The 112,829-nt window shown below is 38.1% G+C and overlaps 3 protein-coding genes across 9 annotated transcripts; 1 reads left to right on the top strand and 2 right to left on the bottom strand.

Annotated features, from left to right (window-relative positions):
• Positions 1-1,133: 1,133 nt before the first annotated feature.
• CPN1 (carboxypeptidase N subunit 1) lies at positions 1,134-18,412 on the bottom strand. Its single transcript, XM_058188041.1, has 9 exons — positions 18,136-18,412; positions 15,839-16,035; positions 13,958-14,113; positions 11,527-11,709; positions 5,486-5,597; positions 5,066-5,205; positions 3,596-3,695; positions 2,754-2,872; positions 1,134-1,403 (listed from the first exon to the last, which is right to left on the bottom strand). Exons 1-9 carry the CDS (start codon positions 18,356-18,358, stop codon positions 1,281-1,283), a joined length of 1,353 nt encoding a protein of 450 aa, XP_058044024.1. The 5' UTR covers positions 18,359-18,412; the 3' UTR covers positions 1,134-1,280.
• Positions 18,413-21,504: 3,092 nt separating this feature from the next.
• ENTPD1 (ectonucleoside triphosphate diphosphohydrolase 1) lies at positions 21,505-88,527 on the bottom strand. 7 transcript variants are annotated; one of them, XM_058188034.1, is made up of 14 exons: positions 71,055-71,133; positions 45,140-45,332; positions 43,864-43,918; positions 43,089-43,244; positions 38,960-39,062; positions 38,485-38,609; positions 37,714-37,831; positions 34,599-34,749; positions 33,671-33,830; positions 32,931-33,167; positions 30,771-31,028; positions 28,862-28,969; positions 26,606-26,743; positions 21,505-25,650 (listed from the first exon to the last, which is right to left on the bottom strand). In XM_058188034.1, exons 5-14 carry the CDS (start codon positions 39,030-39,032, stop codon positions 25,444-25,446), a joined length of 1,575 nt encoding a protein of 524 aa, XP_058044017.1. In that variant the 5' UTR covers positions 39,033-39,062; positions 43,089-43,244; positions 43,864-43,918; positions 45,140-45,332; positions 71,055-71,133; the 3' UTR covers positions 21,505-25,443. The 7 variants fall into 7 exon arrangements, with proteins under 7 accessions (XP_058044017.1, XP_058044021.1, XP_058044018.1 ...); XM_058188038.1 differs by lacking the exon at positions 43,864-43,918 and having other exon boundaries at positions 71,055-71,127; XM_058188035.1 differs by lacking the exon at positions 45,140-45,332 and having other exon boundaries at positions 71,055-71,096.
• An 829-nt stretch (positions 88,528-89,356) lies between these two features.
• TCTN3 (tectonic family member 3) lies at positions 89,357-107,442 on the top strand. The gene is made up of 14 exons (XM_058188040.1): positions 89,357-89,677; positions 89,837-89,963; positions 91,039-91,160; positions 92,382-92,512; positions 92,779-92,887; positions 94,023-94,141; positions 96,140-96,175; positions 96,543-96,617; positions 96,732-96,857; positions 99,213-99,308; positions 101,244-101,341; positions 101,702-101,867; positions 102,237-102,362; positions 103,888-107,442. Exons 1-14 carry the CDS (start codon positions 89,464-89,466, stop codon positions 104,116-104,118), a joined length of 1,776 nt encoding a protein of 591 aa, XP_058044023.1. The 5' UTR covers positions 89,357-89,463; the 3' UTR covers positions 104,119-107,442.
• Positions 107,443-112,829: the final 5,387 nt, after the last annotated feature.

Here is a 112,829-nt window from a genome sequence, read left to right on the forward strand (position 1 = left end):
TTGGAAGACTTGGAAACCATTTGTGGACTTTGCGCTTGGAACATTGGACGCTTCAGTACCTGTACCTCGAGAACGTGGATTTTGGCAATCATGAGGATATATCCGAAGACCCAAATCTTCCTTTTATGTATAGCACAAGGGTGTAATAATGTATTTTCTTTTTGTTTGTTTGTTGCAAAAATTAAAAAAAAAAAAAAAAGAATATTTGAATATGAACACGGAACTATGTGAGAAATGGGATAATGTTTGTTCCGTTTTATTTTGCTCTTTTTATTTAGTTTATTATTTTAATATTTTCTACTTGAAGTGGGACTTTGAAATAAATAAGTAATGGGAGACCTTTTAATTAAGGTGAGATTTAGGACAGGAGAGATTTTTATAGATAATACCTTGTTTTTATTTCTTTTTGTTACTGGTCTTTGATAATATTAGGGATAAATATGGTGTATTTTGTTTAATGAAGAAAAGAGGGGCAAGAAAGGGGACAAAAAATGTGGGAACTAGATTTGATTAAATGCTATTCAGGATAAAGGGTGTGGAATAGAGAATTTGATGGAAATGGGCAATAATAAAATTTGAAGCGGGGAAGGGAAAATATTGGATAAACAATACAATGAGGGGGTGAAATTTGAAATATGTTTAATTATATACCTGACTGATATCTTGTTCAACACAGATATGTATGTGGTTTGTTGTTGTTTTTTAAAAAGATAGATGAATAGCATTAACACTGCAGGCCCGATGATCTGTAGAAAAGTTCAGATCTGAATAAACTCATCTTAGGCTGGCTTGAGCAGGCACATAAAGTTAGCCTCTATAATTCAGTATAAAGTTGTGTCACAAATGTTTAACAGTTACTGTTTTGTATATGGTTCCCCCCCCACACACAATGCATTGGAAACTTTTCCAATATTCATGTAAACAACTGATTTAAAACATCCTATTATAACTTTTTTCCATGATTACTCTGCAGTGCCCAGAAGAGGGCGATGTAGGCTTTCATGAGCTACAGTACTGTAGTGTTCTTGAGAAATTTAAACACAGGACTGATTAGAATATTATAGAACAGAATAGCTTAACGCCTGCCCTCCTTCGGAAAGAGTTTTCAGTCCACAATGCAGTTAAATATATATTTAATAAAGCAGAGAGCTTTAGATGCATTTCATGATTGTGAGGGTCATCAGAGGGTTATGTGCTTCTTAAAAAATTCATTTGCCACTGTTGTTGACATTACATGTCAGACATGGCTCCGTCAGCTTTTATCTAGTCAAGAGCTATCTTCATCGTAGTGTCTGCCATAGGGCAGCCCGTGGGACAATTTTCTTTTGCTGTGGTTTATTGTGGGACCTTTTCTTATATGCCTTTGGTGCAGGAGAATTGTCCTGTCTGAGTTGGAAATCCACCTGAAAGAGACAAAAGTCACTGAAATGCCATCCAATGAAAAGTTACATTACATACTCTGACCCCTCTCTCTGCCAGATTTTTCATATTCTTTTTTTCCCCATTTGGAAACAGAATTCAGTTGGACAAGGTCCTGTGAATGAATTAAAAAAAAACACACAGACACACACACACACACACACACACACACACAATTATGCAGTAAAACAAGGGAGTATATATTTGCCAAATTTCCATCAGTGAATCAGAAGGACTACATTCTAGGAAAGTCATCTATCTATGTATAGAGCTCTGTTATTATATAAGGGTTTTTTAAAGAAGAAGTTAATGGTCTCTAGATGGATAGTATTTTATTTAGAAAACTGTGTGCTTAGAGCTAAGATTTAGATTTTGATGTAACTAAAAAAATTTATAGTCTTTCCTCAGATAGGCCAATAAAAAGACATAAGATACATTTCAATCCTTGGGATAAGCAGTGATAATAAGTTAGCTCCAGATTTGGGCATAATTCTAGCAAGAGATTTCCAAGGAATGCTATGATTAGTGCCAGGCAGCTAAGTGTCATATTAATTTCCAACAATTCTTCGGATCAGTGATATGAAGAAGAAAATGTGATAAATTAACAGTTAGCTACGGTGAATCATCTCACATTACTGCCCGGGTAGGGAATTTATGGTCCTTCAGATGTTGCTGAACTACAGCGACCCTTACCTTTGGCTATGCTGACTGGGGCTGTTTAAGAGTCATATAGTTCAGCAATAACTGATTCTCCTCCGGTGACTGCTGGACTGACTTTTTTTTTTATAAAGGGAGTCCAACTAGGGCTGGATTGTATGCTGCCCAGCGTCACTCGCTCATGAGATGGGCAGCACTATAAATTAAATGAATGAATAAATAAATAATAGGGCAACAAAGTCATGGCTACTGTATAAGAATAACCTTTGCTGTTGATGGATAACAACCTGAAACATATTAGTTGTGATGTTTTCACAGCCAAAGCTGTTTCTAGCTAGCAGAAACATAAATCGATGCTCTTTATATAAGCCAGCCTCTTATAAACTAGCTCAATTGCAAGATAGACTGTGTGACTAGTGGATGATCTATACTTAAGGGAAATGTAGCGAGTATTGTCATATTTTTTCCCCTTCCAGTATGGAAAAGGTATACCATTCTTTTGGGCAGAAAAGGAAATTTCTCATTACCATAGTATTTTCACTAATCAATATATCAAGTTGCTGCAGTTGAGGGAATACATATACATGCAGATACTTTCTTCTTTTTCCTTCCGTACTCTACTTATCCTTCATACTGGAAGTGGGAGAATGGTATTTTCTCTTTTCTTCCATACTCACCAGTGATGGCTGAGCTGGGCCAACAGTCACCATCACAGCCTGAGGTTGGTAACCATCTGCTGATGCAATAACTCTATAATTACCAGGCAATAGCAGCCTGAAGTAGTCCCCATGTTCACCTACAGGAGAGAAGAAGATATTAAAAGATTCAGATCGGGGTGAAATTCACTTACCTTCTGTACCGGTTTGCAAATGTGCACATGTATTCCTTATTCATTCTTCATCATATGAAGGTCTAAATGTCTCAATTCAACATACATGGAATTGTTGTATGCCATTTGCACCTTCATAAGTTCAAGATGAATACAGCATATATGAATGGTTGAAAAGAATGAATAAGTAAACAATCCCAGACGTAAAGTAAGTTTTTCCTTGTCTTTATAGATAGTGAAATGCAATTTAAGGGAGTCAGAATCCTTCAGCCACAATTTTTTAGGGTTAACTTTTGACTTAATTTAATAAAGTTAATAAAAATATCACAGAAATCATGTCCATAAACCAGCCTGACTACATGTCTATTTCACACAAACATACACCATAGTTACATTACATAGTCTAAAGCTAATAGTGCAATGCTACAATATTAATTGTTCCTATATTGTTATACAATTACAACTTTCAAAATCTCCAGAAAGGGAATTCTGACTGTACATAAGTCCTCCTAATAAATTTGGCAGGAACCAGTTTTGGAAGTGCTTTCATAGGGTTACTATTTAATTTCTGACTTTGTTACTAAATTCTAGCAACTTTTAAAATTCAAATTACAATCTGGTAAAAATCTATGAAATCAATTTAAACATTCTTTTAAAAAAAGCTTCAGTTGTGTTAGGCTGAGTACCAACCTGTAGTGACATCATGGCCAATTCCTTCCACAGAAATTACAGCTCCTGCAAGTTTGTTGTTGTTTTCATCTGACACCAGGCCTTTGATGCCCTGGTGAATCTGCACAACAGAAATACTGAACAGCCTTAGGACTAAGACCATGGATCTTAGGAAGAATACAGCAACAATTCATTTTGTCTGAAGCTTCATCAGTGATAGGGCTTCTTTACTGGTCTGAGAAAAGATCTTTTCCCAGTTCACAATGATCAGATCAGTGATAAAACATAAATGCGGTGTGCACAGGAAGTCCCAAGATCATCCATCAGCAGCTTTAGAATAGGTAGAAATGCCTTCCAGAAGAAAAGACTGCATCTGAAACTCTGGATGGAGTTCCAGAGTTGTCATGTATTCTAGATTCATTTATTAGAAGAACAAGAAAAAAAAAACTGAGTCTGCACATATCTAATCAGAATTGTATTAACTCTAGGAAGAGTTAGGAAAAAAAGTGGGAGCTTCAACCACAACAATACACGAGCAAATAACAGATACAAACTCAAGGTAAACCGCTCCAAACTTGATTGCAGAAAATATGACTTCAATAACAGAGTGGTCAATGCCTGGAATGCACTACCTGTAGTTTCTTTCCCAAACCCCCAAAACTTTACATTTAAACTGTCTACTGTTGACCTCACCCTGTTTCTAAGAGGTCTGTAAGGGGCGTGCATAAGAGCACAAGCGTGCCTACCGTTCCTGTCCTAACATTCTGTTTTACTTACTCTTTTCATGTATCCAAATTATGTTTATACTTTTACCTGTTATCTTATATATGATTGACAAAAATAAATAAATAAATAAAATAGATGCTGGGACAGGAATGATGGGAAGGCACTGGGAGTTTTGGAACAATGTAAGGGCTGCCAGAAAAGCACTGGGAAGACTGGTGGAGATGGGCAGCAGTTGCAAGAAAACACTGAGAAGATAGAAGTATGAGGATTGGTAAGAGACATATTTTTGTGCATGCACGTGCAAAGGCTTTTTTATGAATATAGGCTTTTTTATGAATATTCAAAAGCACTTTCAAGTTTAATGGACGCTCAGTTTAATAGACGTGCCATCCCCCTATTCAAAAAACAGTGGTATGCTTGGCATATTAGACAACGGGAGCCCCATCCTTTGCCATTACTGTGCTGCACTGTTAACAGCCAAACTGCTGATAGATGCGCCAGCAACACCAACCTGACTCCACATGCACCACCAACACTCTGGGTAGCCTTCATGTCAGACCCAGGTTGGCAGACAATGCAACTCTCATTGCCTGTTTCTAGGACAGACCAGCCCCATTGCCCTGCCCTTGATATTCCACTGCCAAATAGTCAAATCAAGGGTTCGTTATTTAATGTACCATCTTACAAGCATGAAAGAAAGAGGGGATCAACTTTTTAAAAAGGTTTGCCGAAAAGCAGACTGATATTGTATCATAATTTTGTTACCTCCTCTATGTAGGCAATAAGGGCCTCACGATTTGCCAGCCATTCATATTCCAGTTCCTCCTGTGGCGGGAATTTCTTGCAGCTCAGTTCAAGGGTAATTTCAAAGCAGTTGGTGTGCAGGTAATTGAAATCCTGCATCCCTGAAAGACAGAGAGAGCTGGAGACACATACTGATAAAAAGTCTTAAGCATCCCTTTGAGCTAAATGTCACCAACTAAAAGGATGGAAAAAAGGGCGTCTCTTGATGACTTGATATCTGAGTATGAGGACCAAAGATCAAAACAATAGAAGAGCTGCAAAGTAGGGAACTTTTCTAACCATTCTAAAGGCCATTATTCTTACACGATGGGACATTTCAAAATCTTCTCTCCAAAATATACTACTCTCTTTCTCTTGTGCTATCACCCCATTTTGCCTTACCTTTGCTGAGTGAGTACCAGGATGCTCCATTAGTGATGCCATCAACAAAGAAGTCTCCACAGTTTGTACCCCGATGCATCCATCCGTGGGCATAAGAATAAACCTTGGCCAACTGGAAAGAAAATGTCAAGCTGGTCATATATTTTCACCTGTCAGTCACATTGCAAGCTGGGAATAGACTCTAGGTCTAAAAAGGGAAAAAGAAGACTTTAATATCTCCTTTGCACCTCCTTCCCATTAAGAAAAGCTATTCTATCATATTATGTAGCAGACTCAATGCTGTTCCAAGCAAAACAAGAAAAAAACATAAACATTCACAGCATACAGTGAAAGAGCCAAAGAAAATAATTATGTCTTCCTCTCCCTCTCCCCCTCCTCTTCCTCCTCCACATAAGAACATAAAAAAAGCCCCGTGTGATTAAACCACAGGCCCATTTAGCCCATTTTATTTCATAGGAATGAACCAAATATCATTGAGAAAACTACAGTAGACTTTCTCTTTGTTCCAGAAATTAATATTAATATAGATGGTGTCTCATTTATTAGAGATAATGAACAACCATTGTGATTAATAGTGAATGATGGCTTTATCTTCCATGCACTTTTCTTAGCTCTTTTATAAAAAAAATTAAGCTGGTTGTCATCATTATATTTGTGAAAGTAAATTCAAAAAAGTATTATTTGTATATGTTCTGAACTTCCTGCCCTTCACATTTATTAAATCATCTGAGTAACAGTATTTTGAGAAGTAGAGGAAAAGAATATTTTATCTTTTATATGACTATTTTTCCCCACTTAACTTAAAGAAACCTTAATATAATTTTTAAATTTGGGTGGAAGGGCTATTCCAAAAACTCACAATTTAGGCTGTACTTCTACAATTCTCAATTATTGTTTTATTATTTATTATTTAAAATCAACTTATATAGAACTTTATGAAGGTATAACTTTGTATAGAGGAATTGTATCACCAGGTTATTTTTGCTTTAATAGCCCAACACCTCCATCTTGAAATCAGCCTTTTTGGCAACTTCTGGATTATTCACTGCCAGTTCAGGGCCCATCAAATATGTTTATAATTGATTTAAAACAGTTTTATTTCATCTAGTGTAGTACATAGCAAATAAAAATAAAAGACCCAGCAGTAGAATAATACTTAAAACAACAAAAATATCAATTAATAGAATCAAGAAGAATATACTGAAAGCTTTCCCAAAATGAACAGTCAGCACTACATTCAAAAAGATTGTCTATAAAAAAATGGTTTTTTTTTCTGACTGTAGGAGTTGGCTTCCTTGCATTTTTTCCCTTGAAGTTTCTCCTCTGTCTTTCTCATGGTACAACTCCAAGACTGTAAGGAATCCAATAACTGGCTATGAGTTATTATTGCAAAGAAGCATAAATATTCATTGCAGTTTTTAAATTATCAGCATCGTGCATACTACACAAGATATATTGCAATACTAGTCATTAGGCCTGAGGATCAAGTTGAGAGCTTCCAGAGCAAATTGAACAAACATTTGTAATACTAAATATATACAAGGATTCTAGTATTATTATTTACAACAGGAATAATAATAACAGTTGCTTCATACGCATTCCAGAAAAAAAACCAGGGAATTAGAATTAAAACACAGAACTGATCACTGGCCACCTTTGGGATGTGACATAAAATGTATACAGTACCACAGTATTCACAGCAACTGCACTTTGTTTACCTGTTAAGCTTCCCCCCTCCATCTTATTACAGTTCCTCCTTCATGTTTTGAACACATCCTTTTTTCAATTCTAACTTTGCCATCCAACTGGACACCTCAGTTACAATATAAGGAATTCATCCTCATATCTTCATGCCGCAGTATAAAGATAATCCATTAACCAGGGGTGAAATGCTACCGATTTGCTCTGGTTCGCGTGAACCAGAAGTAAAAAAAACCTACCGATTTGGTCGAACCAGTAGTTAGCTACTGGTTCAGTTGAACCAGTAGTTAAAAAAAGCTACCGGTTCCTCCTAACCGGTATTCACAACGATCAGCTATGCAGCAAGGTTTAGCTTTGCTAGAAAGCAGGAAATCCTGCTTTGTAGCAAAGCTAAACTGTGCTGCACAGTTGATCCCCTCCCCGCTGTTCTACTTACCTTCCCAAGCCTCCTTTTGGCATGTACTGTGCACGCGCATACAGTGCGTGTTTGACAAACCAGTATCAAACTGGTTTGGATTTCACCACTGCCATTAACTGTTAATTAACTGTATATTAATATATGGTGTTCTCAGCCTGTCTCCAGACTACCACGAAGATGACCTCTGTTCATCTTTCCATTGTTCAGTTCATAGAAGTGGCATTTCTTTCTGTTTCTTCTAAGCTTTGCTAAGTAGTCTGCCATGAATTGTTCTGAGGTGGGTCTAGGACAGGAGGCTGGCCTGCTGCTTTTGATTATCTCAGGCTATTGCAGGCATGCCTTGATATGATTGCTGGGCATTAAGTTTCAGAGCCATTTGCTTTGCTATCACACCAGGCCCGCCCCAAAAAATCATCTCTCCCATTTCTCTTTCAACTCTTGAGTGGCAGGGGAAGTGGGAAGCGGATGAGGAAAGCAGGTTTTTTTGAATAGAATAGAAGAGAAGAGAATTTTTTATTGGCCAAGTGTGATTGGATACACAAGGAATTTGTCTTGGTGCATATGCTCTCATAAGGGCTCTGCGTGACTCAGACTGCTAAGACAGTCTGTTATTAACAGCAGCTGCTTGCAATTACTGCAGGTTCAAGTCCCACCAGGCCCAAGGTTGACTCAGCCTTCCATCCTTTATAAGGTAGGTAAAATGAGGACCCAGATTTTTGGGGGCAATAAGTTGACTTTGTATATAATATACAAATGGATGAAGACTATTGCTTGACATAGTGTAAGCCGCCCTGAGTCTTCGGAGAAGGGCGGGATATAAATGCAAATTAAAAAAAAGTGTACATAAAAGAAAAGATACCTTCATCAAGGTACAACATTTACAACACAATTGATGGTCAATATATCAATATAAATCATAAGGATTGCCAGCAACAAAGTTAGTCATACAGTTATAAGTGGAAAGAGATTGGTGATGGGAACAATGAGAAGATTAATAGTAGTGCAGATTTAGTAAATAGTTTGACAGTATTGAGGGAATTATTTGTTTAGCAGAGTGATGGCCTTCGGGAAAAAACTGTTCTTGTGTCTTGTTGTTCTGGTGTGCAGTGCTCTATAGCACTAGAACTCTAGTTCTCCAGGCACTGAAATGACCCCCTTCCCCTAAGAAAGGATAAAAAGGGGATCTATGTCAAAATCAGAGAACAGTAATAGTAACAGAGTTGGAAGGGGTCTTTGTTGTTGTTAGTTGCGAAGTCGTGTCCGACCCATCGCGACCCCATGGACAACATTCCTCCAGGCCTTCCTGTCCTCTACCATCCTCTGGAGTCCATTTAAACTCATGCCTACTGCTTCAGTGACTCCATCCAGCCACCTCGTTCTCTGTTGTCCCTTTCTTCTTTTGCCCTCAGTCTTTCCCAGCATTAGGCTCTTCTCCAGTGAGTCCTTCTGTCTCATTAGGTGGCCAAAGTATTTCAGTTTCATCTTCAGGATCTGGCCTTCTAAAGAGCAGTCAGGGTTGATCTCCTCTAGAACTGACTTGTTTGTTCGCCTTGCAGTCCAAGGGACTTGCAGGAGTCTTCTCCAGCACCAGAGTTCAAAGGCCTCAATTCTTTGGCGCTCAGCCTTTCTTATGGTCCAACCTTCACAGCCATACATTGCAACTGGGAAAACCATAGCTTTGACTATACACACTTTTATTGGCAGGGTGATGTCTCTGCTTTTTAGTACACTGTCTAGATTTGCCATAGCTTTCCTCCCCAGGAGCAAGCGTCTTTTAATTTTTTGGCTGCAGTCCCCATCTGCAGTGATCTTGGAGCCCAGGAAAATAAAATCTGTCACTACCTCCATTTCTTCACCATCTATCTGCCAGGAATTGAAAGGGACGGATGCCCTGATTTTAGTTTTCTTAATGTTGAGTTTCAAGCCAACTTTTGCACTCTCCTCCTTCACCCGCATCAAGAGACTCTTTAGTTCCTCTTCGCTTTCTGCCATTAGAGTGGTATCATCTGCATATCTGAGGTTGTTGATATTTCTTCCGGCAACCTTAATTCCAATTTTTGATTCATCTAGCCCCCGCCTTTCTCATGATGTGTTCTGCATATAAGTTAAATAGGCAGGGTGATAGTATACAGCCTTGCCGGACTCCTTTCCCAATTTTGAACCAATCAGTGGTTCCGTGTCCAGTTCTCACTGTGGCTTCTTGACCCGCATACAGGTTTCTCAAGAGACAAATAAGATGGTCTGGTACCATCTCTTTAAGAACTTGCCACAATTTGTTGTGATCCACACAATCAAAGGCTTTAGCATAGTCAATGAAGCAGAAGTAGATGTTTTTCTGGAACTCCCTAGCTTTCTCCATGATCCAGCGTATGTTGGCAATTTGATCTCTAGTTCCTTTGCCTCTATGAAATCCTGCCTGTACTTCTGGTAGTTCTCGATCCACATATTGCTGGAGCCTAGCTTGTAGGATTTTAAGCATAACCTTACTAGCATGTGAAATGAGTGCAATGGTGCGATAGTTTGAACATTCTTTGGCATTGCCTTTCTTTGGAATTGGAATGTAAACTGACCTTTTCCAAGGGGTCTTGGAGGTCATCTAGTCCAACCCCCTGCTCGCACAGGAGACCTGTACTAGGGATTCGAACTGCCAACCTTTCTGATTGACTAGCTCAGTGTCTTAGCCATATTCAGGCCACAGAAAAGGAGTCATTTTCCTCTTTTCTCCTTCATCACTCTTCTCATACACCACAGGAAGGAGAGAAATGGTCTTTTGGTGCCAGTTTCTTCTGGGCCCATTATTGGATTCACTCTTACCATGGAAATTCTGCTTTATCGCAATGATGCCAGCTGAAGGGGCACTTCCCCTCATCTCAGCTGTCCGTTTCTCCATTTATTGGTGCTGCAGTGCCAAAACTTCATTTTATATATATCCAGCAATCTTTTGTAAGACTGCTGGATATGCATAAATACAACTGGATAAATATTTAAAATTCCTCACAGCGGTTTTGGCATCATAGCACTGAAGCCCTGAGGGGGGTGTTTTAAACAGTATACAGCATGTATCCTGGAAGAGCAGTTCTATTGCATTCATTCACACCAAAAGGATAAGAAAACCCAAAGGTGCTTTTTCAAGAGGAAACTGGACTTTCTTGTTTTTCTTTTTCTCTCTTTTTTCTTTGAAGAGATTTTGTTTCTCATCCAAGAAGCTTCTTCAGCTCTGACTGGATGGTGAGGAATGGAAGAAAAAGAATGCAGATGACCAGCATGACCAGTCAGAGCTGAAGAAGCTTCTTGGATGAGAAGCAAAACTTCTTAAGAAAAAAAAAAGAAATCCAGTTGCCTCTTGAAAAAGCACTTTTGGGACAACTATGGCCTGGATGACTGAGAATCTCCATAGACATAAGAAGACCCGCTTTTCCTCCTCTTCCTCTTCTTGGTAAGTGATCAGGAGGATGGGTGAAAAGAAAGAAGGGCTGGGGCTGTTCTCTCCTAATATTCTCTTGCCATGAATGGCAGGAGGACAAGGGAGGAGAAAAGTGGGGGTGGAAGAAATAGGGGAGGATGGTTTACTTGATGCCAGTTCTTTGACCCTATTCTTGGGCTTTGGGAACTGATGCAAAAGAGCACCAAAGATAACTAGGAACAGAAGAGGCATTCTCCCAGGATCTCAATTTGGATAAAATCCTGATTCAGCTTAATTCCCAAGACTGGGTATTTGTCCAAAGTGCATTCACACTTAAGCTGGTATATTTTATTGTCAGTTTCCACACTGGTCATGTTGGTGTGCAGAACCAAGCTGAGGTTAAGTTAGATGTGAAGGTAGCCAGCATCTAATGGTCCCCTAAAAGACAGCCTATGTTCTATACAGATATTGATTTGAACCCATTTCATCTTTGCTTTTATTATCCCTGACATTTCTCACCTTTCTGAAGAGGGTGTCATCAGGTGTGGGGGTGCTGTTTGCTTGCCAGTTGCCACGAATTCTCTGTTCATGGGATTTATCATAGGGGTAATTGGCAACTACAGCTCCACCATGAAGATTGGCTGAGAGAATAAAATTGTAACTCTTCATCCACTGAATTACAGCCAATGTCTCTGATTCTACCTGTCAGAAATACACAAAATATCAAGCTAGATGCTCAACCTGATTCTTAATACTTCTAATTTGTTCCAGACCTGCGGCACTGCCGTCATGGGAACATGCCCAGAATGCAGATATAAAAATGCCTAAATGACTGTTCTCTAATCTTAGAATTCTCTGGCCTTGGAAATTAGTAGGTGCCCATTTACAAAACCCTTTAAATCCTTGCCCTTTTGCTTGCACCAATTGCTAATTGATTTCTGGACACAGTTCAATAGATTGGTAATTATTTTGAAAACCCTAGATGGCAATGTCTGAGACACTGCCTCCTCAACTACCATCCTTGCTTGCCTGTTATTAAGATCAAGCGGGAAATCTTTTTCCTGCTTTCATGTACCACAGAAATGTTCTTGGTTGCAATGAGATATAGACTCCATCCATTAAAACAAACAGAATTTTAACCTGCCAAACTGACTTAGCTTTATTGGAGAAGAGTGGGCTATCTGACTCTGTCTTGCTCATGTTTTCTATCTTACTGTTGCAATGCTAATTTTATTTATTTATTTAGATAATTTATATGGTGACCCATTCACTTTCAGTGATTCTAAGCAGCTGTCAAAAATTTTGTAAAATCTATTAAATACTCAACACACGAGTATCTAATAATAAGCAACGAGGAAAGATCTTAAGTGCACACTAATTATAATCTGACTTTCTTGTTTGTCATCCTCCTTCGTTGCTTGCTTGCTTCCTTCCTTCCTCCCTCCCTCTCTCCCCCCCTCTCCCCTCCCTCCCTCCCACTCCCATACACACAAACATACACACACTCATACACAGAGCACAAATATACACTATTGAAATCTATTTAGTAGTTAAAATTATCTGTTGCACGAATCCCATAACCATTTAGGTTCACAAAATTTATGTTTTAGCATGTCCGACTGGCTTATTGTGGCTTATTCAGCAAATCATACTTAAGCAACTCATGGCTTTGGACAATATGTGAATCTAGTCATGATTCTGCATTTTAGAAACTGGGAGAATGTGAATTCTAGTCCTGCCTTAGGCACAAAACCTACCTAGATGACCTTGGACCAGTCATAGTCTCTCAGCATTGGAAGGAGGCAATAGTAAACTGTTTTTGAAATTTTGCCAAGAAAACTGCAGGGACTAGCCCAGGCAGTCACCAGGAGACAATGCTGACTTGAAGGCAGCATGTGAATGCACGTGCATACACGTGCATACATGGTAAAGTGACCACATTTCAGCGATGGCAAAGCGGGACACCATTGACGGGCGGGGGGGGGGGGCTCGCCACCTGGCTGAAGGAGGAGGAGCGGCTGCTGCACTGCTTCTCGCCTTTTCCAGGCAGGCTCGGCTCTCCTCTCGGCTCCTCTTGCCTCTTCCAGACAGCCTCCGGTGGGCGAAATCAAGCAGCGTCTCTCCTCCCACCTTCAAACGCAGACTCCATTCACTCCCATTCTGAAAATGGGAGGCGGCAACGCAAGAGGAGGAGGAGGAGGCGGGCGGAGGAGAGACGCTGCTTGACATCTGTAACACCCACTCTCCCGCCTCCGCCTCCTCCTCCTCCTCTTGCGTTGCCGCCTCCCATTTTCAGAATGGGAGTGAATGGTGTCTGCGTCTGAAGGTGGGATTTTTTTAAAAAAAATTTTTTAAAAAAAATTGGGACTTTTTTGAAATGCTGCGGGACGCGGGACAAATTATTAAAAAGCGGGACTGTCCCGCCAAAAGTGGGACGTCTGGTCACCTTAATACATGGGCACGTGCCCATGCACAGGCACGTACATACACACATAGGCTCAAGCAAGTGTGCAGACTTTATACTTATCCTGACCTTATTTACTGCATATAGGACTTCACATGGCTAATGTCAAAAATGATGGCCTTGTTAGTTTCCTAAGAGATGTTTAAGAACTTAGGAACCATTCTTAATATGTTAATTTTCCATATCTAGATACACAGACAGAGACCCAGACAAAATCTTCTTCCTATGTTCCAAAGGACTATGATCCAGGGAGTATTAAAGCAGTTGGGTTTTCTCCATATGTAATTTGGCTCTTAGAGAAAAGTGAAGAGAATAGCAAAAAAGTAGAGGGAACTTAATTCATGCAGTATTGTAAGAGTCCAGTAACATGCATTACACAGCCATCACAAGTTTCTACAACCACATAGCTAGGATGGATGATTGGATGAACTATAAGTGGATACAGTATACACATTACTTGAAAGGGATTAATTGGATTGGCATTACCTGGCTTTTCCAATTATCTGGCAAAGGGATGTGATGATTGGATCCACCTTGTTTCTCATTTGAATACATGATGGTGTTGAGGTCAGGAAAATTACGGTTAAGGTCGACTCCATTGACATTGTCTCTCCCAGTGAAATAGTTAAAAAAGCTTTGGTTCTAAAAAGAATAAAAAATTGTTTGTATTATCTGTAGATATATTTAAGTGAATACCAAATTTTAGCTTATTTCTTGAGTCATCAAAAGGGAGATACACATTTCAGAAAAGAGAATAAAAGCTGTTCAAGAGCTTCTGGATTTCAGGATGCTAAGAATAGTTGCCAAATATTTATTGAGCAGGGTCTTCTGATACAGATTAGCATAATCAGAATTCAACAGATAATCATAAATTAAAGAGATTATATTTTAAGAAACATTTATTTTTCCTTAACACAACTGTATTCAAAGCCACAGTGCATAAACATGAAATGCAGAATTGAAATGCCCTTAGTTTTATGGCCCAAGAAATCAGTTTGAATTATAGGAATCAATTTTCCCTTGGGCTGGGAAATTGGCTGTTGCCTTTACTAATCAATGTCACTTGCCCTGCTCTAAGATCTTTTGCTGAAAGAACAATAAACTACTCAGAATATCCAAAACAATAAATGGTTGTTTATAATAGTGCACTATTATAAATTGGAAAAGTTTGTAAAAAGCCTGTTATCTGGAGGTCCCCCAATTGCTGTGACTTTCCTCCTCTGAAGTCATCATGACGTCAGTCATCCTCTGAAGAGCAAGAAAGTGAAAGCAAGTTGGCCAGTGACATTCATTGCAATGTGATGCCTGTTTCCCAATCACTGAAAAATATGGGAGAAGATTGAAGCATCTCACTTTTACAGGTCTGCAACTATGACATCATCATCATCATAGTGGATAGGGGGAGCTTTGCTACAGCTCAGCATCCATGTCCGAAAATGACCACAGGGAACACAGAGATTTGCTTTATTTTGAATTAGATATTGCTTTGTTTAGCTAGTATTGTTGACATTGACTGGCATAAGCCCTATTTTTTTTACCAATAGATACCAAAAGATTTTCTGCATTCAAAGCATATGTTCTACTTTTTATTATGCACCATGTTTCCCCTAAAATAAAATATCCCCCAATAATAAGCCCAATCGGGCTTTTGAGCACATGCGGTAAAATAAGCCCCCCTGAAAATAAGCCCCTCCAAAATAAGCCTTCCCCAAATATTTAAAAGCATGCACAGCTAGTCCCCGCCGTTTCCTCTGGTTAGGGTTAGGGAGTCATAGCTGGAAATCCGGTAAGATGGCAAAAGGAGACCTGTCTTGCTCCACGCACCCCAAAATAATAAGACATCCCTGAAAATAAGGCCAAGAACTTATTTTGGAGTTCAAAAAATATAAGACAGGGTCTTATTTTTGGGGAAACACGGTAGTATTGCAATATTTTGCCTTCTAAATCAGATTAAGATCCAACTCTCTCACTTATAAATTCTTAATAGTGGCAAGCTATATATCTCTGGAAGATCACCAACAAGCAATCATGATAAGTTTATACAATATTCTGAACCAGTCACCTGAGTCTATTCTTAAGATGTATTGCCTTTTGACAGAGAAGTTTAATTCAGCTGTTGCACTGCATAAAGTTTGATTTAGAGCTATTGTTTGTTACTTTGGCTTTCTCAAATTTGATATCTCTGAAAGTGCTAGAACTAACTAAACATTCTGAAAATTGCACTTCCAACACATTCAGTAAGCATTAAATTGGAGGAAACGTAAGTATATTTCCCATCTTGCCATTCCTCTCTCCCTTGGCTGCCTTAAAACAAACTTTTGTTATTACCATGACAATTGATATAAAAAAGGGATAACTGCCTAGTACCTGGGCAGCGGCCACTTCATATCCGTCAGGATTCATCGAAGGTAAGAGGTGAATGCGTGTTTCATGGATGAGCTGTGTAATGCGTGGATTACCATGGCGATACTCTTCACACAGGAAATCCGCAAGCTGGAGCAACAGTTCCCGGCCTAGTACCTCATTCCCATGCATGTTTGCCACATACTTGAATTCTGGCTCCACTGAGAAAGGGAGAAATTTGCTGACATTGGAACAGAGTTGATAGATTCAACACAACTGGGTGCTGATGCATAAACATTGAGGTCAACCAGGAAGGGGAAGCACCATAGATTCCCAAATGGCATTCTGTGGTGATGAGACTATAGCTGTGGCCTTTTGTGTTGTGGAAAGAACCTCATTGTGAGGTTATGTGCTTCTTCAGGCCACATGTTCACTGTCAAACCAAGAAAGGTCAATTGCTGTCTCTCATACAGAACTTAAAGTACAGGGCAATGGACAGGAATCCGTGCTTGGAGAAAATGGGAAGAAGCAGTGCATTGTACGAGAATGGTATGTATCCTGGGGGCAAATCTTTTCCTGCGGTGGAGAATTGAAAGTAGGGCACAGTCACAACCACATAATCAGGGTCTCTATTTCCTTGTTTCATACAGTGCATCTAAAAGTCCCTTCCACCGTTCTTCTTCAGCTTATCTCCCAGAATGTCACATTCCAGCCTTCTAAAGCTTTACTGGGGTTAAAGTAAATTGCAAAATAAAATCAGCATGATTTAGCTTCAAATTCATTTATGTAAAACTGCTTCCCCCATAGATGGCCCCCTTTTCTTTACATGTACCCTGCAGGATGCATAAAAACAATTATTAGGCTCTGAGAGGGCCATTCTACAGAAAGAAGGCTATTAATTATGTTCAGAAGTCTCTATGATTGTAGGCAGTATATCTGCAAATATAGGTAGTCCTACTTCATGCACAAAAGAATAAAAATGTTTGTGTAGATTATAAAGTGGGGGGATCCATGTATACATAATAGACATCCCTTGATCAAACTTGCAGCTGATCCCAGCCTCTTTTTCCTGTCCATTCATCAGTTCTGTGTTCCTCTTCTTGTATCCTTAAAAATCTTTGAACCAGCTGGTCTATAGGATTTATTTTCATGAATTATAATGGCTTACCTGCTAATCTTGGTGGTAAGAAACCTTACTAGTTATTTATTAGTGTTATCTATCTTGTAGGATTAATGCATAGCATGATGGATATCATACTGGTAAGTGCTGAACTTTTCACATTAGAGAAATGAACATTTACTAAATTATTAAAACACACTTTGGGGTGTACAAGTAAAAAAGACCATAAAATGTCATAAAAATAAAAAGGTAGAAGTAAAAGGATTGTCTAAAGAATTTTAATTATCTGTTCTTGTGCTTAATGTAACTGCTGAATAATTTTACAATGCCTAGTTGAATAAAAATATTTTTGCCTGACATCTACTGGATAATGGTTAGCAGTAGACTAGTCTCTTCCAGTCTGGTATCCCCCAGATATGTTGAACTTCAGCTTCTGTAATTCCTATGTACACTACTTTGGGGAAGGTACTCATTAACTAGAATACTTCTAATGAAAAACCTCTTTGCTTTAGCTGTTAAAGGTATAGCAAGGGCTTCAGCGCATGATCTTTGATCTCAGAATTCCTGCTGCATAATTATGAGTCTGGCGCCTGTATTTCCCTCTCTTTGTCATTGGCATCAACATGTTGCAATGTCAGGGTCTGCCCCACTTATTCAAAAGTGTAGTCTATGAAAGCTATAATTTGCAACAACATAGTTATGAGTGTTAGGGCAGAGAGATAGTGCAGGGAGAAATAAAGGTTTTGTCATCTTCCAAGATTAATATTAATTTTGTCCAATTAGCTACATTATTTTGTAAAATTAAAGTATGCATTAAAAAAAAGAGCTGGAATTGTATGTCTGGATTTGGGATTAAATTTTACCTTACTTACAAGCCTTAGATGGTTGCTAGTACATATCTCTCAGACCTTCACATAAAATGGAATAAAACCTCTAATGTGTCATGAGGCTTAATACATTTTTAAAACCATGCTATTAATTAAACAAATCAATGTCAATCCAAACACTGGTTCTGTTCTGCACAGCCTTCCCCCATCCCCTTGACTTGACCAAACTTTCTGCTAGGAATACCATGGCCCTGGCTTGATTCCTTTAGGCACAGAGATTCCAGCACCACACTAAACCCATTGTGCATTGATCAAGCAGAGCAGAAAGAAGCATCTCTTCAACTATACAAGAGTTACACCTTGGGCACACTTACTGGGCTCATGGATGCCAGGAGAGTCGCTGAATTCCAGCACATAGAGGTTGCGGCCCTGCACACTGCGCCCAATGCTGTACAGCCTGGTAACAAAGGGGCATGAGCCCCTTACATCGAACAGCGCCTGCACCAATTCCTCATAGCGGTGATGGACAAAGTTAATTGAGGCAGCCACTCTCACCAAGAGCAGAACTTTTCCAAGGAGCCAAAGCCACTGATACATCTTTCTCCGGATGGCAAGCAGCTTTTTGCAGGAGACGATAGCTCTCCAAGCTTGCTTTTTGACAGCAACTAAAAGCAAACTCAACCCGGTTCTCTCCAGTTTTACAGTCAAGTGCCAGCCCACTCCACCTGTGGTGGAGACAGTGGTGGGAGGAGCATCTCAGTGAATGCCCCTTACAGCGAGGGAAGAATTTTTAATGCTGAGTTCTTCCCCTTGTGCTCTAATACACACATACGCCACAGAGCTTTTGGAGCCAGAATTATTCAAAATCTCTGCACGTTTAGAAAGTTGTGTTGATTTCTGTTCATTTATTAACTGAAGGGTAAACAGGCGTCTGAAATCTCCTGGCTCTTGATGGCAGGACAGAGACCTGATCAAAATCTCTCCGACAGGAAAAGATATTCAGGAACTGTGACATCTTTCACTGGAGTTTTGGTTTCTGCCTAGACTCACTAGATTTCAAGAAATACATTTTCAGCCATATTCCAGAGCTCTTGCATATATAACTGTTAACAAAGCAAGCATCTCTGAACATGTACAAAATGCTTCTTCCTTTCTATGGTCCCCCTGTATTTAGATGTTAGGCATAGTCAGAACATATTCTCTGATTCTAGAACAGATCTGGAATCTGGCAGCTGTTTTAAAAACTGCCATTGGAACTGAAAATACTTTTATATTATAAATTTCCATAAAGTGTTTGTATCCCATAAAGAATCAATGCTTTAAAATAAACAGGGGTGCGTTGCATAGTAAATGTTATCTGGACAAAGGGCACTGCAAATGATGAGGCATGAAATTGGCTCAGCTCTCTTAGTCCTATACTCAATTTTGCTCAGGACCTAAAGTCCAGTTTCACTATGGTTCCTTTTTCAAATTACATTATAAATAGGCCTGAACTGAAAAATCTGGAAGATTGTTTGATAGCAGCAAAGAGGTACAGAAATGTCTCAGCTCCGATACGATAGTCATAATTATTCATAAAAGGCCTGACAGTTATCTTGACAATCAGACTGGACACAAATGAGGATTTTCGGTTGGCCATGTGCAGTATGCACTCTAGCAGTCTTTTGGTTGCATTCAGTTTTAGCATCTGAAAAAAATGTGCAATTTGTCTAAATAAAATAAATTATGGAGAGATCCTGATGTAAGAAGATGGTGTCCATCCTGAATTGAAGGAAAAACTAAAAATTACTTTAAACTCCTACTCAAATGTTTCTCCTCATTAAACATATTGTCAAAGTACATCCACTGATCTATTTGCTGTTGTTTTTAACAATGTATGCGTTTTATAACTTATTTTTCCTGTGAAACATACCTAGCTTGATTAATTTTCAGTTCCCTGCTCTTTATCACAGCATATAATTTTGTAACATTCATAGATAATCATTCATATTCCTAGCTAACAACATATCACCACATGCTCACAAAAGTGTTCCACATTTTCAGTCAATGTAGATCTAATCTAATCTAACTACAAGCCTTTCTAATATATTTGCTTTATTAATGACATAACAATAATTCAGGATAATTCTCATGTACATTCATTTTGCAACATCTCAAATTCAGCATCTATCAAACAACATATACTGAAGATGTGTCCTTAATTTGTGCTTCAAATGTTTATTCTTCTTATTTTGCTTATTTTGTGCCATTTATAGAAGCTTTATCAGCCCAATCAACATAGAGGGCATTGTGCAACCTACTATTAAGGAGACCAGTCCCACTTTAGCCTGCTATATGGCAGACAAAGTATTATGAGATTATAGATATAGGATATGGATTACGGGAAGAGGTAAAGCTCAAACAATATATTTTCAGGAGAAAGGTAAGATGCAAATAGCAGTACTGAGTCAGGCTGAAAGCCAGGGTTTGCAGAAAATTACATGGATTGGCTACTATGTGTCAGTGTAATAAAATCCATGACATCCCTTCTTCCCTCCACCCCAGAACAGATATCCAATTTGATCTCAAGAACCCAGGCCATATGATATGATTGTATTTGTTCTGACCTGCTTAACAGAGATGCTCAACTGATGGAATTAAACCAGGTATTCAGCGGATGGAACTACCATCCCACAGATAAACCAGGATGATATTAAAAGTCAGACCATGGAAACAGAACAGCAGTAGTCGTTACCTACCGCTCATAGCTCAAGTCATTCAAGCATATTATTTATAAGCTACAATCCTTACTGAACAATAACATCATACTTTCTTAGGCACTTGATAGACCTGTACTTGCCTACCACCAATCATTTAGTTTGAAGGAAATTCTCACAAAAAACAAGCAACAGCAAAGCAATGATGCTAACATAGGAACCACACCCTAAAACAAATCCATCTACACCAACAACACCAACACAAACCTCAACAATTTCACACAACAGTAGAGGTATCTTCATATGTTCTTCCTCTAAAGTTATATATGCCATCATCTGCCAACAATTTTCTCTGGATTCTGTGTAGGACAAACATGTCTGAGTTTATGCAAAATACTTAAGAGATATAAGTTTGATATCAGGCTCAAAACAAGAACAAAGTAATGCCAGAGTATAACATTTCTGAGACCCCAACACATGCTTTGGAACAAAGAAACTCATATTTTAGTTTTAGGTTACTTCATATGATCTCAACACAAATGACTTTTTAACATATCATACTGGTTAATTTTCTCTGTGATTTTTGATACCTGCAGTATGAAATATTTTGTTTTATCGTCTAAATACTGTCTTTCTGCATGAGGGCTAATCCTTAATCTCTCCTAATTCCCCCCTTAATTAAGCAGAACAATTCCCATGGTTCTTGTGTTTCAGGGAAATGAGCAGGCATTTTGCTAAGACAGTCTCATTAAATTCAACTTGAGCTTCTGGAATGCATGTGAAATTTTAAACTGTAACCAGTGAAACTACTGGAATCCCACGTTTGGACATTTTTGCTCTTATCTTCTGGGTCAAATTGTATAGGAGAAGGGATGACAGAACCTGCAGGTGGAGTGAAAAGGGGAGTCAGCCTAGAATTCCTACATAGCCACAAGAGTGCCATTGACTCTTATCTAACTAGGCAGATACTGAATGTTAGTTGAGAAAATTGTTTCTTTTGCCATGCTGTTCTCTTCTTTCATTTGGGAAATAATGGACAAACACCAATGACATTAATCAAAGCATTTTTAATATGCCATATAAATACAGAGATGTACACATGTATAAAGTGAATATTTGTTTCATTTGAGCAGGAAAGACAAGGTTTAAACTATTTTCAGGAAGTATGTGACAGCATTCCAGCATCACCAGTCCTGAATTATTCCTCCTCCAAGCCTGAGGCCAGGAGGGGCTACTGGACACAGATGTTTAATAATATACTGTACATTCCTTGCTCTTAATTCCCTTCCCACCATATGCCTACAGTTGGGATTCTTGCAAATCAGCCTCTTAAAGAGTATGAATTCAGCAGCAATCCCAGTAACAGGATAAGGGACCAAATACATTGTGTAATTTGGACAGATTAAATCACAAAAGAATAACAGACACCTATTAACTAGGATCAATATAAAGAGGTAGACAAGCTTTCCCCAATCATGGGGCCTTCCAGGAATGTAGGACTATCAGTGCTGCCATCTTTTCAACAAGAGGATTGGACATGCAAACTGGGGATGATGGAGATGGTAGTCCAGCACATCTGAATAGTATCAGACTGGCAGAATAACGAGATTGTCACTTGTTCTAGTGACTGTCTCACTCCAATCAGTAAGGCAGAAAAATACTGAAAGAATGTCAACTGATTTTTTTTCCTATTAAAATTCCAAAGTAGCTGGGAAGCAGGTAGAACATTGTTATTTATTTTTATTTATCTATTCCATATTTGGACTAAGGAAGGTTCTGAATGTGCAAAGATGAGTGAGTATAAATACAACTCATCTAGAAAACCACTTCACTAACATGAATGCATTTGGTGACTAGTAAAAAAGCTTTTGAAAAATTAGTGCAAAATGAATGCTTATTTTGAGTAATTGGCATGTGAATATCTGGCATAGTATATGCTGTAATGCTTATTCTCACTTAAGCAAGATTCCCAACAATTCTGACACATAAATGTAGTCAATACTTACCGGGCATGAATATGATATGAGTATAGCATGAATATGTTTCATACTCTGATTCAGAATTCTCATTCAAGTTCTCTTACTTCTATTCATTAGATTTTAAATACTATCCTCTTTCATGTCTTTGCAAACTCTTTTAAATGGTAATCCATATCATTACTTGTCAAAAGTATACTTGTTTGAAATAAAATTCCTGAGGTGGGAACCACATTGTTGAAAAACATTCTGTGTTAAATAAGAAGGGCCATTAAAATTCTTGCTAATTTTAGAGTTATACATTGTACAAAGACAAAATGTGCCATCTTATGACTTAGTACAGTGTGTCAACTCAAACGCTGTAGATTATAAACATGGTTTGTAACTAAGAAATGAACAAATAAGCTACTATAATTTAAGAAAAGTATGTCCCAAATGGACCAATGCTTAACATTCGTGAATCACTTCGTTATGTTAAACAATGTTTCTATATTCTATTTTTATGTTTCTATAATTATGGATTAAATAAAAGCAGATTCCTTAAAATAGCCAAACAGCATGAACATTTCCTTTATCTATCCTAGTTCCTTCAATGCCGGTATCAGATGCCTACCAGATCAACTGTCAGCCTCTGGATCTCTGATTATCTCCCCATATTTTCCACCATGTGATCCTACCATTTAAACTCTCAGATTTGATCTACTGTAATATGCAACACAAGATAAATCTAATCTTCTGAAAACTGGAAAGCTGGTGGGTGAAAAATTTGATTGACCATATATATGCATTTATTTAATATCCCACCTTTATTATTTTTACAAATAACTCAAGGTGGCGAACGTATCAAACGCACCTTCCTCCTCCTATTTTCCATATAACAACAATCCTGTGAGGCAGGTTGGGCTGAGAGAGAGTGACTGGCCCAAAGTCACCAAGTTGGTTTTCATGGCTAAGGTGAGACTTGAACTCATGGTCCTCCATGTTCTAATGCCTTAACCACTAGGCCAAACTGGCTTTTACTTTTTTCCCTACTATATCAGCTCTGTCTGCATGAATCTTCCCTAACTAAAGCCATGATTATTGGTGAAGGACAGCAGGGGTGAAATCCAGAGGTTCTGACAAGTTATTGAGAACCGGTAGTGGAAATTTTGAGTAGTTCGTAGAACCTGCAAATACCACCTCTGGCTGGTCCCAGAGTGGGGTGGGAATAGAGATTTTGCAGTATCCTTCCCCTGGAATGGGGTGGAAATGGTGATTTTGCAGTATCCTTCCCCTGCCATGCTCACCAAGCCACACCATGGCCACCAAGCTACGCCCACAGAACCCGTAGTAAAAAAAAATTGAATTTCATCACTGGATGACAGGCTTATTCCATTGGTCTGATTCTCCAGAAGGGTTGAGATTGGCAGAAATGTTTCTATCCTGAAGCAAATAGCAAGAGTGGCATAGATGTATAGGCAGGTTGGCTGCTGATGTTTTCAAATGTTGCTGGATCAATAATGTTACCAGAGGATAACTTAGGTTTGCTAATCAGCAGACAGGCTAGATTAACAGACTGGCTCATTTGTTATAGGAATGCTGGAAAAGCTTTGACTATACAGGTAGTCCTCGACTTACGACCACAGAGCCCAAAATTTGCTAAGTGAGACATTTGTTAAGTGAGTTTTGCCCCATTTTACAAACTTTCTTCCAAAGTTGTTAAATGAATCATTGCAGTTGTTAAGTTAGAAACACAGCTGTTAAGTGAACCTGGCTTCCCCATTGACTTTGCTTGTCCGGAAGTTTGCAAAAGTTGATCGCATGAACCAGGAACCCTGCAACCATCATAAATATGAACCAGTTGCCAACTGTCTGAATTTTGATCATGTGATCATAGGGATGCTACAGTGGTCGTAAGTCTGAAAAATGGTCATAGGTTACTTTTTTAATGCTGTTGTAGGTTTGAATAGTCACTAAACGAACTATTGTAAGTCGAGGACTACCTGTATTCCTAATTTACAATAAAACCTCAGTGCAAGGTAGTTTTTTTATCCCCTAGGTACATTCCTTTGGTGCTTGTAAGAAGGAATTCTTCTTCCACAGGTCCTACCCTTAAGAACGTCTGCATTGCAAGCATGTGAATTTGGTTGCGAAGGGGTTGTTTCCCTCTTCCCCAGTATAGTTTTTGAATAATAATAATAATACCAATGGATTTTGATAATATACAGTGTGAAATCAAACCTCAGTGCCCAAGAACTATATAACTTACATAAGGCAGCTGACAGTGAATCCAAATACTTCATAAACAGTTCATCAGTGCAAGGCCTGTTACTCAGGTACCAACCGTTACAATCAGGAATAATTTACTGCTCCTTTTCCTGGTCAAGCTGCAAATTCATAAGCTGCATTTTGTTCCTTAGCTTTTAGGGGAGAGTACTCTTCCCTTCTTTTCCCAGCAATTAATAAGCTATTGTCAAAGGTTTTCACTTTCAACCTCTTTCATAGATGAATTATTACAAATACTACTACAATGAAATAATACAAATACTATCACAAATCTAATAAAGGACTACTTCAAATTGGTAATTGGGTGGTAGATGGTATTTCTGAATGCTTGTGTTTTTTCCAGTAGCATGAAAGAAAACACATGATCGAAGAGCAGCTGCAGCTCTCGGCATAAGTTAGTCCTTGCAGTGTTCAGCCCATCTGACTGGATGTTCCTGTGCTGTATTTCCAGAACCAAAGCAATGTATGATTGAAGTGGCATTCCTGAGAGAAGTAGGGTTTGTTTTAATACAACATGCAAGAATTTATCAACCCTCAATTAGAGCAGGATGAGAAGTGAATCTTCAATCTGAGGGAGATGAATAGAATGGTAGCATGCTGTTGTTTTGGCATCTGTTGGTGCCTGAGCAAACCGCCCAGAAAGCTCTCATATAAACTAGATATTTCAGCAGAGCAGAGTAGGAAAGTACAACCCCTGATCTTGACCACAGTGTTTCCATAGATGTGTCAAATTTCCTTCTGCATCCTAAATTATTTCCTTTCTCAGGCACTTTGGTTTGTGATATATAATCCAGCCTACTAAGAGCAGAGTCATCACTAGAGCAGAGCAGAGGACCATGAAGCTGATAAAACCTGCGTGAGACAAGAGGTGTGTGTAAGGCTGCTCTGCTGGGATCATGTTGGTAAGGTTTAGCATATAGCCCAGTGTCCATCCTGCATCACTGTTTTGAATCTGAAATGAAGGAGACAAGAAGAATCACTCAATGAAATATCAACAACTCCAAGAAAAGAGGTGCAAACGCTGCATTATTTTAAAGTTGACTCAGTTGACTAAGCAATTCAAAGCATGAACATATCTAATACTCCTTGCTCCTCCTATTTTTCCCAGAACAACAATCCTGTAAGGTGAGTTGGGCTGTGAGTGATTGGCTTAAGGTCACCCAGTCAGCTTTCATGCTTAAGATGGGACTGGAACTCACAGTCTCCTGGTTTCGAGCCTGGAGCCTTAACCACTAGAACAAATTGGCTCATATACAACTTTATCCAACAAATCAGTGGCTAGGTTTGCATAATAAATTTAATCAGGTCTGTCAAAGGTTCAGCACCTGAATTCACACTATCTACTAAGAGCGTTGTTTTTAAGCTTGGTTACTTTTTTGTGAAATTACATAAGGGCCAAGATGGCCTTTTTAGTTAGCCTATGATTCTATAATTATGAACTCCAGAAAATTTTCAGAAAATTCAACAGCCAAGATAAGCATGTTGTGTGAATCCATTCAAAGTGTTACTCCCGGCCTTCAAAGTTCTTAATGCTTTGTGCTCATGATATTGCACTTAACTTCCTTCCATATTGATCTACCTGCTTCATAAAATACAAGAAACTCTCCTCTGTATCACACCTGAGTGAGACACAGTAAGGGATAAGGCTTTTCAATTGCTGCACCAACACTGTAAATTACCTTGTCCTATGAAATGTGAATAGCCTTATCTCTGGATGTCTTTTGCAGATTTATGAAGACATTTTTATTTGTGGCTTCCACTTGTCTTTGGTTTCTTCCATATATTCTTAGTGTAAAAGATTTTTAACCAAATGATTAATTTTAGATGGTAGTGTAAAGTTTTTGTGAGCTTCTAAAATAAATCTCCACCACCACTCCTTAATTTCTACCTCTGAATGTTAAAGATACCTTCTCCAGGAAGTGGATATTCTGCCATTTTTCCTTAGTGAAGTTGTATCTCTGGCTGAGCAGGGAGATAATGTATGTACTCGAGAAACAGTACTCGCTCAAGTACTTCTCTTTTACCTTAGGAAATTCGGCTTTCACCTAGAAAGAGAGAAAGAAACAATTTTATTTCTTTGACTTTCCTCCTCTTTTATAAAGACTGAGGCACTCTGTCTTCCACATAAATGTTAATCCTTGGAGCTATCACAATCCATCTGTATGTTTTCAAATGAAAAACCTTTTCGCATGCCACGAGGACTCTACGTTTGTAGGGTAAATGGATTTTATTTATTTATTTTATTTTATTTATTTATTTTGTCACAACATCATACAAAAAGATTATATAGTATATAACCATATAAACATATATAGGAAGAAGAAAAGAAAAACAATAGGACAGGAACGGTAGGCACGTTTGTGCGCTTATGCACGCCCCTTATGGTCCTCTTAGGAATGGGGTGAGGTCAATAGTAGAAAGTTTTTGGTTAAAGCTTTTAGGATTATGGGAAGAGACCACAGAGTCAGGTAAAGTATTCCAAGCACTGATGATTCTGTTGCAGAAGTCATATTTTCTGCAATCTAGATTAAAGCGGTTAACATTAAGTTTAAATCTATTGGTTGCCCTTGTATTATTGCAATTAAAGCTGAAGTAGTCTTTGACAGGAAGGACATTACAATAGATGATTCTGTGAGTTAAACTTAGGTCTTGTCGAAGGCGACGGAGTTCCAAGTTTTCTAAGCCTAGGATTTCAAGTCTGGTGGGATAAGGTATTTTGTTGTTTTCAGAGGAATGGAGAACTCTTCTTGTAAAATATTTCTGGACACGTTCAATTGTATTGATGTCAGAGATGTGGTGAGGGTTCCAAACAGGTGAGCTGTATTCTAGAATTGGTCTAGCAAATGTTTTATATGCTCTGGTTAGTAGTGTGGTGTTTTGGAAAAGAAGCTACATAAAATTAGGTTTACAACTCTTAGAGCTTTTTTGCTATGTAGTTGCAGTGGGCTTTGGCACTTAGATCATTTGACATGAAAACTCCAAGGTCTTTAACGGGATGGGGTCGTCTGTAAGGTAATGTCCATCTAGTATGTACTTAGTTTTGGGTTCTTTTTCCTATATGTAAGACTGAGCATTTGCTGGTTGAAATTTGGAGCTGCCAATTTTTAGACCAAGCGCTTAGATGGTCAAGGTCGTTTTGAATGATAGAAGTGTTGTCTGTGGTGTTAAATAGTTTGACATCGTCAGCAAAGAGAACACAATTACTTGAGATATGGTCACAAAGATCATTAATGTATAGTATAAAGAGTGTTGGTCCAAGGACGCTGCCTTGAGGAACGCCACTCTTGACAGGAACAGGATTTGATAAAGCATTGCCAATTTTGACCACTTGTTGTCTGTTAGACAGAAAAGCAGATATCCATTTGTGGAGGGGTCCTGAGATGCCATAGGATGTTAGTTTAAGGAGAAGTTTATCGTGTACTACTGAGTCAAAAGCTTTGCAGAAGTCTATGTAGATTGCATCTATTGATTTGCCTTGATCTAGATTTGAAGTCCATATGTTTTTGCAGTGGAGAAGTTGTAAGTTACATGATAATTTTTTCCTGAAACCAAATTGTTTGTTGGAGAGTAGGTTGTTAGTTTCTAAGTGTGAGATAATGGATTGGTTGATGATAGATTCCATGACTTTGCAGGTGACGCAGCAAAGGGAGATCGGTCTGTAGTTTTCGACTAAGCTGGGGTCTCCTTTTTTGAAGATGGGGATGACTGTGGCTAGTGACCAAAGTTTGGGAAGAGAACTGGTAGTGAAAGCTTTATCAAAGATAATACTTAGGGGTTCGGCTATATTAATGGAAAGTTTTTTTAAGAAATATGCACAAAGTCCATCAGGTCCAATAGAAAGCGATGGTTTTAAGTTGTGTAGAGCTTTACCAACGTTGTCTTCTGTGAAATCTATATGAGTTAAATCATCATAGTCATTGCTGGTTCGTTTGTGGAATGTTGGATATGTGTTATCGGAGTTAACAAAAACTGAGCCAAAGAAAATGTTGAAGAGGTTTGCTTTGACTGTTTCGTCATTGCATTCTTTGTTTTAGGGATTTCCCTTCCCCTGCTTTGATTTTTTTAGTTGAGTTAATCTCACATATTGGTAATTAGCCCTAATTGGAGGCTGCCTGTTGTATGAGTCAAGATCCATGCTCTTTTTGTTTGAAAAAATGACATACCTCATTCCAGGGTTTGGAGCAAAAGTTCTTCACTGTTTCTATCACTTGGTCCATAGGTTTTTCGGTCACATTTAGAAAATTCATTACATAGTAGAAAGCAGAAAATGCCTAAAGATCAAGAAATATGAAATTATTCAGGAAAGGAAAAAAAAGACTCATTTTTTTTATAGTTGTATTTTTATAAGCCACTCAGTCATAATAAATTAGATGCCCTACAAATGTTATAAATAAATGGAAACAAAATATTGCTACCAGCAATATTTAGCATAAAGGAGATGTTTTTTGTTTTAATTATTCATCTAGTCCACAACTGTCTGTACTCAATGATTGGTTAGAAACTGCACACTAATGTGAACTGGGTGAACAAAACACAATTGCTACATTGATATAACATGTTATGTCCAAAAAAATAAACCATATTATGATACGTGAGGACCTGGTGTACATAAGAAATAAGATGCTGGACAACGAACTATCCAACTTTATTTTAGCCAATCATTCTGACTTACACATCAATTTCCAGGGTCTTGAGCCATATCATTGGTGCCTTTTTATTAGAGATGACAGACAGTGAATGTGAGACTTTCCACTTGCAAAATGGCAGTGACTCTACCTCTAAGCTATGCTTCTTCTATTCATGCTGGGAGCCCCATTCAATACTACCAGTGGTGGGTTTCAAATTTTTTTTTTACTACTGATTCTGTGGGCGTGGCTTGGTGGCCGTGGCAGGGGAAGGATACTGTAAAATCTCAATTCCCTTCCCAATCCAGGGGAAAGTTACTGCAAAATCCCCATTTCCTCCCGATCAGCTGGGACTTAAGAGGCAGAGAATAGATTGGGGTGGGCCAGTCAGAATTTTTACTACCGGTTCTTCGAACTACTCAAAATTTCCGCTACCAGTTCTCCAGAACTGGTCAGAACCTGCTGAAACCCACCTCTGAATATTACATGTAAGAAGAACAACAACCCAGGGGCTTCTCCTATTGCTTCATGTCAACTACACATAGCACTTTATTTGCAAATAGAAATCACTTGTTAACAATAAAAAACGGAGGCACAGCAGCTATTTCATGAAAGAGTGATAGATCATCCACCACTTCCAAAGCTCTGTTAGCTCAAGCTACAACAGAACAGAAGCTGGGAAAGGGACTCTACCAAGATTCTAGCTCTTTATTTTTGGGAGCTGAAATCAAATATGCCATCTATAGACTCTTGAGGGAATCCTCCCTTTGGGAATTTGTTTTGGATGTTTCCTGCCAGTGGAAATGCTATAGCACTGCATCTACAACTGCCAGGCTCTGCATAGTGTCAGTTAAAGTAACGTTTATGAAATGTAGTCATTACTATAAAATGCCTTTGTAAGAATGGGTCTCTGGAAAAAAGAGTTAGGAAGTTTTTTTTTAAAATAGCATTTCTCGTAAACCAATATTTGTCAACTTTGGCAACTTGAAGAAGTGTCGTTCAACTCCCAGAATTCCGCAGCCAGTCAGGGAGTTGAAGTCCACATATCTTCAAGTTGCCAAAACTGAGCAATACTGCTTTAAATGAACAGGCAGCTGTTTAGACTAAATACATGGTTGCAAATGGGGAATGTCAAACAGGAGCAAATAACAATACTTGTGTAATGATGCCATCACACAAATGCCATGATTTATAAACTCACACCAGCCTTTGTGATAGCAGTATGTAATCACGTGTAATCAACATGCACCTGCGGTCATTTTTATATCCTTAGTTTGTTACAGATGCCATTTACGCCAGTAATTTGATTAGACTGATTTGTCAGTGCTTCTATTTTTGTAGTTCAAACCTGGCTGAAGACTACTGCTGAAGATAATAGGGTTAATAGTTTTAAAACAAGAAATCTTTTAGTTCACTGCCAAGCTGTCAGTGTGTTAAAAAAACTCACCCCAAATTCTCCAGATACCTCAGGCAAGAAAATGCCATTGAATGAGCAGCTGGAGTAAAGACAGTCTTCAGTATTAAAGATTCTCTGGATGCTTTCTAAGCATTTTTCATAATTCCCATCGCCTTGGATTTGGATCTGAGAATACGGTGCAGTGATGTTACGTGCTGTGCAGGGATTTGTGGTCAGATCAAAAACATTAAGTGTCCTCACATATCCTTGGTGGAAACATGGATCCTGGAGTCTGTCAGTTGTTGAAGACTAAAAAAGTTTAAAAATTCATCAGCAATCACATGAGTTCCAGTACATTCACTTATCACATTATATCATAAACCATGGCTTACAATCCACAATGACTGGATTGAAATTAAAATCTTATTAAGCCAAAGTATGCATTATGCATAACTTATTATGCAAATAAATCAAATCAACATTATGCATAACTCCAGTTACAGTCGTGACCTGGGGCACAGTGAGGCCTAGGTCAGAAAAAAAATGCCTGCCTTAAATCTACTTTTATACCCTTGAATCCTTACATATTTTATATATGTATTCCAATTTTTTAAAAAAAATTAACAAACACACACAATGATGAAATGAAGGAAATACTTTAGGAAGAAAAATTATTACAATCCACTCTGTACATATTCTCACATACAAATGTTTCTTTGTTATGTATTTACTTATTTATCAAATTTGCTATCCAACTCAAACTTTAGGCAATTCTGAGTGGATTACATTAAAAATGAAGAAAATGATCCTCAAGATTCAATACAATATTAGCCTGAGATGAAGGCATAAACTCTTAATCTAAGAATAAGCATCTCAAAGTCAACATTCTTCTATGCCTCTTACTTTAATTTTACTTTAAATTACTGTTGAACTGAGCCAAGTAATAAAAGTAAAAAGGGACATAAGATGTGTTCAATTAATTTTGGCCGAGTCCTCTGAATCTTGATTATCTAGGGTGTATTCCCATACTCTCCATATGTAGTACATATCCAACTATTGACTGAGATGATGGAAATTGTAGATCAATATAGCTAGATGTCATCAGACAAGGAAAAGCTGCTTTAGTGGTATAATGTGATTATGGTGCAAATAAAAAGATATGAGAATAATTAGCAGCAAAAGTTGCTATCCAGTTTTTTTCCCCCAGTTCACAAAACAACTAGTGTTCTGCAAGAATAATGTCTGACACAGCTGAAGCATGCTTTTCTCTTACAATCCCAGTTATTGTATATAACACAATATGCACTGGTATATTCTAATTCACAGTTTGACAGGAGAAAAGGGTAAATTATTAAAGCACAGCCATATCTTGCTATGTAGAAGGTAAGATATCTGCAGAGAGGCTCAAGAGGTGGCAAATTACAAAAGCAGATTTGTATTGTGACACAAGCTCTACCCCATTTGTAATACATCGTGACATCCTACAAGTATCAAGTCTGTATCACAACGGTGTGCTTTCATTGGATTCTATCCTGTGGATACCTTTTATGGGAGGGATTACAACCGACAAGGTCAGAATTCTGAGGTTTTGTGAGTTAGAGTCTGTGATCTGATGGGCTTGTGCTGGCTCACTGGCCAAAGTTTCCCATTTATGCTTAGCATTATTTTCTAGGATAAAATTGAAATTTCCAGAACAGTCAAAATCTCATTGTATAAAGGCTCAGGAATTACAACATAATTGCATTACATGCAGTCCTTGACCATTCATTTAGAGACAGTTCCAAGTTACAGTGGCACTGAAAAAAGTGACTTACAGCTGGTCCTTTAATTTGTGACCATTGCAGCATCCACACAGTTACCTGATCAAAATTAAGGAATTTGGCAACGGGTACATATTTATGATGGTTGCAGTGTCCTGGAGACATGTGATCACTATTTGCAACCTTCCCAGCCAGCTTCTGACAAGCAAAGTCAATGGGGGTAAGCAAAACTTGCTTAACAACTGCAGTGATCTGTTTAACAACTAGAGCAAAAAGGTTGCAAAGTAGGGTGCAATTCTTTTAATAACCATATTGCATAGGAAATTCTGGTCCCAAATATAGTTATTAAGTCAAGGACTATCTGTATTAAAGGAAGCAAACTATTGGATAAGCAGGCTGTATCAGTTTCATCATGCACCATCTAAGAAAAGAATTGATACCCATTACTTACAAGAACATCTTGTAACAGCTTGAGTCGAAGAGCTTGGTCCTTCCCATAACATAAGAAGCTATGAGTATATACCATGTATTCTTTGCCATAGAGGTGGAAATTTATTATATCTGTTGGTAATTCAATTTTATCTGGATCGGGTACAAAGGTAATCTGTGTAGATGCTCCTCCAAGATCCAGTGCTCCTGTTGTCCTACTTTTGAAGAAAGCATGGGCAAATACTTTTGGCCAGATAGACTGCAAGAAGAACAAATTGGAGAGTTAGACTGAGAGATGTAACAGCCAGACAGACCTGGGGAACTACAACAGGATATAAGACCTCAACACAAAAATGAAAGCAATATCACACAGTCAGCCACGTGGTCATGATCTTTTCTCTATTTTCCCAGAATGAAGAAATTAGAATAAAGACCTTACATTTTAGGAAGGCAAATTCTAATGGATTGTTATGAAACTTTGTAAGGGTAAAAACAATTAATAAATTCTAGGCACCCGTTTGCTATATCAATTGCAGCTGAAGTGGAAAGCCCTCTAACAATCATGCTGTTGAATGGGATTGGGTATCAGTATCCCCTTCCAACCCTATCATAATCCTGTGGGATTTGTTAGATTATATTCCATTTTACTGTTTGATAGTCTCCTACAGCTGTGAATAGAATTGAAGAACGAAAGGACTCTTAGAAAATCAAATCAAGTGAGAATTCATGGTCATCACTTGCTTTTCTGACATGTCATATTACCTCTGTAAATTTGCCCAGTAAGTAATTAAGAGTTATCCAGCCATAAGCACCTTCTTCTTCACCACTGAGAATCCTGGCACCCTGGAACTTGAACGGATATATACGCAATGTTTCCTCCACTGCAAAGAGAACCCTCTTAGCAGCATCCTTATTTTTCAAACTGCATGTAAAAAGAAGGGGGAATTATATACAATCCTTAGGAACGGTTCTCATATTTTTTCTTCTTGAAAATGATGAGAGAATAAGATACATATTACCCAAAATGACTTTTTAGAAGGTGGGAGAAGCAGAAAGACTCATCTAGTCTATTGCTCCATTAAAACCTTCAGCCTTTTCCTGATTACTTTTGTATGGTATTCTTAAAATAATGTAACGTGGAAAAGAATTTACAAGCAATTCTCTAGTTTCTGAATATGAGCTATAGATAGGAGTCACCCCAAAAGGTTGTCTCCAAGGCCTTTATTGACTATGGCAACACTGGCATAGAAAGAAGGCAGGTGGTCACAAAACAAGTGCCTCAGACAATGGCACACCCTTATTTAGCAGTGGCTTATGGCAGAATTGTAGAGATCACAGTTTAAATATAAGAAATATCTTCTGTTCCGACCCTCACTGGCCTTTGTGAGCTATACCACAAAATCAATGCAGCTGAAAGAATATGGGAAGCAGGAATGCATGCAACATTGTTGTGCTAGATCCAGAAATATATCCTAAACTGATCTGTCCTTTATTTATATAATTGGACACTGAAATACATTCACATGTAACTAAATACACAAATAGTGGGTTAGTGAAATGCAAGCATCTCATGGGAAACCGATAAAAAATTCCTGTTGTTTACAATTCAAATAAACATTTAAAAGCCTATTTTCTCTGAGCTCATTTCTATGAAACATAAAAAAAGTGCAGGCTGCTTTTCCTAGAGTACCTCAGCAGTCGCATGCCAGCTGTTGCTCCTAGGTAAACAGGCGTCTCCTGATGCTTTTCCTGTGGCACAATCTCCTTCGCTGAATCCATACAGTGCTTTAGGGGGACACTGGCATTTTCCACAGCATTAGCATATGATGAGATTCCTGGACCTGAAAGAAGAAAAGCAGAGTATTTTCAACTGTTTTGATTTCAGAGCTAATTCTGTGAAATATCTTTTTTTCTAATTAATCAATTTTTTTTTCAAAATAAAAGCCAAATTAGCCAATCTCTTCCATAGTTGCATCTGTAGTTGGTGCATATCTTTGTATGAACATTATTAATGTTAATCTGGTATCCATTATTTCGTCAACTTCCGGACCTCCGAACCTTCCGTCGCGAGCTTAAAACACACTTATTCAACTGCGCAGGACTGGATTAGTTTTTAAATTTGTGGGTTTTTTAATGGGTTTTTATCATTTATTCTAAATTTTTAATCTCGGCCAATTGAATAAGTTTTTTAATTGTATTTTAATAGTAATATTATATTAATTGTAATATTATTGTTTATTTTATCTGGCTGTGAACCGCCCTGAGTCCTTTGGGAGAAGGGCGGTATAAAAATTTAAATAATAATAATAATAATAATAGAGACAAGCTTGTTAATTGCTCAGCCGGGCCCATACTGTGTGATGTTCTTTATTGGGGTCCTCTCCTACATATGGTCTTGAGTGGTATATCATATACTTTGATTTAAAATGGTCCATTTCAGTCCACTTATTCCTAAAACATCCAGCATCCATTCCTTTTTGACCGCATTAAGTTTTCCTGGTTAATGTTTTTAACATAATGTTTTTAACATTCCAGCTTCAGGTGAATGTGTACAATACAATAAGAAACTCCTCTTTCAATAGTTGTGTCTAGCTGAGACATGTACATGAGGGGGTGGAGGGGAAGGAGGGGAAAGGAGCGAGTACAGTCAAATGTTTTGAAAAGCAGCATTGCAATATGAACTTTACCCCTTTCATGTGTGTGTGTGCAACATTATCATACAAGCACAAAAGGATGGAACTTGCCTTGTGGCGGTGCAATGTTGCTTTTGTCATCTGCCCTTCTTGACTGCACTCCCTCCCTCCCTCCCTCCTCCCCCCTCACCCTCTGAGACTTCCTTGTGGGTTTGGACTGGTAACTTGATCATTTTCAGATCTACTTGTGAAGAGTTTGGTGTTCTTACCTATGGTTCTTTAGTAAGTATAGGAGCACGTTCCAATCTCATAACTCATCATCGGGCACCTAAACAGGTCCAGACATTTCACTTACATCTTCAAATTATCTTGGCAACTATCAAGGTTCACAGGCGGCCTGGCTGTAAATCCTAACTCCCTCCACCTTAGGCCTTGGCCCACTTGGCAAAAGGCTCACAGACATGACTCAGAAATGTTAGTCTCTTTAGCGCAGACACGAGTGAAGTCATATAAATGCATATTATTATTCCATTGCAGTACACAGAAATCAAAGCTCTGATACAGAACTTTACTCAAAGGTTTAAAATTTTGGCTTTTTCATTGCACTTTTATACCCCACCTTTGATACCTGATCTACCTTGCTATAAACAGTTTGAGTATGGGAACAGTTCTGGCCTCACCAACCTTATTCCTTACTCCAATAAGTAGAAATGGTTTTTCAGTGCCATCTTTTATATATTGGAGTTTCTCCTCCTACGAGGATTAGTTTTCCTCATGCTTGTAAAAGCCCCATTTCCCTCATGTCTATTTATGGAATACTTTTATGTAGTTTTATCTTCCCTTTTGTGTTGTTACTCTGTTGTCACTGACCCTATTACGAAATCTTACCCAAGCTAGTATTATTATCAGGGATACTAAAGATATCAAGCCCTCCCACTAAATCAAGATGGTAATTCCTAGACAGGATAACTATGATGAGCTATGATACATTTATATATTATGTACATGTATATAAATGTACATATACATTTATAACTATGATGTTATAAATGTAAACAAAAAAAAAACTAAGAATACTCAGTATCTACTGTATGTGCACAGACTCAAGTTAATTGAAAATAGCAATAAATTACAGTGTTGCCGAGTTGCACAGCAGCTCTTAAAATTCATTAGATTATGAGCTGTGCCTCAGATTAAGTTTATTGAGATATACATTAGTTAAGAATGTTTTGCATTATGATAGATTGAATTAGCCATATATTAACTTTTATGTTTTTTGTATTTATCTAAGTTTTTACCTCCCTATAGATTTTTTAAAACTTGTTTGTGTATACACAAGCAAACATACATTAGCTTTTTAAAATGCATTTTTATGTTTTTTATTTTGTGTAATTTTTGTTTTATTTTTTAGGTTTTTAAAAATTATTGTTGCATCCCACCCTTAAATTGGTCTATGACCATAATAAAAATTCGATGGATCCGTAAATCTGTGTAAGAATATAAATTGCATCCTTTGACACAGTTTAGGATTCACTCCAAGAAACACAAATTATGATTTTTATGTGGTGTTTTTCAGCAATGAATGATTGTTCAGGGTCAAGAGCAAGTGCTTTTTCCTTCCCTTCTCTTATCTCATGTATACACTACTCCCATTAAATTGCTTAAATTCAGTAATTTTAACTCTTAAATTGTGTTAAAGGACTAAAAAATCTTGAGCAGATTTTTATGTATTAAACCCTGATTTGTTTTATACACTGTTCATTCAGATCTGGGCTGTGCTATTTCTTGTCTTTCCCCCCACTCCTTGGAATCTGCTCCCTCCTCCCTGCCCTTCAGTGTAGTCCATTGCACTACCTCTCTCTTCATAAACACGTTCCTTCCCAGGTAAATCAGACAGAAAACATGACTAGACAAACAAATTCCACTTTATTTTAAGGCTACATTAATAGAATCTTGCAATTCTGAAAGTACAAATTTCCTGCCACCACTTTTAACTACTTGATCAATTAGGGTGAGTCCTTCCTAAATTTCTTTCTCTGTTAAACCCTTGGGGGCTCCTGTCTCTCTTGTCTGATTGTTCCTCGGCAGCATCTGTCTTCCTCATTCACAATTCCATCATATTCCATGGAGATGATTAATTTATTACAAAATGTCAGTTTTCCCATTTCTTACCTTCTACTTCACATACGTGAATCTGATGTACCATTCCTGTATTATTCTCTTTCTCAGCTGGCCATTCATATACATACATATTCGTATGGGAAGAACCGGCATCCAACACAATCCCATACTGCAGGAGAGAAAAACTCACAAATTTGCCCTTTAAATTTCAGGGTACTCTACTGGGAGATGATGATAAAATGTACCTTTGTGAACAGTGTCGCATAATGGATTTCTTTTAGAAACAGAATCACATTTTCAGGGGGACATTTATATTATTGAACCCGACCCTCTACTCTGGACAAATTTTCTTGACAAATGACTATACAGCCTTGGTGAAAAGATCTTCAGTATAGAAAAGTTCACCAACCAACTTGGTAACTAGTTCCACCATTAAATTGTACTTACTAGCAGATTTTATACACCATAAGGTTGCTTTGGAAATCGTTAAAACAAAAGGAAAACTGGAAATTGCCAGAACAAAATGGAACGCAAATGGTACAATTAAGGAAGGCTAAAGCCTAAAACTGTTACTTGTGAGCAGGGGATAAGATACATTGGACTTAAAAATGAGAGCATTCTTTGTGTTGTGGGCAATCCTTCCGGGATTCTTTTGGAAGAGAAAGGGAGATATTACTGTTGCCTGGAGCCTCCAACAAAAAGAAGCATGCAATAGTGAATGCGTTAACACACATCTGACTTTAGTCTTCATGTGGGCTCCTCATTTGTGTCTAATGGGATTAGAAGCACAGCAGTTCAGCAGGGAAGTTTTCTGTAACTTACTTTACGGTTCCTGGTGGAAGACAAATTCTGTTTGATAGCCACAGTGATTAAAGTAATAAGAGCCACCACCAACAATAATCCAGTAACAATGTATTTCAGGTGACAATATTTTCTCAGCATGATACCTGCAATTACAATAGAAGAAAAAACAGGATTAGAAGCAATACAATTCAGAATGTTGCAACATGTCCCACGCAGGGACACCTTTTCCACAGATATTTTTTATTATTAACTTTCAATTTATAGTGAAGTCTAATTGGGCTGTGCTCTACAAAGGATGTCTAAAACAGCATTTCTCAAACTTACCAATGTTCAGGTATGTGGACTTTGACTCTCAGGATTCCTCAGTCAGCATGCTGAGGAACTCTGGGAGTTGAAGTCCACACATCTGAAAGTTGCGAAGGTTGAAGAACACTGTCAAAAGCAATTCCATTGTTTCTAAAGTCTAGCACCACAGGCATTTACTGTCACTCACCACTTAATAGAGGGAAGATCACAGCCCAGCTGCACAATCCCCTCGGCCTCTGCTTTATTTTGGGTTTCTGCATATCTATTCCGGGATCAATGCAGCTGGAGATCTAAAATTCCAAAACAAATTATTTCTGGCCTTTTTCCTGGCTTAGACTTCACTATACTGTTGCCAGCAGTTTGAAATGAAATGGTTGGAATTTTGTCAAAATGTCGTTTAGCGACTGATGTTTATTCCATAAATATAATGTTTTTGAGCCATATTTAGACATTTGTTACTTTCATGAAGTTACCAGTTTACTCTTCCCAGGTTAATTTCATGTCAATATACTCCACACATACAGTATTTGAATTTTTTTAGCAGTTCTAGCTTAAAGGTGGAGAAAATTATTTCCCTTTCCCACTTTGATGCCAACTTCTCTGACATCACTAAGGCTCAAAATATCAAAGTTCAAGATTTTGTACAATAGAATATAACAACTGCATTTATGTAAGAAATTCTAATAAAGAGGGAGAGATAAGAAAACAGAATTCAGACGCCCAAGTTTTATGTTAGAGATCAAAGAACATTAATGTTCCAAAGTTAATATAGAAATTACTGTAATGACAATAGCCACTTAATGGACCTTTTAAAATGAGGAATGAAATGCTATTTAATCATGGTTAATGAGTTTAGCAATCCAATGGGATAAGGATTATGGTTTGGTCTCCTTTGCTTAGATGGGGGATTTTAAATCTATCTACCTCCATTGAATCTCATCAGCAGAGAAGAAAATCCACTTTGATTTATAGGTAAAGTGACCAGATTTCAGCCATGGCAAAGCGGGACACCATTGACGGGGGGGTGGGGGGGGGGAGGCTGCGCATGCACGCTGAGTCTTGCCACCTGCCTGAAGGAGGAGGAGCGGCTGCTGCTTCTCTGCTCTTCCAGGCAGGCTCGGCTCTCCTCTCCGCTCTTCTCTTCCTCTTGGGTGAAGTCAAGCGGCGTCTCTCCTCCCTCTCGCGCCCCCTTCTCCGCCACTCCCCCTTCTCCACCTCCTCCTCTTGCATTGCCACCTCCCATTTTCAGAATGGGAGTGAAACAAAAAAAAATTGGGACTTTTTGGAATTGCAGCGGGATGCGGGACAAATTATTAAAAAGCGAGACTGTCCCGCCAAAAGCGGGATGTCTGGTCACTATATTTATAGGGTATTAACACATATTTTGCTAGAGTAAATAATTTCCTGGAGTTTGTTTTATCTAATTGTTTTTCTCTAATTGCAATTAACTAATTGTTTTAAGAATATGAAATGTTTCTGTTGTTTGTTTTTAAAATCAATTAATTAATACAGTTCAAGAAATAAAATTGCCCATGTTTTCCTTTCACTGCTGTCTTTCCAAGCCTCTTTATCCTAAGCAGTGTGGCATATTGTAAGCTTATTTCTTTAACTTCTTTAACTGATATAATATTTTAGGATCTGGGCTGGCTGTGACTGATTCTGGCTTTTTTTAGTACCACTGGGACACATATTTTATCGCTACTGTAAAATATTTGTTTCCTCTGTCCCCCAACCCCCAACTAATTTATGGTATATATAAACATATGATTTTATGTTTATGTATAGAACTTTTAATTTATTGTTGTGGTTGGTTGCACAATCAGCCAAATGTTTGGAATGGATTTGGCATTTTTATTGAGGCTTCCCAAAGACCTGGGATAGGCAAATGTTTTTGTTTGATGGTGTTAAAGGTATTATTACAGGATGTAAGCTGTGCCAAGTAAAGGTGCCTTTTGCAAATGACTGATGGTGGTTTTGTCAGTGCTGAGGGTGTTCAAGTCGTGCGCCAGATGTTTTGGGATTGCACCCAATGCAGCTATTACTAGTGGCGTTATCTTTGCTTTCCTCTGCCACAGTTGTTCAATTTCTATTTGCAGGTCTTTGCATTTAGTGTTAGGAGGAGGAGGAGGAAGGATGGGAAGCTTTGTATCAGGTAATTGCTTTAAAGCTGAAATCCTACATTCAACACCTGAAGATTAACTTTCTGTATGACTTTAGTCAGTGCTGTAAATTAATGTACAGGATTGCTTATTTAATGTTTAAGGGGGGAAATGTATGTAGAATTTGGTACAATATATGTTATTTATTGATGTTACTCTTTTAATGTTGCTTTTTATTATTTTATATGTGACTGCTTGTTTTTTTAAAAAAGATCTAGGTTTATATCTTTTTTTACAAGACCCTTATCAGGGAAAAGAGGAATTAACACTTGCAACAAAACCTAGAATATTTATTTATTTATATAATTTTTAACATTTTTAAAAAAGATTATAAAAGCTAATGCAAACTAATATAAAGTGAGAAAAAGAAAAGAAGAAATCAAAGGGAAAGCTAAAAGTACAAGAAGAAAAAGGAAAATAGAAAAGAAAGAAAAAGAGATACAAAGTACTGTAGCTTCTGATCTTCTTTGCAGCAGTTATAAATACAATTATACATTTATTTCTTACTTTATAATTACAACATAATTCTCTTCTTTGTATAATCTATTCTATCTAAGCCTAGATCATTTATCAAGTACTCATTCTTAAACTTTTATTCAAAACACAGTTGAAAGATAATGTTAATCCCTAAGATTTCAAATGTTCTTGCAAAAAAAGAAAAGTATTTATTTATAAGATGTGAACAAATATTTTGCTGAGATACACTAATTCTTAGAATTTGTATTGTTCAGAAAACACAATCACTTTATGGATACTGAAAACTCTTGACAATTGAAAGACAACAAGATGAGTACAGAAACAATATGGCAAAGGAAAAATGGTATATTTCCACATATAGTGAGCATAAATATATTTGCTTGTTTCTTCTTCCCAGCAAGCAGTGTCCTTAGTGACATTTAATGCCTTTCTGGGCCTTTAACCACTTGCACCAAATAATCATACAATGTATCAGCCCTTCACAGCAGACAGTAGACCAGCTCAGGAAAGATACTATCTAGATTTACAGGAAGATTAGAACTATACTGAGACTGGCTATATCTCAGTAAAAGTGTTTTTCCTTTGCTCCTTCTTATATTCCAGAAATTTCAGGGGTGGGGAAGTCCCACTCTTTGAAATTTCTCTTTTCTTCGGCACCTGCTGTTTCTATAATGGAATCTGGATTCTTTCCCCAAGTTCATTTCCCTATCAATCTACAACCGGCAACATCTTTTTCTACAAGCCACCATGATGTTATCCTGCTTTTACCTCCAACCCACAAGTGGAAAAAGTTTTGGGCTCTTCTGCTATTAAAGAAGTGTTTTTCCTTTTAAACTAGTATTGACAATTTGCTTTTCCCCCCCAAGATCCTCATGAGAGAAAGGAGGAATAAACACTAATTTTTGATGGTTATAAACAAACAAACAAATAAATGTTATATAAAACCTGTTATAGTTTGCCACCCATTTATAGCAACATGAAGCCAATTGATTAGTGGCATGTGGGATCAGAGCAATGCTCACTGGCGATTTTATCTATTGTTGTCCTGCCTCCTCACCTTCAGTTGCAAGTGTTGTCTACCACCAGTCTACCGAGATCCCCTTAAAATGATAGACCCCAAAGTGCCTATCAGAATTACTCGTCTACTTAGAAAGCAGTACTGTACAGCAAGGGTCTCCAACCCCCGGGCCGCAATCCACTGTGGAGCCTTGAGCCTTTTAAAACTGGGCCACGAAAGTGGCATGTACTTGTTTGCAGGCACCTCCCCTCTAGCACAAGTGAGCGCATCAACCCACGCTCCATTTGTGCAAGTGGTGGGTGAGTGGGCACTCAAATGGAATCGCATGCACACACTTGCCTGCTCCACATGGAATCATTCTCACCACCACCACCAGTCTGCAAAGCCGAAAAGGTTGGGGAAGTCTGCTGTACAGTAAATACTTCAATTCAATGGCCCTTACCAATTTGGTGGAAGAGTGAACTACTGAAACAATGAAATGATGGAAACTAATCCTCTCTTTGCCAAAGAGAGCTGAAAGGAATCTGAAAGTTGGCAGTTATTGCCTGTTTAATAGAAGAAAGAAGAGAAGAGAAATCCTAATTGCCGTTCTGAGTTCCTTTCTGACTCAGAAAAATATTCCCTTGGAGAAGAGTAATGGAAGAATCCTAGAGATGACTCACCCATTCCTGATGCAGTTCTGTGATTGGCAGATGCTTTTCACATTGGCTGATGTGAAGAATAGAAATGTCTGTAAATCCCCCAATCAATTGGTTTATCACATGCTGGATGTGCAAAATCAGGCCACCACCATTCAGTAGTGTGTTATAGCTGATGCACTAGGAACAAGAGTGAGATCAACAATGGCAGTAAATTTCATGTTAGCACAGTTTATATTGATAGCTCTACATTCCCTAGAAATGAAAGCCTAAGTGCACAGTGACATAATGGGATTAAGGTTAAATATAAATAAGATCAAACTCATGACAGTAGTTAAAGCAACCAGACTTAGAACTGACAATGAAGAGATTGAAGACAGTTTTTGCCTTTAAAGAAACAGCAATCATGAAATACATCACAGATTGATAAAGTTGCCATTAAGGTCTTGGAAAAGTTATTCAGATGCTGGGTGTCTATATATACAAAGATCAGAATGGTGCAGGCAATTGGAGAAAATTGTGTTTTCTCCATGACAGTCTTGGAAGCAAAAGCTGAATATTGTAGAAACAGAGCAAAAAGAATATTAATTCAGAATTTTCACTTGAGACATAAAATGCCCAGGCTTAAATATTGTATGTTGGACACAAACTGGCTCTCTGAAAATCTTTAATAAAAAGCAAAAGATTAATATGATCTGAAAAGAAATCAGAGTATGATTCATAATAGTTCAACTGCACAACACAACACAATAATTTTGGGTTGTTCATGTTATTGACTGTATTTTTATTGGTCAGTCACCGGAATAAAGTTCTGCTCTGCTCTGCTCTGCTCTGTTCTAGCTCTCAGGAGAAATCTGTAATGATGAGAAAGGAGAAAAAGAAGAAAGATTTAGCAACAAAGTGGGTGAACTCAATTATAGCAATTACAGCAGGGATAGGTGTACTACTGGATAATTTGAAAGTCAAATTGAGAATGGATCATCTGGGGGAGGGGGGAATCTATCAATATGGTCACTAAGAGTTGAATACTACTCATATCAATACAATAAGCATACGAGTGCTTTCAAAGTATAGCCTAAGTCTATTTTAACTGTAAATTTTAAGGGGTTTTATGTCGGACTATGACCGTTTTAGTCGATTGTCTAAATATTGTCTAAATACTAAATATTTGTTTTTAAATTCTTTTTAAATTTGCTATTTATTCTTTGTATTTTAATATGGCTGTAAACCGCCCTGAGTCCTTCGGGAGAAGGGTGGTATAGAAATAAAATTATAAATAAATAAATAAATAAATAAATAAATAAATAAATAAATAAATAAATAAATAAATAAAAAGATTCTTATAGCCTTAGAATTAAAATGTAGATCACCATCACACATAAATATTGGAAAGATAAATTCTGGAATTGGTCCTAGAAAAATGTTACACTGAGAGTATTCAGTCCTGCTTTTAAAAGCAATTTTGGGGCTGCTTATTTGCTGTTATTAAGTTTGAGGTTCTGTTGCATACATTTGCAGAAAATGTTAAGTATTTTAAAATTTATTAAAGATACAGAGGATACAACAATCTCTTTTAAGATCATCTGATGTTTTAAGATATTGTCATAATGTTGAACCCCAGTTGCAAATGTTTAGGTCTGCTAGCCCATAGTCCCACCACAGGGTATTTATTAATGCATTGACTTCTTTTTCTCCAAACTTTTTTTTGTTTTGACAGAGTACAAGACAATTTGCTTTGGATTACATAAAATCTTTCATTTTATTTTTACTTTTGGGGGGCTGGATCCATGTAGGAAAAGTGATGTCTGAAAGGTCAAATGTAAAATGAATAAAAGATTCATTTTTTTGCTCTCATGGAAAGCCATAAATGTCAACTTCTGGATATATGAAGAGCTGATGTCATTGATAAAGAATTCAAACTTTATTAAATCCTGTTGCTTTTCCATGTTAAGAGTGTGGAAGATCTGTCATTTTAAGCTGTGTGAAGGAATAACCAGGAGCTGAACCATCCATCTATCCTTTCTCAGAAGGGTTCACACAGCCCGGAAATGAGCATATAGAAGCTTTGTGCTTACCAAGGAATCCCAGCTTTTATTTGTGTTGGCAGTAAGTTGATGGCTTATTTCTGGCAAAATGTCATCAGGGGGGTTAGAGACAGGAATTCTTTGTGAGCCAGGGTAACTCAGCCTGACAATGCGCCCATTCACCACATCAATACCAAGCACATTCCTTCCATCTGGAGACACTCCCACTGTGTTAGTGCCTATTCTGAAGAGAGGCAAATAGTGACTTCCAGATGCATCATTTAAGCTATTCTTACACAAAACACAATGCTAGCAGCCTTGGAATAGCCTTCAAAGATCCTGGCCCTTTCAAAACTTTCTGTCTTCTCTGTTTTATGAAATAAGTAATCCACTAATGAAAATCAAGTAGTTAACCAACGTAATATAAATCCATTGAATTCAGCACTACTAAGTGGTGTTAACTGCTGTCTTAATGTGGTCTGCTTGTTTATGATTGTGTCCACCCTACAAACTATCCCATCTATTTATTCTTTATAACATGCCCTGAGACTTTCTGTTAAACTACTAATTATTTACAATATCAATATATAAGCTAACTACCTATAGCCCTTATTAAAGAAGCCCTTATTCGCCAGCTAATTCCTGGTTTCTATTTCTGGGTTTTTAAAGAACTGAAACTGGCATGGCAGGAATCAAGATTCTTAGTCGAGACAGAACTGTGTATAAACATATCTCAGTTGCACCTTCCTCCCATGACCATGAGGAAAGGCACTGATTTGGAAAGATGGGAGAGAAAAAAACCCTCAAGGATTTAAACTATAGAGAATAGCATATATAGAGGCCCGAACTGCTGTTGACTGCAGTATATACATACAACTTCTTTCTTCTCTGCAATAAATGCTATAAAATAAAATAAACACTTTAAAATAAAATTTACTTAGCCTTTGAATGTACTTCAGTTACTGAATGAAGAGTAGGGGGTTTTAGACAACAGATATTTGCATGAAGTCTGGTAGCAACATTTATGTACTCCTTTTTCCAACATTGCAGGAGGTGAACCTACATTCTGACTCTGAGGCTTAAAAAAAAAAGCTATTGATATTCTTGCAACCGCACTGGGTATGGTTTATGCCATCAAAACGTTGTTCTAATATCAAAATCAAATTTTGATTCAAATGGATCAGTTAGCCTAAAAATGAACTAGCTAATTCAGCAGGAGCAGTAGAATCTTCTGTATCTGTCCCAGCCTAAGATCTCACAAAAAAAAACATATGGACTATAAATCTTGATCAGGGCAAAGCAATAGATGCAATTTACATAGACCTGGAAAGCTTTTGACTCAGTGATACATGACAAACTTCTTCTAAAACTAAAATCCTACGGCATCTCCGGACCCCTCCATAATTGGATAACTCTGTTCCTGTCAAACAGGCAACAAGAGGTCAAAATAGGCAGTGCCCTATCAAATCCTGCTCCTGTTAATAGCGGTGTCCCCCAAGGCAGCGTTCTAGGACCAACACTCTTCATATTAACGATCATTAACGATCTCTGTGACCATATTATAAGTAATTGTGTTCTCTTTGCCGATGATGTTAAACTATTTAACACTACCAACAATGCAGCTACCCTTCAAAAAGACCATGACTTTGTGTCGGAATGGTCAAAAATTTGGCAACTCCAAATCTCAACCAACAAATGCTGTGTCTTACACATTGGAAAAAAGAATCAGAACACCAAATACAAGCTTGATGGACATGACCTTGTAGATGACCCTCACTCCGTCAAAGACCTTGGAGTTTTCATATCAAATGATCTAAGTGCCAAATCCCACTGCAACTACATCGCCAAAAAGGCTTTAAGAGTTGTAAACTTAATCTTGCGTAGCTTCTTCTCCAGAAACATTACACTATTAACCAGAGCGTATAAAACATTTGCTAGACCAATTCTCGATTACAGCTCACCTGTCTGGAACCCACACTTCATTTCGGACATTAATACAATTGAGCATGTCCAGAAATATTTTACAAGAAGAGCCCTCCACTCCTCTGATCACAACAAAATACCTTATGCCACCAGACTTGAAATCCTAGGTTTAGAAAATTTAGAACTATGCCGCCTTCGGCATGACCTGAGTATAACTCATAAAATCATCTGCTACAATGTCCTTCCTGTTGAAGACTACTTCAGCTTCAACCACAACAATATACGAGCACACAATAGATTTAAACTTAAAGTGAACCGCTCCAATCTTGATTGTAGAAAATATGACTTCAGTAACAGAGTTGTTAATGCCTGGAATGCACTACCTGACTCCGTGGTCTCATCCCAAAATTCCCAAAGCTTTAACCAAAGACTATCTACTGTTGACCTCACCCCATTCCTAAAAGGTCTGTAAGGGGTGTGCATAAGAGCACCACGGTGTGCCTACCGCTCCTGTCCTAATGTTCCCTTTGGTTGTATTCAATTTGTATGGTTATTTCATGCTTATACTTATATATATTGTTGTGTTTGACAAAATAAATTAAAAATAAAAATAAAAAAACCAGATGGTGTAGCAACAGTCTTCCTATGCCTAACACCTGCCTCCTTGCCTGATGAGAATCCTGGCAAAGTTTTCGCTATTCTCGCGCAATGTGAATTATTCATCTCTCTGAGACTGAAGGATTTGTACCATGGACCAGTCATGTAGCCTAAAGACAGAGGGACCATTTTGTTTTTCCTTATCCATTAACATTATTATATATCTCACAGAATAGGTACACAGCTTTGGTCTGATCTTTCACTCCACCTCTCTCTCTTCTGTTCTGTGACAAGTCTCCCTTGAAAACTTAACATAAACTTTTCCCTCCCCTCTTGGAGAAAGTTCCATTCTATATCCAGGAAATCTCTCTCCTAGACAGGAAAATCTTTTCTCCTCTGACATTTCTGATCTTTGTCTCATCCTGTGACACTTAGATGTGTCTGGCTCTTTACCAACAACATAATAATGTTGTTGGGTTTTTTTGCACAGATCATATATGCTTCTTCCAAAAATCTTTCAATTGGTTTTAGTTAGTTCATGGGTTAATACAAATTCTTGTCTTTATTGCTAAAATCCATTATTTATTTGTCCCTTTATTTCTTAGCTCTTTTATCTAAATATATCCTATTCATTTCTTTGCTCCTAGAGTTCCAATCTTCAAAGATCATCTATGAACTGAAGCAAATCTACCCATTTTCTCTTGTTTTCTGATATACAACATATGTGAATGATACCACTTGTTTTATCTGATTCAATTTCCCTGATTTAAAAAGCTCTCTCTGAAGCTTTTAACTTTATCCCCAGAGTAAAAGTATACAACTTGTGCTTCTCAAGCTTTAAATACAGCTTCAGAGCATTTCTAAAGGATGACAACATTCTGACACACAACTAAAAGAACAGGAAAATAATTAAGTGTATAGGGTTATACTTTTTTTTAAAATTTGAATTTATATCCCGCCCTTCTCCGAAGACTCAGGGCGGCTTACACAATGTTAAGCAATACTTAATAGAGTTATAACATTAACTATATTAACTACCCAGTTTTTCACTTAGATTCAATCAGTTTTAAAGTATGGCCCCACCATACCACTCAAAGGTTTGCTCTCAGCCTGAAAAAAGTTAGAAATTGCTCCTCCCTTACACAGCCTATGGCTGAGTCTAAGTTCATACAATGAGGGAACCATATACTACTTTCTTATCTGACTCTTCACCAACTACTTCCGTTGTTGTCTCCCCTGCTGAGCATTATAGTATATGCAAACAAATTAACGTAATATTCTTTGCAACTCATAATACAAAAGAAATGGTACAAAACTCCCCAAAGCCTTATTTGATAATACATTGGAAGTTTGGGAAAAACATTTTATAAATAGATGTTACATGGCAGCCATTACTTACAATTGAGGAAACAAAAGAATGACTGAGTTGGAAGGGACTTTGCAGGTCATCTAGTCCAACCCCCTGCCCAAGCAGGAGACCCTACATCTGCCTCTACTTAGGATCAAACTCACAACCTCCTGATTGTGAGGCAAGAGCTTTACCTCTAGGCCAGGATCACATGTTCAGAAAAATCTAGTTTGGTGTGGCCCATATAATTCCGTTTAATCTAATACTATATAATATGGACAGTTATTGGGTGCTAACTTTTACTGCCTATAAGGCATGTTTTCTAGGCTTGAAGGACTGCATCGACTTATCTCTTCAGGTCCAGCAGGAGGACCATGTTGCAAGTCCCATCTGCTAAGTAATTCTATCTGATGTTGATGCTACTAAAGAAATGTGTTTTTCCCCCTTCCCCTCTGAAACATCATTCTCCCTGAGAGGAGGTTGGTCCCAACCCTGCTAGCCTTCTAAAAAGCCTTACAAGTTGGAGATCCAATGGGAGACCTGTGAGATGGCTGTACTGTATTTACATACTGTCATTCTCCTGCAATCTTGGTTTTCATAGTTTTATTTATTTTTAGTTGTATTAATGGCAACTATATTTTTATAAAAGTTTTATTTATCGTTTCAGAAATATTTATCTTTTATGATTATAACTGTCAACTCTGGAGCCATCTTTAATGGGAGTCTTCAGGGCTGCCACAGTGGTGGATGGGCAAGCTGTGGGAATGGGGGGGGGGAGGTAGTGTGGGATGTGTAATCATACCAACATTTTTTCCCTCGGGAATCAAAGACATTCAGACTGCATCTGGGGAGATGTGACTGGAGGTCAGCCAAAGTTGGAACAGTGACATGATTGGACCATGTGATGCACATGTGGATGGAGGGGAAGGAATTTTGACTTTACTTTGGGTGGGAAAAACCTGGGCTTTCAGATTCGGGTTTTCCCAGATGTGCCAATATGACATCTCTAATAAATTTATGCCTTGAGGAAGATGCCTACCTCAGAGTTTAATTCTGTTGCGGGTGTTACTTGGAACCCTGACAATAACACTTTTAATGCTGTAAACCACCCAGAGTCACTTCAGAAAGAGATGGATGGCAAATAAATTTAATAAATAAAATAAAATAATACATAAAATATTGTTTTAATTGTTGTTAGTTATATGTTACTCAGAGTCACAATCAGTGAGATGGGTAGCTATATAAATTTGCTAAACAAATAAATTCAAACCAAAAGTATCAGTTAAAAATAACTGTTTCAAACAATTCACCAATGTGAATCTGCAAGTTTTTTTTTTTTTCTGAACAAGAGTACCATCTTCACAGAAAATGGGCCATTGGAATAATTTATTGCAAGCTATCAGGTAAGAAGAGGAAAGACTGGTTCCATCCCATTTGCAACTTGAACTTTTTTACTCCCATCTCAAGATGAGGTTCATTTTGCCTAGCCAAGCAGGACATGGGAGTTTTTCAGTCTCTAAACACTTTGTTGCAAGATTTGCAAAGCCAGGTCAAGCACACATGGACTTGTTGAGCCCCATTGCATGGGCAACACCTTGACACACAGGAAACAGGCCATGCTTACAATTAAGCAAAAAGGAATAAAAGATATAAATGTGATTGGTTACAAACAAATGTTTAAATGGCAACATTTTAAAATTCACTCGAGTCACTAAATTGTACCTGCTAAATGTAATTGCTAAATGTCAAACCAGAGATTCATTTAGCTCTAGCTAACCAACTTCCTCTTCAAACCTAACCACAGATACAATCTCCTGTACCTATTTGCTGCTAATGATTGCTAAATAATTGCTTAAAAGCTAAAATTTATATTCAAATGGATTAAATTATTCCACAAAGTCAAATGGTAGTTTTGGATGGTAACAAGGGCATAATTACATGCCAGTTTTCCCATTGCAATTACAGGTAGTCCTCAACTTACAACAGTTCATTTAGTGACAATTCCAACTTACGATGGCACTGAAAAAAAATGTCTTAAGACTGTTTTTCACAGTCGTAAGTCTGGCATCCCCATGGTCATGTGATCAAAATTCCAGCATCCCTATGTTCATGTGATCAAAATTTCAGATGTTTGGCAACAGGTTCATATCAGTGGTGGGTTGCTACCAGTTCGCACCAGTTCAGGAGGACCAGTAGTGGTAATTTCAGCTAGTTCGGAGAACTGTTAGTAATTGCTAGCTGGCCATGCCCCCAAACCTGTTCCACTCGCTCACCCCAGCCACCTGACACTCGCCCGCCCTGCCCCCGTCCACCCAGTCACTCCTCACTTACACTGTGTGGGTCCTCCGCATGCCCAGCTGAGCTGTGCAATCATCAGAGGCTTTTTTTTTTACTTTTAAAAGCATTTTTTCTTCAGTCGAAAAAATGCTTTTAAAAGTTAAAAAAAAAAGCCTCTGATGATTGTGCAGCTCAGCTGGTATCGACTGAACCCTTTAAAAGCATTTTTTCTACAACCTCTTCAGCCAAAGAGGCTATAAAAAAGTTCTTTTAAAGGGTTCTGGCGATCAGGCAACTCAGCTGGGATCGTCAGAACACTTTAAAAGCATTTTTTTCTACAACCTCTTCAGCCGAAGAAGCTGTAAAAAATGCTTTTAAAAGACTGCTTTGGCGATCCGAGCTGAGTTGCCTAATCATCAGAGGCTGAAGAGGTTGTAGAAAAAATGCTTTTAAAAGTAAAAAAAAAAAAAAAAGTTGGCCATGCCCACCCAGTCACATTACACCCCCCATCAAGCCACGCCCACAGAATTGGTAGTAACAAATTTTACGTTTCACCCCTGTTGGAGACTCCGATCTAGACCAATTTAGGAGCAAAGTGGTGGGTTTTGCTGGCATTTCAGGAGGAAGGGGTGGGAGGGAGAGAGAGAGAGAGACAGAAATAGAAAAAGAGAGAAAGAAAGAGAGAAAGAAAGAGAAAGAAGGAGAGAAGGAGGGAAAGAGAGAGAGACAAAGAAAGAAAGAATGAAAAAGGAAGAGAAAAGAGAGAGAGAGAAAAAGAAAGAAGAAAGAGAAAGGAAGAGGAAGGAAGGGGAGAGAGAGCGAGAGAAGAGGAAGGAAGGACCACAAACCCTGGCACTAGACATGGGTTCAGAAGATGCTTTGAAACAGGACAGCAATCTAGGGCTGGAAGGGACCTTAGAGGCTATCTAGTCCAACCCCCTGCTGCAGCAGGAAACCTTACATCGTCTGGATTAATTTAGTGCCTCTAACAGAAAAGAAAATTGCCAGAAAGGGGGATTTTTCTAGGACAAGGATGCCATGCAAAGGAAGGCAGAGATAGCCCTTAACTTATGACCAGAATTGAATCCAAAATTTTGGTTGCTAAGCAAGAGCGTTGTTAAGTGAGTTTCACCACATTTTACTCAATCCATAATTTCTCCTGGCTCTAACACTCATGTGCAAGTTAGGGAAGAACATCTGAAGGTGTGTGTAATGTTCTAAATATACAGAAGTTATAGTTAAATGTGTAACAGAAAGTGGACTCTGGGTGTATTTTTCCAAATGTAGTAAGTGAGGTTGAATGTGTATAGTTTTAGAAGAGGTGTGTATGTGTGTGTGTGTGTATACAATATATATAGTAAATAATGTATCTTTTTGTGTGCCTATACACACTATACTATGTAATATGTATGTACACATATGGCATATATACATAAGATTAAATAGTATATTTTGGATGTTCAGTTGTAGTAAATAAATAGACAGGGAAATTTATCTCATTGAGACCTTTGAGGTGAGGAGAGGCCAGGCACCCTAACCCTAACCTTTGATGTGAGTGACATCAAGTTGGCACGTCCACCAAATAAGCCAAGTCCACACAACTTGTAGAAAAAAAATTTAGAACCCACCCCTGGTTCATATGTATGACTGCTGCTGTGTCCCAAGCTCATGTGATCACTTTTTGTGACCTGACAGGCAAAGTCAATGGGGAAGCCAGATTTCATTTAACAACCAGGTTATTAACTTACTAACTGCAATGATTCACTTTACAACTGTCTCACTTAGCAACATAAATTTTGGGCTAAATTGTGGTCGTAAGTCAATGACTACCTGTATCAGCCACCAATTATTTTTGGAGAGCAGTCTTCTAGTCACCTCACACCCACCATGAATTTGAACTCTGTGCTCTGCTACTCCACATTTTTCAGCTTCTAACAGTCCAGTGTTGAAGTCTAGTTTGCCTAGCATACTTTTATCTATGCAACTCCTTTGATTGGTTACATATTGGCAAGAATGCCCCCTCACCTACATCTGTATTTGTCTTCTGAAGTTTAGAAGTGGTGTCCTAAAGTTTGCCATCTACCATGAACTTTTATGGCATCATAAGAAGTTAGTTTAGGCTGCTTATTATGAATATCCTCTTTGTTTTTCATCTTGCTTATATTTTATTCCAAGTAATAAGGAACAAGGGATTGGGTTTTGTTTTTAAAAAAGAAGGAATTAAAAATTAGGACAAGAATCTATTGTAGGGCAGCAGATGAAAGTTGTTATACAACTGTGCAAAGAATGCCCCAACATAGCAGTTCAAGAGTAGAAAGCAAAACAGATCTTGAGAACATATTGCCAAATTCATGAAGTCGGAAGATTTTCCTTCTTTTTGAAAGAATCCTTATATAAAACTTCATTTGTTGGGCATGTACAGCAGGTGGACTGATGACATTTTGCAACAGAGACCAGAAGTTTACCAATTTTGAGCAACATTTCAGCTATAGTGCAATTACTATTACTTGATTACTTGATGAAATTTATAGTCAGTTTTGTATTTCAAGGAACTCTGGACAATTGTGATTTTGAAAATTAGAACCAAATGATATTTCCCAGGATTCAGAATAACAGAATAATAGAGTTGGAAGGGACCTTGGAGATCTTCTAGTCCAAACCCCCGCTCAGATACAAAACTCCTATACCATTTCAGACAAATGGTTGCCCAATCTCTTCTTAAAAATCTCCAGTGTTGGCGCACCCATAATTTCTGGAGGCAAGTCAGGATAGTCATGGTTATTAATAATGGATATTCTTAATCTGTTCATAACAGATAGAACAATGTTTAATTGTTCTAACTGCCAGGAAATTTCTCCTTAGTTCTAGGTTGCTTCTCTCCTTGATAAATTTCCATCTGTTACTTCTTGTTGTGCCCTCAGATGCTTTGGAGAATAGGTTGTTCTGGGAGTTGAACTTCATACCTCTGGACGTTTCCACAGTCTGAAAACATTAGACTAGTGCAAGAATTGTTTGGCTTCCCTGCAAAGCTTTTCTAGGATTAATTAACTGCTAAGATGTCTATAACAGTAGGTGTAAAATTCATTTGTCTTTGATGACTCAGCAACCTATTCTTCCAGAAAGTCCTCCAAAATCTTACTACTATATAGAAACTTCATAGTTGTGATAGATTCAGCTATAGGTATATAGTAACGCTTCTACTATGGTTAGATTAAAACAATTACAGTTGGGAAATCCCAAGGACATATAATGGTTACTTTAAAAGATGTGCTTCGCTACATGTCCTCTGAATCCTTGCTCAACTTGTCTTGTAGCTGGGAAGTTCTTAGAGGCATTTTCACTAATATCCTAAATATTTTGTCCTATAATGACTCCTTGTTTAAAGGATGTAATTGTTAGACCTCTTCTTTAGTAGCCCATTCTGGATCCCTCAGAAATAGGTTATTATAGGTCACTCTCTAATTTACCATCATTGGATAAAAAGACAGAGTTCTCAACTGCAGATAGTTCTGGAAGAAGCAAATTATCTAGATTTATTACAAGTAATTTTCAAAATAGTAACAGAATGATACTGCTTTGGCCAATCTGGTGGATGAACTAGGGATTGACCAACCTCTGGAGTAATCTATTTTAAGCTACATTTAACAAATATGAACGAATAAATGGTCAGACTTGCATTGGATATCACAATTTTCACTGATTTGTGAATGTTTATTCCTCTTGGTGACTACATGGACAAGTCATTCAGTTTTCCTAGTAATATTTTTCAGAAGCTATTTACTACTGCCTTCAGCACTGATTTAGGGGAAGGGATAAGCATTGTGAAGAGATAAATAATGCAGGATATTGATATGAACTGTGAATGATAACACAGTAAAGAAGTATTTGTCCACTTGAAGCAACAGTACTATGGAATCTTAATTTAATGGACTACTGAGGGGATAAGTATTGCTGGTTAACTCAAATCTTCCTTGAGTCAATACCTGCCAACCCATTATGCTACTAATCCATCTGTCTGATCACTCTGATGCCTTCCCTCCATCTGGAATTGAAACATAAGGTGTGCCCTGAAACATATTCCTTTCAGGGGAAGCAGCAATCACTATCCAGACTGCTCAAACAAGTCTGTTATTTTATATTGCTGAACAGGTGCAAATTTTGTCTGTATCCAAAATTTGCTTAGGGTTTATTGTACTATAAAATGCAGTAGTTGAATATGCTTATGTTCTTTCAGGTGTTGAAATGGAACAAATACAAAAGCAGATACTATATTGCATGACAAAGCCATGCACACTCCAGTGCACCATTCTATATCCTAAATTGCTTTCATGATCTAAACACTGAAAAAAATCATGGGTGGTCTAAAATATGATTATCTTCATAAGATATGATTATCTGAAGACCATTATTTTTTAAACTGAGAATAATATTTAGATTCTTTCCTGGCTTCCACATCTTCACAAATTTTATCTCATTGTTTTGCTTCCCTGGAAAATCATAAACTAGCCATAAATCAGCTGTGTTCTAGTTGTATATAAGGGTAGTTCTTCCTCAGCATTTTGTTTCAGGACTGTATGCTGTGGAAGTTTCTATGTTTAAATGAAATGCAAACAAAAATAATCAGATTTCAATATATTCTCGACTGTTCTGCGGTGAGCCTGACAATCAACCACAGCATATATAGCCTGACTGAATGGGATATTTTGAACCCCCCAGCAGAATTCTCTGCTTTAGTTATAACAGTAGAAAGCTCTGACTCCCTTTTTTGGACTTACCACACTAGACCAATAAGGTAACAACTTAGTCTCTGTAAAGATTCCAAGCTGATTCATGTGGGCAGCCAATCCCCCAAACAGAATTCGTGAATTCCTTGCCTTCAGCAATGTTCCAGAGCTGAATAATAATGGCCAGCTCACGTTCTCATTTTCAGTGAAACACAGGACTGCATGTCAGCTTTTCCAAATCTCCTGCCTTGCTTGTAGGTTAGAACTAAAACTTACAGAGCAGCCCAGGCACCCCAAACACTCACTATTTTAGAAATATTTGGAACATGTAATGCAATATAGCAGGCAGTGTCCAACATCACCATTTTATTGCACTGTGAGTGTGCACAGGGAGACATCACATTTTTTTACTTTTATAACTATTGTCCTCTGCTTACTATATTGTCTACTGCAGCTTTGGAAACAAGGCAATCTAAATCCAAACAATGATCCTTACTTCGTCTTCTATCCTCTCATGTTGGAGTCTACTGGAGGGTGAATATGTCTCCTTGCTCCCTGCCGTCTCGCAAGTACCTCACCCCTTTAATTTCATTCCCCATACATGGATCTCATTCCAAGATTCCCCACAACATTGTACTCAAGGTACTGTACTTGTGGAAATGAAACCAAGCACTATCACAGGAATGAGACTCCTAATATATAACACTTTCCACAGCAGTGGAAAAAACAGATCCTGAAATTATTAACCAAGTCATTATGGTACACTCTTTCTGCTACCATTTTTCCTAGATCATTCTATTTTTTAACTCTTGGCAGTAAATCATAAAGTTGTTCATATGGGAAGTTTACATAATTTCGCACCAGTTTTTCTCTTTTTAAAATCTTTTTCCTGAAGTTGCTTTTGTCACTATAATCATATTGACAGAGGAAAACAAACAAACAAACAAAAAACCCGTGCCAGATGAGATAGTCTTCCAAGATAGTAATATTAGCTAGGATCAAGTAAAGCAAATGGGGAATAAAATAGTCTTGAGAGAGTTTCTGAAAGCCACATTATATTAAAAATGTATTTAACAGAGAAATACGGCCACTCCCCGAGGAAGGTCAGAATCATGGCACACTATAAAGGGAAAATATCCTTCCCCTCTATTTCAATTATTTCAACATGTTTGCAAAAGGATGAGCATCATACCTTGGCACAGCATGCTTAAAATTGCTATAAGTAATGTAATCCATTTAGCATGAAGATTGGCCTTCTTGACAAGCTAGCTTTAGTAAAGAGCAACAGCAGCAGAACTGTCATTTCCCTCGGCCAAAGCAAATTAACCTAAACATTGGTGCAAAAGGCATTTCTGATCAATTAATTTACCATTTTTCTGTGCTTTGTGCATGATTTAAAGGCCCAAGAACATTTTTTTTACTTTTTTTTTTTGAAAAAATAAACAATGCATTGCCTTTTCCTGTAAAAAATATATTTTTAATTGATTTCTTCAAGAAAGTGCTGCTGGTCTTCTTTAAGACAGGAATGTTATTTCTAAATCAGGCACGCATATTCTGACCAAGCACCCTTTAACTTAATAGGGGCATGAGGGAGATTAAGATGTTGCCTACGTAGCAAGCTTATGTAATTGCATTTATGTCTGGTGAGAAAATGGGATTTGCTATAATCAGCTCCAGCTGTTGAACCTAGAGTACAAAAGGTTGGAAATAATCAGCATGTCTGCACTAGATGGTGATCTCAGTTCACTCTCTTCCATTCATGCAACCTTCTCCAACTGTCTCTATACAATGTCCTTTAACAATGTGTTGATTCTTATTAATATACAGTATTGGAATTTCAATATACAATACTATATTTTAATTTAGAACCTTTTAGGTTATGTTAGCTGTCAGAGATTACAAAAGAAGCTTAGACAGGAGGATAGAATGGTAAATAGATTGGAAAATAATCAAATTAGTTCATGATGTTAAATTGGATTAAGTTTAAAAAACAATGGAAAGAGTTTATTACTGGAAAGACCAGTTCTAAATAAAAGGCTAATGTTGGTAAAGCAAATGTAAACAATAATAGAATTTCAAATTATTTTTATAATTAAATAATTTCACCCAGATGAATGAGTGAAATTATAAATGTAAAATGTAAAAGATAAATGCTGTAAATATTGTCTTTTCTGTGATCCAGAGCACAAGCAATAATAATGTAATTTTTCTCCCTCTCAATGAGGATTTAATTATGTACATAAATTGGTCTCTACACTTTGGATCATCTGCACCAACTAGCCACACACTGTTATCCTGACAATATCGCAAGCTTCTACAAAGAGACCTGTTAAACATTAGAGGTATGTTCGGAATTGAATTTGGAGAGGTAGACACAAGCTATTTCACTATACCTATTGGGAGCTCTTTAAAGAGCCAGGACTTTTCCTAGACCTTTCATAGTAGTCACATAACCTCAGAAAAATATGCATTTCAATTCAGAAAGTGTAAGGAGCTAATAGGAATAACCCTTTTAAGAAACCACCAAGAGTTTTGGCAAGGTGCACACCAATGCACTTTTGCCCATTATGGATACAAATACTGCATGCATGTTCAGCTCCATGCATTTGAAAATCCTATTGTCTGAACTGAAGAGGTGGCAGCCTTTTTTTCTGCTACATTCTGTATTTGTAAATGTATGGCCACCTTCTTTCCCAAAGTTTAAGAAATCTGCAATCAAGTAATTTTCTCAGCTTGAGACGCTATTGCATTTAGGTAGCAAAAATTCAAATGGACATCAGCATAGAATTTTTTGTAATTATGGTGGTCATCTGAATTTACCCAGCAGTCATAATCTGATCCTGTAGTTCTATTCTCAATTATACAGAATCCCTTCCTTCCAGAACTGTCAACTGTGCCATTATGCATGCTTTCATTCCCTACTAAGACAATCAGAATGGTTGATATGTGCTGAACGGCACTGCCCCTAACATCTTTGGGAAGGGAACCCACGACACAGTGCCGTGTGTCAAGGCTTCCTGCTACTTTTATGCCCTCAACTTAATTTTGTCTATTAGTTAGTAACAAATAAAGATACCTGACCCTCATGTATCTTTCTTCGCTCCTCAGATATGAAAACTTGTCAGTGAGACAAATCAGGAATTTCCTAGGAGGCCCCTGCTTAGCAGAATTTGCCTCTCAGTAAATGTTAGAGAAATTAAACTCTTTCTTCATTCATCACTATGATTTTATGCCTCTTTGAAAGATACGCAGTTTGCTTTTGGAAGGCGTTATCCACATCATCTCTTTGACTGAAAGAGCAACTTTATGTGCCAAAAAACATATTGCTTCTATTTGCTTTTATACTTACTTTAACAAGGTTGATCTTGCCAATTCATTCTTTAGAATTTCTGAGTGGAATTGATTTTTTAAAAAATATACATTGCAATTCCTCTTCTCTTTCTATTGCTTTTGTTTCTTTTTAACAAATAATATCTTTCAATTGTTCTATTCTAGGACATATGAATCATCCCATCAAGATACATATTAAAAATAACTTGTTGCTGGCAATCCTTACGATTTTATATTGATATATTGATCATCAATTGTGTTGTAAATGTTGTACCTTGATGAACGTATCTTTTCTTTTATGTACACTGAGAGCATATGCACCAAGACAAATTCCTTGTGTGTCCAATCACACTTGGCCAATAAAAATTCTATTCTATTCTAGTCTAAAAAGTAGTTGCCTCTCTGTTCTAATACCGCAGAATTTATTTCCAACAAACAAATCTCTCAATGGTATCCGAATAATCAATATCATTTATGTTGTCTATTTCCATTTCCAATCTTTTTTATAGACTGGAAGTATAGATGACTGGTCATAAGCTTCCTTCTTAAATTTGCAAAGTTTGTAGTAATATGTTTATAAATGTCCTTTGTGGTATCATTTGATCCCACTTATATTAGCAGAAAAAAATAATTGTCAAGAAACTGAATAAATTAAGAAGTTGTTTTGTCACATCTCTAATCCTTGCTCTGGACAGATAACATCCTTTATAATTTAATTAACATTTATAATTAATTAATTAAAGTAGAGAATGGCTGTTAGATGACTTCAAGAAGACAAGTTATTGTGAATGAAGCTTGCTAACCAACAACTAATTTCAGATTTATACTCCACATTCCAACAAATGAGAACTATTTGTCCTCTATAGCCTCAGAATCTGATTGAACCCAACCCAGTGGTGGGATGCAACCAGTTTAACAACTGGTTCGGTGACCACGCGCTTTGCGCATGTGCCTGATGCGCTTACATACAGTGTTCAAAATACAGCAATTTGAACTTCAGCTGCTTACCTTCTAAAGCAGCCCCGGTAGGTAGAACAGCGGAGGTGTGGAAATCAGCTGTGCTGCACAAATCAGCTGAGCCAGAAAGAAGGAACTATAGGACAGGATATGGCGGGTGTGGATGGGTGGGGCCAGCTGATTGTCGGAACTACTGGTTTGCCCAAACTGGTCCGAACTGGCTGAATCCCACCCCGACTCAGCCTCTCCCTTCTTTGGATATAAAAAAAGGCACAAGTAGTCCTCAGTTTACAACTACCATTGAGCCTGAAATTTTGGTTGTAAGTCAGGTCACCATGTGACTGTACGCTATTTTATGACTGTTTTAAGATAGTAATTAAGCAAGTGACCACCATAACTGTTATGTGAATCATGTAGTCATTAAGTAAAGCACATGATGGTAAGTCCAAATCTAGCTTATCCAATGGGCATTTTTTGCTGGAAAATGACAAAAAAGTCACAAAATGTGATCATGTGACTACAGGATGCTGCAACTGGTCCTAAATGCAAGCCAAGTCCCAAGCACCCGGAATGCAATTACATGATCACAGGGGTGGTGAGGAAGTCATAACTCTGAGGACAAGTCAAAAGTAACTTTTTCAAGTCTGTCATAACTTTGAATGGTCATTAAGCAAGGGTTTGTAAGTCAAGGACTACCTGTACAGTTGCTTAAAAACAAAGTGTTGGGTCAAGGGAGCAAGAACTACACAGCTTTCAATAAGGCAACTGGAATATTAATCAGAGGTAAATAATGAATCTTGGAAGCTGTTATAAGAATGTTCAGCCTTATTTATGCTCAGTTAATTAAGTCAGAATCTCTGAGCAATTTGAAATGATTCTTCCCAGATCTCTATCCACCTGGGCTAAGTTGCCACTGAGGTAAGCTGACAACTGACTCACTATCTTTTGTTTATGTCTGTATTTTCTTTCATTTGTTTCCTAGTCTCCCTAGAAACTCCAGAAATCCATATTGAGAGACTGATGAAGAATAAGGTTCTCTCTATATATAATAGTTTTGAGAAACTATGTGGAGTTCCCAAGATGCAGAGAAGTTCAGAAAATTATAGCACAGAAATATATAGTTTTAAGTAATTGCTGTTTTTGTAGAAATAGATAAAATATTAGGCTGGGGTTTTGCACTAGGTTTTTGTATCTGTTTGTTGTATTGAGCTAAATCTAATTGTATCTTACTCTCTATACAAGTCAGAGAATTGGATGTAGATGTAGCATTTATATATTTTTCAGACTGCACTCATAAGATATAAAGTCTTGTATAGAATCTTTTGGTGAACTGTAATTGCAGTGTGCATAGAGGATGGCCTTGAAGGACAGAGGAAATATTTGTTACTAAGGCAACAATCAGATAAATAAGTCTTGACTCCAAGGCAGGGGTGAAATCTAAATTTTTTTGCCACTGGTTCTATGGGCGTGGCTTGGTGGGCGTGTGACTGGGTGGGCATGGCCAACATGACATCACTCATGTCTTTCTTTCCTTCCTTCCTTCCTTCCTTCCTTCCTTCCTTCCTTCCTTCCTTCCTTCCTTCCTTCCTTCCTTCCTTCCTTCCTTCCTCTCTCTCTCTCTCTGTCTCTGTCTCTGTCTCTCTCTCTCTCTCTCTCACACACACACACACAAACATATGATCTGACAGTGGCTGCTGCGGGAGAAGGAAGAAAGTGTCCCCCATCATGGGCTGGATGCAGGCAGCGGGACCCGAGGCGGAGGGGAAGGCAAGGAGCCTGGGGGACTGCTGGGAACGCAGCGTGGAAGGCAGTCAAGCATGGCAGGGCTTTGGGGAAGGGAGTAAGCTGCCCCCCCACTTTACCACTTCATCTCTTCCTCTTCACCAGCAGCATCCACTTAGCCAATCTTCCTGCAAACTTGGCCGACGCTTCCACACCTCCGCACGCTTCCTTTCCTTCCCGTCCCCATGACCTCCCCATGCCTCCGCAGCATCTGTTTTTGCAGTAAGGCAGCCACAGGAATCGCCAACCCATTGGCGGGCACCGGGAGCCCAGGAGGGGAAAGCCGCACTTATGAGAAGGGGGACTGTCCTCTCTTCTTTATGGAGCTCGACTTTGCTGGACTCTTCTCTTCTCTGCCCACTCTTAACGCTGCTGATGCAGTTGCTGCTGGATGAGGCTGAATGAGGCTTGCTGTCCTGCCACGCTTAGTAGAAAGTGCCTAGGATCCAGGCTATGGTCAGGATCACAATGGCATTAGCCCGGATCCGCCTCATTGGAGGACCTCCGGGCTGCCCGGGAGCACCAAGTCAGCTGAAAAAAGGTTCAGTTCTTGGGGAGACACTCTCTTATCTCATCTTCCCAAGAACTGAACCTTTTTTCAGCTGACTCGGAGCTCCCAGGCAGCACTAAGGTCCTGCAGTGAGGCAGATCTGGGCTAATGCCATTGCGATCCTGACCGTAGCCTGGATCCTAGGCACTTTCTAGTAAGTGTGGCAGGACAGCAAGCCTCATTCGGCCACATCCAGCCTGTTTCCCAATAGCATCGATGACGGCGGCATTAAGAGTGGGTAGAGAAGAGTCTAGCAAAGTCGAGCTCCATAAAGAAGAGAGGACCATCCCCCTTCTCGTAAGTGCGGTTTTCCCCTCCTGGGCTCCCGGTGCCTGCCAATGTGTTGGCGATTCCTGTGGCTGCCTTACTGCAAAAACAGATGCTGCAGAGGCATGGGGAGGTCGTGGGGGGGGAAGGAAAGGAAGCATGCGGAGGTGTGGAAGCGTCGGCCGAGTTTCCAGGGAGATTGACCGAGTGGATGCTGCTAGCAAGGAGGAAGAGATGGAGTGGCAAAGCGGTGGGGGGGCAGCTTACTCCCTACCCTGAAGCCCTGCCATGCTTGACTGCCTTCCACGGGGACTTCCACTTGCCTGCCTTCACAAGCTGGCCACTGGGACACAAGGGAAGGCAGCATGGAAGGCAGGCAAGCATGGCAGGACTACGGGCCATGAATCGGTTCGGGGGCGTGGCCAGCCAGCCATTGCTCTCAATTCGGCGAACCAGCCCCAGTCTTCGCTACCTACTTGCCCAATCCGGTCCGATCCGGTAGCAAGGCAAGAAAATGGTTTATAAAAATGCCTCAGTCAGGTCTTCCCCTAAATTCATATAAAGATAAAAAAGGAAGGAAGGGAAACACATTCAGATTTTGTTACTACAATTGTTTTAAGTAGCTTTAGGCCTGCATGGTGTTGGTTTCTTAGTTTGGTCTACTTTATAGGGCTGATAGTAATATTGGTAATTCTTTTCCCAGTCCCATCATGGAAACATCTAATAAAAGGGCTCTCTTTGTAGCACACTATTGCCATACCATCATCTTGTAGTCTGGACTATTGGACTTTCTTTTGGATTATTTTTGCTTTGAAGAAGTTGCATGCTGACACATACAATGCATGCAGTTCTGTACACACATTTTACATACAGACTTAGGAAGAGTGCCAAATAAAATAGAAAACAAGTAGTGGCAGCAGGAATGATCAAGCTAATACCTAAAAGGAGGAGGTAGGACAAGATCAGAGGACTTCTGGGAGAGGAGATCTGTGTCAGCCCTTTGAGGTACACCAAGTCTGGGAACAGACAAAACAAAAACCACTGGAATTCTATTTTATTGTTTTAAGGTGAAATAATGTCATCTTCAAAAGCCTGTCAGAATTCTTTCTCCTTTCCTCTTATGCAAGCAAGGCAGGGTAAGTGAGTTTCTTCCTTGTTATCTCTATCTTTCTGAGCTAAACTGATGGTTTCAATGATGGCTGTTGCATAATATCTTTAAGATTATCTCCATACTCCTCTACAAAAGTCACAAAGTGCTGACCCATTCATGTATTTTATGTTCACACTTCACAGGATTGATTATTGACTGATTATGTGCCATCAAATCAGTGTTGGCTCTTAGCAAGCATAAACAAATCTTTAAATCATTTGTCCAAAGTAGCAATAATTTGAACCAGATCATTTGTGCCTCTAGTCTAGTGTGAATTCTGACTTGATTTGTTTGTTGATCCATTTGTTGGACGTCTATGATATTCTCAGATTTCTCTTAACACCAAATTTCAAAAGCAGCATACTCTTTCTATTTTGCTTCTTTAAAGTCAAACTCTGCTTCTTTAAAGTTTAACTATGTCACAAGAGTACCATTGCTGATGTTTGTAGTTATAAACACATCACAAATCTGAGTTTCTTTTTCAAGACTTTCAGAGCTTTTTCTACTAAGTGGTAATCTGTGGTATATTTCTTCACTGCATGTTCCTTTATGTTGATGTTCACAAGATAAGGAAGATTATGTATTTATTTATACAATTTATATAGCCCCCCATCTCACCAAACAAAGTGACTGTGGACAGCCAAAAATATTTAAATATTTAAAACAGTCCAAAAATATTTAAAGCCATCAATCATTAAAATCATTAAAATCATAAAAAAGACTTGAAAAACAGAACAACAAGTAAACAACAGATAAAAGGATGTTAATAATAATGGAGCTACCTCACTAGTTCACCCTCCCTCTGTTGCCTAGGCCTACTGGCATAATCAGGTCTTAAGGCACCTTTGGAAAGTCATGAGATGAGGTGACCTCACGTGGGCAAGAAGATTCCACAACACAGGCACCATAGCAGATTCCACAACACAGGCATCATAGCTCCCTAGCACTCATAACATGTCACCTTTCCTAGATTTGTGAGATGGGCAGATGAAATCAAAGAGAGGCAGTCCCTCAGATAACCCAGTCCTATACTACAAAGGGCTTTAAAGGTGAACACCAGTACCTTCAATTGGACCTGGAAAAAAATCAGTGCAGCTCATGAAGCAGAGACCAAAGACAAACATAAATGCTCATACTGTTGTATTTTGCACCAGCTAAAGTTTCTAGATACTCTTCAAGGGCAGCCCCATGTAGAGTAAACTGCAATGGTCCAACTAGAAAGTGATCAAGGTAAGAGTACTGTTAGTCCCTTCTGTCCACTAACAGGACTAGGAACATTATCAATAATGTACCTTCCTCATATAATAGATGCAGTGAGCATTAATGCATTTTCAGCATGTTCCAGGTTCCAATCAGTCCCAGTTATTTTTAAGGATCTGATGCAGATAATCTGACTGTTGTTTGACTTGGCTAGTATATAATTCTATAAAAATACTGTATGTGTAACTGTATAATATTTTTGTAGTCAGATAAAAATAATTAAGGAAATGCCAAGTATTTTGCCAAGCATTTAGCATTTGGAATTCAGTTGTCTTTTCTCCATGAGAAAGTTTTATGCTCTCTAGAAATGCATCAGCCATGTACATGTAATGAAGCATAAAATTTTAAAAAAAATCAACCAGAAATACAACACTCTTAAATTAATACCTGAAATAAATGCTATCCCCCAAATATTCTGGTAAACAGCTTGAAGAAACCCCAGGAAAATGTCACATGGCATATTATTTATTATAGGATATCTGTAGTTGCAATACAAGAGATTGTTCATGTAACTAAAGATGCAGTACCTCTTTCTTTGTTATTCAAGATCCTTGCAAGATAGGTCAGAAGTGTAGAATTAAAACAATATAGTCTGCCACCATTTCCCTTTCATGCAGAGAAGAAAAGATTCCAAAGAGGTTCTTGGCTGCCAGGGAGGAAGGCCACTTAGCTTGCTCCCACTCACCTCAGGTCTACCTGGGTAATTACAATCAGTGTAGTTACTCACACAGCCCTTAAAAGAAATCTTTAAAGAAATCCAAGTTAACTTCCTTCCACAAAGGTAATTAAAATAGTGTAGGATAATTAAGGAAATAGTGAAGCATGCAATTTGAATAGTAAATAAAACCCGAAAACATTGGTCTAGCAGCTAGTACTTAGTGCTGAGATAAGGTATTTTAGCCAAGAGGGCTGATTGAGTAACAGCTGGGTCAATGAGTCAGCCAGGAACTGCCCAAGAACAGTGAGAAAAAACAAGATAAAGGTATTTTGCCAGGTTATATATTGTTCAGCTGAATGACTTTAATATCCTTTCTCTGATCAATAAATAAGATTACAGCAGCCATGGAATATGTAGGCATATACTTTCAGTAAATGAGAATAGATAGAACAGTTACTGCCAGTAGCCTGGTACGTTTAGAAAGAAAAGTAGCTGAGCTATAAGTAGCCAAGCTAAGAAATAAAACAGCCATCTTGACCAACTTCAAGGGGATTTTAAGAATGGCAAACAAACAAACAAACAAAAAAATGCCAAGCTTCCTGAGGTACTATTGCACAGAAATGAACAGCCAAAGAACAGAGTGGGAGGGACAATGAACTGCCAGGAGCAAAGCAAGAAGTTGTACAAAGGACAGACACAGTTTGCTTATGTAAGAGCCTGTAATGTCAGGAGTCCATTACCCTTATATGTTATCTGACCATGGTTGCCAATATGTAGGCACCAAGCGTTCCATCTGTACTGAACTGCTACTACAGTATGTAGTAGGTCTAGACAAGTAAGCTGGAGCTTTTAATCATAGCAATGTTGCAAGCTAAGTCCTGTTCTTGAAGCTGTGAAGAGGTAATGATCTCATAAAGGTTTAGGATAGTCCACAGGTGTCAAACTCACAGTGTCATATTGCCATCACGTGATGTTTCGTGATGTTTTTTCCCTTCGCGGAGCTGGGGTGGGCATGGCCTGTGCATTAATCATCTGGGCTGCCAGTTTGACACCCCTGGTTTGACAGTAACTCTGTGGGTCTTTTCAGGTCATTTTCTCATACAGAAAACCCTCCAGTTGGTGAACTGCTGCCAAATAATTCACAAGCTCTACTATACAATATATACTACTGTTCATCCTAGACTTGTGAAGAATTACAGGGTTTAATTTTTTTGTGAAATAAAATTATGGGGAACATTGCAGATCTCATAGTCTAACAAAAGGTAATAGAATACTGATAAATCAAACCAGCTATTCAGCTTTTATGTTTATTTATAAATTATCATGTGTATATGGTACATTATATAACAAAAGAATCCAATTGCAGATAAACTGTAGATATCCTGGTGGTATGTTTTCAATCTCCAGGCCATCTGTCAGGATTCAAGTCTGAATGTAGGGTTTTAAAAATTGGTCTTTCAACTTCAAGCACTGGCCAGGAAGGCAATAACCCTCCTTCTCCTAGTAGTTTAATACATAAAGTGGGCAAAAGATGTACTACATGACACTCAGCAGATAGCAGCCTTATAATGAATTAGGGCAAACAGCCCTTGTCATGTTCCCTTTCTACTCCATAATAATGCAATAGTGTGTTTGCTTTTAAACTAAACAACCAAGGAGCTGCCATTCCTTTTTTCAATTTCACAATTTGTAGCCATTGACTTCTCCTGTTTTGTTCTTAAGGTATCACTACTATTGACCTGTCAAGATGACATTCCATTACTGTTACAGTCTGCTCCTTTATGTTGTATGAGCAATTATGATAATTAAGGTTTCCAAACCAGCTGAAGCAAAAACAAGCAGATCAACTAATTTATGGTATCATCTACCAAGCCTTCCTTGGCTTTTCAAACTCATTTTACATTATTCCATCATCCAAATAACTTTTGGACATAATATATAGCAACACCAGAGAAACAACAATTCTTAAGGTAACTCTGGGAGGATTGTACTCAGTAGAATAAACAGAGGAACCACAAATGCAGCAACGATGGCTTACCAAACGTTAAAGGTGCACGGAAATGGATTGTTACCTAAGAGCCTTCCATCTGGCATATGTGGTTTACATTTGTAAACCACCCAGAATCACTTAGGTAAGATGGATAGTGTAAAAATTAGATAGATAGATAGATAGATAGATAGATAGATAGATAGATAGATAGATAGATAGATAGATAGGTAGGTAGGTAGGTAGGTAGGTAGGTAGGTAGGTAGGTAGGTAGGTAGGTAGATGATAGACAGACAGACAGACAGACAGACAGATGAAATGTGTTTGAATACTAATAGCTCAGGATGGAAAGAAAGAAAGAAAGAAAGAAAGAAAGAAAGAAAGAAAGAAAGAAAGAAAGAAAGAAAGAATTTTTTTAAAATTCAAAACAGAATCATGTGACCTCTAAAATAATCTAACGTGAGACAGTGACAATTCACAGAGCTTTAAAAGGAAACAGACAAATCCAGGGACAGAAGCTACAATTTAAATCTGTATTAGTCACAAACACTGTACATATAAACAAGTACATTCTCCTTTGAGACAAACTTGATTCCTGGTGATTTCATAGACACATCTATGTAGTTTTCTTGGCAACTGTACAATGTGTTTGATTCAGCCTTTTTCCAGGATATTTTTTCAACTTTTCATTGTAATCTACAACCCTGGTATTTCCTGGTGATTTCCCTTCCAAGTACTATCTCTGTTTGGCATATTGAGATCAGTCAAATTTGCCTAGGTCTTACTACATAATAGTATTAATCCCATAATAATGTAGTATTCATATATCATTGCTGAAGAGCATATGTGAGAGGATGGTACTCTGTTCATATCTTACATTTGAGCAACACTCTCCTGGGTTCATCTATAAAGGTGATTTCATATAATTTCTGAATTTTCTCCAAATACAGAGTAGCTTTCATTGGCTTGCTATCTTTCACGGATGTTGGGATTTCAGTTTAATATTCCCAAAAATATAGCCATTGACTGGTTAGGAATGGACCCAATACATCTAGAGCAGAGGTGTCAAACTTGCGTCGTCATGGTGGCGTCATGTGACATAGCGGGACTTTTTTCCCCTTCACTGGACGTGGCTAACATCTGGGCCACAAAATTGGCAGTCCTGATCTAGAAGGTATCAGTTTGTGGACAACTGATTTAAAGAAAGAGTTGATTTAACTGATGATATATTGAAAAGAATGTATTAACATTCTTCAGCTTTGAATACAAATTTCCCATTGAGGTAATCTTACTAAGCAACGTTTCTCAACCTTAGTAAATTTGAGATATGTAGACCAACTCTCAGAATTTGGGGAGTTGAAGTCCACACATCTTAAAGTCCAGAGTATATGCTTTTAAAGGTAGGTGTAATATGGCAATGTGCACTAGTTTCACAGGCAACTATTTGCCTACTGAAAACCTTGGGTTTTTTCTTTTTCTTCTTTTTTGCATTTCCTGCCTAAAGGGGAAATAGAAGCCTATAAACTGGGATACCATAAACAGCTTTTTTTTTTTTTTTGCAGGAAATACATTTTCAACTACAGACAATCCAATAACATGTCTGAGATAGGTCACCCCATTAGCATCTGCAGGGTGCAACAGCATCAAAATGGCAGGGCAAGACCAGGCATTTGAAGCCCTGCCTTTTTTTAATGTGCACTCCAGACATTATATGCTTATAAAAAAAGGGCAAGGCTTCTATCATGTCAATCACCCCTCCCCTTTTGATGCTATTGACATATCCTTTCCCCCCACAGATATGCCTAGATAATCTTGATCCAATCATGACTTGACAAACAATGCTATAAACAACCAGGCAAGTTATGGAGAATCTACTTAAGATTCTCCATATTGAAACTACCCTACGCCTATCAAAGCAGAATGCCAACATATAGATTGTTGCCTGGGGCAAATTCCTGCTTTTCATATATGCTCAACAACTTAATTCATGTTTTTAGGGTGGCAATGTTTTACATCAACATCTCATTTTCTGCAAGGAATATTACCTTTTCCCAACCAGAACTTAGGATAGAAATATCCTGGCATTTTTGAATATTTTTCTTATACTACTCTTTTATTTACATTACACATGGTACTTTCATATCATATACATGATGAACTTTTCTTATTTATCCAGAATAATACCAGCACTCTAGGTTATCAGGCAGAGCTTGTTTTGATTATCTACCAGAGAGGCCAAGACTACATCTGAGATTTCAGTATACAAGTATGTGCTCCAACAACCAACTTATGTTTGATTAAAAATATAATGGTTTGCTTTTGGGTACAGTGACACAGAGCGGAAAGCTGCAAGGAAACATTCACACTAAATATACAGAAGCATATTCTCAGGCACAATTTCTATTATGTGTCAATATTATTAAAAGTAAAACATAATGCAAAAATCAAAGACAGCCAATATACAGAAAACTGCAGGTTTAAACCTGAATGAAAAAACAACAACAGAACCCAAACAGAACTGTACTGCCCCCTCCTCCTCTTTTCAGCCCATGTTCATATATATATGTCCATTACAACATGTTCCATCCAAGATAACAACATGGCATGACAAACATTTTTTTGCAGTCATCTTACATGCTCCAAAGATCATTAACAAGGATTTTTAAGCAGAATAGTTCTCACAATTTGATAAATGTCACACATACACATTCAAATACATACATATACTTTCACTGTACCCTTTACATGTGATCCAAACTTAAAACAGGTATCCATGCTTGTCCCACTGACTATGGTAAGTCTCCTTAACAGCAAACCTATCATCTCAGAATCAAGACACATAAAAGTCCTCATTCAACAAGCACTTTCCTTCTAGTTAGTGAGGTTGGAAATACAATGGGAAGCCGGTAGAATGAACTCATTTCCCTCTTGAATGGCAAAACTGAAAGACTATACACATTTCACATGAATATTCATGATTTCTTCAACTTTTGTCTGTATCGAGGCTGACATTACAGCTGTTTTCAGCGGCCACAAATTCCTTCCAAGAGTTTCTCGCTCCCTCCCCTCCCCAGTTCTTCCTCTGGGTTGAAAGAAAGTGGGAGGGGGAGTCTGCTTTTGCTGCTTATTCAGAACATTTTCTCTTTTTTCTCTTACCCCTTGGCTCTTCCATCCCCTTTGCTCACGCCTGCTATTCTTCCTTCTCCCGCTTCTTTGATCAGCTTCTGCTGCCTCTTAGAGGGGCACATGCAGCAGGGTTATTTAACGGTCCAAGGCCGTGGGAGGGGTTATTTGATGACTCAGAAGGAGAACAGGTCAGATTGTCTGCACCACCACACCAGTGGAAGTCTTCCTGCTCCGCATCTCTTGCAGTGCAATTCTTACAAGTTTCATCTTGGGTATTTGATGACCCTTTATACAAGTATATGCACTGCTTTCTTATCCTTCCAACTTTCAGAAGTCAGATGTGTATATCTTATTGTACGATCATTTTTCAGAGGGAACTAGTGCTATTGTTAGGTACACAATTACTTACAATTCTTTTGAAGTTGCCTGACATACAAGTTATTGGATCCAAATAGAAGAACTATTTACAGTGGAACATTTCTGTGCCCTTCGTTCTTGCTACCTTTGGTGATTATAAATGCTAGACAAAAGCTGTCCTTTCCTGCAGCCCCATGGTTTTGGGATTAGGCTTTCCCTCCATAGATATGTGGTTTTGTTTCCATTTTATTAAATTGGTACATTATTATAGCTTGAATACACCCTTGATTAAAAATAAATGAAATTATATATACATCCTCTCCAGAGGCAGCTTCTTCCTAAGAAGCTGACCAGAACTACATCCTTAGCACATTTATTTTACATACACAATGTACTTTTATTTAAAGAAATATCTTCTCTTTCCTCTGTATGAGAAGCTTAACAGAAAAATAACACAGGGCTATGGAATCTGTGGGTGTAAGTATGGAATTAGCTTTGAATAATTAACTTTCTATTTTTTAAATAATAACAGTATCATTATTTGGATAGAGGTTTTGGCAGGCATCAAATGTGATGTCTGCAGACAAATTGATATCCTTGGTCATCATACTGCAAACCTCTGATATACATATTTTTGGATAAACTGAGACCTGACATTAAATTTCTTATTCTCTGTCCTGGTTTTATTTCTGTAAGTGGAATAATATATTCAGAGTTCTGAATGACTGAATATCCCCATCTTTGGTGTACATTCTGTTTATCTTTTAAAATTATTTATTAACAAAGTTATTTTAGAAATAGATACAGCACCAATAAGCCAGGGATTCCCCCTGAAAAGAGTATTATGTGAACCATATGTACAATGACAACCTCCTCTTCCAAATAAGTGCTGATGATAGGGTGGGGATATGTTGAATCACCTTTGTTTGCTTTTTCCTCTAAGTTGTCAACTGGCTAATTGGTTGACACGCCAAACTGTAGTTGTTGCAGCCATCCATGCAAAATTAACACAAATGGTACAATATCTGCATGAGCTGATATAGTTTAGGACAATATTGGTTGTATCTAGAACTCCATATCTGGAGTTATGTAATAATAGGAGAATTTAAACATGGATCCATGGATCCTGGCTGAACAGAATTGTAATGGATAGTAGATACCTCATTGCTTCTTGGTAATGAAGAGACAGGGTCAACCAATCAACCTCTTATATATGTTTTTATGTTGTCTAATGGAAAATGACATCACAGTCAGATTTCCTGCACAGGCAAAATAAGAATCAACCTGGATACAGTATCAATAAAGGTGAATATTTGTTGCTCAGGGTTGAAATGAGGGTTCCTTGGTGCTCTCTGAGCTTGGTTGTTTTCTTGCAGATATTTCATTACCCAAACTAAGCAACATCAGGGCAGAGTGTTAAGGAACTGGAAGGAAGAGGCCTTCCAGGATCACAGCAACAAAAGTAATAGGAGATATCACCGATCCTCTACACACATCAACAAGACCCACTTTGACTTCATGGGATGATTTAAGCTGCAATAAGATGAAAAACATCACTTAAATCGGGACCACTTAAGTCTGTCTTTGGATTGCTTCATATTTAGTGAATCTTGAGATATAAGCAGGGACATATAGACATGTGCTCAGGGAAGACCTGCTGGGGCATCCTCAAACCAAAATAAAGATGCTCTCAGTAACCAACTAAACAGTGAATCTTCAAGGACTCAGTATAACTGAATACAGCCTTTACTGCAAATTAGAACATGTCATATCAACATAGAATATTAACTACAAATTCAGGAATCCAACTATGTTATATCTATGTCAATTCCCAGGGTTTAAATCCTAGGATGACTAACTTTTTGTTGCAATGGACTTTTGCTTTTCCCCCAAATTGGAATTGGGAGGGCACAAGCACCTTATTTACTTAATAGTCTTGGCCACTTTTGAGGCTCTTTGCTTCCTGTCTTACCAGCTTCAGCCCTTACATCAAGATACTTTCCACTCAGAAAATTGTAATATTTTTTACTAATCATGTATTTATTGCCAACTGGGGAACACAATTTACAAACAATTATGTTTAGAATATTTTCATCTCATATTTTAATATAGGAGTATGATATTAAATGATACTTTTATGAATAACGTAAAACTATGAAGTATTTAGAGTTGTCAGCCATGTGGTGGGGACATTTTCTACCTAAGATTAATTACACAAGTTGCTCATTTATCTCATGCTATTTTATAGAGGTGTGTGTGTGTTACCCATTATAATTGTCATGTTCAGATTTTTCCTGCACTTGACCTTATTGTATCTCCCCAGCTTTTGTTAGGATTAGGGTGGGTTATAAACACTGTAAAATAAACAAAACATAGCTTGTAAGTACGATGTCCCATCTAGCATGATTTTTATCTCCAAACAGAAAAGACTAGTATAATTACCTTCCACCCATTAGCACAAAAATCACATGTGCTCTTTAAAATGTACAGTATTTGTTGAAATGACACTTGGCAAGAATATTATACCATAGTTAAAACATGGCTGACATTTTACCCTGCTTGAAAGATCATCTGGGTACATCCGTATATTTCTTTCTTAGCTCAAAGCAAACTTATAAATTTCCAGAAATTCCAGCCAGCATGATAAGAGGTGCTTGTACTTGTAGTTGAGCAAGATCTGTAAGATTACAAATTGCCAGTTACTGTTCTAAAAAGTAGATTTTACTATAGAATTGCAAAACTTTTATTGAGCTATATTGAGGTAATTGAAAAACCAACTATGTCTGGATTACTAAATATGTCACTGCTTGGAATCGACTTGAGACACTTCACCATTTGAGAGCAGATCTCCAACATAAGTATTTCTGAATATGCAGCATGTTTATTATAATTACTGAATGGTAGTGGTGAGCATGATGGTGATGGTAAATTTATTCCTGTTAATATGGTAATATTTGAGTGTTTCCTTTTATGTCAGTCTGTTCTCATTTATGATAATTTGCTACATGTTCCACTTTTATATTTTTAAACTTCCTAGAGGTGGTAAGACTTGTGTTTTCCGTTATGAATACTATTGTGCAACAGACTTAGATGTTAGCCTAGCATACTACTGCCATGAATCAAAACTTTTTCAGTGGTGAGGAATCATGAGAAAACTCTATTTTGCAGTTCTTCAAAGAGCTGTGAGGAGACAAAAATGTGGAAGTGTAATAAAAACACATTTTGAGACTAGCAATTCTAATTAAGGGATAAGCTTTCGTAAGTTGAAATATTGTGTCTTAAATAAAATTAATAATTTCAAAAGGTACTACCAGATTCTTTCTAAGTTTGCTTACTATAAACTAACACAGCTCTTCCCTTGATAGTCAGGAAAAATTACTGAAATTTGAAAAATGAGGATCTGGAATAAGGACTTGGTACTAGGAAACAAATGCAAACTCAGTTTTTCAGTTAAAGAAAAACAGTACACACACAGTATATGAATACTCAATTACAGGTTATTCTGGTTTTATCTCTGACATTCAGAATTAACTTTCTACAAAATGTAATCATAGATTAGATTCAACTGAATGATTACAGTCCTGTGTTGAATCTCAGCTCTTTACCACAGGATTCCAGAAACTTAGCCCAATAATTTTTCTGTTAACTTTCTTGGATAATACTCTCTATCTGTTTACAGGATAATGCAAGTTTTCTTTTTAGACACATTTTAGCACTTTCTGCCAACTACAGGTAGAATCAAAGCAAATGAATCCTATCTGTAACTCTTGAGAGAAGTTACAGGAGACAAGTTTTCTCTATCAAGAAAAGCAATAATATGATTTAATTCATGATTTAAGCATTTTCCTTAACCAGAAATCCACTGAATCCTGAATAAATTTGTGTTTTTTTCTTCAAATATGCAGCATTCCCTGAGCGAGAGGGAACAATAATTTTCTAGATTATGAATGTTTAGTTTTTAGTTCCTTTTTGTTTCTGTTTTGCTCTTAGTGCTATCTGTTTCTATAAACAGTAGCTGCATTAGAGTGGTTTCAATTTGCAGAGGAAGTCACCATATGTTCTTCCTTGAAGCAAAGCTTTGGGGAAGTTGCCAAACTTAAAGAAAAAAAGTATACTTTAAATAAAAATACGGAACTTATCTTGTGTCCATAGAGCAGTTCACAAGAATATCACAGTTTTCTTATATATTTTACTCTAAGTAGCATTTGAAGACACTCATTTTTTTTTAATTTCTTTTTGTCACAACAGTATACACAAACAATTGTCATAGATAAAACAACATATTTTGAAGAAAATGTATACATATATGTAAAAAAATATGCATCAACTATATCAATTTGATATGATGAAGGGAACAATAGGACAGGAACGGTAGGCACTTTTGTGCTCTTATGCATGCCCCTTATAGCCCTCTTAGGAATGGGGTGAGGTCAATAGTAGACAGTTTTTGGTTGAAGATTTTGGGATTTTGAGTAGAGACTATGGAGTCAGGTAATGAGTTCCAAGCATTAACAACTCTGTTACAGAAGTCATATTTTCTGCAATCAAGTTTGAAGCGGTTGACATTTAGCTTGAATCTATTTTTTGCTCTTGTAATATTGCGATTGAAGCTGAAGTAGTCTTTTATAGGAAGGATATTGCAATAGATGATTTTGTGTGTTAAACACAGGTCATGTCGAAGTCGACGGAGTTGTAAGTTTTCTAATCCCAGGATTTCAAGTCTGTTGGTATAAGGTATTTTGTTGTTTTCGGAGGAGTGAAGAACTCTTCTAGTAAAATATTTCTGGACTCTTTCTATTGTATTTATGTCAGAGATGTGGTATGGGTTCCAGACGGATGAGCTGTATTCAAGAATAGGTCTGGCAAATGTTTTGTATGCTCTAGTTAGTAGTGTAGAGTTTTTAGAAAAGAAGCTGCGTAAAATTAGGTTTACAACTCTTAGGGCTTTTTTCGCTATGTAGTTGCAGTGGGCTTTGGCATTAAGGTCATTTGATATGAGAACTCCAAGATCTTTGACAGGGTGGGGGTCATCAGTTAGGTAATGTTCATCAAGTTTGTACTTGATGTTAAGGTTCTTTTTTCCAATATGTAAGACTGAGCATTTGCTGGTTGACATTTGGAGTTGCCAAGTTTTAGACCAATCGGAAATTAAGTCAAGGTCTTCTTGAAGGGTAGAAGTATTATTAGTGGTATTAAATAGTTTGACATCGTCAGCAAAGAGAACACAATAACTTGAGATGAGGTCGCAGAGATCATTTATGTATAGTATGAAGAGTATTGGTCCAAGAACACTATCTTGGGGAATGCCACTTTTGACAGGAACAGGATTAGATATAGCGTTGCCAATTTTGACCACTTGTTGTCTCTTTGACAGGAAGGCATTTATCCAATTGTGAAGAGGTCCCGAAATGCCGTAGGATTTTAGTTTGAGGAATAGTTTATCATGTACTACTGAATCAAAAGCTTTGCAGAAGTCTATGTAGATTGCATCTATTGCTTTTCCTTGATCAAGGTTGGTAGTCCATATGTTTTTGCAGTGGAGAAGTTGTAGATTACAAGACATTTTTTTTCTGAAACCAAATTGTTTATTAGAGAGAAGGTTGTTTGTTTCAAGATGGAGTGTAATGGTTTGGTTTATGATGGATTCCATTACTTTGCATAAGACACAACATAGAGAGATAGGTCTGTAATTTTCAACAAGGCATGGATCTCCTTTTTTGAAGATAGGGATGACTGTGGCTAGAGACCAGAGTTTTGGAAGGGAACTAGTTTTGAAGGCTTTATTAAAGATAATGCTTAGGGGTTCAGCTATATTAATTGAAAGTTTTTTTTAAAAAGTATGCACATAGTCCATCTGGTCCAATAGATAATGATGGTTTCAGGTTGCGAAGGGCTTTTTCAACATTATCTTCTGTAAAGTCTACATGTGTTAGGTCATTGTTTTCTTCTGTGGAGTCTATATGTGTTGAGTCGTTGTTAACATTTTTGATACGATTGAGGAATGTTGGATATGAGCCATCACTGTTTACAAAGACTGAGCCGAAGAATGTGTTAAAGAGGTTTGCTTTAATTGTTTCGTCAGTACATTCTTTACCGTTAGATTCTTTTAGTGGTGGAATGGTTCTTGTTTCTTTTAGTTTATTGTTTACAAAATTATAAAAATGTATTTTTTATGTATTATAGGACTGGGGGTGTGTGTAGAACAGGACTGTCTCCTGGAATACCATAAAGCTTGGTTTTTTACTTATTTAAGTAAAACTTTGTATATTTGAGAAAATACCCATAAGGGAGAAACATATAAAAGCAGTTTAAGATGAGGCAGCATCTTTGGGATGTAGTTTGTACTCCTTGGAAATCCATAAAACTTCTATCAGAACATTTATTTATAGGCATGGCTTCTGCTATCTTCTCACTCTCTCTTTTGCTCCCTCTTTCTCTCACTGCATATGAAGACAAATTATGAGAAATCCAGCGATGTTATTTCAAAGGAAACTAGTCCAGAGAAAATGTTGAACATGGAAATGCCCACTGTTTTTATGAATGTATTTATGTTACAGAGCATAAAAGAACATTATATATTGTAATTACGTAAAATATATCTCAGATGTATCAATAGTATCTACATGATTCAAATGTGAATCTAAACTTGTAAATTCATGATATCCATAATGAGACCCTGAACACTCCCCAATTGATATGAATAATTTATTAAGGAAGCACATTTCTACCCTTGTTTAGGATATACAGTTTGGTGGACTATGTGAGAAAAATCCATAACATTTTAGGAAACAACATGTTTAAATATTATTTCAATATCAGATCATAATTAAAATCTCCCAGCATTGCAAATTAATTATCTAGGAACCAGGCTAAAAATATAAAAAATGGCCTTTATAATTAAAAGCCTAATATAGATAGCATTTTCCAACAGATTAAATAAAATTGATTGAACTAAAACTTTACATATTATTTTATAAAATACTGGTTCCTCTTCAGGATGAAAGGGCCAAAACTGTGGACTATTAATCTCCTAATAGTTTAAAATTTGAAAATGAAAAATGACCCTTTTAAATAATTCACATAGTACAGGCTTTCCAAATTTCATACTCAAACTATATTAGATTTTAAAGGACACAAACAACTCCTGAAATTGCTCCAGAAATAGATACCCTGATTCCCCCAAAATAAGACATCCTCTGATAATAAGCCCAATTTGGCTTTTGAGCGCATGACAATAAGGCCAAGCGCTTATTTCAGGGTTCAAAAAAATACAAGACAGGGTCTTATTTTTGGGGAACCATGGTAGATAATTACAAAGCTGATAATCTCCTGGTGTTACATAATTTAATCAGTACACTAAGATCCCAATGGATATTCCAGCTATTGCATTATGAATAAAATGAAGTTTTCACACCATTTTCAAGTGCAAGCCCGTGAAGCATTTTACAGTAATCCAGCTTCTTTGCAATTAAAACATGTATTATTAAATCTCAAAATGCTCTAAAAATTGCTGCAACCTAAATAGATGAAAACACTAGCCATTCTAACCTAAAAGTTAAAAGAATTTCAGCGTTTAGTGAGGCTCCTTCCTCCACAAAATTCTTTCATAAAATGAGAGATTTCTTGCATAGTTAGGACAACAATTAAATTTCAAGGCAGAAACTGCTTTACTTGGGACATACTACCACAGCTGACTTTGTGCAAAATATATTCACTTTTATTGAAACCAAAATTTGAAATGTTCTCTCAAATTTTGAAAAAAGTCTGATCACAATCCACTTCTTTTATTGTATCCCCATCCAAAATGGAGTTATTAAACTTTACATACAATTTATAAAGGATATCTTAAAATATAAATATAAAACAGAATTGTGATAAGGTCACAATATAATCTATCTGGATAAAGAATGAAACCCGGAAACAGGAAAGAAAAACTTAGTAAATTGTCCTTCAGGTTTCTATCCCTGGGGTAGCATAACTTAAAAGATGTTGTTTCCTGTTCCAGCTAGAACACAAAAGGCTGACCATGAAAAAATACCATAAGCAAAGTTGGCATCACGTAACAACTGCTGCCTCGGCGTCTTCAGTAGGATGTATGTAATTTTGGTGAAACAGGGGAAGAGAGGGGCACAAAGGCCATACTTTCTCTTTAAGTACAACAGCATGCTAAGGCAAAATTCTAAAATTTATATGGGGCCATGACAAAGAAGTGGAACTGAGACCAGCACTAAATTCAGTGGCTTTAATTTCATTCACATTGAATTAATATTATATGAAAATTATTGTAATTAATAGGACCATTGCCCACAAATTTGCTATTTCTGTCACAAAAATGTGTCATTTGGAATTTTTAAACTTTGTATTTTTTAAATCTGTAGTAAAATAAAATTTAAAAACCCTTTCCAAACATTTATATCATCTCCTTGCAGTCAGAGGACAGCAATACCTAAACTATCTCCCTTGTGATACTAATTCCTATGTTCAGAATTACAGAGGAAATAAAATGTCCATGCTTTATTATTTTGCATTTGCTTACAGAAACATTTTGTTGTTTGATAGATATGTATGTATAGAAATACATGCACATACACCTTAAACAATACAAGACATCCCCTTGTGGTCACCCCTACCCACCTTTTTTTTAAAATTTGAATTTATATCCCGCCCTTCTCCGAAGACTCAGGGCGGCTTACATTGTGTAAGGCAATTTACATGGGACCTCATGGTACATTTTCCTGCTCTGTTTTCAAGTACTGTATTTATACTTTTTTGGCTCAAGTTCTGCTTTCTGGTTTGCCTGCTGTACTTTTCTTTCTTCTAGGGTGATCCTCTGCCATTCAACAAGCTATTTGCTGCTGCACTATATTTTCTCTACTTTTTCTGAAAAAAACATGCTATATATTCTATTATGGCAGGTCTTCCTTATTAGCATAAAAGATCTAATACTTGCCTTACCTACAGAACAACCTTGGTTTGAATCTCAGGAATAATGCTTGTTAGATTTGTTAGTTTGTTTGGCCATTTCTAGTTACTATTCCCCTCCTTTCTTTTCTGCTGGGCAGTTCCTGGTTTTTTTAAAAAATAAATAAGTACAAAGGTATACCATTTCATTAGCTTTTGAGTACCATATTTTGTTCCTCTCAAGGTTGGGGCCAATATATATTGATGGACTATGTGGATGAGCCACAATATAAGAATTTGAGTTAACATTGCTAAATTTGTACAGGATTTAGTTCTATAAAACAGGGAACAGATACTAACAAATAAGAATCAGAGAAGGAATTCCCTGTACAGAACAAGTTTGGGATCAAAGCATATGTGTGCTTCTCTCTTTCCTTGGGTATGAGATTATTGAATTCAAAAAGGATAGTTTCTGTTTGATTAGGCATGACTTGTATAGAGAAAAAAAACTTTGCTTCAGTCAAGGAATGGTATGATTTTTTTTTCATCCAGAAGAATTAATATGTTCAAGATTTAAATTTTTATGGTCAATTTTTATTGCTGAGCATTCCTGAGAAAACATAGCTGCTCTGAATATGACATTTATCATACACTTCGCCAAGATAGCCCGATTCTAGTTTCTTGTAGCACTATTTTTAAATGTGTAGCAGCAGCTCTTAAAATGAAGAAGTAAACTCATGTGACTCTTGAATGTTGTAACTTCATATTTCTCAATTGTTTCAGTAATTTTCATACTATGTTCTTTCATGCTTTTCAGAGGTTTGAACAGGAGCAAGTTGGTTGGATGAAAACATTTCTTTATTAAATGAATTTTAAGAATGAAAAGCATTATTCTTGAATTATTGTATTTTTCCTGACATGTCCTCTCTACAATTTCCAAAGGTTATTTCCAAATTTACTTGTTCTTTTTATCTAGAGACTCAAGCATGTAGCAAAAATACCTATAGAGTTCAGTTTCTTTAAAAAATCCCAACTCATTCACGCACCCCAGCACACCTCCTAATTCAAAACCTAGGTAACTATTGGTAGGTTAGGTTTGAGTTTCAGAAAAATAAAGGCAAAATGCCAATATGAAATGTTTGTTGTTAAATTCGGGCAATAACGAGGCAGGAGACCAGGGTAGTGACAACAGCTCTTTACTATATGGTGAACCCAGCCACCGGGCTGGGGAAAAACCTCTCCTTAAATACAGTTTAGCCGGCGGCTTCAACCAATCAGCAACGTGCTTGTTTCCCGCCAAAACATTTAAAGATACATTACACTCCTTCCCTCCCAGAAAACACTTTACCAATATTTACATGATATTTACATATTATTTTTCAACGTAATCACGCAAATAGACTGGGCGTCTCCTGACTCTTTCGGACCTGCGCAATTCATTCCCTGGGAGTGGGTCGAGCTGACCGGAGGGGCTGTTTGCTCCTCTCAGCTCCTCCTCTAGGCCATCCGGCCCTGGATTATTTGCCGAGTCGTCCCTGCTGTTTTCTAATGGAACCTGTTGGCGTCGCTGGACCTCCTGGAATTCAGATAAGTCCTGCGATTTTTCCGGGTTTGAGTCAGCTGTGGATTCAAACATTGTATAGTCAGGGCCTGTTTCGTCTAATTCGGATTGTTCGGCTATGCGTTTTCTTATTTGGTCTATGTGGCGCCTCCATACCCGGCCGTCTTTTATCTCCACCAAGTATGATTTTGGACCTGTTATGTTTAGGATTTTTCCTGCTACCCAGGTCGGGCCTTCACCATAGTTGTGTGCCCACACTCGGTCGCCTATGTCCATCCCTCTTGTTTTTTCGAGTCCCCCCTTGTAACCCTCCGGTGTATAGTTTGGATTTAAACGGTCTAGTGGGCACCTGAGCTTTCGGCCCATTAATAATTCTGCTGGGCTTCTGCCGGTTGTGACACAGGGGGTTCTGTGTTGGACGGCCAGGAAGACATCGATTTTTGTTTGCCAGTCGCCTGGCTTGAGTCTGGACAATGCCTCTTTTGCGCTCCGGACGAAACGCTCTGCAAGGCCATTCGTCGCAGGGTGGAAAGGCGCCGAGAGGGCATGCCGGATGCCCTCTTCTGCCAAGTACTCCTCAAACTGGGTTGCCGTGAATTGCGGGCCGTTATCGGATACTAACGTGTCGGGCAACCCATGGGTTACAAATAGGTGTCGTAGGACTGAGATCACGGCCTCGGCTGTCATGGATCTCATGAGAATGATTTCCAGCCATTTGGAGTAGGCATCGACTACTACCAGAAAGGTTTGGCCGTGGAAGGGGCCGGCAAAATCAATGTGGATTCTAGACCAGGGCCCTTGGGGTCTCTCCCATTCCCGAACCGGGGCGGTTGGGGGTAGCGGTCTGGACTCCTGGCAGGCCTGGCATTTCCCTACCCTTTCAGCAATTTCCGAGTCCATTAAAGGCCACCACACATAGCTTCTCGCTAGACCCTTCATCCTCACGATCCCTGGGTGACCCTCGTGGAGGAGATCCAACACCCTTTTCCTCAATTTCTCTGGGATCACCACTCGATCCCCCCATAGCAGGCACCCCCCTTGAGCCGAAAGTTCCCCACGTTTTTTTACAAATTCTTTAAAACGCTCGCCCGGCGCAGCGGGCCACCCTCTTTGTACCCAACCAAGTACAGTTCTCAAAGTAATGTCCCGGTATGACACCCGAGCCACCTCCTTAGACGTGACTGGGCCAGAGTCCAGAGAGTCAATTAACAGTATGGGCGTCCCCGGAGTGGGGTCCTCGATCGCCCCTGGCAGTGGGCATCTGCTTAACGCGTCCGCATGCCCCAACTCTTTTCCTGGCCGATGCCGCAGTTTATAGGAGTATGCGGCTAAAAAGATAGTCCATCGGGTCAATCGGGGCGAAAGCGCCACAGGCGTTGGGCGGTCGCCAGCCAGTAACCCTAACAGTGGTCTGTGGTCAGTAACAATTTCAAAGTCTCTACCAAAAACGTATTCGTGAAACTTTTTTACCCCTGATACTATAGCTAGAGCTTCCTTATCCAACTGACTGTAGTTCCTCTCTGTCAAGGACATCGTTCTGGAGTAGAAGGCTATTGGGGCTTCTGTGCCATTTGGAAGCCTGTGACTGAGCACAGCACCCACCCCATAAGGGGAAGCATCGCAAACTAATACCAATGGCATTGTGCTATGATACTGAATCAGTAAGCTATTGCTCGAGAGTAGGTTTTTTACTGCTTCGAAAGCCCTAGCTTCCGTCTTTCCCCAAGACCAAACAGTATTCTTTCCCAGTAACTTATGTAGCGGCTCGGCAACGGTTGCCTTATTTTTCAAAAAAACCGCGTAAAAGTTCACTAAACCCAGGAATGCCTGTAGCTCTGTTTTGTTTTTGGGCGCTGGAGCCTTTCTTATTGCCTTGACCTTGCTCTCAGTGGGGTGGATTCCTTGCTTGTCTATTCTGTAGCCCAAGAACTCTACGGATTCTACCCCTATTTGGCATTTGTTCACTTTAACCTTTAGACCGGCTGACCGGAAAATGCCCAAAACTTTTCTCAAACGCTCCCCCAATTCTTCTAAATTTTCGGCTGATACCAATACATCATCAAAATAGGGGACTACCCCCGGGAGCCCTTGCAGAAGTCGCTCCATTAAATTTTGAAATAGACCAGGTGCTACACTCACCCCAAACTGTAACCGGGTACACTTGAAAGCACCCCTGTGAGTCACAATTGTCTGGGCTTCGGCTGTGTTGGCGTCTACAGGCAGTTGTTGATAGGCTTGGGCCAAATCTAATTTGGCAAAAACGTGCCCTTGCCCCAGCGAGTGCAGCAAGTGTTGTACCACGGGGACCGGGTAAGCGCTTTTTTGCAAGGCTTTGTTTAACGTTGCCTTGTAGTCAGCGCAGATTCTAACTGACCCATCTGGTTTCACTGGGGTGACGATTGGCGTCTCCCACTTTGCGTGATCGACTGGCACTAGTATCCCCTGACTGATGAGTTTGTCTATCTCCCTGTCAATCTTGGGTTTAAGGGCAAAAGGGACCCTCCTTGCTTTTAACCGTATGGGGGCTACCTGGGGGTCTAAATTGAACGAAATAGGGGTCCCCTTGTACTTGCCCAGGCAGTCCTTGAAAACATCTTCGAATTCGTCCATGAGTGTGTCCTTCAGGTTAAAGTCATTTCTGTAGATGCCAGTCACTCCCATTCCCAATGCTCGGAACCAGTCTAGTCCCAACAAACTTGGCAGGTTCCCTTCGACTATCGTGATGGGCAGGGTTTTCTTGTGTGGTCCGTACTCGACGCGGACGGATGTCGTCCCTCGAACAGGGATGCGATTCCCTTGGTAGTCTTGGACTTTTAGCCGCTGTGTTTGCAGTTTGCGTTTGGCGATGTTCGGCAATGCTTTCGCAAAAGTGTCCCAGGACATGATTGTGATCGCTGACCCTGTGTCCACCTCCAGCCGGCACGGTACTTTTTCAATTTTTGGTTTTGTGAATATTTTCTTTTCTAGACGGGTCGCCGCACGACCCACTATTATGGTCGTTCGGTTTGACTTCGCGCCCTTTTTTTCCTGACCAATCGCGGGTTGCCTTGCCGATCCCGCGCTCTGATTGGTTGGTTTGAATTTTCGGCGGGACGGTTGAGGTGCTCGACAAACTTGAGCCAGGTGCCCCCTCTTCTCGCACCGCCGACATGTAGCGTCCTTGAACTTGCATTGATGACGCTGGTGTTGCCCTCCGCAACTTCCGCATTCATCCCGGTCTTCCTTTCTCGGTTTCCCGGTGTGAAAAACTCCTTCCTCATCCTCGCCGTCTGATTCGGTCTGGGCTTCTTTGTAGTGGACCGGAGTTGATTTCGCTCTCGCCGTTGGCATGAGCGGCTTTTGTAGGGTTTCCGCCGCTTGGGTGGACATCTCATGAGCTCTGGCTTCGTCCAGAGCGTTTGCCAGCGTTAGATTGCTTTTTGATAGCAGCCGCCTCCGCAAACGAATGTCTCTAACCCCACGGATGAGTTGCTCTAACAGTTCCTCATCCAAATCTCGGTACCCACAATCCTTGGAGGCTTTCCTCAGGGCGGCCATGTAATCGCTGATGGATTCGCCCTCTTGCTGCCTGCGCTCTCCAAATTCAAAACGCCGTACATATTTGGACGGTGTTGGCGCGAAATGGTTCTTCAATAGATTCTGCAGCGTTTGCCACGATACCGACTGTACCGGCGTTGGCTCTGCCAGGGCTTCCGCGATGTCGATGACCTCGGGACCGCAGTGGCTCAAGAAATACGCCCTTTTTCGGTTGTCTGGAACTCCTTGCAGTTCGTTCGCCTCGAGGAAACTCTTGAAACGGGTCATGTATGTCCCCCATTTCTCCTTGGACGGGTCAAATGGCGCGGGCGGTGTGTAGCTGGCCATCGCTGTGTTCCGCCCTGAATTTTGCTGGGTTCTGTCCTCGTAGTGCGTTCAGCTCTTTCCTGGTGCTTTTAGCCTCGAGATCCCACCTTCGTCGCCAGTGTTAAATTCGGGCAATAACGAGGCAGGAGACCAGGGTAGTGACAACAGCTCTTTACTATATGGTGAACCCAGCCACCGGGCTGGGGAAAAACCTCTCCTTAAATACAGTTTAGCCGGCGGCTTCAACCAATCAGCAACGTGCTTGTTTCCCGCCAAAACATTTAAAGATACATTACATTTGTTATATGTGATGGCTCCCAAGATCTACTTATTTAAACTTTCTAGCAAAACTTGACTAGTGCATCCAAGTTTGGCCCATGCAACTTCAGCACGTTTCTCACGTATCCTGGATTTTTTTCCCCAATAGACTACTATTGCCTTATCCAGTTCACATGGAAACTATGTTATTTTGGAAACCATCTTTTGTTATTCAAACTCTTCATTCTATATTTTTCCATATACTGTATAATCTAAAACTTGTTTGCCTTTTTGTACTTTTTTGCTTTTTTACTACTTATGAGTCCACCATGAAAGCTGGAACGCCCACTAGTGGGCGGTAGGGACCAGGTTGACTACCACCGTTCTAGACACAGCACAGAAATACAGAGTTGAATGGGATTTTTGTGGTTTTATAAAGTTTGGATATCTCACAGTAAAACTCTACCCATTGGTTCTTCTTCTTCCTTCAGGGACTATGAAGAATAAATCTATACCAGTGGTAGTCAACCTGGTCCCTACCACCCACTAGTGGGCGTTCCAGCTTTCATATCTTTGCTGTTCTTGTATACACTCTTTCCAGTTCTTCAATATCCTTCTTGTATTGTGGCAACCAAAACTAGACACAGAATCCCAGATGCAGAGTGACCAATGCAGCATAGAGTAGAACTATAAATTTTCATAATCGTGACATTATATTTCTGTTGATGTAAGTGTCCCTAAAGTAGTGAATTGACTTTTGGCAGGGGAGGAAGGAAAATAATATTTGGGTTTGGAGGGATTGATATTAGGTAAATACTGAAGCACTTTCCTTTTTTTTAATTTAATTTACTTTTTAAAAAATTTTCATAGCATTATTTAAAAACATTTTCATTAGGTTTTCATAAAATTCCCCGTGACAATTTAAATTTCTGAAAATATACTATTTGTATCACTCGCGTGAAGTTTAGTTCATGTTATGTGAAACTAAATGGCGCTGTAGTGTGACCAAAAATAAAAGAGCCTCGTCCCAGAATAGCTCGCGCATGTCCCTCCACAATACCCAGCTGTAACAGACAAGCAGAGCTGGTAGTCGGCGCCCCCCCAAACCCAGTCCATGATGTGCAAAAGGCATGCGCAGACGACAATACACGGTACATTACTGTGGAACCGGTGGGCGGTTAGAAAATGTTACTACTAACAGAGATACAAAAGTGAGCGGTAGGTATAAAAAGGTTGACTACCCCGGTCTAGAAGACAGAAAATGCTTCCATTTGAGACTATTATTCTTACGTTATTCACAAAAATTTATAAGACACCTATGTCCTCCATTTGTAACATCCACTTGTTTTCCTTTCACTTCTTTATATTTTAGACAAAGAATGCTTTGAGATAGATAACTTTTAATGTGCATAATCATGGCAGCTCTCCCATTCTTTTACTTTTAACACATTTTTTCTATAAAAATGTAAGAAATTAAAAGTTATAAATTGTGCCATAAAGCTGGAAATGAAGTACAATGATCTTCATTTAAGGAGAGATGGAGAACAGTTCTGGTTGCTAGTGATATGAAATCCTTTTAATACCTTAATTAAGCATCACTTAATTATCATAAAAGTGGATAGGAAGCATAGAAAAAATATTAAAATCAATCACACTATATGCCAATCTATAGCACAATAATATTCCATTGTTTACCATAACTAATTTCTGGCATACAAGCATTTCTGAAATGAAGTAATAGCTTAGAATCATCCCCACTTCTGTAGAAACAAATTCTATGGTACAGAGAGACTCTATTTTTGTGCACCTGATCAACACTTGCCTGGGTTTAGTTTTATTAGATGTCTGGCAAAAGGATTATATGTCATCTTTTTTGCCCTCATGGCCTCTGTCCAGTAGGCACAGCCTTAAAATCAAATATGTCCCAGCTTTCTGAATTTTTTTTTTTAAATTGGGTTGTTTTTACAACAGTAATGATTCAAAATTTCATGTATTGTGATCTTGAAAATAGCCTACTTCTTTCTTTCTTTTCCTCATCCATCAACAGACTTGACAAACTAGATTTATGTTAATGATCTTTTTCCTGATTCTAGCAATTGGCTTCAATCCAGCCACTTCAAATCTATGATCTCTGTAGTCAATAGATTGCATGACTTGCTTTACGTTTCTATGATAAAATTTGAAAAGCATGTCATCATCAGTTCAATATTATTGCTAACATATGCATTCTTGAAAATAAAATTTTGTTGAAAAAATATTGTCATCGAAAAATCAGTCTTTCTGATGCTGGAAAAAGTAATTTCACATACCTGTAGGCCTAAGTACATTTTTTGCAGTATTTGCTGTAATTTTTGTCGCAGCTGCCAAGAAAGTTAAAACAGTTTGTGTGTCCTCCTTTTCTCTCCAGCTGTCCTTTCGAATTGTCCGTCTTCCTTTCTCCATTCAGATATCTGGTAAATGTAGCTGGTCTTGAAAGTTAAGCAGGCTGGGTCTGCCTGGTACTTTGATGAAAGAGCAGCAGGAAACACAAGGCTGTAGGATAGACTGGGGAGTCAAAGAAACATTCTGGAAGAAGGCAGTGAGAAACCAGTGCCATACTATTATCTGAAAATTTCTTGACTGTACCCCAGTATCTTCAGAGTCAAGCACAGTTGGAGGGATAATAAAGCATAATAAATGCTACAAACATAGTTCTCAGATGAAGTGAGCTGCAGCTCATTACAGTTTATGTCTTTTAATAAAATTGGCTGTTCAGAAAAGGCACAACCAGTCTAATTTCAATTCCCTCGCCTTATGGGTGAGAAGTGTTTGTAAATATTTTGTGTTTCTCTTCCAATATTTATACAGCTTGCATCACAGGCTGGTTAAAGTTGACAGAATATTTCTATGACAGCAATGTAAAATAGTGCTGTATAAAAACTGCTGGTCAGAGATGGGGCAGAGATCAGTTTGTATTTCGGATAGTATAAATCATAACCTAAAAATAACAATTACAATAACTAAACTGAAATAATTAAAGTTATTGATTGGGCTCAGATTTAAAGCTATTAATTCTCTCATTACTGCATGCAGGTATGTTGCATTTCAGAATTTTCAATCATCCTGTAAGCAAAAAATCAAAAAACAAACCCGTATTGGAAAGAGAAGCAATCAAACGAAAGGCTCTTTTAAGGATAGATAAAAGATGATAAAATAGGTAAAAAGGATTTAAAAAGGCTCATTTCAGGCTTTGCTGCTCAAAATACAAACCGAACTCCATCCCATCTCTGACAGCCGTTTCTTTACAGGACTGTATTACGACAGTGTCTTCGTTATAATTGTGTCTTTTTCAGGATACCTGTTACGCTATCCAATCACAACTTCCACAAAACCTGCGCGGCGTCAAAAACACAAGGACTCTATCCTTTTCTAGTTCTATAGGTTTTAGGAAAGCACGTTAAGGGTGACGTTCTGTCGCCTTCTGAGCAAACGTCATATCTTTGCGACTCAGTATCTAAGCAACGCAGAAATGCCTTTGTTATGGCAGCGTGGCGGCTCCTGTTTCCATTGTTGCTCTTGCTGTCGGAGTTCTGGTCGAAGAGCGAGACTGACAACGTCACTTTAAAAGCGGAAAACTCCACGGATGAAACGTCCCACACTGGGACGGCCCCCAGCGAAACGTCCCTCCCCGAGACCTCCCCAAGCGGGGCCTCTCCAAGCAGAACTCCCGGCATGCAGACAGAAGAAAGTGCTGGTGAGTTGGGAGGAAGTCTGGACTATGTCCCAAAGGCATGTGCCCTTCTTTCCTTTGAAGCGAATTATCCCCCTTATTGACTTTTTTTGTTTTGATTTTTTGCATTGTTTTAAAAATCTTTGCTCATGCTGCTTCTGTCTCCCACCAATGTTTTTTCAGGCTGCCCCTGTGACCTGCATCCAGGATTCTGCGACATCAATTGCTGTTGTGATTCACACTGTGGTTCAGAATGCAAGCTTGGTGCTCCTGGGTGTCCTTTCTCTTTCTGCCTTCCAGGCAGTACCAGGTGAATATGGAGATTTTATTTAGGTTTCTACTCTAGACATCCTACCAAGGCTGGAAGCTTCAACTGGTCTAGAAGGCAATGGCATAGACAATGATGGGCATGCCTCAGTATATCTGTGGGACACCTCTGCTTTGTGGGCTGCAGTGGTACTTGTGGGTGCAATTCAAGGTCATCACCTATAAAGCTGTACATGGCATAGGACCAGGTTATTTGTGAGACCTCCTGTCTACCATGGTTTCTGCTTGGCCAAAATGTGCCAGTAGAGTTAGCACCCTCCGGATTCCTTTGATTAAACAGTACTATCTTTTGGGACCCAGGAAATGTGCCTTTTTTTGTGGCAGCATCTGCCTCTTGGAGTGAAATCCCCCTGAAATCGATGTGACTCCCATTCTCTTGGCAATCTGTAAAATTTTAAGGACTGGCTGTTTTTCCAGGCCTAGGGTTATATGAATAGAGAATCTTATTAGGTGTGTTTTTGTACAGAATGACCGGATGCAATTTTGTTCTGTAGTGGTCTATTGTGTATTAAATTGTCAGCTGCTCAGAATTGGGCAGTACTTGAAATAAATAATTGAATTTAGGAAATGTATTGGAATCATATTTTTGTGATTGTAAAAAAAGCACAATTTTGGAATTGGAGGTGCAGCTTTTTAATTTCTTTTAATCTTAAATTTTATTGTGTTCCAAAAACCAAGTAACTCTTGAATTTAGCTCTGTTTTGAGCTATTGTTTGATATATATTGTTAATCTGAGGTTTTTTTTTTTTTTTTACATTTATATCCCGCCCTTCTCCGAAGACTCAGGGCGGCTTACAGTGTATAAGGCAATAGTCTCATTCTATTTGTATATTTACAAAGTCAACTTATTGCCCCCCCAACAATCTGGGTCCTCATTTTACCTACCTTATAAAGGATGGAAGGCTGAGTCAACCTTGGGCCGGGCTTGAACCTGCAGTAATTGCAGGCTACTGTGTTCTAATAACAGACTCCTTACAGCCTGAGCTATTCCGGCTGAGCTATTGTTTGTGTAAACAATATTCTTTAAGATAGTTTTCTGTATTTGTATTTTTCCTTAGAGCTATAAGTCGAGTATGTTTGGAAAAGTCCCTGATTTTCCGAAATAACACTCCCTTCCATACTGAAATCCTTCCAGGTCCTGATGGATGTATATTACTCTTCTGTGTACAGTTAAATGATTGTAAGTTTGGCTTTTTGTCTACAACAAATTATACTCTTTGGTTGCAGCTATTCTCTGAATCTAATTTTAGGAATAGAAATACAAACCATAATGCTTATTTTCTGAAGATTAAAGGACAATATAATGGATTTTGTTTATGTAGTTTCATTTCCAAACCTTGTGAAACAGGTGCATTTTTCATTTGTCATTATGGTATCAATTTTTCTAAACACTTTCCTTTTCTCTCTATTTTTCTGATAGTAAAATGATGTCTAAGTATTAGAATTCTATCTTCTTTCATAAAAATAAACCCATAGTATTAGAAGAGCATCTTAATTTAAATATATAAATAGTGTAGTATTATAGTACAGGTAGTCCTCAACTTACCACCAGAATTGAGCCCAACATTTATATTGCTAAGGGAGAAATTTGTTAAGTAAGTTTTGCCCCATTTTACAACTTTTCTTGCCACATTTGTTAGGTGAATGACTGCAGTTGAATTAGTTAAGTGAATCTGGTTTCCCATTGACCTTGCTTGTCAGAAGGTTGCAAAAGGTGATCACATGACCCCAGGACATTCAACTGTCATAAATGTGAGTCAGTTGTCAAGTACCCGAATGTAAATTACATGACCATGGGGATGCTACAGCAGTAATAAGTGTGAAGAATAGTCATAAATTGTTTTGTCAGTGCTGTTGTAACTTCGAAAGGTCACTAAGTCAGTCAAGGACTACCTTTATAAGTAATATATAGTATAATATACTTGCTTTTCTCTGGAATAGTTTTTCCAATACCTATTTCATTAATAACTCACCTAGGAAAATTTGTACATCAAATCAATGTTGATGTATCAATAAATAAAGCCCATTTGTCTGTTACAAGACTCTAATTTTGGTACTCTGTAGATTTGTGTTTCTGTTAAAGGGCAAGTGATCTTTGATTTGAAAAATACAACCTCTTTATACCTTATTCGCCAAATATTTTCCATCATTCCATTTTTGCACAGATGTATAAATACTTCTGGTCTAAACCAATGAGATGGCTAACTAAGGTGACAGAAAAGGTATATACAAGCTGTCTGACAAAAAAAAAGAAAGAACTTTTAAAAAGTACTAGGTTTTATAGCCCAGATTAAAATAAAATATAGAGAGGGAATAACATTTATTACATTTGCAATATGGGATGCCCTTTTAACACTGTGATGTTACTGTTGTGCTTCCCCTACCCATATTTTATTTTTAGCCACACTGAACTATTTACAAGTGCCACAGATGGTGACAAAAGTAAATTTCCCAGTACTTTTAGCACAATATGGAAGGCCATCATTCAGCCCTCCAGAACAAGTTTGGTCTTCTCCATCTACGTTTTATCAAGTGAGTTGGTTCTTCGATATTTATTACCCCGAGATATTTTTAGTAGTGATAAAATGTGAAGCAGACCAGATTTAGATTTTTGTAATTTTAGCCTTATCTCAATAAGGTAATACTTGTCTAGTAGCTTGCAGTATAAAATTATTTAAAAATCATGTGAAATAGATGAAAAATGTTGGCTTAAAAAAATCAAATTAATGCTTGTTCTTTTTCTGTATGGGCTGTTCTAGGAATTAGGTTTTTTTTTACTTCTTCTGTTTCCATTTCAGGTAGGGGATCCAATTCAGATTTATTATGCTGCCTCATCTACACTAAGTGTGCTTAAGCAACCTGTGGGCATTGGAACTAGTCAGATTTGCACTGATGAGAATCCTGCTGGTGAGCATTGAGTTTTTAGTAAAGTTCTAGCACCAGATCACAAAGTTTATTGGATATGGTAACTGATTACAGGTAGTCCTTGATTAATAACTATTCATTCAGCTAGTGTTCGAAGTTATAACAACACTGAACAAGATTTAACAACTGGTTCTCTTAGCATCCAGCTTGCAATTATTACAATTGCAGCAGTCTGCTGTCATGTGATTACCATTTGTGACCTTCATTGCCAGCTTCTGACAAGCACAATCAGAGGAGAAGCCAGCAGGAGGCAATCATATGACATCATGCTTAATAACTGCAGCTATCTGCTTAATGATAGCACACCAAAACTGCCACAACTGCCAGTGTAAGTTGCCAATGTAAGTTGGCACGGTCATGTGACATGGTAATTTATGACACTGTCACTTAGTAACAGTGTTGTCAGTCTCAATTACTGTCATTAAACATTGTTAAGTGAGGACTAACTATTATTTCAAGAAGTCCCTATATGCTGTAATGTTTTTAACATTGCATAATTGATAGCAAAAATAAATACATTATTTGATTCCTGGTAAATGGAGGGTGAGCAAATTTATAAGAGAGAAGACATGGTAGATGGAACATAGTAATCTTAATTGTGAGCCCATGGCTAGGTTCTTATAACATCTATGAGATACAGCTTAATATTTTTGGAAAGAAATGCTGTATTGCCAGCACTGTACTGATAGATTGTAAAATTAAATGTTAGTCAGAGCAAAACTCCTGAGTCAACTTTCAAAGTCTTTAGGGCATTATTAATTGTTATTCTTGAGTATTACTGATTAGGATTTTGGGAGAGTGACAAATAGCAACATGGTTCCTAAGTAGTCTTACATAAAAATACAGCTCTATTTTAAAAATTACACAATTCCAGATGGAGTGTCAGATTCTGGAAGAAAAGTGAAAGCTTAGTTAGGCACAGGCTCCTCCAATAAGATATACAGTCTTATATGCAGATTCTGAAGTTAGCTCTTTATAATAGTTTTGGTTGTTATTGTTATGATACTCTATCAGGTGACAATGTAGTCAGAGCCTTTCCTGTTTGTTTGTTTGTTTGTTTGTTTGTTTGTTTGTTTGTCTGTCTTTCTTTACCTCTTACAGTATGTTCATTTCTTAGGTTTCCTGGAAAGTAAAACTACCAGCTGTATTAGGATCTTTACTGACCTGATGAGCAGTTGTACCTCTGAGCCTGCATTGGATGCAGCTTCATATTATCGCAACTTCAGTGTATTGCAGGTGTAAAAGCTGACCTAAGTCTATTAATTTGCTATTTTGTTTATTATGGTTTGTTGCACAGTCAGCCAGATGTTTAGACTGGATTTAGCATTTTTGCTAGTCTCTTGAGTCCTTCCCAAAGACCTGGGATAGGCAAATGTGGATGTCGCTGCAGGATTGATTGGTGAATTTGTCAGTGCCAAGGATGTCCAAATGGTTATCATTGTTATTGTTTTATTTATTCATTTAAGATTATTGGCTGTGCAACTTCAGTGAACTCTTATCCATATTTATTAGTAAAAGTAAACCTGTATACTTTTTAAGTGTCAAAGAAAGAGGAGGAGAAGGAGGTGAATTTAGTCGCTACTTTCTTCCATAGAAAATTAGAAATTTTGGGAAATATATTATCTATTGGCCTGTTACTGATAGGACTTCAAGTCCTATAGAAATGTATTATATATATTATTATTGTAAAAGACAATTATATCAACTAATATGAAATGCTAGCATTCTAGAAAAAGAGATAATATAATTAGTTGCAACAAATGTTTGTATTATCAACAGCACCTGTGAAGTTCTGTGATAACAACTAAGGCAAGAGTCCTGATTTAGACATGGGACTTTTCTAAAGATAATTATTTCCTTTGTTAAAATTGGGTGTATCTAGGGAGATAGCTGTGTTAAGGCAGGTGATCTATGGGTGCAGCCCTATGGAAACAGTATGGGCAGACTCCCTGAAGTAGGTTTATGGGTACATCTTTGGAAGTTGTTTTAAATATGTGATCAGACCAGAGAAAAAATACAAATATTACAAATAAAATAAAAAATGGAGACACACATAGGCCTAAATTAAGAATGTCACATCAGTCTAAGCCCTTTTTCCACAGTTGTGTTTTTAGTGGGTAAAATTATATATAAATAGGAGACATAGAACTTAGATACTAGTATGTAGGATCAAATTTTACTTATAGTTACTTTAGCTATAAAATCTCTATTTCACTTTCTTGCAGTTGTTAGGTTTTAATAAGGGGCCGGAATAGCTCAGGCTGTAAGGAGCCTGTTATTAGAACACAGTAGCCTGCAATTACTGCAGGTTCAAGCCCGGCCCAAGGTTGACTCAGCCTTCCATCCTTTATAAGGTAGGTAAAATGAGGACCCAGATTGTTGGGGGGGCAATAAGTTGACTTTGTAAATATACAAATAGAATGAGACTATTGCCTTATACACTGTAAGCCGCCCTGAGTCTTCGGAGAAGGGCGGGATATAAATGTAAAAAACAACAACAAAAAAACTAAATGTTATTACTCTCAAAATAAATTTCATCTTGTTACTTCCTAAACATGGATATTAATAATTCTATGCACTGAAGCAAGTTAGAAGAGAAATCTAACAGCTCCTGTAGTGAAACTTCTGATTAGAATTAATTGTTTATGCATGACTTATTTAGAGAATAACCTGATCCTCAAAGATCACTTGTGGCAAGTTCTGGGAACCAGAATATTGTTAGATCTATACCCTCATAGAAAAACTTGCCTACAGGTAGTCCTTGACTTACAATAATTTGTTTATTGATCCTTCAAAGTTATAACAGCACTGACTTATGACTGTTTTTTACAATATGACCTTGCAGCATCCCCATGCTCACGTGATCAGAATTTGAATGCTTGGCAACTGGCATGTATTTATGATAGTAGCAATATCCCAGAGTTTTATGATCACCATTTGTGAGTTTCTGACAAAGGGGAAGCCAGATTCATTTAAGAATCATATGATTCAGTTAACAGTTGCAGTGATTCACTTAACAACTGTCTTGCTTAGCAGGGGAAATTTTGGGCTCAATTGTGGTCATAAGTCGAGGACTACCTGTATTCCTAAACAATTCTCCATTCCTACTGAAACAATGAGAGAAATTATGCAGAAAATTAGGTTGTAAAGAAGATTAAAATTTCACATTTATGAACTGCATGGATTTATGGCAAAATGAGTCATCTATGATTTGGGTTTTACTTTCTTTTTCAGGTCCCAGTCAATTTTAGCGATTTTCACCTCTTCGAGGTAAATTTTATTTACTATTTCCATCTTTCCATTTCTAATTTAAGGAAATCCCATCTTGAAATAACATGGAATTATTTGGACTAATATGGACTGGGAAAGGAAGTGGGGTTCTAGCTATATTTAAGAAATTAATGGTAAGTTATGGTAGCCATGACTTGATGATTGGGATCAAAGGGTTCAGTAGTTCAGAAGGTAAGCAAACAAGGGAGTTATTGTAAAAAAATATATGGAATAATTTTAGAAATCTTAACATTTTAGAAATGTAATAATTTTAGAAATTACAAAATTTTCTGATTTAAATGGTTGTGATTGAATCATATGAGGTGATTTTTTTTTTAAATTGAGTATATGTTTTGGTCATTGCCAGGTCCACATTATCCCACATTCGGAGCCTGCAGCTCCTGGGCTGAATGGTAATACATGCCACAATGTTGTTTCTGAGGTATTTAGCTACATTAACAATTGCTTTTTTCTGTAATAGAAAAGGGGGGAAATAAGGTAAAGCTTATTCATGAGCATATCTTGTTTTTTACTGATTCGTTTGATGTACTTCTAGGTGAATTATGAGATGGAGTTTAATGGGATCCATGGAATCCAAAAGGTTTACGTTCAGTTCAAATTGACCAATATATCAGGGAATCCAGGAGTCACATTACAACAACGTTTTTCTCTGCATTTTGGGGTCAGTACTTATAGCTACAGATTGGGTCCAAAATATACAACTAAACTTTCTACTCTACTTAGCCCAGTGGCAAGAATTTCTGGATTAGTGTATTGTGCATCTCGACCGCTTTGACTCTATAAATAAGATAAATGAGCCTTAGCACCAAGCAAGTTTGTAGATGGTTCCATATCAATTTCATGGCTTTACTCAATTGTAGAAAGATCTGCATTTTGGAAAAATTGTCGCAAGGATGGTGTAGAAGTCTAGATTCTTTTCTGTCCCACCAAAATTTCAGGCTTCTTAAATAAGATTTTTTTTTTAATATGACATTGGGCTATAGCAGTGATGGCTAACCTTTTTGCAATCGCGTGCCAGGATGGGGGGGTGGGGGAACGGTTCACGCATGCACGTGCCCACACCCATAATTCTATGTGTCCCACCCTGTGCATGTGCACGCAATCCCCCTCTCCCCCGCTCCTGGCACGTGATAGCCTGGTAGGCCCATTTTTCTTTCTCACCTGGCTCCAGGACCTCTCTATGCATCTGGGGAGGGCGAAAACAGCCTTCCCCACCCCCTCGGAGTCCCTCAGCAGGCCAGAAACGGCCCATTTCCCAACTTCCGGTTGGACAGGAAGTGACTTTTTTGCTGTCCCCAGCCTCCAGAGCCTCTCTAGGAGTCTAGAGAGAGGCTCTGGAGGCTGGGGACAGCAAAAAATGTCATTTCCTGTCTAACCGGAAATTGGGAAATGGGCCGTTTTGGGCCTCCAGAGGGCCTGGGGAAGGCTATTTTTGTCTTCCCTAGATGCATAGAGAGGATCTGGACCCAGAAAAACAGGCCTTTCCCACTCCCCCAGGCCATCTGGAGGCAAGAAACAGCCTATTTCCCTACGTCTGGTGGGCCCAGAAGGCCCGAAAATCAGCTGGCTGGTGTGCGCGTGTGCGCTGGAGCTGAGCCAGCGTGCCCACTGATATGGCTATATGTGCCACCTGTGGCACGTGTACCATAGGTTCGCCATCACGGGGCTATAGCACTATAATGCAGACTAATATGGCAGCTAGAAAAGGATGCTATTTTGTAATAGAATAGCAGACAGTTTTAAATATGTTTACTGAAATTGAAGAGGGGAAGTATCCATTGTTTTGGAAACATTTGGCTGGCTATTACCAGGAAAAACAATGGCAATCCACATATTGCTCAATACATGTGAGTTCTTGCAACAAACATTTCAATGGACCAGAACACTTCCTTACCAGTAATCAAATACCCAGATAAGAAGGAATTAAATCCAAATAAACAACAAAGCAGTAAACAACAGCCTAATCAAGGAACCATGAAGAAGAAAAATATTCCCTACCAGCACTGACAGAGCGAGCTGTTGTAGATATACAGAGAGCCAACCCCACTCCCTTCTATCATGAAAGAGGATACCTAGTCTGGATGACAAAATGTCTGCAAGGAAACAAACAAGCTCAGAAAGCACTAAGAACTCAACATGCACATTTCATTTACAATTTGTTTGGTATCTATATGTTTTTCATATGTTTTCATTGTTGTAGTGATTCATGATTTTGTTTCAAGTATTGTAATATATTTAGTGCCTATATCTCTAGCCTAGATATCTTTGAAATAACCCATTAAAATACCTTTTAATAATTCTATCATATTAAAGCACTTTGGGTTCGTTTTAAGTAGAAAAGTTGAACAAATACTTTAAATACAGTGTATCAATTGAACAGCAGGTAAACATTAAAAAAATATTTGAAAAAATATTTGGTGGATATGAAACTCAGATATACCTAAAATATGACCTCTAGAAATCCAAAAGTATGGACCGTCTTAAACATTTCTGGACAAATACTTATTTTCTTCTCAATATTTAATAATTTGGATAAACATAATTGATTATTTTTTATTTGCTTTTTCTCAATTCTTTGTCATTTTCATGTGGAAATGAATTTCATCCATGGATATTCAATTGATATTATAAGATGTACTGTTTCATTCTTGGTTGATTAACCTCTCTGATAATTTCTGAATTGCCTTGCAATCCACTTTTGTGTGGTATTTCAGTTTTTTACTTTAAAAAAAGGCTTCTTTACAAATAGCATCTTTACAGACACAGCTACAGGCAGTGTTCTTGCCACAGTAGGAAAGTAGTTTGGTATTGCATTTTTCCCAAGACATTTCTAAATTTTCCAGTCTATTCTATTTTCCTGGTAGCATCCTGAGTACTAAGAAGGTCAATTGTACACTGCCACCTGCTGGGCATTTTTAAAGAAGTACTGGATAACAGAAATGTGGGCATCCTTTCTACATTCTAAATGTAACATTCTCTCCCTACCCTTTCCCTGCCATTTTTCTATTTCTTACAGAGCAGAAGTTCTTCTTTGACCAAACGAAGAAGTGGAAATCCTGGCTATATCATAGGAGCACCACTAAGAGCTTTATATAATGGGATCCAGCAACATGTATGCTTTCTTGCTCTATATTATAACTTAACTCTATATTAAGTTAAGTTATTGCTCTATATTAAGTTATGTTGAGGCTACAGTTGGTCCAGAATGCAGCTGCGCGGGTGATAGAGGGAGCCCCTCGTGGCTCCCGAGTGACACCTATCCTGCGCAGGCTGCACTGGCTACCTGTGGCCTTCCGGGTGCGCTTCAAGGTGTTGGTGAACGTCTTTAAAGCGCTCCATGGCATAGGGCCGGGTTACTTACGGGACCGCCTGCTGCTACCGAATACCTCTCACCGACCCGTGCGCTCTCACAGAGAGGGACTCCTCAGGGTGCCGTCGGCGCGACAGTGTCGTCTGGCGACACCCAGGGGAAGGGCCTTCTCTGTGGGGGCTCCCGCCCTCTGGAACGAGCTCCCCCCAGGACTTCGTCAACTTCCGGACCTCCGAACCTTTCGCCGCGAGCTCAAAACGTACTTATTTATCTGCGCTGGACTGGGTTAGTTTTTTTTTAAGTTATGGGTTTTTAATGGTGATTTTATAGTTTAGGGTTTTATATCGGTCGTCTGACCGTTTTTAGTTTTAAATTGGCCGGTTAAATATTTCATTTTAAATGTATTTTAAATTTATTGTGTACCTATGTGTTTTAATAAGGCTGTACACCGCCCTGAGTCCTTCGGGAGAAGGGCGGTCTAGAAATCTAATTAATAAATAAATAAATAAATAAATATGTTTGTCAATAGAGGTGTGGGTATAAGCTTTAGACGATTGTCCATTGGAAAGTAAAAGAACATAATACAGAAAAGTTTTCTGTTCCTATAGTTCTTGAAATTAACATATAATTGTATGCAAATAATGCCTTTTGGAACCAAGTTAAGAAACTATATCGCATTTTCACCCACAACCACGAGTGTAGTATTATCTACTTGCCTGCCATTTCTTTATTGTGTGAAACCAGCAGTTACCTGTAATAGACTTTTGATCCAGTAATTTCAATATTTTTTTTAGTTTTAGATAATAGCAATTCCATACTTTTTTCTTGCCAATCCTTTTTTTCCCAGGGTAGGGATGCGGTGGTTCTATGTCTTTATTTTTTTATTCTTTGATATCTATTCCACAATTTTCAAAAACTTTTTAACCCATAACAAGAAATTGTGTGTCTCTATTATAAAGTCAAGGGGAAAGTAGGATGTGCCTATTCTTAATTTTATGAGAGTACACAAAATGTATATTTGATATAGCATATCTGTATATATACATTTTTCCAGAGTTATGACTGCATCCAAGTTATTTATTACAGAAAGTCAACAGATTGTAACAGCTTAAAATCCTGAATTTATAGTGGTATAAATGTTTAGAACTGGGATTCACTTGGAATATCCTCAATTGGCAGTTTTATAATTATGGGTACAGGAATGAGGGAAATCATACACTGATAGGTCAATTAGCAATACATTTGACATTTCAGTTAAAATAAAAATAAATGCAAAATACGCATAGTACCTTCATTGGAGAACACATTATTGCAGTACCAGTCAGAGGTTTTAATAATGAAAAACAACTTTGTGAATATAATAATCGGTTGTACTGTGACCTCCAAATGCTGGTGGACTGCCAATCTTTCCTATTTCTTTGTTATATTTAAGCAGCAAGTACAACGCAGAGTAATTCCTGATAGCTACCTTACTACTGTAAAACTTTTTTAAATGAGGGTTTGCCAAAGGAATAATGAAATTTTCACAAGGAAGAATTTTACTAGTTGACCTAAACCAGCAAGGCACTGAGTTTGTTTTTTAAAACTTAAGCAGCCTGTTATACTATTCAAAATTAATTCATGTCATGGTTTTACAAATAATAGATAAAAGTTGTATGTGGTACCAGTATCAGTCTGTAATTTGTTTTTGTGGCTCCACTATATTTTGTTTAGTTTCATAACATTCCCTTTCCTCAGGTAACCATTTTACAGAACCAAGCTAATGGCCAGTGCTCAGCAGTTGAGAGATTTGCAGTACAATTTGGGGAAAACATAAGAACAGGCTGCCAGTTCAGGTAACATTTTATATAGCCATTTACATTTTTGCTCTTCTAATTCAGGTTTCAGATGTACTGTATCTGTTTTGGCATGTAAAGTGAAAAATTTTGCTAAATGTTGTCTCCATCATATACTACATGTTCATTAAACATCAAAGGACTTGTCATGTATAAATTTCTCTACAAATATTTCCAGATAGTTACTTTCTGAGATTTTAGTTCTAAAAGGCTGGATCTTCATGTTGTCCTTCCTTTATAACTTATCTAGTTTCCCCATGTAGTTCTTTCTGACTGCATTGATAGGAGTAATTTTTGTTCTGTTTAATATCTTTTTCTGTGTTTCATATTTGTGACACATGGCGGCATGGTCTTTTGCAGTATACCCTTCAAACCTGAGGAAAGAAGTTGTAATGACTTGCAGGAGCCATTTTACCAAGCCTTCGAAGGAGGACTCAGCACAGGGCATTTGGCCATAATTGGCAATGCTGATCCAGGCCATCCAGAGCAATGGACCAGAGTTTTTACCCAGAGGTGTAAATTGCAGGTAATGTGCGAAAGAGCATCCAACTCCATCTATAGTTTTCTAATATAAGTTTTGTCACAAGTACCAAAACATACTCTTATTTTTTCAGCTATATCAAACTAGACATAACTTGTTACGGTAACTGTACATTTGCAGCTTTGTATTCAGAAATAACTTCTTTTTCACTGGACCCAATGTGCCTGCTATACATTGTTTGTTTTTCCCATGAATGGAGAGATAGAAATGACAGAACATTCTGTATTTCTTTGTAGTACTATGAATTGTTTTGTACTTGAATGTAAATGTTGCAGTAATTCTGATCTTATGATTATCAGCAGGAAGTGTTAGGGCTCCTGTTACCTAAATTTTGGTATCTTTTTTTTTTCCTAGGATGGGCAGTGTATGATTCCTGTTTCCCTGGAGATTCAGGTGATATGGGCTAATGTGGGCCTCTTATCTAATCCACAAGCTCAAGTGTTGGGTGCACGGTATTATTACCTCTGCAGACCTCTGAAGGTTAGTTTCACATAATGCTGAATTTGAATCATGCTAAACCTTGATTTGTTTAATCTCAATTCGTTGAATAAGTAAAAATAACCCGAATTCACCTATTATGTTAGGCAAATGAAACAAATTGCATTATAGCTTAACATGTATGAACTCAGTATCTTAAGGTTATTTTCTGATTTTATTTGGGTAGTTTTGAGCTAATGCCAAATCTAGTTCAGAGCTTCACGCACAAAGCATAAGGAGATTTGGGCTTGTGTCTTTATGTGCTGGAATAGGTAACCGAAAAATTTCACTCTTGATTTTGAATTAACCAGAATTCCTTCTAAAATCAAAACCTGAAAAAAAAATCTCACCTTAAGTTCTAGTTAAATTAAGTGATTGTCTTGATTTGCTCATAAATTATCATTTATACTAATCAGATTATCTGAATTCAGACATAAAAGGAAATTCTAGTTTTAAAACAAAAGGATGCTTTATTTCATCAATGGAGATAAAAAGAATGTGTATATACCGTGTTTCCCCGAAAATAAGACCCCATGTTATATTTTTTTGAATCTGAAATAAGCGCTTGGCCTTATTGCCATGCGCTCAAAAGCCCAACTGGACTTATTATCAGTCTTATTTTGGAGGAAACAGGGTATGAATTCATGACTTACTACAGGTTATATATGGAAGATTAAAAGAACCAAAGGCCTGAAGTGCTCATTACATTTTATATTGGGGAAAGAATATTATGATAATAATGACAGAGATTCTAGTATGTACAATAAATATTAAATAAAAGCATGCCATCAAATGATTCCGGCAACTGCCTGGAGAAGGCAGTTGCCAGAATGATTTGAAAGCACAGTTTTATTGAATATTTATTGTAAATATTACAACCTTTGTCATTATTATCGTAATATTCTTTCCTTAAAATAAAATGTAATAGGCAGTTTTCTTTGGCTGGCTTTGTGCCTAAATAGTTATGGTTCAATAGGGTGTAAGTGAATCTGTTCTTTTGGCAGAATGTTATAGTTCTTTAAAAGTCTTACGTAGCACAGAGCTTTCTGTTGCTACTTAGTAGGAACAGCAATCCAAAGGAGATATAAAGTCTTCGGAGATATAAAGTCTTCGGAAGTCAGAAAATCTAGAATCTAAATGATCTCTAGGTTCTGTGGACATCCTTTCTGTATTTATTTTTTACTTATGTGATGAAGAAAGTAATGATAAATCTAGAAAGGATTATCATTTTCTGTATCAATTCCTTTGTTATAAAATATCCTGTCTAGGAAACAGGAAGAATATTCATGACACGCAGCTTCTTTTTATATCCAAATCCCTCAACAAATGGCACAGATCTTCTCTTAAATGTTCTATTCCCTTTAAAGCTGAAAGGAATAAACAGTAGTCTTAAATTATAATTAGTTCAGTAATAAATGAAAGAGTTTTGTCCTACATTTTGTTCCTATCCTTTTCTCTACATTCTTCCCTCAAAACACTGGATATACGGTAATAGCTAAATAATTTTATATACTCTGTTTTCTTTCAGTCTCTAGGTATATATATGAACATGTTGCCTTTGACAAGTACAGTTACCTTCACAGATGTCACCAAATGGCCAGAGTCACCTCATGGTCAACCTGACATTTATAGGAAACTTCCATTTGATTTCTTCTTCCCTTTTAAAATGGCATTGAATGAAGCTGTGAATAGTTCATGCAACATATTGGGCACTTTGCTGATGTCATTAATGTTTTATGGAATATTTGTGAGCTTCTAATACAGAAAAAAATAGCATTTCATATAACATGGAATCAAAAATGGTTGCACAATGAGTGATAGAATAGCTAATTCTCTTCCTAAATTCCTAATGGAGGGAGGCACTGCAACATCTATGTGTCAGATCATTGAGATGCATCCCAACCAGTCTCAAGGTTGCACGGAGGATTATGTGGAGATCTTGTAAACCAATAGTCCATAATGAATTGATCACATGTATGCTATGCATAACATTTAATGCTTAGCCCCTGACAGCAATTGTTCCATAAGTGATTGCTGTTTCTGTTTATGGATGGGCTGTGTGTGACAGACTTGCTATCAGCCTGGAGATAAAAGTGGGGGTCCAAAGCGACACTGGCAGGGGTTCTTTTTGTGTTCTGAAACCTCTGAATTTCTGTCTTCTGTGCAACTCCTTGCCTTTCTTCTGCCAAAGGTGTGTTAGTGTTGAACCAGGCATCTTTAGATTACAAGTGACAAAAAAATTCCTTAATCATGGACTCTTAGTATCTTTTTTCAAGATGAACTATATCAAAAATATGAAGAATCCTGTAATTTTTACTATACATTTTTTCCTTTTGGGAACATGATTGACATATTTGATTAATTACAATCCAGTAATTAATACAAATACTTAGCTTCATAGGTATTCTTTAACAGCTAATCTTTTAATTAAACAATGTTTATGCTGTTGTTGCTGTGACTATTTAGAATACTAGTTTTTCATTCATAGGATGTTCCAGTCCTTCCTTAAAAAGTGAGCCTGAAACATGAAAAGCTATAATATAAATCTATACAGGTGCCTTAATACCAGAATCACTCTTTAAATTGAAAAGATTTAATGAATATGATTTCATTAAAATAGCACACACACAAGTGTTGCAATGAGTGTTGTAATCTATGAAGTTTTCCACTTTCATGTTTTAATGTTTTAATTATCAATTATTCTGTTGTATAAAGTTATATTTGCAAATATATGCTTTGCAATGGTGGTACACAGTGGATGTGACAAATTATATCATTGATCATAGTAGTTTCATATAATGTTAAAAATTCTAGCATGCTTTCTTTCAGTAATTATACTTTGAATTTCCCTTTCCTCAAGCAATTGAACTAATTGAATTCTTATGAATGATTATTAGCATTTCGCAATGATACACAATAATGCTAGCCACTCTAATATTTTAATCCACAGAGGTCTTTAAATCTTTTTGCTACCAAATTACTTTTATATTAAATCCACATGAATGAATTAATGAATGAATGAATGAATGAATGAATGAAATCCTTGAGAAATAAGGGATTTAGGGACTAAATCAGAATGTACTCCTACATTTGATTTACTTAGCTTTAGGTATTCAGTATTTCAGAATAGTAATGGATCCCTGTGAATCTATAGATCCTTTAAGGTAATAAAAAAATAGGGTTAAGCTAATTTCACAAGAGAATGAATAAAATAACAAGCATTTTAAACAGTTACTTGTTTTATCAAAACATGCATAAATAGGAGACTAGATATTGAATTACCTCCCCACATAAAACCTATTTTGATGAAAAGAAGATATGAATTGGAAAAATTTTTAGGGTTTTAGGGCAAAAGAAGTTCATGTTACATTACAAAAATGTGTTGAATTAAAGTTGGATTTAATCTTTTTTTTTTATCTTATGTATTCTCATTTACATATTATTCAGCTTTTTTACTTGAAAAAGTTCATAATGTAGCCATGATGATCAGCTAGAAAGAGAATGCTTTTCAAGTCTCCAGCTAACATTTCAGAATCTTTTTGAGTTATATAGCAGACAAATACAGTGACCTTCTACCTTGTCAACTCTAAAGTAAGGACATTGTATGAAAAACTAGTTTTAGAATTCCAATAGGAGAGTTAGCAATTTATGACTTTCCAGTTGGAGTGCTTGGCCAAAAGCCTGGGTTCTCTGTTTTCAAATACACGGGGTTGCAAGTATTGCTGGAGTACTTGTTCTCAGCAACTGTTCAAATATGTTTGCCTTTTCACAACAAGCCCAAAGAAATCACATTTAAATGATGTTCTGATTCTCAGCTCTGTGTACTATGCTTGCTTTGGCTTAGTGACTCATTGTGATTTGTAATCCATGGTGTAATTCATGGGTTTAGCATATTATTCAAGTGCAATAGAAATTTGCATAAATAGGCTGCTTTTTGAAATGGTAAGAAACTAAGGCAGTTTCTCTGAAACATGTATGCACCAAATATTTCTTTCATGAAACTTCATTGAGCATATTATAAATAAAGTACATAGTCCACATATAATTTCAAACCGAATCTTTTGGGATGCTTGGGTGAAAGGTTCTATATTGTTGCAAAGATATTGACATCTATCTGCACAATCATACTTACCGTATATACTTGAATATAAGCCGATCCGAGTATAAGCCGAGGTCCCCAATTTTACCCCAAAAAACTGGGGTAAACTGGGGACTCGAGTATAAGCCGAGGGTGGGAAATGAGGCAGCTACCGGTCGGGGAAACCCTCCCTCCCTCAGCCGAGAAGGCTGGCGGCTCCCCCGCCCCGCCCTCTCACTGCACCGGCAGGGCTTCCCCGCGCTAATGCAAAAGCCCGCCAAGTTTGCGCCATCCGGTATAATGTGAAAAAAAGAAGAAGAAAAAAAAACTCGAGTATAAGCCGTATATACTCGAGTATAAGCCGAGGGGACGTTTTTCAGCACAAAAAACGTGCTGAAAAACTCAGCTTATACTCGAGTATATACGGTAGTTTATTTCAATTCTTTTTTCATATGCAATCTTTTCTTAAGTCAAAGAATTGATCAAAAGTATAGAATGTTACTTCGTTATAAATCTATATGAAGCTTATAAAGATTTAGCTGTTTTGGATTATATACGTCTGTAAATTGCTATGAGCTTCCATTAAGGAATCAAAATAAATAAAATACCACTGTGTAGCACCATTAAAAAGGTTATAAAATAGGAGATACCTTATTTCAGCAGGTATGAACTATATTCTGAAAGTAAAAAGTAAAATTTGACAATTATGTAAATTGATGGAACAGCACCCAGAGTTAGTTCCTTTTTGTGTGTTTTGGTGTGCATTGTGGCTCAAGATTTTATCACCAAATTACATATTAGATAACATGGCAATGTAAAATTTTTTAACATTGTCTAATGAAAGCAATAAAATCTTTATTATAAAATTTTCAGTATCTTCAAAAATTGTAAATTGGATTGGAATTTTAACCTGTATTTTACTGTTTTAGATGTTTTAGAAACTGATGAAAATAATTTGCTACTTGGTCTGCACTTTTTTTAAGCATTTTAATTAAAGTATTTTTTAAAAAACAACAACTATTCTGCCTTTTTATCATAAATCTTAAAATGATTACTTTTGTGTGAAGTGATTCTTTTTTATGTTAAATATTTAAATTACAAAATTTTAAATGGTTCAATTTTCTAACTTAATACTGTACCATTAATAGCATTAATGCTAGTGAGAGTATTTCCTTTCAGGTATACAGTTCATCCTTAGTACAGTATATTTCTTCCCATCAAAAGTTAGCATTTATAGTAGCATGAGTCAGTGTTCTCACATTTAGCAAAAGTGTAGGAAAGCCATATTGGAATAGTAACAGGAAATGCTTACAGATTTTATCACTTTCATCTTCAATTCCATTGTGCGTTTAACTCTTTAAGAACTCATTTTATTTTTGTATTACATGCTGAATTATTGTTTCCTGGAGCAGATTTTCAGGAGCATTTAGTGCAGAAATCCCTAGTCATGTTTAATCAGAAATCCTGTTTCAAAAATTTTACTTCTAAATCATTATCCTTAAGAATGCACTTCAGCTATATTGTTTGTATGTATAGTTCTCATATCTGAGAATTAGCTATTAAAGTACATGTGATTCCCAACTGTAGGATGGATTTCTCCGATTGAGCTTTAGCTACATAAGATCATACAACAAAGTCCACTTTTGTTGACTTTAGTTGTTTAAGCAGGAGGCCAACTTCCAAATGGGTAACTACTGAGTACAGCCCGTTTCCTGATCTGCCCCATGCCTCAAAATAATCTTAAATGTTGACTTCCCTTTTTTGTCTACTTACTTTTGTCTAAAAGTAAACTAATATTCTGATGGAGCAATAAGATAACATATTGATACTTGGTTTAGACCCAAGTTGTCACTTTGTGTTCTTAGTTGTGAGGCAGATGCTGACTATTAGGTAGTCATTGCATACAATATATTTCCAACCCAGATAGTTTATATTTAACAGGGACTACCCCTTCCATTTATTTTGAAATAACAGATTCCAAATGTGAGCATAGTCTGATTTTTCAAAAGCAATAAAGAGGCACTGAATATAGCTTTATATTCAGCTGCATGACTTATCTGTGCTGATGAAACAACAGTGAGCAAAACAAATTTTTTAAGTACAGCAGCCTCTTTCCCGCTCGCCGCCGCCTCCTCCGCCCCCTCCCTTCGTTATTCCCTGCCCAAGGGGTGGAGGCGCGAGGAGCCTCACCAGGCGGCCCGGGGAAGGCGAGGGTACAACTCCTGGGATCGGGCATGGCCAGCAGCCTCTTTCCCGCTCGCCGCGTCCTCCTCCGCCCCCTCCCTTCGTTATTCCCTGCCCATGGGGAGGAGCCGCGAGGAGCCTCACCAGGCGGCCCGGGGAAGGCAAGGGTACAACTCCTGGGGTCAGGCACGGCCAGCAGCCTCTTTCCCACTCGCCGCCTCCTCCGCCCCCTCCCTTCATTATTCCCCGCCCATGGGGAGGAGCCGCGAGCCTCGCAGCGAACCACCGGGCAAGCACCGGGAGGTGGCCGAAAAGGGCCATATTCATTATACTTTTAGAATTTGCTGCGGGCCAATAAAAACTGACCCGTGGGCCGCAGTTGGCCCGCGGGCCGTAGTTTGGACACCCCTGCTGTAGTGTGTTAATGTACAGTCTCTAAGATCACAGGAGTATATATGGTCTCGGAGCTTATTCAAAAGTTGCTGACAAATCTTAATTTTATTAAGGTTCACATAATTGAATTAACTATGATTTATTTTTTATACATCATATAAACTTGTGAAATGAACAGTCCCCGGCTTAAAACGGGTTGTATCCTATTATATGTTGTAAAATGTAAAACACATAAATAATGTGAGCACTCTTGGATAGTGGATTATGTCTCATGTGTTAGAGTAAAAGAAAGTTTTTATTCAAGTGTATATCCCAGTGCTGGAAAACATTTATATAAAGATATAAACATGCATGTGTGTGTGTATGTATGCTTGTGTGTGTTGTGTGTGTGTGTGCGTGTATATATATATGTGTGTGTATATATATATATATATATATATATATATATATATATATATATATATATATATATATATATATATGGGTCTTTGGTTGTTCGGGTTTTCTCCCGTGTAAAATTGGAAGTGTCTTGGCGACGTTTCGACGAAGTCTCATTCGTCATCTTCAGGCTGGTGTTTATTGCTTTGTGCTTCTAGGAGCAATGTGTGATCGCAGCTGTTTCTTCCTTTTAACTGCTGTTGGGGGTTTGAACTGATTGGTTGGGAGCTTGGCCGTGTTCTGATTGGGTGGAGGTGTGTTCTGATTGGTTGGGGGGTTTGGCTGTGCTCTGATTGGATGGTGGGGATGGCTGAGCTCTGATTGGATGGGGTGTGTTCTGTTTGGGGGCTTCGTTGTGCTCAGGTTAGTCTGAGTTGCAGGGGAGTTGAATTGGTGAGCTGCACTGCTGTTGTTTGGCTTCGCGTTCGTGGTCATGCTATATCTTCATGGTGGGTGTCAGTCTGCTGCATGTATGGATTGGAGGGGTTTGAAATGGCTAATGATAATAAACACCCACCATGAAGATATAGCACGACCACAAACGCGGAGCCAAACAACAGCAATGCAGCTCACCAATTCAACTCCCCCTGCAACTCAGACTAACCTGAGCACAACCAAGCCCCTCCCAGCAGAACACCCTCCCAGCCAATCAGAGAACAGCCAACCCCACCATCCAATTAGAGCACAGCCAAACCCCCAACCAATCAGAACACACCTCCACCCAATCAGAACACAGCCAAGCTCCCAACCAATCAGTTCAAACCCTCACTAGCAGTTAAAAGGAAGAAACAGTTGCGATCATACATTTCTCCTAGAAATACGAAGCTATAAGCACCTAGCCTGATGATGACAAATGGGATTTCGTCGAAACGTCGCCAAGATACTTCCAATTTTACGCGGGAGAAAACCCGAATAACCAAAGACCTACATACAAACACCCGCGAAAACCTCAGAAAACAAATATATATATATATGTATGTATGTATGTATGTATGTATGTATGTGTGTGTGTGTGTGTGTGTGTGTATGTATATATATATATATACTCGAGATCTCCAACATCCTCTGCACCAGCAAGCCACCCAAAAGCAACTTACCCAAAGAGGAACAGACAGCACTACTGAACCTGAAAAAAGATACCAGCATAATAATCCTACCAGCAGACAAGGGCAACGCCACGGTGGTTATGAACACATCTGACTACCAAACCAAATTAACCAACCTACTCCAAGACCCTGCATACAAGCCCCTAAACACAGACCCCACCACCTACCTAGAAAAAACCACTAGATCCAAAATAAAAGCCTCCCCCATCAGCGAAGAAATCCAACAAAGAATCATTCCCAGAGAGAAATCATCCAGATGCTCTATGGCCTCCCCAAGATACACAAAGAAGGAACCCCACTCAGACCCATAGTCAGCTCCATAGGCTCACCTCTACAAAACCTAGCCAAATTTCTCGCCAAACAACTACAGCCCTATGCAGAATCCATCACCTCACACATAAAAAACTCATTCCAGTTCATAGAGATCATAAAGAAACAAAACTTACAGCCCAGCGACCTACTCGTGAGCTTTGATGCCATATCCCTCTTCACCCAAGTGCCAATCAAAGAAGCCTTGACAGCTATCCAAAACAAATATAACCCCCCCAAGCACATCCTAGATCTGACCAACCACTGCCTATCCAACACATACTTCATCTATAATGGACAAAAATACAAACAAGTAGAAGGAGCACCCATGGGATCACCCCTCTCACCTGTCATTGCCAATCTCTACATGGAACACTTTGAAACCCAAGCTCTAGAAAAATCTGATCACAAACCCAAACTCTGGCTCAGATATGTAGACGACACCTTCATAATCTGGCCACACGGGAAAGAAAAACTTGACAACTTCCTCACACACCTCAATAGCCTACACCCCAAAATACAGTTCACCATGGAAACAGAAGTTAATAACCAACTTCGCTTCCTGGATGTCTTAGTCTACAGAAAACCCAATGGCTCCCTAGGACACACCATCTACCAGCAGAAAACACACACCAACCGCTATCTGGACGCCCTCACACCACCACCCAGCACAGATCAACTCCGTAGCCAAGACACTCATCTCCAGAACAAAATGCTTAGCTGATGAACAACACCTAAAACCCGAACTAGACACTCTCACTAACGTACTAACATCCAATGGATTCCAAACAAATAAGATTACCAAGCTAATCCAAAAAGAACCCCCCACTAAAATCCAAGACAGAGAACAAGAAAACGGCACAGCCCTCCTCCCATATATAAAAGGCACCACAGACAGAATCAGCAAGATCCTCCACAAACACAACATCAAGACAGCATTCTGCACAAACAGAAAAATATCCACCATCCTAAGAAACCCCAAAGACAAAATTGAGTTAGAAAATCAAGGAGTATATGAAATCCCATGCACCGCCTGCCCCACCACATACATTGGACAAACCAACAGAAGAATAAGTGCACGATTGAAGAACACAAGAACTCATTCAAAAAGAGGAACTAACTTCTTCCCTGGTCCAACACTTTAAAGTCACAGGACATGATATTGACTTTAAAAGACCAGAACTATCGCCAAAACTGAACACTTTAACAACAGAATAATCAGAGAAGCCATTGAGATAGAAAACGCCCACACAGCATGAACAAACGAGATGACACCTCCGCCTACCAGCCATTTGGAAACCCGCCTTATTGACAAACGAGTCCCTAACACGAGGAATGACACCAGACCCACACTCAAGGTCCACACAGGATGTCACCACCACATCCACCCAGAAAGCAGACCCAAACCCACACTGATCATGAAGCACGACCAAGGACCAGAAGCCAGACCGCAGCTGCAACATTAGCCATTTCAAACCCTCCAATCCATTCATGCAGCAGACTGACACCCACTATGAAGATGTAGCACCACCACAAAGCCAAACAACAGCTATGCAGCTCACCAGCTCAAATCCCCTGCAGCACAGACTAGACTGAGCACAACCAAGCCCCCACCAACACAGGACACACCCCAGCCAATCAGAGCACAGAAAACCCCATCCAATCAGAGCACAGCCAAGCTCCCACCCAATCAGTTCAAACCCCACTAGCAGTTAAAAGGAAGAAACAGCTGCGATCACACATTGCTCCCAGAAGCACGGTTGAAGCCTGAAGATGACGAATGAGACTTCGTCGAAACGTTGCCAAGACACTTCCAATTTTACACGGGAGAACACCGAACAACCAAAGACCTATATACAAACACCGTGAAAACCTCAGAAAACAAATATATATATATATATATATATATATATATATATATATATATATATATATATATATATATATATATATATTTGGTAT

The sequence above is a fragment of the Ahaetulla prasina genome, chromosome 6 (genome assembly GCF_028640845.1).
Source record: "Ahaetulla prasina isolate Xishuangbanna chromosome 6, ASM2864084v1, whole genome shotgun sequence".
NCBI lineage: Eukaryota > Metazoa > Chordata > Lepidosauria > Squamata > Colubridae > Ahaetulla > Ahaetulla prasina.

Coding starts and splice junctions, on each gene's coding strand:
- CPN1 (XM_058188041.1), bottom strand. CDS start 18,358: ATGTATCAGTGGCTTTGGCTCCTTGGAAAAGTTCTGCTCTTGGTGAGA. Junction 16,036..18,135: donor TCCTGGCATCCATGAGCCCA/GTAAGTGTGCCC, acceptor TCCCTTTCTCAG/TGGAGCCAGAATTCAAGTAT. Junction 5,598..11,526: donor ATGACACCCTCTTCAGAAAG/GTGAGAAATGTC, acceptor TTTTCTTTCCAG/TTGGCCAAGGTTTATTCTTA.
- ENTPD1 (XM_058188032.1), bottom strand. CDS start 88,386: ATGGAGAAAGGAAGACGGACAATTCGAAAGGACAGCTGGAGAGAAAAG. Junction 33,831..34,598: donor GCTGGCATGCGACTGCTGAG/GTACTCTAGGAA, acceptor TTTTACATGCAG/TTTGAAAAATAAGGATGCTG. Junction 26,744..28,861: donor GCTCCAAACCCTGGAATGAG/GTATGTCATTTT, acceptor CTCTCTTTCTAG/GTGAAAGCCGAATTTCCTAA.
- TCTN3 (XM_058188040.1), top strand. CDS start 89,464: ATGGCAGCGTGGCGGCTCCTGTTTCCATTGTTGCTCTTGCTGTCGGAG. Junction 96,176..96,542: donor GCGATTTTCACCTCTTCGAG/GTAAATTTTATT, acceptor GGTCATTGCCAG/GTCCACATTATCCCACATTC. Junction 96,858..99,212: donor GTTTTTCTCTGCATTTTGGG/GTCAGTACTTAT, acceptor TATTTCTTACAG/AGCAGAAGTTCTTCTTTGAC.